Source organism: Protopterus annectens, chromosome 9.part0, assembly GCF_019279795.1.
Source record: "Protopterus annectens isolate FY-2018-M chromosome 9.part0, PAN1.0, whole genome shotgun sequence".
Taxonomy (NCBI): Eukaryota; Metazoa; Chordata; order Ceratodontiformes; family Protopteridae; genus Protopterus; species Protopterus annectens.
Window position 1 is genome coordinate 1,227,384,783 of NC_056743.1, and position 144,179 is coordinate 1,227,528,961.

Here is a 144,179-nt window from a genome sequence, read left to right on the forward strand (position 1 = left end):
TCATGAGTGATCTCTCAATCAGTCAGTAGCGGACAAAATTTTCCGCAGATGGGGTCAGCCTTGCTGCGACCTTTTCGCAACTCCTCTCAACAGCAAGTGCAACGATTTCTTCACTCTCTTTCCCCTCCCCGGCCACTCCCCCAGGGACTCTCTAGTTCACGGTTGGCCCCGGGGTCTTCTGTATGCATTCCCACCTTTTCCCCTAATTCCCAAACTAATTCAGAAGGCGACCGCATTGGGATCCAGGATTATCCTCATTGCCCCTTACTGGCCTCAACAAATTTGGTTCCCATTCCTGCATCGTCACCTCCTGGAGCAGCCTTGGAATCTGGACCCAGTGCCAGACCTCTTGGTCCATCAGTCGGGCGGGCTGCACCAATCCCTTCAGTCTCTCAACCTCACAGCTTGGTTGCTCCACTTCCAACCTTAGCCAGGCTTCCACATATTTCCCAGCCGGTGTGTGAAATCATCCTTTCTTCGCACAAATCTACCACCAGGAAGACTTATGCTAGTAAGTGGAAACATTTCTCTTTCTGGGCAGAGGCTAGGAATATAGATCCCTTTACAGCCCCTGTCCATCACGTTCTAGATTTTTTTTAGCAGAACTCTTTCAAGCTGGTTCCTCATCTGCCACCATTAGGGTCCAATTAGCTGCTATCACAAATTTCCATGCTGGCCTGTCAGAAACCAGCATCATGTCCCACAAACTTTGCAAGGCCTTTCTTAAAGGAACTATTTTGCTTAGGCCCCCGGTCAGAGATCCCCCGCCTCCGTGGAACTTAAACTTGATATTAGCTTCCTTGATTCTCCCCCCTTTTGAACCTGCGGCGTCCTGTTCCTTAAAATTGCTGTCCTGGAAGACTCTCTTTTTAATAGCCATCACCTCAGCTAGGTGAGTCTCGGAACTTCAAGCCCTCTGTATTTGTCCTCCTTACCTTGTGTTTCATAAGGATAGAGTTTCACTCAGGACTAATCCTTCGTTTCTGCCCAAGATACCTTCCGAAACAAACCTGAATCAGGCTATTGATCTACCTGTCTTTTTTCCTAACTATTCGAACAAAGCTGAACAAAAGTTACACCAATTGGACGTTCATAGGCAATTACCTTTTTATTTGGATAGGACTAAACAAACAAGAAAATCTGATCAACTCTTCCTGTCCTATGCTGAGGGCAAACAGGGCCTGCCAGTTTCTAAAGTAACCTTATCCAGGTGGTTGTCCTCTTTTATTACTTTGATTTATCAGCTGAGACATAAAGAACTCCCTACTAAACCTAAAGGTCATTCCACCAGAGTGTTAGCTACTTTGGTAGCTTTTCAAGCAAGATTACCAATGGAATCTATTTGTGCTGCAGCCACATGGGCCACTCCTCATACTTTCATTTCACATTATAAGTTGGATATGGCCTCTCGGAGTAGAGCTGATTGTGGTTCCACTGTACTCAAGAGTCTGTTCCGATGAGCCACCCAGGACTAAGGTGCTAGGGACGCTGTCCCAACCAGCAAGAATGAAGGCGAGATAGACAACTTAACATTAAGAAGTTATGTACCTACCATAACGTTCCATGTTAGTTGTCTTCTTCTCGCCTTCTTTTTTGCATCCCACCCTCCATCCCTCTAGCCTGGACAGACCGAGAAGAGTCCCTTTTTGAGGCCTTCTTCCTCTGGCTGAGTCTTATCTGGGTTACTTCCTCTTCTGTTTTAGTACTGTAGGTATACCTTGTAGTTTAGACAGGTGTCCTTGAAATTTTTCTATGGTGTTAGCTCTGCCAAACGAGATCTGGGTATCTAGCGCCAAGCATTGTGGGATATGGGGAGGCCTCGAGCCAGTAAATAGCTCTCGGGCTTTAGTAGATGGCCGAGTCAGAGCAGAGGATCAGCTCTGAACCCAACCAGCTAGAAAGAAGGCAAGAAGAATACAACTAACATGGAACGTTATGGTAGGTACATAACTTCTTATTCTCTAAACCCTCCCTACTTGATTTTTCATAGGAATAGAGTAACATTACGAACCAACCCTTCTTTCTTCCTAAGGTGGTGTCAGAATCCAACATCAACCAGTCCATTAATTTACCTGTCTTCTTTCCAAAATTTGAAAACAAAGGAGAATACATAGGTTCATAGGTTCATACTAGGCTATCTGCCCTAGGGCATTTATAAGCCTAGCCAGAGTGTGTTTGGCTTTCGCCACCCATTTTAAATTAATTTTGCTATGCCCTTTTTTGAGGTTAGTATACTGTGCCTCTGTCTAACAGTGACACAGAAGTGATACCCGGGGTAAACCTACGATCCCCCATCCACTCATCAAGATTCCTGTTGAAGAGAGTCAATGAGGGACTCTGCCTAACCTGGACTGGGATTTTATTCCAGAGTGAAGGGAGCCTCTGAGTTATGAATCTGTCCCTCCAGCATGTCCTATTTATTTCAGTGCTGAGGTTCAAGTCTCTCGAGCGAGTAGCTCGATGGGATTTGGATTTTCTGAGGTGCAGCATGTCCATTAATTCTGGGTTGGACATGGCTTTATACGTCAGGCACAGATCGCCTCTGAGCAGGCGGTATGCCAGTGAGTAGAGCTGGAGTTTCTTTAACCGGGCAGCATATGGCATCTGTTTGAGCCCTTTGATCCTCTTGGTGAGGTACTTCTGGGGTCTTTCCAGTTGGTGCAGGTGTCTGGTAAGGTACATCCCAAAAGGGGCTTTGTACTCAATTATGGGCCTGATGACGGATGAGTAAAGAGGCACGATGACCTCACCCTGTCATGTTGCACTTGTTAGCTGCTCATAGACAGTTACATTTCTACTTACATAGAACCAAAGAAGTTAGAAAATCTGATTAACTATTTGTCTTTTTTGCAGATTCCAAATTAAGTAAATCAATTACAAAGGTAACTTTAGCAAGATGGCTTACCAAATGTGTATCTTTTGTCTGCAATAAATTGGGTATCTCATTACCAAAACCTTTAAGAGCCCACTCAACTGGATCCATGGCAACTTCTGTGTTTTTATCTAGGCATTCCATGATCGACATATGTGCAGCTGCAACTTGGGTTAATCCTCGTACCTTTATTACTCAGTACAAACTAGATCTGGTCTCAGGAGGAAGAGCAGCTTTTGGCTTAACCATACTCAGGAATATCCTTCCTTAGAGTCTTCCTGGGATTTCAGGTAGTTGGGGACTGTGTCCCAACTATTAAGGAATGAGTAAAAATTGATAACATCAGATAAAGAAATTATGTACTGACCATAATGTTCCATCTGTGTTGTCTATTTTCATTCTTCCTCAGCTCCCCTCCCACCAACCCCCAACCATTTAACAAATGATTTCTGGAAGAATGAGAGTTTATAAGGACACATCTGTTCCTTCCTTTGAGCTCCAGATGATGGCTTTATATACAAGAAATTTATAGTAATGTTTCTTAGTTATTCTAATCTATCATACAAGATCTGAGGTATGTTAGGGGTTTGTGCATTATGGGTAAGGGAGGAGCTTGAGACCTTTTTGTTTACCATGAGCTATAGCAATGGCCAAGTTGGATCTGAATGTCGGATCCGAACCCAACTGTTGAGCAAGAATGAAAATGGACAACAGAGATTGAACGTTCTGGTGAGTATATCACTCTTTTTTTCTTGTGAAGAAAAATCTGCATCTGAAGTAGTTTACTTCATTTGATCTTCAACCTGTGGGTCCTCAGATCCATATTGGATCCAACACAGTCGTATTTTCCAGCTACGGCTCTGAGCTCCATGCTCCTCCCCTATCCATAATGCTCCCAGTCTCCCTCCTCCCTTTAGATCTCGTTTGCCGCCATTGTGATAGCAACGTAGTCTGAGCAACTGAGTTTGTTGTTGGGTAAACAGTCTAAAAATGTTTAAATTTCTTCCTTTTGAACCTTTCCTGTACCTTATCCGGTTTATTCGTAGCCAATACTTTCTCTCATAGGCTTTTGTCTTCCTTCCTCTTTTCTTTAGAGTGTGTGTATGCGTGTGTGTTGACTTAAATGCTGTGTTTTGGCATGGCGGACACTCCAAAACCCAGATTTAAGAGATGCACAGAGTGCATGGCCATAAGCTTTCCCTGGCAGATGGCCACACTCTGTGTGTGGTTTGTTTGGGGGTGACTCACCTCCAGACCCCCTGTCCTATTTGCGCTGGGTTTAACCCCAGAGCTCTAAAGGACAGGCGGGACAAACTAATTATGAAGGGCCTTTTGCCCTCCAGAGCCGGGATGGACATCCCTCCTTCTCCAGCCAAATCAGCAGCGGCTGCTGCTGCTTCTTCTTTCCCTTCCTCGGCTTCAGGGACTTACCCTCCTGCCAAGAGGTCCAGGGAGGGGGATAAAGTCAAGAAAGACCGGCCTTATAAGTGCTCCCCCGACTGCTTGTCTGAGGCCGGTCCTCTGCTGAAGACCAAACCTGTTTCCAGGCCTGCTTCACCTTGGCTCTGATCCCCGAGGTTTTCCCCCGAGCCTGAGGTCCCAGTCAGCTGGTCGCCCCATAGACCTTCCCCTCACTGGCTATCCCGGCCCACTTTGGCAGCATCCTCCCACTCCACCCAGAGCCTTTCAAAAGCAGAGATGGACAAGATGATGAGATTTATCTGCACTCAAATTCAGATGGGGGTCTTGCCAGGGCCTTCTCCCACTGGAGCAGGCACCTTCCAACCAGTTTTCAGACCTATTACTCCTTCTCCTATCTGACCCACGGTTTTGGAGCTCTTGGTACTGAGGACGGTCGGAGTCGAGGAGTTGGTGCTGATGGTACCCTGTACCTCAATGCAGGTCAGTGCCCTGAGTGTGTTGGATCCGAGTTCTCGGAGCTGTAGTCGCAGGGTTGGATCTGAAGGGGTGCTCTCTGCTCCGGGCTTGATGGAGAGGAGCATTCCCCTCAGTGTCTCGGCTCCTGGAGGCTCGGCTCTGACTCCCTGGTTGAATCAGAGGGGTACGATCTCCACCAGTTCAGCCCAGGAGGTCCATTCCCCTTCTGCATTCAGTGTGGTGGAGAGGGTTTTTGAAGGGTCGAGGCCTCTAACTATCTCGTCTTCGGACTCCACCCAGACCCCCCCTGGCCTTGAGTGCAGGTCTGTCCATCTTGCCCTCTCATGGACAGCCCTCAGACATATTGCCCCAGGATGTTCCAGTCCTGGAACAACCCACTTGCGAGGTCCCCCCAGAGTGTCCCCCTGAGGAGCTCCCCGCAAGCACACATGCAAAAGGAGGCACTTGGACTCTCCTCCAGAGTCTCCCACAGAGGACACGGGCTCTCCTCCAGAGTCTCTCACAGAGGACATAGACTTGGGTGAAGGGGAAGGTTCCCCAAGATCACCCTTCGAGGATGTCTCATTTAGAGACATCATGGAGATCCTCCGCCAAAGGGGGGGTAGTCTGCCCCCAAACCAACCTCCGACAAGTCTGTGTTCCATGAGGCATTCGGCTCAGGCCCATCTAGCTCTTGGGTGTCCTGTCCTGCTGATCCACTCATGGATCTAATAACATCTAGGGCATGGAAGGAGTCAGACACCATCAAGCCCATACCCAAATGCCCGAATAAGGTATTGAGTCCCCCTGTGGACAGACTTCATTGGCATAAGGGGTCCCCTGTAGATGCAATGATGGTGGCAGCTGCCACCAAGAAAGAACCTCCCCAGGAGAGTTCCACTGTCCATCCTCCTGACCGAGAGTTGAGGACGCTGGCCCATTTTGGGAAGCGGGTCTGTGCTTCAGTGACCTTCTGTGTGAGGGCACTGAACTGTATGGCACATGTTATTTGACTCCAGAAAGACCTGATTAAGGAAGTCACGGAGTCGACCCAGGGGTCCATGTTGGCGGAGGACAGGAAGAAGTTTGCACGAATGGCCACCCTCAATTCTTTTGCCAACACGTCCATGCGTTTGCTCTCTCATGCCATGGAGGGAGCTGCACAGGCAGCAGGGTCAGGCGTTGCCATTCAGCACCACGCCTGGCTCCGATTATACCAATTCTCGGAGCCGTTCAAGGCGTCTTTCACTAACACCCGTTATGATGGTTCTTCCCTCTTTGGGATGACAGTCAGAGAAACTCTAGTCCAGAGCAAGAAGGACAGGAAGACACTGTCTGCTATCGGAGTCTGCTTCTCTCCACCTCAAAGGTCCTTTTCCAGGAACCAGTGAGGTCAAAAGAAGATGTGATTCTGCAAATTTCAGGCATTTTCTCAGGATGCTCAGGACTCGCCTTCCCCCAGAGACAGAGAGGGATACGATAGATGCCGCCCTAGAGGCAGCGGGGGTCCTAGGAATATACTGGGCACTGAGAATCGTTCTCGGACAGACCTGGACAGCAACCCTGAGGGGTTGCCCAGCTGTCCATCTCTGGAGGCAGTCGGGAGTCATCTGTCGCTCCACCCACTAGCATGGGAGTCCATCACAACAGATCAGTGGGTGTTGCAAGTCATATCCAGAGGCCATTTTGTCCCTTTCAGTGACTCAACCCCTCCCAACAAAACCATCCCGGACATCCTACCCACGCACCAGGAGGAAGCAGCAGTGCAGATACAATCACTGCTAAGAAAACAAGTCATCCAACCGGTTCCCCAAGACCACACTGAATCCGGGGTGAACTCCAGGTTCTTTTTAGTGCCAAAAAAGACAGGGGACCTCAGACCAATTTTGGATCTGTCCCAGTTGAACCTGTCAGTAACCAAGACAAAATTCCAGATGGTCACGATCCAATCTATCCTGCCCTTTCTACAGGAAAAAGACTGGATGTGTCTGATAGATCTCCAGGATGCGTAATATCACATCAAAATGCACAGGTGCTCCCAGAGGTTCCTCTGCTTCTGGCTGGGAGCCAATGATTACCAATTTTAAGCCCTCCCCTTTGGTCTCACGACAGCCCCCTGGGTGTTCACCAAGGTTATGGCAGTGGTAGCGGCTCACCTGAGGCTTCAGGGCATTCAGGTCTTTCTGTACCTGGACGATTGGCTCTTTACCACCCCTTCAGAGCATCTACTGTGTCAAGCCAGGGACTCCTTCCTTCTGTTAGCTGACAAGTTGGGCATTACTATCAATTGGAACAAGTCAGCTCTTCACCCGGTCCAGGTTTTAGATTTCATTCGGGCATGGCTGGACATAATACAATCAAAGGTGTTCCTCACCTCAGACAGTATACACACCTTGAGGAGTCACATGTTACATATTCTACAGACCCACTCATCCACAGCAGAAACAGTCTTAAGAGCTTTAGATTCTATGACAGCCACAATAAATTTTCTCCCCATGGTACGCCTCCACATGAGGGCTCTACAGTGGACTTTAGAAGTACAGTGGTGTCTGTTAGACCTCCCTTTATCCTTTCCAGTGAGGATCTTGAAGGCATGCAAAAGCTCCCTTTGGTGGTGGATTCAGTCCTGGATCTCCATGAAGGACGTCCCTTTCAACCTCCTCCACCCCAAGCCACAGTGACCATGGACAACTCCCTGCTCAGTTGGGGGGGCATTGCTCGGGAAGGACGGTCGAAGGCATGTGGTTGTCTCATGAGACCTATTTGCACATCAACATCCTAGAGATGAGAGCGGTTCTTCTCATGTTGCAAGCCCTACATGCTCATCTTCCTCTGGAAACGATTGCAATTCAGACCGACAACATGTCAGTAGTCTGGTATATCAACAAGCAGGGTGGAACCAGATCTTACCCATTATGCCGAGAGGCCACAAGAGTGTGGGAATGGCCCTATTACTGGTCTCTGAAACCTTCAGTAGCGGAACAGCTCTTCCAAAAGTGGGGTTACCCTTGCTGCAATCTCTTTGCATCTCCTTCCAACGTGAAATGCAGCAAGTTCTTCGCTCTGAACTCGCCGCCCAGGGAAGTCCCCAGAGGTGCTCTGATTCATGCTTGGCCTACCAGGCTCCTTTATGCATATCCTCCTCTTCTCCTCATGTTGAAGTTTCTGCAGAAAACTCAAAGGCTGGGTAGCACTGTGATCCTCATTGCCCCATACTGGCCTTGACAGGTTTGGTTTCCCTTACTCCGGTCGGTCTCATTTAGTTGTCCCTCCATGGACTTTGGATCTGGTCCCGGATCTCCTCTCACATCCCTCGGGGATCCCTCATCCAGACCTGGACAGTCTGAAGCTCACTGCTTGGCTGCTCCAGTACCCATGATTCTTAGGACTCCCGGTTTGTTTTCTCCAGTTAAGTCCATTCTGGGGGAGGCTCATAAGTTGTCCACTAGGAAAATCTATTGCAGTAAATGGAAACGTTTTTTGATGTGGGCCGTTCAAAGATCTTTGGATCCTTTCACTGCACCACTTCCAGCAGTTCTAGAATTTTTAGCTAGCATTTTTCATCAAGGCGCTAGTTCTTCTACGGTGAAAGTTCAACTAGCTGCAATTTCTAATTTTCATGCTGGGATGAATACGTTTTCTTTAGTTTTTTTGAAAATCTGTAAGACCTTTCTCAAAGGTATCTTCCTCTTCAGACCTCTGGTCAGGGATTCTTTTCCTCTGTGGGACCTCACTTTGTTGTTGCAGGCATTGGTTTCCCCTCCCTTTGAACCTGCAACCTCTGTAGATCTGCAGTTTATGACCTGGTAAACTGCTTTTTTGATCGCCATTACATCCGCTAGAATGGTGTCTGAACTACAAGCTGTTTCCATCAAAGTCCCTTATATGATCTTCCATAAAGATACGTACTAATCCATCTTTTCTTTCTAAGGTAGCCTCAGAGGCTAATATCAATCAGACTGTCAATTTGCCAGTATTTTTTCCGAACTATCAGAACAAAAGGGAACACAAATTACATTGTTTAGATGTTCATAGGCAGTTGAGATTTTATTTACACAGGACTAAATCTTTAAGCAAGTCTGATTAACTTTTTGTGTCCTATGCCAAGCCCTGTTTAGGCAAACCTGTTTCAAAAGTGACTGTTGCTTGCTGGATTTCTCTGTGCATTGCCCGGGCTTATTCAAATTGAGGTTTGTCTCTTTCAGGAAAAGTGAAGGCTCATTCGACCTGATCCATGGCTACATCTGCGGCCTTTTGGTCTAGGGTCTCCTTGGATGATATTTGTTCAGCTGCCACTTGGGCCTCATCTCACACCTTTATTTCTCATTATAAGCTGGATTTGGTTTCTAGAAGTAGAGCATCCCTTGGCTCTGTGGTGCTCTGGAATATCCTTCCATGAGGGCCTTCCAAGGATTAGGTAGCTGGGGACTCTGTCCCACAGGTTGAAGATCAAATGAAGTAAACTACTTCAGATAAAGAAGTTATGTACTCACCATAACATTCCATCTGAGTAGTTCTACTTCATTTGTCTTCAGCTGTTCCCCACCTCCTTCCCCCTGACCTTATCCTTCAGGATACTATATGTCCCTTGTTCTGGTCCATTTCTGTCAGGATATTTGCTTATGCTGGGAGTTAAGGGATCTGGTAGTAAGTTTTCTTGGAGGATGAGTCTTTGTGTGGTCGGGTAATGGTATATGTTGGGCAGCAAACTCTATCTGAAGGGAGAAGGGAGAGTAGGGGCATTATGGGTAGGGGGAGGAGCATGGTGCTCGGAGATGTAGCTGGAAAATGTGGCCGTGTCGGATCCGATATGGATCAGAGGGCCAAGGGTTGAAGACAAATGAAGTAGAACTACTCAGATGGAACATTATGGTGAGTACATAATTCTTTTTTAAACAACTTTTTATTTTTATTTATTTTACATTTGTTGACCGGGATAGTCCAGCTGGATTAATGTCCATTTTCAGTGGAGGCCCGGGGAGAAAAGCTCCAGAGGTTAAAAACAGATGTGATAGTGTTCAATCTCGCCGTTTGTTCTTACACATGGGTTCAGAGCCGATCCTCGGCTCCGTGTCGGCCGCTTGCAAGCTCTGCATCGAGAAGAAGCTCGAGACAACCTAATACCCACAATCCCCCTCTGCCTTTACCTCAGATCTAGTTTGCCGCTGCTGCGTTCGCATCGCTGGGAGCTAGCTCGAGCAACTTGAGATAAGATCCCCAACCAGACCGTACCCCAAAGGGCAACGTGGTGGAAAAATGTGGTTTCGAAAACCCCAAGGATCTTTCCCAGGCACACAGGGTGATGCCCCTTCTAGAGGCAGAGGAGGGGGCAGAGGTGGAAGACGCCGCCCTGGCGGCAGAGGGGGTCCGCAGAATCAAGGTGACAGGGATACACTCCCTGGTAAACCTTTCCAGCACTCCTGAGAGGAGGCCCGACTGTCCTGCTCTGGAGGCAGTCGGGGGTCGCTTAGCTTTATACCCTCAGGCCTGGCAAAACATAACTACAGACAAGTGGGTAAAAAGCGTGGTTACCAGAGGTTACAATATACCATTTCTATCCTATCCCATTCCAAAGAAAAGACTCCCAGATGTGCCGCCCCATCTGCGAGAGCCAGCAGCTATAGAAATTTCAAAGCTGCTAGAAAAAGTCATCCAACCAGTCCCAGCGGACCAAAGAGGATTCGGAACTTACTCAAGGTTCTTTTTAGTTCTGAAGAAAACAGGGGACTGGAGGCCCATTCTGGACCTAAGCGACCTCAATACCTTCGTCAAGAAAGAAAAGTTCCGAATGGTCACGCTTCAATCGATCCTTCCATTCTTACAGAAGGACGACTGGATGTGCTCAATAGATCTGAAGGATGCATACTACCACATCAAAATGGCCAGGGCATCCAGAGATCATTTGCGCTTCCGGCTGGGTGCCAGTCACTTTCAGTTTCGAGCCCTGCCCTTTGGTCTGACCTCAGCCCCCAGGGTCTTCACCAAATGCATGGCAGTGGTAGCGTCTCACTTGAGGCGCCTAGGATTCCAGGTGTTTCTGTATCTGGACGACTGGCTCCTTTCTGCCACCACCCAGCGTCAACTAGTACAGGCCAGAGACTACACTCTTCAACTGTGTGTTCACCTCGGAATTTCCGTAAACTTCGGAAAATCCTTACTACAGCCATCACAGCGTATCTTATTCATAGGAGCGGAATTAGATACACATCAGTTAATTCTAAGACTTCCTCCAGAAAGGATACTTTCACTTCAGACTCACATATGTCTTCTTCTCTTGTCCAGGAAATCCCCAGCAAAACTGGTACTGAAGGTTTTGGGACTCATGTCAGCTTCTCTTATTGCAATACCCTTGGGAAGACTGCACATGAGAGTCCTACAATGGCTACTGTTTGCACAATGGTCGTTCCAACAACTACCTCTGACACACGAGATTCTTATAACGAACACATGCAAATCACACCTAAACTGGTGGCTTCAGACTTGCAACCTTTCCAAGGGGAGACCATTTGTGCTACCCACGCCGACAGCTACGGTGACCACGGACGCTTCCCTGATAGGGTGGGGGGGCATCTTTCAGGGACAGACAGTCCAAGGCGAATGGACCAATTTAGAGTACAATCTGCACATCAATGTTCTAGAGTTGAGGGCAGTGTTTCTAGCGTTGCAACACTTTGCTCCCCTTCTTCCTCTGGGAACTATTGCAGTTCAGACGGACAACATGTCTGTAGTCTGGTACATAAGCAAGGGGGAACCAAGTCCTATCAGCTATGCAGAGAGGCCATGAGAATCTGGCAATGGGCGGAGTCCACGGGTCGCTTTCTGATAGCAACGCACATCCCGGGGTCATCCAACGTCATAGCCGACAGGCTGAGCAGAGCAATACTGTTACCGCACGAGTGGTCCCTAAAACAGTCAGTTGCGAAAAGATTTTTCGCGTGGGGCCAGCCTTCCTGCGATCTGTTTGCGTCTCCAATGAGCCAAATGCAGGAGCTACTTTGCCCTATTACCCCCTCCAGGGGAAGTCCCCAGGGACGCACTGATTCACGATTGGCCCCCGGGTCTCCTGTATGCATTTCCTCCCTTCCCCCTGATCACAAAGTTTCTCCAGAAAGCCAACAACCTACACAGGACAATAATCCTCATTGCCCCATTCTGGTCTCGTCAAATTTGGTTCCCCTTCCTCATGACACACTGCATTCGGGGACCCTGGATCCTGGAACCAGAGCCAGATCTATTGACTCACTCGTCAGGGGCTCCAAACCCCTCGCTCTTGTCCCTCCATCTAGCAGCTTGGCTGCTCCAATTCCCAACTTAGCCAGGTCTGATCTTCTTTCACCTGCAGTTCAGAATATATTAGTGGCTTCTCATAAAGCTTCCACTACTAAAACATATACTAGTAAATTGAAGCGCTTTGTATTCTGGGCAAATACACAGCAAGTGGACCCTGTTATAGCTCCTTTGAATAAAATATTAGAGTTTTTAACAGAATTGTTCCATCAGGGTGCTTCTCCTGCCACATTAAGAGTTCAATTGGCTGCCATTTCTAATTTCCATGTGGAAGAATGTGGGGCTCCTGTTATGGCCCACAGACTTTGTAAAGCCTTTTAAAAGGGTCTTTTCATATTAGACCACCAATTAGATCTCCTCGTCACCTTGGAGTCTAAACTTATTATTATCTAAGTTGATGCTGCCCCTTTGAACCAGCCTCCTCTTGCCCATTGAAATTTTTGTCGTGGAAGACTCTCTTTTTGGTAGCCATTACATCCGCTAGGCGAGTATCTGAACTTCAAGCTCTCTCCATTAAACACCCTTATTTGATCTTTCAGTCTGACAGAGTTTCTCTTGCACTAATTCATCCTTCCTTCCTAAAGTTTGTTCTGTTAACAATATTAATCAGTCCATTGAATTACCCACTTTCTTCAAGAATCACTCCAATAAAATGGAGTATATGTTACACAAATTAGATGTCCACAGACAACTAAGGTTTTACTTGGATAGAACAAAAGATCACAGAAAATCTGATCAACTTTTTGTAGCCTTTGCTGATAACAGGAAAGGAGTAGCGGTTACCAAAAGAACTCTTTCTAAGTGGTTAACTGATTGTATCATCTATGTCTATGATTCTTCAGATCAAACTCTGTTGCACAAACCCAAAGGACATTCCACAAGGTCAGTGTCTACATCCCTGGCTCATGCAGCTCGCCTACCACTAGACGCTATTTGTGCGGCTGCTACTTGGTCTAAACCACATACATTCATTTCTCATTATAAGATAGACAAGGTTTCTAGGGACAGGGCAACCTTTGGTTCCACTGTGCTCAAGAACGTCCTTCCGTGAGTTCCTCAGGAACAAGGAGCTAGGGACGCTACCCATGTGTAAGAACAAACGGCGAGATTGAACACTATCACATATAGAAGTTATGTCCTTACCATAACGTTCCATGTGGAGTGTTCATCTCACCTTTGTTCTTACATTCCCACCCTCCCGCCCTTAGGAAGAACGTTCAGTTTGGTACCTGGTCTGGGGCATTCTGCTTCTGCATTGCAGTTGTTGTGTATATAGTTGACATGTATATATATGTGTATATGTGTATATATATATATATATATAGACTCTTAGTTCTGTGCATATGTGATATAAGCATGAGTGTGCTCTCTCTGACTGCTGGTTTGCTTGCAAACTAGATCTGAGGTAAAGGCAGAGGGGGATTGTGGGTATTAGGTTGTCTCGAGCTTCTTCTCGATGCAGAGCTTGCAAGCGGCCGACACGGAGCCGAGGATCGGCTCCGAACCCATGTGTAAGAACAAAGGCGAGATGAACACTCCACATGGAACGTTATGGTAAGGACATAACTTCTATTTATTGGAAATACATAAAAAGACAAAGTACAAATGTATTATACAAAGGGAAAAAAATGTAAGTACAAATATTAAAGATCTTAACTAATCAGAATCATTCTAGGTCAGAAAGAAGTGAGGTCAGAGGTTAGCAACTAGCAAAACAATATAATAAGGTATCAAATCATAAACACAAACAATTCCTGTTTTTTTTTTTTAGTGAGTTAAGTAATATTTACAATAAAGGGATAATATCTCAGTTGAAGTAGAAGATGAAATACAAGTGGATAAGAAAAGTTTATAACAAACATAAGGGTGCCAACAGGCTAGTCTGGGTTGGTGCAAGAGCAAAGCCAGAATTTATTAAGATGTATTAAAAGTTGTTTCTTAAATAGTGGGAGAGTAGGCAAAGAGGACAAACCAGATGGAAGATTATTCCATATTTTACCTACTGAGTTAGAGAAAAGGCAATTGCCTGCAGAATTCATAATTTTGGTAATATTAACAAGTGATTTATCAGAGGAACGTAGTTGTTTCAGGTTGATATAAGGAGTCAAGAGGTTAGAAAGAGCTGGTGTTTTAGAAGGTTGGTATATAATTTTGTGTGCTATTAAGAGTTGTTGAAAAATGAGCTTGTTAGGGAGTTCCAGCCAGTGTAGTTGTTTTAGGTTTAGACAGTGGTGAGCTCTAAATTGGGAAGTGGTGGCAAAGCGGGCAATATTGTGGTAAGATGTAGTAAGTTTCTTAAGGTTACTTTTAGATAGATTAGTGTAAATAGAGGAAGCATACAAAAGGGTAGAGATAAGGTGTGTTTGGGCTAAGGTTATCCTAGCTTCAGGTGTGAGGAAGGGCTTTATTCTGTATAGGGATCCAATCTTTTTATTAACCGCTTTTATTGTGGTGTTGATGTGGCAATCATAGTTGAGATTATTATCGATAATAACACCAAGAAGTTTAGTTGAGGAGTCAGGAGAGATTATGGTGTTGTCAGTTGAAGTAATACAGAAGTTTATCAAAGTAGATTTACGGGTAGGTGAGAAGAGTAATAATTTAGTTTTCTTGGGGTTAAGGAGTAGACAGCGATTGGAGAACCACTGTTCAACAGTTGAGAAGGCTGATTGTGTTTGAAGCTGGAGTTCTGTTTGAGAAGAGGCAGTGTCTTCTGTTGCATAGGTCACTACTTATTGTTTGCAGTGTGTATATGACTCTGTTAATACTTCCAGGGCTATGTCCACTGGTACTCTTTTAAGGATGTTTGCTTGGCTGAATTCTCAGAATCTCCCAGATGATGTGAAAATTAGATTTTAAATTCTCCATTGGATAGAGATTTAGTGTTTGGATCCTCTGCTGCAGAAGTGATCAAAAGTATGATGAAAAGGGAAAGCTGATTTAGGGAATCTCTTCATAGATGTAATAGTAATAGATTAGTAAGATTTTTTAGCCATCCTATATCAGATTGTCCAAGAGATTTTCTTTTTCCGCATCCAATTTTGTCAAAAAAAAAAAAAGAATAAATGGTTTCAACAGAATTTGGGTGAACAGACATTTAAGAAGAAGTGGCAAGGGGTTCCAAAAAGACATCTCAAACCTCCCAAAATCAAGGACTGTCCAACAAGTCTGAACAACTGTTCAACAGACCTTGTGACCTCCCCCTCTCACCCTGGCCCCTTTTCTCTTTGCCAACAGATTGTTTTAGGCATATGAGTTCTGAAAATCATCTGGGTTACAGATGGATGGCAGTGTGAAGAAATTTCTCCTTTCCAGGTTGTCATTTCTCATTCTATAGATCAGATTTTCTGTCAGTATCCCTGACCAGTTCTGTACCTATGCCTTCAGACTGGGATACGTCTTGGAGCCAAAGTGTCAGATCTGTGGGGCTGGGTCTTCTCAGTTGATGTCAGATTCATCTGTGCCCCTTGGGGCCTTGGCACTACATAGCTCAGGTCTGGTTGCCTCCTCGAGGCATGGATCAGGTCAGATTCGTGATCTATCTGTATTGGAACCTTCAGGTGTGGTGCAGGTGGCCACAGTTTCTCCAGGTTTATCTGCATTTAAGGTTGTGGAAAGGATAATGTGAAATTGTTCAATCTCGCCATTTGTTCTTACACACGGGTTCGGAGCCGATCCTCGACTCCGAGTCGGCCGCATCACTAGCTCGCATCTTCGAGAAAGCTCGAGGCACAGTAATATCCCATGATCCTCCGGTGCTAACCCTCAGATCTAGTTTGCCGCTAGCAGCAGATCTTATCGAGAGGCTCGGGCCAGTACAATTTTTACTATTTTTTCTTGTTAAATATGGATAATTTTTTATATTTCTTATAATCTTTATCTTAGCATTTGATAGCTTTATATATATATAGTAGTTGTGTGACTAGTTTAGGTAGTTTGTTATCTTAAAATTCTTAGTAAGGGCCTTAGGCCGTTTTTTGTCTGTAATAGAATTTACAGTATTTAAAAGAAAGTTAACTTTTTTCTATTTTATTTTTTCTTTCAAAAATATATATATATATCTTAGTGTGCTGTGGTGTGTTTTTTTACATTTATATATATATATATATATATATACATATATATCTTATATTGTAGTTAGAAATTTTTCAATATAGTGCTGTCTTTTTTTCTAGTAAAATGTCAGAAAAGACTAAAAGTGGATTTAAAAGGTGTCAGTGTGGACAGAAGATGTCCATTACTGACAACCATTCATCCTGCGTCTACTGTCTTGGCCCTCTCCACTTGCAGGAAGACTGTTCCATCTGTCATTCCTTTAGTGGGAGGGTCATGCTGGAAAGACGCAGGAAGTTGGTGGACAGAGGTTTGATCAAACCTGAGTTTCAAGAGGCCCTGGACAAGGCTGAACAGGTTTCGAAGTCTTCGAACGGGTCGAAGTCTTCAAGAGTGTCGGAGCCCAACTCATCGGCTCCGAGCACCTCTTTTCAAATTCGGACACCGGCTCCTATGACTTCGGTGCCGGGTGTCGAGACCTTATCTCTGCACGAGGCTCAGGTCTTGGAGCCGGTATCAGAGGTACCACCGTCTACTATCCTTCGCTCGGTGACGGCTCCGATCCCTTCGACCCGTTCTTTGAGGCCACTTTCCGACTCCGATGTGGACCGAGTGGTACAGAAGCTTATGGAGAACTCGGCTTTGTCAAAATTAATCGAGGTTTCGTCCCAGCTGGTTTCGAAACTCAAAGCTATTCCAGTTCCCTCGACACTTCCTCCTCCGAGACCCGTCAAGTCATCGGTGTTAGGAGTCGAAGAACCGATGATTGTAGAGCCCTCGGTGCCGAAGCCTCCAGTAGTGCTATCGGCTCCGTTGACCTCGACTCCTTCGGAACCAGCCGGAGAGTCTCGGAGCCGAACATCTTTCCCGGGTTCCGGGGGGGATAGTCGAACCAAGATTTCGGTTCCGACTCTTCCTCTCGGTGCCTCGGCTCAGATCAGTTCGGATCCGTCATCGGTGTCGGAGCCCGTGGTTTCGATTCCGGAGAAACGGCCTCCTTCTTCGGATCGGGTCGGATCTTCGGGTCTGGGCACCGGTGCCTTTGACATCATGAGGAAGGTCTTGTCGGATCAGACACATACTTCATCGGTATCTTTATCTCCTTCCCCAAAAGGTCCGCGTTCTGCTTCTGTGCCTTCGGTACCTACCAAGCGTTGAGACCCAATGCCTCAGAAGTCCCCACAGGGAGACTGTGGTTCCTCAGATGCATCCCCAGAAGCTCCCACTGAGGATGTTCCGAGGAAACGACTGTGCAAGAAGAGGCACATAGATTCCCCACAGGAATCTCTTACATCTGATACTGATTTAGATGAAACAGAAGGGTCCCCACGGTCCACCTCTGAGGATGTCTCTTTTGCAGACATTTTGGAAATCCTGAAGCAAAGAGGAGACTGGCAAACCCTTACCCCTTCTGCGGATGAATCGGTTTTACTGAAGGCATTTGGGACTCAACCTTCTACCTCCTGGGTGACTCCTCACTTTGATGATCTCATGGATCTAGTAGCTCGGAGGGCTTGGGAAACACCTGATACAGTGGAACCAGTCCCTTGTAAACCCAACAAATACATGACAGCTCCCCAAGATAAAGCCTATCTTAAAAAAGGAGTTCCCGTAGACACTATGGTGGTGGCGGTGGCCACTAAGAAAGAGATGTCTGAATCATCCTCCTCTGTCCATCCTCTTAATAAGGATTCTAGGACAATGGACAGATATAGGAAGCGCATATTTAGTTCGGCGACCTTTTCCATCCGATCGCTCAACTACCTTATGCATTTCACGCGTTTACAAAGAGATCTCATTAAGGAATTAGGAGATACTCTTCAGGGACACACAGATGCTGCTGTCGCCGAGAAAGTGACAGTGCAACTTAACACCCTAAATTCCATAGTCAACTCGTCCATGAGACTGATTTCATACGCAGCCGAAGGATCGAGTAGAGCAGCAGCTTCAGCGATTGCCCTGAGAAGACAATCCTGTTTGTGCTTATGCTCCTTTGCGGAAGCCTTTAAGTCTTCCTTTGCCAATGCCCCCTTTGATGGTGCCTCCCTGTTGGGGCCCAAAGTAAAGGAGACTCTCACGAGTTGTGAACAAGAAGGGAAGACCCTGTCTGCCATAGGGGTCCATTTTTCCGTTCCATCTAGACCCTACCCTAAAGGGCAATGAGGAGGAAAGATGTGGTTCTGAAAGACTCAGGGATCTTTTCAACACACCCAAAGTGACGCCCCCTCCAGAGGCAGAGGAGGGGGAAGAAACGGAAGACGCCGCCCAGCCGGCAGAGGGGGGTCCGCAAAATCAGGGTGACAGAGAGACCTTCTCTGGAAAACCCTTCCAGCACTCCTGAGTGCAGGCCCGGCTGTCTTACTCTGGATGCAGTCGGGGGTCACTTGGCTTTATACCCAGAGGCCTGGCTAAATCTTACATCAGATTACTGGGTAAAAAGCATAGTTACCAGAGGCTACAACATTCCCTTCATAAAAATACCACCAAACTCAAAAAAACTCCCAGATGTTCCACCCAGTCTGTGAGACCAAGCAACCATAGAGATAAGAAGGTTGCTCGAAAACAGAGTCATCTAACCAGTCCCAGCGGACCAAATAGGATCCGGAACTTACTCAAGGTTCTTTTTAGTTCCAAAGAAAACATGGGACTGGAGGCCAATTTTAGACCTCAGCAAGTTAAATACCTTTGTGAAAAAGGAAAAGTTCCGGATGGTCACGCTTCAGTCAATCCTCCCTTTTCTGCAAAAGGGCGACTGGATGTGCTCTATATAGATCTCAAAGATGCATACTACCATATCAAAATGGCCAGGGCATCCAGCGATCACTTGCGCTTCCGGCTGGGAGCCAGTCATTTCCAGTTTCACGCTCTGCCTTTTGGTCTCACCTCAGCCCCCAGGGTGTTCACCAAATGCATGGCAGTAGTAGCGTCTCACTTGAGACGAAAGGGATTCCGGGTGTTTCCTTATCTAGACGACTGGCTCCTTTCCGCCACCACCAAGTGTCGTCTTCTACAAGCCAGGGACTACACCATCAGTCTTTGCTCTTCACTAGGCATAATGGTGAATTTTGGAAAATCTGTCTTATAGCCATCACAGCGTATCTTATTTATAGGAGCACAGCTAGACACTTCCCTGGCTCAAGTTACTCTCCCCCCATCAAGAGAGTCAGACCTCAGGCACCAAATTTCGCTCCTTCTTCACAACAACAGAGTCTCTGCATGACAAGTATTAAGAGTGCTAGGCTTGATGGCAGCATTCCTTCTTGTAGTTCCTTTAGGCAGGATGCACATGAGGATCCTTCAATGGATGCTATTCGCCCAGTGGTCGTATCTACAACTTCCACTGTCTCATGAAATCTTGATCACAAATTATTGCAAGAAGGATCTCTTGTGGTGGATACACAGTCAAGAGCTAACACTAGGGCGACCCTTTGTATTACCCAGTCCGGTAGCAACTCTAACCACGGACGCTTCCCTGATAGGGTGGGGGGGGGATTCTTTCAGGGACAAACAGTCCAAGGTCAATGGTCCAACATGGAGTACAATCTGCACATCAATGTTCTAGAGATGAGGGCAGTGTTTCTAGCGTTGCAACACTTTCACAAGTCCTTACCTCGGGGAACAGTGACAGTTCAGACAGACAACATGTCAGTGGTCTGGTACATAAACAAGCAAGGGGGAACCAGATCTTACCCGTTATGCAGAGAGGCCCTCAGAATTTGTCAATGGGCCAAGTCCACTGGACGCTTTCTGATAGCAACGCACATCCCGGGGACTTCCAACGTAATCGTGGACAGGTTGAGCAGAGCCATCCTGTTCCCTCACAAGTGGTCCCTCAAACCTCAAGTGGCGGAAGAGATCTTCCGCAGATGGGGCCAGCCTTGCTACGACCTGTTTGCATCCCCTTTGAATGCCAAATGCAGAAGCTATTTTGCCCTGTTACCCCCCCCCCCAGGGACGCACTGGTATACGATTGGCCCCCGGGTCTCCTTTATGCTTTTCCTCCTGTTCCACTAATTCCCAGGTTTTTGCAGAAAGCCAAACGTCTGGACAGGACCATAATACTGATAGCCCCATTCTGGCCTCGACAAATCTGGTTTCCCTTCCTTCAATCCCATCAAGTGGAGGAACCATGGATTCTGGACCCGGAGCCAGATCTGTTGACACACTCGTCGGGAGTTCCTCACACCTTCCTCAAGTCCCTCAAACTGACAGCTTGGCTGCTCCGCTTCCCATCTTAGCCAGGTCGGAGTTACTATCTCCTGCAGTACAACAAATTATTGTATCTTCTCACAAACCATCTACAAGAAAATTGTACATCAGCAAATGGAACCGTTTTGCGCACTGGGCCTCCAAACAAGGTATAGATCCATTCGGGGCCCCAGTACACAAGATACTTTTTTTCCTTTCCTCACTTTTTCAAGAAGGGGCATCAACATCCACTATAAGGGTTCAACTGGCCGCTATATCCAATTTTCATATTGGCCGTAAGGATGGTTCTCTTATGTCCCACAGGCTTTGTAAAGCCTTCATGAAAGGTACTTTCATCTCCATCCCTCTTTTCGTAATCCAATAGCACCTTGGAATCTTAATCTCATGCTGTCACAACTCATGTTGCCCCCTTTTGAACCAGCAACCACAACTCTGTTAAAATTGCTTTTGTGGAAAACACTTTTCCTGGTTGCCATCACTTCAGCCAGAAGAGTTTCAGAGTTACAGGCTCTATCTATCCGACCCCCGTACATGATTTTTCATCTGGATAGAGTAACCTTGCGCACCAATCCATCCTTTCTTCCGAAGGTTTGTTCGGTTCAGAATATCAATCAATCTATTGAACTGCCTACCTTCTTTAAAAATCATTCCAATAAGCTGGAATACACATTGCACAAGTTGGATGTTCACAGACAACTAAGATTTTACTTACATAGGACAAAAGAGTACAGAAAGTCAGATCAACTATTTGTCTCATATGCTGACCAAAGAAAAGGACAGGCAGTAACGAAGGTTACTTTATCCAAATGGCTCTCAGATTGCATAAATTTCGTATATGCTGAATCCAAACAACAACTCCCTTTCAAACCCAGAGCTCATTCTACAAGGGCGATTGCTACCTCTTCAGCCCATACCGCTTGTTTGCCTTTAGATACCATTTGTGCAGTGGCAACTTGGGCAAAACCACATACCTTTATCGCCCACTACAAGCTAGACAAGAGCTCCAGGGGCAGGGCGACGTTTGGTTCCACTGTACTCAGGAATGTTCTCCCTTGAGCCACCCGGGAAAAAGGAGCTAGGGAAGCTACCCGTGTGTAAGAACAAATGGCGAGATTGAACAATTTCACATTAAGAAGTTATGTCTTACCATAATGATCCATGTGAATTGTTCATCTCGCCTTTGTTCTTACATTCCCCCCTCCATCCCCCGTCCTACGGTCTGGGAGAATGTTTTTTGATTAGATTCCTTTTCAGCCTTTTCTAGGTATGGTTGACATGTTATTAACATCAGTAATGGCATCTTTTATCCTCTACCTGGCAGTAGGGTTTCAGACAATTGTAGTATTTGTTCATAAGTGTTTTAGACACATTTCTAAGAGGGATTCTTCTGGTATAGCAAACTAGATCTGAGGGTTAGCACCGGAGGATCATGGGATATTACTGTGCCTCGAGGATCGGCTCCGAACCCGTGTGTAAGTACAAAGGCAAGATGAACAATTCACATGGATTGTTATGGTAAGACATAACTTCTTATTTTCTTATTCTAGAGATCCAGTCTTTCATCCTACCCCTATTCTTTCTTTGGTTTCGAGCTTTGATTCCATCAGGCCTATTCCACAGGGGCAGCCAGTTCCACCTAGCTTTCAGTCAGTTCCTACGAAAGAACTTCCCCTCTCTTCTGACACCTCCCCCTGAGGAGGTCCACCAGAAGAGAACACGCAAGAGGAGGCACATTGATTCTCCTTTGGAATCTGTAACTGAAGATACTGATTTTGAAGAAGGGGAAAGATCCCCCAGATCAACACCTAATGACATGCCATTTGGAGGCATTTTAGAGATCCTTAAACAGAAAGGCGGTTGGTCCACCAACAGTCCTTCTTCAGAGGAGTCAGTATTTCTGGAGGTTTTTGATGCTGGACAATCTACATCTTGAGATGACTCCCCTGGCTGATGAGCTCATCGACCTAATCTCTCGTTAAGCATGGAAGGAGACAGATTTTGTTGAACCTATCCTCCATTGCCCAGGCAAGTTTTTAGCCCCACCAAAGGATAAACCCCACTGGAGCAAAGGAGTCCCTGTTGATACAATGTTGTAGTGGCAGCCACCAGAAAGGAGCTAGCAGAGCAGGCTACTCTGTCCACTCCCCTAACAGAGAGTCTAGGGCACTGGACAAATTTGAAAAGCACGTTTTTGCTTCAGCAATATTCGTTCTGAGGTCCATGAACTACCTGGCACACTTTACAAGGCTACAGAGAGATTTGACAAAAGAACTATCAAACTCTCTCTTGGAGTCCATGTCTGCAGAGGATTTCAAAAGATCATCTTCTCAGCTGGCCACTCTGGTCAATTTCCAATGCGTCCATGAGTTTAACCACTCATGCCGCCGAAGGGGCCTCACGGGCGACCAGTCTTGGCATTGCCATAAGGTGACATGCCTGGATGTGGAGCCTTTCAAGTCTTCTTTCATCAGTGCCTCCTTTGAAGGAACGTCCTTGTTTGGCCCTTTTGTGAAAGAAATGCTTACCCGCAGTGAACAAGAAGGAAATACACTATCTGCTGTAGGAATTAATTAAGTTTTCTACCCCTCAACAAGTATTTTCGGGGAATCAGAGAGGTGGTAAGAAAATATGGTTCTGCCAATCCCAGGGACCTTTCCAGGACTCACTCTGAGATAACTCCTTCGGAGGTGGAGGAGGGAGTTCTAATGGAAAACACCACATTTGAGGCAGAGGCGGCCCACAAAAATCAGGGCTCCCAAGATTCTTTTCCAGTTAGAACCTTTCAGCACTCGTGAAGTGGTGCCCAACTGCCCAACTCTGGAGGCAGTTTGGGGACATTTGTCCTTGCACCCAGAAGCCTGGGCTGCTATAACAAAAGATAACTTGAGTGCTAGAAATAATATCCAGAGGTTACTTTGTAATCCCAGATTCTATTTTCCAAAACAAAAAATTTCCTGATGTTCCACCCAGTCAAAGGAAAGCTGCAGCAGAAGACATTTAAAAGCTGCTAGACAAGAGAGTCATCCAGGAGGCCCCACCAGGCCAAACAGGATTTGGAACTTACTCACATTTCTTTTTAATGCCAGAAACACAAGAGACCTGAGACCAGTTCTGGATCTAAGCAAATGAAATCAATTCATGAAGAAATCAAAGTTCTGAATGGTCACAATTTAGTCCATTCTGCAGTTTCTACACAAGGATGATTGGATGTGCTCCATAGACCTACAGAACACATACTATCACATCAAATTAGACAGGCACTCCTGAAGACACACTAGTAGCCAGTCAGTACTAGTTCAGAGCCCTGCTCTTTTGGACTTACAGCCTCCAGGGTGTTTACCAAGTGAATGGCAGTGATGGCAGTTCATTTGAGATTAAAAGGATTCCAAATGTTTCCATATTTAGATGAGTGGCTCCTCATGGCCCCAACCATGCATCTTCTAGAGGAGTCCAGGGACTGTTTGCTCCAGATTTGTAAATTACTAGGTATAACAGTCAATTTTGCCAAATCAAAACTGACACCAGTACAAAGTCTGGAGTTTATTGGTGCACATCTGAACACAACTTAGATTGCTTCCTTGCTTTCTCACCATATAGGCACACTCAGATCTCAGGTTTGTCAAATTCTGTCTCATACTGCTATTCCTGCCAGACTAATTCTTCAAGATTTAGGTTCCATGGCAATGGTAATAGTTCTAGTCCCTTTAGCACACTACTTTATGTGTATCCTTCAGTGGACTCTAGCTGTTCAATGGTCTTTTCTTCAACAACCCCTATCATTTACAGTCAAACTTGCTCATCTATGCCAGCAATGTATTCACTGGTGGACCCAGTCGGATGACATTTACCTGGGTCGGACTTTTGTTCCTCCTCCCCCATTAGCCACAGTGACTGTTGATGCCTTCCAATTGGGGGAGGGGATTACTTTGGAAGGAAGATCCAAGGCACATGGTCCCCCCAGGATACCAATTCTCATTTCAACATTCTGGAGATGAGAGCAGTCCTTTTAGTGCAGGCATTTCAAGATGCTCTTCCTCTAGAGAACATTGAGACTCAAACTGACGACATGAGTTTGGTCTGGTACATTGGCAAATGAAGGGGAACCCAATCGTACCCCCTCTGCCAAGAAGCTATGAGAGTCTGGCAATGGTTGATCTCCTCCAACTGCTTTCTAGTAGCAACGCACATTCCAGGGAAATCCTGGGAAATCCAACATACTAGCAGGTCCATTCTGATGCCTCATGAGTGGTCTCTCAATCAATCAGTGATGGAGAAAATTTTCTGTCATTGGGGCCACCCTTACTATGACCTCTTTGCATCTGCCCACATCAACAAGTGCAGCAAGTATTTTGACCTAATCACCCACACTCCAGGTGTAGTCATGGAGAGATGCTCTAGTCCACATTTGGCTGTCTGTTGTCCTTTATGCCTATCCTCCAATAGCTCTGATCACAAAAGTCTTACAGAAAGCAAGTTGGTTGAAGAGCTCAGGCATCCTCATTACATGATAGATCTCCAGGATGCATACTATCATGTACTGATAGAGAAGTGTTAAAGCAGATTCCTCTTTTTCTGCCTGCGGGCCAATCACTATCAATTCAGAACCTTGCTTTTCAGTGTCACCACAGCCTTCGGAGTGTTTACCAAGATAATGGCAGTGGTGGCAGCACATCTTTTCTTGTAAGGGATCCAGATTTTCCCATATCTCGTCAATTGGCTCCTAACTGCTACCTCCATTGCTCTGCTATTGAATCATCTAGACCTTCTGCTCCATCTGATGCAATACCAAAAGTCATCTTACCCTGACTCAACAAATAGAATTTATTGGATGTCACCTGGATTCAAGTTTACAGATTGCTAAACTTCCCCACTCCAGAGTGCTCTCCCTGCACCTGACAGCCACATAAGTACTCCATCAACCCTTCTCCCCCAACAAGACTAATTCTTCACTTTTTAAGTCTGCAATACTAATGGTTCCACTAACCAGATTTTACATGAGAGTGCTTTGGTGGACTATAGAGGTGTAATGGTCTGAAAACATTCATCCTCTACATAGAAACATTTGTCTCACTCAAATCTGCAGACAGCACATCTCCTGGTGGATAAATCTCCTTCAGTGATGAAAGGACGTCCATTCCAAATAGATCCACCTGTGGCTGTAGTAACCACGGACGCATCCCATCTAGGGTGGGGTGGGGGCATTTAGAAGGGAAGACAATCCAAGGTACTTGGTCACAAACAGAGGTCATTCTTCACATCAGTATCTTGGAGATGAGGGCAGTCCTTCTAGCATTGCAGACATTCCAGGATGTCCTCCCCAAGGCTGTGATTTCTGTACAGTTAGACAGCATGTCATTAGTCTGATACATCAGCAAGCGGGGTGGAACGCACTCCTATCCCTTATGTCGAGATGCAATGAGAGTTTGGTAATGGGTGATGTTTTCTTATCACTTTCTGATAACAGCCAGTATACCAGAAATGTTCAATGTACTAGTGTACAGCATGCCATATTCTTAGTCCTCGTAATTCCATAATACTGTACTGGGTGCAAGCATTTATGGTGTGACATTTGCAAGGGCTTTCTGACAAGAGCAAATTGTTAATTTTGCTGCATTGTAGGCAAGGGTTGAGAGTTCTTAATGTCAACAAAATGGCTGCTCCATATGAAAGAGACAGTAACAGTATATAGGTTTAAGTATAAGATGGTTAAACAACCTTATCTGCTTAATAACTGTAAACGCTTGCATGATTCCTTATATGAGAGTTTATGTGCTTTGCAGTCGGCACGTACTGCATTCTGTATTTCAGCAATAGCAATTATAGCTTGAAAAGAAATATAAAGTGCTGAATCAAATATGCAGACCAGTAGAAAGCCTGGTTATTCCATTCCACAGAACTTCCTTCTTAAACTACTTTACAATAAGAAAATGAGGATAACTTGAAACATAGATCAATAGAGGTTGCATTGTGAGTCTAACAACTTGTGTAAGGGCTTCAAGCATCTGCAGTTTTGGGAATTAGGTGATAGTATTACTGAAAACTCAGGTCATTCTCATAACATTTGATACAATAATAACATTTCATTATTCCATTATTTGATAAATTTGTATGCACCACGGCCAGTTATAGAACTACTCACAGTTTTGCAGATTTCAAAGAATTCTATGGTTATTCTATTTGGTTATCACTCTAAGGATAAATCTTATTTTTTCTTATTTTAAATATCATATACCACTTTAGTCTTGCCAAAATTTATTCAGTAAGTGTGAACCAAGGGTTGTCAACTTTTCATGTCAAAAATTCTGGACATGTACGTGAAAGCAAAATGCGTGCAGAATAGAAGTGTGCATTAACCTCCCCTCGAGGGCATTGTCGTACAATATCACTTTGCTCAATCAAAAATATTCTTGTGTTCTTCAATGCCAGTGACCGTGTCCCTTAATTCTGGACTGTCCAGAAAAAATCTGGACAGATGCCAGTTAAAATTGGAATTAACTTGCTTAGTTCACCCATGACTAATGAGCAATTTCAGTGTCTGGGCTCAGCCACTACACCACAGCACACTATTGTCGATGAATCAGGCATAAACTCAAATACTTCCTTAAAAGCCATAATACACAATGCAGGGCCAAATTACAACAAAAAAAAAAAATATTTGTAATAGCAGGCAGTATAGTGTCTTTGTTGACTATTTGGTGAAGGGTCTTGCCAAATATCCATTCACTGGCTATAGCCCTCTGATGTGCAATCATTGTGAGTGATCTGATTGTTCCATCAGTAGAGATATACAGCAAGCTATGCATACTACAGAGAACTATGTGATAAAATTAACTATACAATGGCATGCATCAGTTTTTGCTAATGGCAAAGAATCCCAGTACCTCATCGGGCAATTAATCATTCCATTGGGAATATATCCTGCAAGAACTTCTGCCAGAATGATACAAGTCCTTAGACATCAAGACAACTTCTCATATCTTGTATATCCAGTACTTCAGCACTCACATACATAGATAATTAAACAACTAAAACAAATACAAACACACACAGCACAAATTCTGGAGAAGCCCCACAGCCTATGCTGTTTGGTTATTTGACAAAGCAGGCATCTTAAATTCTATAGAGAAATATCTGATGTCTTACTAATGTTTAGGCTATTTGGTCCACTCTTCAGTGATAAAGATCAGCAGACCAGCTGGTATCTGGCTAACCCAGATGGATGCCATTACAAGATCACTAGTAGTGGCTAGGTGGTAAATAAGTTAGTCCATTAGTAGACAAATTGAGCAGTACCCTCTTAATGCCTCACATCTGCTCCCTCAATCTAATAGTGACAACCTTGATTTTTCATTGCTGGGGCCAACTTTGCTGTGATCTCTTTGCATCCTACCTAAACAATTAGAGCAGCAGTTATTTTGCCCTGATCCCTCCACAGGGACAGTAACCAAGGTAGGCGGTTGTCCACAATTGGCTTCTTTTTATGCTTATCCTCCATTGCCCTTAATGAACAAATTCATACAAAAAAACAAGACTATAGCAAGACCAGAGTGATCCTCATGCTCTTGTCTGGCCCCAACAAATGTGGTTTCCCTTCCTGTGATTTTCTATTAGTTCATCCGCCATAAATGGTGGATCAGTATCCAAACCTATTAACACACCCATCCAGACTACCTCCTCTGGACCAGTGATTCTTGAAATTAACTGTCTGTTTTTTCCATTTCAAACCTTAGCCAGAGATGCTAGGCTCTTAACTTTGATTGTTCAGATTGTATCAGCATTTCAAGGGCAATCCACATAGAAGATCTAGTATTGCAAATAGAAAAGATTTTCCATATGGGCTGTGTCAAAAGGTTTAGATCCCTTCTCTGCTCCTATTCCTTCCATATTAGAATTTTTGGCTGAGCTTTTCCACAGTGGCTATAGTTATTCTAGTATCAAAATGCAAATGGCCTCTATCTCAAGTTCTCACATAAGGCAGAATGACAATTCTATGCTTCCTTAAGAGACTCTAAAGCTTTTTTGAAAGGAATTTTTCTCTTATGAACACCTATCAGAGATCCAATAACCCCCTGGATATTACTGTCATGATATAGGCATTTACTCAACCACCCTTTGAACCATCAACATCAGTTGATTTAAAGTTTCTCTCTTGGAAGATAATTTTTATGGTGGTTGTTAGGTCAGCCAGGTGGATTTCAGAGCTGCAAGCACTTTCCTGTAAGCCTCATTATCTGGTATTGCATAAAGAAAGAGTTTCTTTGAGAAGTACCCCATCCTTCTTTCCTAAGGTGGTATCTGAGACTAATCTAAATCAGTCAATAAATCTACAAGTCCTTTTCCCAAATTCTCAAACAAAGCTGAATATATTTTACATATACTGGATGTTCAGCATCTCTTTAGGGTCTATTTTCATAGGACCAAGCAATTCAGAAAGTCTGATAAATTATTTGTTGCTTTCTCAAAGCCTATATTAGACAAAGCAGTTGCTAAGGGTTACTCTTTCCAGATAGTTATCAAAATGCATTTCTTTTGTCTACAGAAATCAGAAGAGATCATTCCACAAGGGCAATGGCCACATCAACAGCCTTTTCTAGTAGATGATATTTGTGCACCAGCATCTTGGTAAAGAGTTGACACTTTTGCATCTCATTTCAAACTTGATGTACAGTACAGATCATGTTCTTCCTTTTGTTCCACCATTCTCAGGAACATCCTTCCTTGATACCATACAGGTTTAACAGCTTGGGAATCTGTCCCATGGTTGAACTGGACAAATATAGACAACACTGATACTAAAGTTATGTATTTACCATAAGGTTAGATCCATGTTGTCTGATCTTTACCTGGTTTAATCTCTCTTTCTGCTTCCTCCTCCGAAATTTACACAAATGAGCTTCTGGAGACTGAGTAGTTTCCTGCACATGTCTGTGAACAGCCCTAAGTGACTGACATCCAATCCTTGTTTTTACCTGTATGCTAGGTTTAATCTTGAATGCAACTCTTATGGTTTATTTTACTGGGGAAAGCTCGTTCTGAGGTACTAAGGTGGAGTGGAGTGAATTATGGATAGGGGAGGAGTCAGAGCCCTGGAACCGAGAAGCTTCAGAGTCAGTGCCGATTGGATCCAACATGCCATGGTTGAACCAGATGAAAATCAAACAACATGGCTGTATCATTATGGTAAATACCTAACTTTCATTTTATGATTCTATAGATACTATGTCCAGGGCTTCTGCTGCTAGTACTGTTTTGAGGAGGTTTGCCTGGCTGCATTTTCAGAACATTCTAGAAGATATCAAAAATTACCCTTGCAGGCTACAGGGTGTTTTCATCATGGTCTTTATATTGAACACTACTTCAGTAGCCTAAGCTATATGATTTATATCCTGCAAGGATATAACAGCTGTCCAGCTTCAGTGCATCTTTCAGACGTCAAAACTGTTAGTCAGCTCAAGATGAGCTGACTAAAATGACAGGTTTTGGAATAAGCCCTTTAGAGGTTTCCTGCTGATGAAGAGTATACTTCTCTGAATCTTTTGAAGATCAATGGCCAACTTGAGCTGTTCCTTTGCTGGGCCGATAATTTCCCTTTGGGGGAAAAATACTTCCTATTTAAAAAAAAGTGTTGTTTGATAACACTTTTCTGTTCAAGAACGTTATTTTAAACCTAGGAGTTAGCATTTTAATGGACCGTCACAAAACTGTATTGTATTTTTAAACTGGAGTACTCTTTTTTTCTTTTCAGTGTAAAAGTTGTTTAAAGTATTTAAAAAAAAAATTCTATGGAGAAGTTGTGCTTATTTGACTTTTGGGGTTTGGCAAAGTGTTTTAAAGTGCTTTTTATTGTGTTTTTCTGTGAAAGCAGTAGCTTTTAAAAAACTAGATTTTTACCTTATTTTGCTGCTTATTTTCACCAGGAAAGAAGCACTATTTTCAGCTTGACCATGGAACAAACTGTTGGTCCTATGGTCAGTTCTTCTTCCAGCCACACACAAAAAAAATAAAAATGATTAAGCAAACAACCTTTGTCACCACATCTGGCTAGCAATTTGCATCAGCCGTAGGTGAGTGACCCTGCTGTGGCCATTAGCTGTACCTCAGACCACTCATCCCTCTCGTGTAGTACCTGCAACCACTATGGATCAGGGGTAAGCCTCATCCTGTGTGGCTGTTGGGCTCTCCTTAGTGGACAAGAGGGAGCCACTCTTGTTGGTCCTGGGAGAGGAAACAGGCAAGGCTTTCCTGTGTTGTAAGAATGTTGTGCCCATCCCCATGGAAGCTGCTTCTACCATTAATAGCACTGTTAGCCCCATTTTCCTGTCAGAAAAACAGAAAACTAAACATGCATCTACTCCTCTTCAAATTTCCTTGGACAGGAATAATTTATTGGGTCTGGCTCAGGGTTTAGTTCAGGCTGTTGATCCTTCCGATAAAATAGTTTCTGGTAAAAGAAAGAGGGATACCTTTTTTTCTGAAGAGATTCAATATTTTGAATCAGGACAGGAAGCTGAAGGGACAACTAAAGGCTTGTCTCCACAGATTTCTGATTCCAACTCAGTGGAGAGCTCAGTTTCTGATTCACCCTGTTTCTTTTTTTTTTTTTTTTTTTTTTTTTACTCTGAGGCTATTCTCAGAATGGCACAGTGGTTTGAGTGGGAGAATACTGAGGTATCTTGGTCCCTCAGAAAATACTATGAGCTGTTACAGAAGGAATTTCCAGAACCTTAACCTCTGTCTCCATTTCTGTCTGTTTTGAAGGACACGAGGGTGTTACTGCCTGCAATTTTCCTGATAGTCAGCCAGCTCTCCCTAAAAAGGCATATAGAATGTATGAAGTTTCTCAGTCTTGTAACCAACCCTGACCTAACAGCTATAGCGTTAAGTAATCCTACTGCTGCTAAACATTTAGTTAATTCCAATTCTACTCTTCTGATAAGGATGGGGAAATTATTGATAAGTACTGGGTAAATGTATGCTTCTGCAGCTTTGATTTTCAGAATTTTGAAGTCAGACTCATATTTATTTTATTTATTTATTTTCATGTTTGTTTACCAGGATATTTTAACTGGGTAGATAACCCATTTTCAGCAGAGCCCCAAGGGGGAAAGCCCCACTAGTTACAGAGAATACATAAATCTAAGAAGCTACAAACAAAAGATGAGACAAAATGACCCCACATAGAATACATAATATAAGAAAATACAAACTTGAGTTGGGACCTTCAAAAATGTCCCATAAGTTACAAAGAATACATATGTAATATAAGAAACATACAAAACATATGCTCAGGCAATCAACTTTATCTCCCTTGGTTAATAATAATCATAAATGTGTTATAAAATACATCATACATTTAGAAAAACAACATTACACTTATGTACAAACAGCATTATAATATTTGGAGAAACATAGTAAGATATATGTCTGTAGTGGGTAAAAAGTAGAAGTAAGAGATTTAAGGGTAACTTAGTAAATTCAGGGTGTTATTGGAATTTCTTAGGAAGTGTTAAGTAGAGACAGTGATCAGGCAGGATGTAGACAAAAGCAGAGCCAGGAGTTAGGTGGGGCTTGATAAGTGTTTGCATTTTGTGGGGTTAGCAGTTGTTAGTATATGTTGGGGGGGGGGTCAAGTTCCGTGTCCTGGAGATGTGATTGGAGTAGAGACAATCTCCATAGAAGTTGTTGTCCTTCATGACTTGTAACAGGAGCTTGTCAGAAGATCTGAGCTGCCTTGTATGGGATTGGGATTTAAGTAGGTCTTGTAGAGCTGGACATTTATCAGGTTGATATACTATGTTGTGGGTGAGTGTAAGGAGGTTGGGTAATTCCAGCCAGTTTACTTGTTGTAAGGTATTGCAGTAATGTGATCTGTATGGGGAGTTATTAGCAAATCTAGCAACCTTGTTATAGCAAGCATCTAGTTTGGCTAGATCAGTTTTCTTCAGGTTGGTGAAGATGACAGAGGAATAGAGGAGGGGAGACAGTAAATGAGTCCTAGCAATAGACTGTCTAGTGAAGTCAGTAAGATATGGCTTAGATCTGTAGAGAGAGCCTAGTTTTATGTGTACTTTCTTTATAACAGTTGACAGATGCTTATCGAATTTCATGTTGTTATCAGTTGTGATGCCAAGTAGCTTGCTGTGTGGTACTGGTTCAGTCTTGGTGTTATTAGATGAATAGATTTGGAAGGGTGAGTGTTGGTCAGTGGGTTTATTATTTGAGAAGCTCATTAGTTTTGTCTTATTGGGATTCACAAGTGAGAGTTAGGAAGCCAGGATTCTACTGCAGAGAAAGCAATCTGTTTTTTTTTTCTTGAAGTTTAGAGAGGGGGGAAGCTGCATAGGTGAATGTGGTGTCATTAGCATATTATATGATTGTGGCCAGGTGTGAAGCAGAGTGAAGCTTGTTAGTAAAGATATTAAATAGAAGTGGGGGACTAAAATTAAGCCCTGAGGTACACCTAGTATAACAGGTACTGTAGGGAAGAATTCATTTTACTATTTTAAATCTTGATATTGGTCTAATAGGCAGTCAAGGAAAACCCGAAGGTCAGAATGGCGTAGTTTAATTGACCAGAGTTCGTGTAGAAGTTTTGGGTGGGAGACTGTATCAAAGACTTTGGACATGCCTAGGAATAATGAGGAAACTAGTTGTTCATTATTTCTGAGATGGTTGATGGTATCTGTAAAGCTTAATAGAACTGTAATGGTGCTGTGGTTAGGTCAAAAGCCATGCTGGATATTAGTCAGAAGACTATTAAAGAGTAGGTGATTCATGAGTTGGTAGTGAAGGCATTTTCATAAGATTTTGTATAGGGGTGACATAATTGCAATTGGTCTGTAGTTAGAAAGGCATGTACAGGTTCCCCGTTTGTGTAAGGGTATTATATAGGACGTTTTCCAGATTTTGGGAACTTGATGCTCGGTTATGGAGTGATTAATCAATATAGTGATAGGACAGGCTATGACGTCAGCAGCTAACTTAAGACAGTCAGTGAGTAGTTTGTCGGCAGCAAGGATGGTAGGTTTAAGTTTGTGGAGCACTCTTTTTTTAGTACTAATTTGAATGGGCTAAAAAGAGAAATTATTGGATGTTTCATTGGGTTCAGTTGGGATTTTCAGTGACATAGTGCTGTTTGTTTTGGTTAAGTTTACAATGGAATTGGTGAAGTAGGCATTCAGTTGAGTGCCTGTGCTAGCTAGTGTATTTGTGGTGGAGGGAGTTGGGTTTACAGATTGGCCTGTCTGTAAGAACTGATTTATAGTTGCCACAATTTTTGGGGGTTGTTTTGGTATTTTTGTTGGGTTGCTATATAGTAGAATTTTTTGTCATTTTTAACTTTTTTTATTTTTTATTTTATTTCTTAGTTGCCAGTAATAGTTTAGTGTGGCCAGGCTTTTATTGAACTAATGTTATGACCAAACTTTATCTCTAGTAAGAAGTAGAAGGAATTTTGTTTCTTTGGTTAGCCATGGAACATAGTTTCCCCTTTGTTCTTATGGTTTTAAGGGAGGCTTGGCTGTTTAGTATGTCCAGGAAAGTATCACTGAAGTATGATACTGCACTGTATAATGGGAGTGAAGATAGGAGGGTCCAGTCATACTGTTGTAAGGTTGATATGAAGGTTTGGGGAGAGAAGTTTTTTCTTTTACATATATGCCTAAATATAGCACTTTTAGGGGAATGCAGATTTTATCGGAGGAGAAGGTAGGTGGTTGCTTAAGCTATCTGGGAGACATCCTGACTGACTAACAAGTGATTGCTTATTGGATAAGGTCCAATCCAGTATTGAGTGTCTATTGTTTTTTTTTTTTTTTTTTTTATCTACCTTAGCTGGGTTATTATTAACTGGGAGAATCCGTGTAAGCTAAGGTTTGTTCTGACTAACTGTCAAAGTGTGAGAAATGCTTTGTCTGCAAGTTTCTTCTTCTAAAGAAAAATTTGCTCTAAATAATTTAGATCTGATGTGGACCCTTTCATTCTTCCTCAACACATGGCGCACATGCATTCAGATCCGATCCTCGGGTCTGACTCGGCTGCATATTCCAGACTTTAGGATCCAACTCTCGACCTCCTCCCTCTACCCGTAATGCCTTAATCCATCCCTACTACCCCTGATCTCATCTGCCCCTCATTGTGCTTAGTCATTGTGCTTAGACACAGGTCCCTCTCTCGAATACAAATCACTGTTTTTTTCTGTTAGTTAACACTTTTCCTTTGCTAAAATAGTTGATCTGATGTTGTCCTTCTCATTTTTCCTCACAAATAGGTCTAGGATCTGACCATCGGATCCAACTCGACTGTATCCACCGGACCTTGGATCTGAAACTCAAGCTTCTCCCTCCACCCATAATGCCCCATTCCATAAGTCCTTAGATCTCATTTGCTGCCATCGAGATAGGATAAGTGATCCAAACTCAAGCAGTTAGACGGTCTTAGTGGATATTATTTAACCTCTTTTCTTGCTAATAGCTATTTGTTGTTGGTTTCCTTTAACTTCTGTCTACTTCCCTTCCTCCTTCCAGTTGTTTCACTGGCACTAGGGAACTTTAACCTTTTCTCATTGTTCTTCTGCTTTTCTGGTACCACATTTGGTACTTGGGCTTGTGCAGTCCTGGTAGTTCTGTACCTTTCCTACTACATATAAAATGTTTTTGTACTGTTAGTGTTGGTTTAGTGTTACTGCAGTTTTTTGTGGTTGTTAACTTCTTTTGCAGGGATTACTTCTAGTTTTTCTTTGCTGTGTCTGATAAACCTGACAAACCAACTGGTTTCAAAAAGTACATTTCTTGTGGGCATAAGATTCCAAATGCTGATGCCTACAAGAAGTGCATATACTGTCTGGGAGCTGCCAACCTTGATTCTCCTTGCACTGTTTGTGTAACATTTAATCCCAGGGTACACTCCGAATGGAGAAACAGATTGATTTTGAAAGGGCTTCTACCAGCTGATTCTGGGGCTCAAACCTCTTTCAAAGTTTCGCAGCCCACCTTGGAGTCTAGGAAATGGGACATTTTGAGATCTCTGAGGGCTTCTTTGGAACCCACTGAAAAGTTGAAAAAACTCTTGGATCTGACACCTTTGGATCCAAAGATGTTTGGCTGACCCTCAAATCCACAGCATTCTTTTGATCTGACTGGTCCAGTCCATACTGCCAATTCTCCTGCTCCATCTACCTCCCTCTTGGATCCTAAACCTTCGAATCTGACCAGGGGTGATTGCACTCCTGAATTTATGCTGAAGCCAGTCTCTCCAGCCCTGCCATCCAAGTTATTTGAGACTCCAAATAAGCTGTCTAGGCCCCTATCCACTGCTTCATGCAGATCATCTAGGGATTTAACAGAGGCAGACATGGACAGGATGATGCGGAGATTCCTTAGGGCTCAGATTCAGAGGGGGGGGTTCTACCAGCTCTATCCCCTGTTGGATCCGCGAGCACACCCACCCAACTGGTACTCCTTATCTTGTCCCAGGATCCAAGCTCCCTGAGAGGGTTGGCATCAGATCTCAGGAAGCTCCCTTCCTCAACACCAGCAGTATCCCTGACCAGTCCTACTCCGATAACTTCAGATCAGATAGTGTCAGGGATCCAAGAGATCAGTGCCAGGTCCAATGGGTTTAGGTTGGCTCCTACTTTGTTGGATCTTTCCCTTCCACTCGATGTCTTGGTCCTGGCCAGCTCTGGTCCAATTCTCTCCAGAGGGCTCAGATCTGGGGTTGGCCTTGACCTTCCTTCTTTGGCTGTTTTGGCTCTGAAGAGGGGGGAGAGGTCTTTGACGGTCTGTCAGCTTTCCAAGTAGTACAAATGGTCTTCTCTTTGTATATAGAACCTTTCTCCTTTGCATAGAGAACCTTCCTGTCTAGTCTCAGATCCTATCCCTCGTCCCTTATTGGGTCTCAGCTCTGAGCCCATCATCTCTGCTCCTCAAGGTTAGCCAGCTTGGAAAAGCCTCCACCTGTGTTCCCCAGAGGGTTTCCCCCTCTTTTCCAACACCTCTCCTGAGCATCCCACGGAAGAGCTTCCTTGGAAGAGAATGTGTAAGAGTAGGCACATAGACTCCCCTTTGGAGTCACTAACAGAAAACCCTTATTTCGATGAGGGAGGAGGATCCCCCCGATCACCTCCTGACGATATCTCCTTTGGGGACACCCTGAAAATCCGTAAAGAGAAAGGTGGCTGGTCTTCCCAAACCCCTCCTTCTGAGGAATCAGTGTTCCTGGAGGCTTTCAGGGCTGGCCCTTCTATGTCTTGGGTGACTCCCCCGGCAGTATACACCTCAGCCATGTTTGCACTGAGATTGTTAAATTACCTGGCACATTTTACTCATCTACAGAGAGGTTTGATTGAGCAGCTCTCAAACTCTCTCTCTGAGTCCCTGTCAGCGGAGGATCTCAACAAGGTTTCTCCTCAGCTGGCTACTCTTTTATCCATTGTCAGTTCATCAATGAAGCTGATTTCCCATACAGCGGAGGGCACCTCACGAGCAACCAGTTTAGGCATAGCCATCAAGAGACATGCCAGGATGAGGCTAAGTGACTTTGCAGATCCCTTTAAGGCATCTTTTGTTAATGCCCCCTTTGATGGCTTCTTCTTGTTTGGGCCATCAGTGAAGGATACGCGACCCTGCAGTGAGCAAGGAGAAAAGACCCTGCGGGTCATGGGAGTCAAGTTTTCTATCCCTCAAAGTACCTTTTCCAGGAATCAGAATGGTGGTAAGAAAATGTGGTTCCAGAAATCTCAGCAACCTTTCTAGGACTCGTGCGGGGATACTTCCTCTAGAGGTAGAGGAGGAAGTTTCAATGGCAGACATTGCCCCAGAGGCAGAGGGGGTTGGCAAATCCAGGGCTTCAAAGACTCTTTCTGTTATAGGCCCTACTTGTGCTCCTGAAGTGCTGCCCAACTGTCCACCTCTAGAGGCAGTCAGGGATCATGTTACCCTGCACCTGGACACCTGGACAAATATCAGAAACAATGCATGGGTGCTAAGTATAATATCCAGAGGGTTACTACATTCCCTTTTCCCTTCCACCTCTTGTCACAAGGAAGAAATTCCTCAATGTTCCACCCCCAGTCAGTGGGAGTCGCAGCTCAAGAGTTTCAAAAGCTGCTTCAAAAAAGAGTCATCCAGGAGGTCCCACTCGAATATACAGGACTTGAAACTTACTCCCACTTCTTTTTAGTGCCAAAGAAAACAGGGAACCTGAGCCCAGTTCTTGATCTAAGCATTCTGAATCAGTACATAAAGAAGTCGAAGTTCAGAATGTTTATGGTTCAGTCTATCTTGCCTCTTCTGAGCAAGGACAATTGGATGTGCTCTATAGATCTCCAAGGATGCGTACTATCACATCACAATAGACAGGCACTCCAGGAAACACCTGCACTTTCAACTTGACTTGGAGCCAGTCACTACCAATTCAGAACACTGCCCTTTGGACTCACCACAACCCCTAGGGTATTCACTAAATGCATGGCAGTCATGGCAGCTCACTTCAGACTCCAAGGATTCCAGGTGTTCCCCTATCTTGACAGTTGGCTTGTCACCCCTCAACCAGATATCAGCTTTTACAAGCTAAGAATTACTTGCTTCAGATCTCGAACACCCTAGGCATTATTATTAATCTTGCCAAATTAAAGTTGACTCCTGTACAGAATCTGGAATTTATAGTAACTCAACTGGACATGATGACTCAGATCCACATCATCACCTCTTCATCGGGTTATGTCATTGAGAAATCAGGTGCAGGACATACTGTCTCATCCATTCCTCCAGCAAAACTAGTGTTACAAGCTCTTGGGTCATTGTCAGCTGCCATTATTGTATGTCCTGTAGCCAGATTCTTTATGCGAATCCTTCAATGGACACTAGTGGTTCAGTGGTCCATTCATTATCAGCCTCTATCTTTCCCCATAAAAGTCATTCCACTTTGCAAGCATCATGGTCACTGGTGGTCCCAGTCAGACGGCCTCCTTTTGGGCAAACCATTCTCTCTTTCTTCCCCCATAACCACAGTGACCACAGATGCTTCCCAACTGGGGGTGAGCATTACATGGGAAAGATGGTCCAAGGCACGTGTTCCCCCTTGGAGACCAAGTATCAATGTCTTAGAGATGAGAGCAGACCTTCTAATGTTGTAAGCCTTTCAGGACGTTCTCTCTCTAGGGACTATTGTACTCCATATGGACACATGTCAGTAGTCTGGTACATCAGCAAACAAGGAGGAACCCTTTCCTTCCCATTGTGCAGAGAGGCCTTGAGGGTCTGGGAATGGGAGATCTCTTCAGACCGCTTTCTTATTGCAATACACATACTGATGAATACCAACATACTGGCAGACTCAGAAGGTCCATCCTGATTCCTCACATGTGGTCCCTCAATCAAACAGTAGTGAATATGATCTTCGGCCACTGAGGCCAGCCTTGCAAAGACCTATTTGCCTCTCTCCTAAACAAAAAAGTGCAACAAGTACTTTGCTCTGATCACCCATCCAGGGGAGTCACTGAGGGACACTCTGATTCACGATTGGTCCCCCGGTCTCCTCTATGCTTACCCCCCTTTTCCCTTAATCCCAAAGTTTCTACAGAAAGCAAGCAGGCTGAAGAACTCAGTCATCCTCTGTGGTTCCCCTCCCTCTGCTGTCACTTGAAATATCTTCCATGGATACTGGAACCCACTCAGAATCTCTTATCTCATCCATCAAAAAGTCAACTTCCCAATCTCCACACCCTCAAACTAACTGTATGGTTTCTCTACTTCCAGTGATAGTAAGATGGTCCAGGCTGGCTTCCCCAGTTCATGACATTATCTTGGCCTATCAGAAGACCTCCACCAAGAAGGTCTACAGAAACAAATGGAAAAGTTTTTCTATTTAGGCGTAAAATCACAATATTGATCCTTTTTCAGTGCCCACTTTGGCCATTCTTCTTTTTCTATCTAATCTTTTTAAGGAAGGGGCTAGCTTCTCTACCATTAAACTTCACTTGGCAGCCTTATTCAACTTCCATGCTGGGAAGGAATCATCTTCTCTTGTATCTTCCAGATTATGCAATGGTTTCATAAAGGGAATCTTCCACCTTAGACCTATGATAAAGGATCTCTCACCTCCTTGGGATTTGATGGTGGTTCTTCAAGATTTAACTCAGAAACCCTTGTCATCCATGGAAAAATGGCTCACAGAGCATCAACTCATACTCAACCCCAAAGCAACTAAGCTCCTACTATTTCTCCACAAAACTCTCCGCCACCTTAAATCCACTTTTACTATTTCTTTGCCAGATAACACCCTCATTAAAGCTTAGCCTCACACTAAGTTATTGGGTGCAATAATCAATGACCAACTCAAAGTCGACATCCATATCCAACACTCTATCAAAAAAATAACCAGAAAATGGGTCTTCTCTACAGGAATAAGAAATGTCTTGCTCCCAACTCCAAACCCACCCTTGCCCAAGCCTACCTCCTTCCATGTCTCCTCTATGCCTCCCCTATCCTAACTCACCTCCAGTCAAACCTTCTCTCCAAACTAGAATAAGCTTACAATAACATAGCCAGATATACCAATAACCAACCTTATAAATCCCATCATTGCCTTGCCCTGAAACAGTTTCAATGGCTAAAATTCCTCCAGCTCTTACTATTTGCCCAGCTGCAAGCTGACACACTCCCTACTCAACAAATCACTAGCCTGCCCATTACTCTCTACCTTAGTATCCCCTTATACTGCAACCTGGTCTCTTCGTAGTTCCAGCTAGCACCTTCTAGGCATCTATAAACCCAATAAAGCTTAAAACTCCTCTATAAACACACTGTGTCCCTGCGTGGAATAGGCTACCACCTCACATCCGTAGCATCACTAGTTCCAGCTGCTTTAAAACTGAAGTCATGCACTACTTTCTGAACTCAAAAGCCTGTCCTTGCCTAAATCCTCCATAATCTTGCATTTTCTTTTCACCGTCGGTCTACATCTAATAATTCAATGACTAATCTGCTCACTAGACAATACTACATCATGCTACTTGGGAAAGTTATGTCATTATTGTAAATTAGTTGTATTTACTTCATTTTTATTTCACCTGATTACTGCATATATAATTTTTGTTTATGTTGTATTGCTGCATTGTTTTTCTTGAGTTTTGTATATTACATACTATGTTATCTTTTTTTGTTTGTATTGCTGGAGCTTTTCTCCTTGGGTCTCCACTGAAAATGGACCATTGGCTCAGATGGACTAAACCCGGTTAACAAATGTCAAATAAATAAACCAGCGGACAAATGCAATATGACACTTCTTTCTTGGAAGACAGTATTCTTAGTAACTATCACTTCAGCAAAAAGAATTTCTGAGCTCCAGGCTTTGTTGGCTAGGCCTCCTTATATTATTTTCCATAAGGACAGGGTGTCTCTTCAAATCAACCCTTCTTTTCTACCTAAAGTGGCTACTGAGACCAGTATTCATTTACCAGTCTGCTTCCCGTTATGCTGCATCTGCTTGAAATTCACAGGCAATTAAGTCTAATCAGCTACTTGGTCAAAGACTCATACCTTTGTTACACATTACAGATTAGATATTTTCTTTATAAGCAGAGCTTCATTTGGTTCAACATTGCTCTGGCATGTCCTTCCTTGAGGGCCTTCCAAGAGTTAGATAGCTGGGGACTCTGACCAATTTGTGAGGAAGAATGAAAAGGACAACATCACATTTTGATGTTATGTACTTACCATAACTTGGTATCTGTGTTGTCCATTTTCATTCTTCATCACATTCCCACCCAGCCATCCTCCGGCCCTGTCACTCCTAGAAGGATCTTTGGATGAAATAGGAACCCTCATGTTCCTGGTTTGATCCTCCATCTTTCTGTATATCTGTTCTATCTCTACGACTGTAGGGGTAAGGCAGCAAACTCGATGTGATGAGTTGGGAATGGAATAGGGCATTATGGGTAGAGGGAGGAGCTCGAGTTTCAGATCCAAAGTCTGGTAGATGCGGCGAGTCAGATCCGATGGTCAGATCCTAGACCCATTTGTGAGGTAAATGGACAACACAGATACCAAGTTATGGTAAGTACATAACTTCAGATTTCTAATTATTGCTTTTTAATTCTATATCTTCACAGGCGTTAGTTCCTTTTCCAACTATTTTGAAATAGAAATCTCTTCCATACCATAGTTGGTATTTCCTTTACCCTTTTATCAGGGTATTCCCTTTTTAATTACCATTGTTGGTAATTACTCACTTACTTTATTAAAAAAAAACAACTTTAGTGTTACTTTGTATTTTTATTGTACTGCTCTACCTTTCTGCTTCTTGTCATTGTACTGTTGGTTTCTTTCCACTATATTGGATAAACTGACAGGTTTTACTCCTTGTGGGCATCCGAAATAGGAAGTTTATGCCTTGTAGCCAGCCACTTCTATATTTTATTTATTTATTTAAGTTTGATGACAGGAGAAGTCCACTGGGCCATGAAGAGCCCGTTTTCAGTGGAGGCCCAGGGAGAAAAGCTCCACAATAATTGCAAGTTATTTCACATGTTACAAAAGGACATAGTACATACAGCTAATTAAACATTTGCAGATAAGCTCCATGATATTTGCAATTGGCTTTTCACAACGTTACAAAAATGAAAAGACATAATTCAATACAGAAATTTCAACATTTACATAAAGTGAATATTTTTTGTTATAAACTCAATTGTAGGTTTAACATTTCAAAATATATAGCTCTACTAGCCATTATTGTAAGTTTAACATTTCAAAATATGTAGCTACTAGCCATTAGTAGGTTAGGACAATTTTATGCATGGAGAAGGTAATAGTATATTTGAGATTGGAGAGTATAGTACAATAGATATTAGAGAGAAAATTAGTTTTTAGTAGGGGAGGGATTGTTTTGGGTGGGATGAATTAATAGTAGAGGTAGTTGGATGAGTCAGTGCAAGGTGGAAATGAGGAGGGGGGTTAAGTTGGAGTGTGGCAAGGGCATTCCCATTTGAAAGAAAGATTAGCGAGTAGCTGAGATTTGAAATTTGTATGGTTAGGTAGGTTGAGTAGGTGTGTGTTCTATTTGTTGTACCTTCAAATCGAGGGCCCTGGCTGATCATTGCAATAAACTGATATTAAAAGGACTACTACCAGCTAATTCAGCTCTTTCTTCTGGGGCTCAGACCTCCACTAAACATACAAAGTCAGCTCCATCTGAGCACAGGAAATGCTCCCTGTCGAAGTCCCCCAGGACTTCATTGGAGCCACCCTAAAAACATTTTTCTTTCTGGGGAACCGCCTTCTCATTCCTCAGATCCAATCTCAATTTCTTTGGATTAAAAGACCCGATCAACAGATCCGATGTCCTCTGATCCTAAATCCACGAATCCAGTAGTCATGTCAGCCAGTCCAGTGGCACCATCCTCAGATGGATCCAAACCCTGGCACCTCACAAAGAAGTCATATGCCAGAGTATGCTATTAAGCCAATTTCCTCTACCCTGTGCTCTCCATTGTTATAAACAACTAAAAAACACTCAAGACCACAATCCACTACATCTTCCAGGTCCTCCAGAAGTTTATCAGAAGTGGATGTGGATAGGATGATGAGAAAATTTCTCAGAGCTCAGATCCAGATGGGGGCCATACCATCTCCATTCCCTGTTGGATCCATGAATCTTCCTATGACATCTCATACTATTCTCTCTCCTCCTCTGATCCGTCCAGCTGTTTCTCAGCCCCAAGATCCAAAGTCCCCAAGGGGTTCGGAGTCGTATCTAAAGAAGACTTCCTCTTCGACTCCGATGTTATCCCTGACTAGTTCTGCTCAGATACCCTCAGATCCGAATGGGTCCCCGAGTCGAAGTATTGGTGCAGGATCTGTGTGGCCAGGATTGTCTTTGATGTTGTCAGATCGGTCTCTGCCCCTAGGAGCCTCGACCTTGGACAGCTCAGGTCCGGTTCCATCCTCAAGGCATGGTTCCAGGAGCAGTAGTGATCTACCTGTGCAGAGAGCTTAGGTTCTGGCTCAGATGGTCGTGGCTTCCCCAGGTCCATCTGCCTTTTGAGATAGTGGAAAAGGCCTTTTTTTCTTTCTGGAGAACCGCTTTCTCATTCTTCAGATCCAGTCTCTTTTCTCCCATCTGCTCCGAGCTCTGAGTCGATCAGGTCTACTCCATAGGGGCAGCCAGTTCCAACAAGTTTCAAAGCAGTTCCTATAGAGGAACTCCCCCTCTCTTTCAGTACATCCCCTGAACATTCTATACAGGAGATTCATCAGAAGAGAAAGTGTAAGAGGAGACACATAGACTCCCCACTGGAGTCTCTCAATGAAGATACCGATTTTGATGAAGGAGAAGGGTCCCCCATATCACCACCAGACGACATCTCCTTTGGAGACATATTAGAGATCCTCAGACAAAAAGGTGGTTGGTCTTCCGACAACCCCTCTCTAGAAGAGTCGGTATTTTTGGAAGACTTTGATTCTGACCCATCAATGTATTGGGTTACTCCCCCAGCAGATGAACTCCTTGATTTATTTTCCCGCTGGGCTTGGAAATAAACGAATACCATTGAGTCTATCCCTAAGAGACCTGACACATTCTTGGTAGCCCCCAAAGACAGACCCCACTGGAGAAAGGAGTCCTGGTAGATGCTATGGTGGTGGCAGCAGCCACTAAGAAAGAACTTGCAGAACAGAGCTTTTCTGTCCACCCGCCAAACAGGGAGCCTAGGACACTGAACAGATTCAGAAAGTGAATCTTCATCTCAGTAACCTTCATCTTGAGGTGTTTAAATTACCTGGCAAATTTTATGTGGCTTCAGAGAGATTTGATCGAGGAACTCTCAAATACCCTCTCAGAATCCATGTCTGCAGAGGATTTCAAAGGAACATCCTCTCAACTAGCCACTTTATAGTTTATTTTGAACACTTCGATAAGGTTAATCTCTCAAACAACTAAAGGCACCTCACAAGCGGGCTGTTTCTGGCATCGCCCTAAGAATTCATGCCTGGATATGGCTATGTGCTTCATCAAGACTCCCTTGGATGGCACAACTTTGTTCTTTCCATCAGTAAAAGAAATGCTTACCCACAGCGAACGAGAAGAAAAGACACTGTCTGCCATGGAAATCAAGTTTTCTACCCCTCAGAAAACCTTTAGAAGGAATTATAGAGGTGGTCAGAAAATGTGGTTCCGAAATCTCAAAGACTTTTCCAAGATATGTGAGGGGGCAACTATTCCAATAGGAGACATCACCCTAGAGGCAGAGGAGGCATGCAGAACCAGGGTTTTTGGGATTCATTTCTGGACAGACCCTTCCACCTCTCCTGATGTGTTGCGCAGCTTTCAAACTCTGAGGCATTCGGGGGACGATTATCCCCATACCCAAATGCCAGGGAAAACATGACAGAAGATTTCTGGGTGCTAAGAATAACATCCAGAGGTTACTACATTCCATTTTTCCAATTTATCTGTTTGCAAAAGCAAGAAACTTCCCAGCATTCTACCTAGTCAAAGGAAAGCAGTAGCACAAAAAATTCAAAAGCTGCTAGACAAGAGAGTAATCCAAGAGGTCTCACCAGACCAAATAGGATTCAGAACTTATGTACGTTTCTTTTTAGTGTCCAAGAAAACTGGGGACCTCAGACCAATTTTGGATCTCAGCAAACTGAATTAGTACATGAAAAAAGTTATGAATGGTCACGGTTCAGTCCATTTTGCCATTTCTTCACAAGGACGATTGGATGTGCTCCATAGATCTTCAGGATGCATACTAACACATCAGATTAGACAGGCGGTCCACAAGACACTTACACTTTCGGTTGGGAGCCAGTCACTACCAATTCAGAACTCTACCCTTTGGACTCACCACAGCCCTCAGAGTGTTTACCAAATGTATGGCTGTGGTAGCTACTCATCTGCGACTTAAAGGATTCTGAGTGCTTCCATATGTGGATGACCAACTCTTTACCACCCCCTCAAAGCATCTTCTTCAACAGTCCAGGGACTATTTGCTCCAGATTTGCCAGTTACTAGGGATAACAATAAACTATGCAAAATCAAATTTGACACCAGTCCAGTGCCCTGGAGTTCATTGGTACTATTCTGAATACAGCAACACAGATAGCATCACTACCACTTCATCGTATACTCACTCTCAGGAATCAGGTTTAGCTACTTATCTCCCATCCATTTCCTTCAACCCCAGCTCAGTCTTTCAAGCACTAGGATCCATGGCTGCAGTCACTGTATTGCTTCCATTGGTAAGATTCTTTGTGTGTCCTTCAATGGATTTGAGCTGTTCAGTGGTCCATTCTTCAACAACCCCTATCTTTTCCATTCAAACTTACTATTATTTGCATCTGACACATTCAATGATGGATGCAGTCAGACAACATTTGCCTAGGCCAAATTTTTGTTTTACGACACCCCCCCCCCCCCATGGCCACAGTGAGTATAGACACTTCCCAGTTGGGGTTGAGGCATTTCCTGGAAAAGATGGTCCAAGGCATGTGGTCCCCCCTGGAGAACAATCTGCATATCAATAGACTTGAGATGAGAACAGTCATATTAGTGTTGCAAGACTTTCAAGATGCTCTTCCTCTAGGGACTATAGAGATTCAAACTGACAGTATGTCTATGATCTGGTACATCAACAAAAAAAGGAGGAACTCAATCTTACACCCTATGCAGAGAAGCCATGAGAGTGTGGGAATGGGTGATCTCCTCAGACCATTATCTAGTTGCAGTGCACATACTGGGAAAAACTAGTATGTTAGCAGACAAATTAAGCAGATCCATTCTGATGCCTTTAAAGTGGTCTCTCAATCAGTCTCTGGTGGAGAGGATTTTCCATCATTGGGGCCAACCTTGCTGTGACCTCTTTGTGTCCCCCCCACAAGTGTAGCAGGTACTTTGTTATCCCCCTTAAGCGGGAGTCACGGAGAGATGTTCTAGTCCACATTTGGCCCTCCAGTCTTCTTCATGCTTAACCCTCTCTTCCTCTGATTCCCAAATTTCGGCATAAAGCAAGCTGGCTAAAGAGCTCAGTCATCCTCATTACCCCCTTTTAGTCTTGACAGATATGGTTCCCTTTTCTATGGTTTCATCTTTGCTGTCCCCCATGTATACTGGAGCCATCCCAGATCTCTTCTCACACTCATCAGGAATCAAACATCCCAATATCCAAGCCCTCAAACTAACCGTATGGTTTCTCCACAGCCCAGGCTATATTCCACTCTGTATACCATCATTTTATCTTTCCAAAAATTATCAAATAAGAAAATCTATTAGAGCACATGGAAAAGATTCTCCCTTTGGGCCTTGAAAAATGAGCTTGATCCCCTTTCTGCTCCCATTTCTGCAGTACTTGAATTTTTGGCAGTTCTTTTTAAATAAGAGGCTATTTTTTTTTTACTGGAGCACATGGAAAAGATTCTCCCTTTGGGCCTTGAAAAATTAGCTTGATCCCCTTTCTGCTCCCATTTCTGCAGTACTTGAATTTTTGGCAGTTCTTTTTAAATAAGAGGCTAGTTTTTCTTTACTGTTAAGCTCCAATTAGGAGCTATCTCTAATTTTCACTCAGGGTACTGAGATTATTCCTTGGCGTCTTCCAAATTGTGCAAACTTTTTCTAAAAGGCATTTTTTCACAGACCACCAATAAAGGATCCTTATATGCTCCAAGGTTTAACTTAAAAGCCTTTTGAACCTTCAGCTAATATATACTGTGATGCCCTTGCTATGGCCCAGTAATCATGGAGCCCCAATCCCTCACCACTAACACCAGTGAGGGATATGCACATTAGGAGGATGACAAATGCACACGCTCACACACACACACACACACACACACACACTAAAGTACAATTTCCCTTAAGAGCTCACAGAGATCACAATCAGTATGGGGCTGTTTTTTCTCTCTCTCTCTGCATATCCCCAATAAGACTCCCCAGTGGCACAGCTATAGGGTTCAGATCTCAGCTCAGTGGTCAAGCCAAAACCTCCAGCATCCTCTCTGTCCAACCAGTGCTTTGTGTCCCTGCTCAAGTAGCTCTCACACACACACACACACACACACACACACACACACACACACACACACACACATTTTGAGATTTGATTTATATAAAAACACACAGACACTCCTGGGGAAGGCTGGCACACCTTCTGTAGCTATGCCCCCTTCTGCTCAGACTATACGGTAGTACCACCTGTCACCAACTGCCCTTATCAGCTCCTGTAAGGCCTTTACAAAGGGTGACCAATTATACTGTGTAATGTTACTGTTATCTAAATGGTGTGTCCAAGGCTAAAGCTATTTAGGAGTGGCCTATACGGTGTCACCAGATACATATGCAAGTACTTTAACAGCTTAAATATCTCAAAACAAAACCAGCCACAATTAAAAGGTTTAAATAAATTTAATAACAAATAATAAAAGCACAAGACAATACTCATTAACTCAACACAGTGACAATAGAGTTCAGAATCACAGGAAATATTTTAGAACAACATTGCAGGACAGTCTCACATAAATACAGAAAACATCTAGACTAATCTTGCTATATTCCTGTCTATCACCAAGAGAGATACTGTGATTTAAGTCTTACTTACAGAGCAAAGGCAAACGCTGGTGAGAGGATGTTTACAGGTCCAGAACAAGATACAAAATGCCCAAACTTTCTCTCTGACATAGTTTTTAAATTAATATCAAACATTTCTGCTGGGCCATCTCAGATTACATCATTCTTGTCACCTCTGCCTTAGTTTCCAGGCCAACAGAAGCCTAAAAGTTAGCACCTCAGTGGCAAGAATACTTAGATCTTAGAAGCTGACACTTATTTCTTAGAAGCTTGCCTAGAACTGGAAATCATAAAACTGTTACCCTTGAAACCTATAATTATCTCTATCTCAAGACAATTGAAAGAATTTCCAGCTGCAGACATTCAGTCTTCTAGTTGAGGTAAACACACTTGTAAAACTTTTTACTTATTTTCTCAGAGTTTGCAAGTTAACTCTGTATGTCCCAGCTTCTACTATGAAAACATACATTTGCACAGGCATATAGTCCATTTACATTTCTGCTCTTCACCAGCAGAGTGCACTGTGGTTACATTTTTGAAGCTCAGCACATAACATATAGTTCTCTTACATTTGTAAGACAAGCCTGTGGATCATATTGATATTTACAAATGACATAGGATTATTTACAAAATTCTAGCTAGCTGGGCTGACAGCCTTCACACATACCTAAAATTTCTTTCTTGGAAAACTATTTTCTTTGTAGCCATTACTTCTGCAAAGAGGATTTCTGAACTCTAGGCTGTTTTTTTAAAGACCCCATACATTATTTTCCACAAAGGTATGGTTAACTTATGGACAAACCTTTCCTTTTTACCTAAGGTAGCCTCAGAAAACAGCATCAATTCAAATCCAAGAGAGACCAGCTGGCATAATGGTTAAGGTCTTCACCTCCCATGCACAAGTTATAAGGGTTGATCCTGACCTCTGACCAATGCCAGTTTGAAATTTGCATGTTCTCTGTGTGCCTCTGTGGGGTTTCTCCAACTTTCGAAAAACATGCTGAGTGTTTCCATCTCAAAATCACCAATGAATGGAGCTGTGGGCAGCGGCACAGACTGTACATTGTACCCTATGAGGGGAAGAGTTGTACAGACCGACCACTTTGGGCATCTCCTGTGGTGCACGGTATCCTCAAAATAGGAGAACACAGATCACAGACTGCGGACCATGGCAGGGCTAGCAACTCGACTGTGTAGAATATGGATCAATGTGATTTACTCATGTTGACTAATTACTCCAAAATGGGCACTGGTAGTTGTGGCTTCTTCTGTCTGGGCCAGTAATCAAGGAGCCTGAATCCTCACTACTGACACTGTAGATGGAAATTCACTTGGAACAAAAATAGATATACATAGTATTTCCAGATGCAGCTCTCTGCATCAAGCACAATTTCCCTTAACAGCACAGGGAACACACTCAGTCTGGGGTCTGGGTTTCTCTTTCTCTCTCTCTCCAGGTCCCCAATAAGACTCCCTACTGGTACAGCTATAGAGCTGAGTCCTCAGCCAAGTGTACAAGTGAAGTCTTCTACCACACTCTCTCTGTGAAACCATTACTTTGTGTCCCTCCTCCAAACAGCTGACACACACACTCTTGGAGATTTGATTTGCACACATGCACACACATGCACACACATGTACACACACACACACACACACCTGGGAAAGGCTGGCACATATTTACTAGCTATGTCCTATTCTGCCCAGACTATAAGATAGTTACTGCCACTAGACACCCCAAAGCAGGCTACTCTAAGACTCTTACAAGGGTACTCAATTATACTGAGTGAAATTAATATTAATACAAATAGTATTGTTTTGACCAGAGCAGTAAGGCTTTCAGGAGTGGCCACAAGGTCACCAAATAGATATAAGTACTCTCAAAGGTTAAAGTATTCTTCAAAGGACCAGCCACAATGTACAGTTTAAATATATTTAATAATAAATAATAAAAGAACATGAAAATATGGGATATCTATTTACACCAGAGTTTCAGTCACAGGAAATATTGAAATAACAGAGGTGAATAGATTCACACAGATACAGAACAATGGTACTTAGCTAATTGCACTATATTTTCCTGACTGATCTAAAGAATTACTATTCTCTGGTTCCCTAACTAGAGCAAGGCAAGGTAAAGTGGGTGAGAGATCCTTCTATGTCAGGTTCCAAGAAACAGACTGCCCTGAGACCTCCTCTCATCTGGTATTAAAACTTAATGTTTGTCCTAGATTACAAAATGTCATCACATACATCTGGTCATCTGACTTCTGCCTCCCATACTACCCCATTGCTAGAAAATGAACCCAAATTTAGCACATATGTGTTACCATACACAAAGATAGAGCTTTGCTGAGATGTGTTATAGCATTTGGAAACTATAAAGCCAAAAAACAATTCCACTCTTTCTACAGGAGCTAAAACAAATTCTCTAGCACAGACATTTAGTCTCTGGCTGCAATCAGAACTGTAAGATACAATCTTTATGGCCTAAACCAGGTAATTTAATTTCTTACTATTTTACAAAGTTAGCTTGACTGAGATTAACCTCTCCTCTTTCAGTATCCTTTGTTAAAACATATACATTTAATCAATTACAGTACAGTCAGAACCCAGTGTTGGTACATTTTTTTAACACAAGCAACTGTACAAATAAATTTTTCAACAGAAGGATCTGTAGAAATCAGTTTGATATACAAATGAGATATAATTATTTTACAAAACTCCAGGTAGCTATACTGATTTATGTTACACATCCACTGCCCTACTTCTCCTGACATAGCTGGCAGTACCTCATATCATCACAGCAGTTACCATAAGTGGATTGAGGACCCGGCCTACTCTGACCTATGCTAGGGACCCATGATTCTACCCCAGTGCCCTTTCCTCACTGGAAGGAAGGCTACCTGAGTTGCGTGTTGGCCACTCCTGTATGTGATGATGTGACTGTCTCTCTAGAATCAATGATTGCAAAGTCATCTCCAGTGAAACAGTTAGCCCACAGCATAAACCACTGCTTGCCACAATCAGCTGCAAGCAGTGGTCAGTGAAGGCTCTAAGGTCAACAGAGACCAGGCTGAAGATCTGGACGTTGACTGGAGAGAAATATAACAGCTGAAGGAATTACTCAGGGCTGTAGCACTCCAAGAAGAGGAGGAAATAGGTGTAGTTGAAGAATTGCAGTGCCTCAAAACAGCAAGTGTGAGGACTACAGAATTGATTTGTGGCCAAGCCAGGTATGGAAATAAGGTACATAAGGAAAGCTGGTGGTGGAATGCAAAAGTCCAGGAAGTCATCAAAAGAAAAAAGGGGTGCAGGAAAAAGTGGGAGTTAGAAATGACCGACCAGGCTAGGAAGGAATACTGGTTGGCTAATAAAAAAGCTAAGAAAGGAGTTGCAATAGCAAAGAACAGGGCATCAGAGGCATTCTACCAGCTTCTGGAAAGTGACTCAGTAGGGATACAAAGAAACTCTACCAGGTTGCAAGGCAAAGACAGGAAAGATAAAGAAGATAGTCAGATAACCTTCGTAAGGGATGCCAGCAACAGTCCTCATGACATCAAAGGCAGATGGAACGAGTATTTCCAGTAGCTTCTGAATGAAGAAACCCACAAAGAACCTGTACTGCTCCAGAAACAGCCTACGATAAGAGAAGAAAAGGAGCCCACACTGGAAGTAAGAATAGCACTAAGAAAAATGAATTCAGGGAAAGCAGCAGTTTCTGATAAGGTCACAGCAGCTATGCTAAAGATACTGGGTGAGATAGGGGAGAAATGGCTTCTGAGGGTACTCATAGCAGTGTGGAGAGAAAGGTGTACCTCATATGACTGGAAAATAAGCATACTGATGCCAGTGTACAAGAACAAAGTGGATATCTACAACTGTGGGCAGTACATAGGCATCAAACGTTACTTTGCATGAAAGTTCTGGAGAGGATGATTGATAAATGGATATGCAGAGTGGTAGAATATAAGATGGGAGATGAGCATTTCGGATTCAGTTCAGGATGCAGCACAACTAACCCAAAGTTAGCAGTGAGACAGCTGAGAAGAAGCCAGAGATGAGGAAAGAGACAAATTGGGCATTCATAGACTTGGAGAAAGCATATGACAAGCTCCCAAGAAAGCTGATTTGGGCACTACTGTTGTGGTTCAAAGTCTCAGAAACAATGGTAGAATTAGTGCAGGCTATGTACAAGGACCCAATGACTCAAGTACGAACAGTATTTGGTCTCACAGAGGAGTTTCCAGTGGGAATGGGTGTGTAACAGTATTCAGCTGTGAGCCCACTGCTATTCATACTGGTGATGGACTACAGTAGCAAACAGGTCAGAGGGGGTAGATCAACAAAGTTGCTTTATGCAGATGATGTGGCATTACAGACAGACTCTGAACAAGAACTTCTGCAATGGTGAGGGGAATGGAATGCAAAACTGGAGGCACATGTGATTTAACTAAGCACAGATAAGACAGTGGTAATGGCAGCAAATTGAGGAAATCAGAAAAAAAATGAGAACTGAGATAGAGGGTAAGATAGTGGAACAGGTTAATAGCTTCAAGTATCTGAGAGGGGTGGTTGAGGAGAAGGGAAGTTTGAATGAAGAAGCCAAAGCTGGAATCAGAGGGGCTGTAGCCAACTAGCATAGAGTCTCAAGTATAGTCTATGACAGAAGAATGTAAAAGAAGCTGAAAAGTAAGGCGTACAAGACAGTGGTGTGACCAGTACTACTGTATGGTACAGAAACCTGGGCAATAAAAGCAGAGCAGATAAGAAGCTAGAGGGGATGGAAATGAAATGCCTGAAAAGGGTGGTAGGATGCACACTGTGGGACAGACGAAGAAATAAGGACGTACGAACAGAAGCCAAAGTAGCTACAGTTACAGAAACGATCAAAGAGAACAGATTACAGTGCTTTGGACACTTGTGCAGAAAAGTAGACGACAATCTGGTGATGAAGATTTAGGACAGACAGAGAGAAGATAAGAGGAAATGAGGACATCCAGCAAAGAGGTGGATGGATTGTGTGAAAGAAGATCTGCGACAGTCAGGCTTAAGTGTCGAAAAAGGCAGGAGTGTGGCACTGAATCTAGACAAATGGCGACATTTAACATGGTCCCTTGACTCCATGTAGAAAATGGTCAAATGCAGGCTGATTGTGATGATGAATCTATTATGTACCAGTATTCTTCCCAGATTTTTTGAATGACGGAGAGTACATGCTTCATCTCCTTGATGTACACAGATAATTGTGTTTTTATCTTTACAGGACAAAACAAATCGGAACATCAGATCAACTATTTATGTCCTTTTCACCAAAGAATGGGTTTTCCAGTGTCTAAAGTCACTGTAGCTAAATGGATTACAGACTGTATTTCTTGGATCTATACTCAACAAGGCATTTCCCTACCAAACCCACTCAAGGCTCATTCAACCAGATCCATGGCTGCTTCATCTGCTTTTTGGTCAAGAACATCTATTGATATTTGTGCAGCAGCCACATGGTCCAATGCTCATACCTTTGTTATTCATTGCAAATTGAATAATATATCTAGAAACAGAGCAGTCTTTGGTTTGGCAGTACTCCAGAATATCTTTTCAGGAGGGCCACCCAAGATCAGCATAGTTGGGAACTGTGTCCTATGTGCTAAGGAAGAATGAAAAGGACATCAGATTTAAAAGTTATGTACTCACCATAACTATGCATCTGTGTTGTCCATTTCCATTCTTCCTCAACTTCCCTCCCTTCCATCCCAATCCTTCATTCTTCTGGAGAAACCTGTTGGACCATGTCTTTTAGAACTAACGGCAGAGCACCTCGCTGACTCTGTTCAAGAGAAATCTAGACCTGTGGATGGGAGATCGTAGGTTTACCCCGGGAATCATCTCTGTGTCACTGCTGGACAGAGGCACAACAAACTAATGGACACAGTATTTTTTCATATAAGGGGTGGCGTAAGCCACAAAAATTTGGGCTAGGCTTATAAATGCCTTAGGGCAGATAGCCTAGTATAAACCTATGAACCTATGAACGGTTCCGGGTTTGAGCCTTTCCTTTGTTCTGTTAGCTGTTCCTTTCTCTTTATATCTTTATAGGCCTTATGGCAGAAAGCTTGATCTGATGTAATGGGGATGGATTAAGGCATCACATGGGTAGAGGGAGGAGCTCGAGAGTTGGATCCTAAACTCTGGATTACGCGGCCAAGTTGGATTCGAAGATTGGATCTGAATCCATGTGTTCCATGTGTTGAGGATGAATGAAAATGGACAACACAGATGCATAGTTATGGTGACTACATGACTTTTAATTTCTTCTATTATACAAATCATTACTCATTGTTTACAGTGTGTATGATTCAGCTGATATTTCTTCATGGGCTCTGGCAACTAATAATGTGTTGAGGGGGTTTGCCTGATTATTGTCACATCCTCCCAGCTGACATTAAAAATGAGATTTTAAATTCTCCTTTTGATAGAGGTTTAGTTTTTGGTCCCTCTGCTGCAGAGGTGATCAAAAAGTATGATGAGGGGGTAAGTTAATCCAGGTAAGCAGATGTTTAAGAAGAAATGGCAAGGGGGTTCCAAAAAAGAATTCAGGAATCATCAAAAACCAAGGACAGTCCAACAAGTCAGAATGACTGTTTAATGGGCCTTGTTCCCCTCTCACACTGGTGGTCCCTTTTCCCTGTCGGAAAGTCTGAATCTTCACTTTCCTCTTAGCAACAGATAGTTTCAGACAAATGGATTCTGTAGATCATTTATCCTTGTTACAGGTGGCAGTGGGAGGAAATTCCTCCATTCCAGGAGTTAGCCCTCATCCACCAGACCAGACTATTTTACTTCCACCTTTCCCAGGGAATGATATAACTATTTCCTCCTTTCCGAGGTGGGAAAATGTTTTTATTCAAGAACGTGTTTAGTGCCAAAGAAAGAAAATGCTTGGAGACCAGTTTTGGATCTTTCTTTCCCAAGCCTGTTTGTGATATTGCCCAAATTCAAAATGCTGTCACTTCACAACCTGTTACCTCTTCTTCCTCCTTCAAGTATTCTCTAGATTTAAAAGATGCTTATCATTACATTCCTATTCATCAAGACTTCAGGCTTTTCTCAAGGTTCTTTGTATCTAGATCACATTATCAGTTTTCTGCCTTACCCTTTGTAGCTCCAGTTATATCTCATTTTAGGTTACATGGTATTCACATATTTCCATATTTAGATGATGCACTTATCTCTGCTGAGTCTTTTACAGCAAGTCAGGAAGTTGGATGAGAAATCTCTTAAGCTGGGATTCCACTAGAATATTCAAAAGTCTTTTTTGACTTCTTCAACAGGATTGTATTAATGCCCCTGGGATTCCAGATACTGGTTAAGGCTCTTGCCGCCCCTATAATGCCTTTTTTAGGCAAGGTTCAAATGACAAATTCACCACTGTAACAGGAACAGGCAAGCAAAAACTGACGGTAATGCTATTCAGTGCTAGAAGTCTAAATCTCAAAATGCACTCACTCGAAGCACTCCTTAAAATGGAGAACATTGATATCTGTGCAGTGACCGAGACCTGGTTCAAGGCTCTAGAGAGCACCCCTGCATTAACAGGCTATAACTCATACCACACTTTTCAGCCATTTAACCTGGACCATAACACCAAAGGATTAAGGATATCCACACCTCCAGGCTAGTTGCGCAGCATAATGCATCCGAGGTTATCCAAGTGCAACTAACTCTGGGCAAAACTGCAATCCAAATTGTAGCTTGCTACAGATCCCCCACCATGCCCCAGGATTCCCACTCCTCTTATCTTGATATACTGGAAAATATTAGGGTTTAACTAAACACCCTAATAATGGGCGATTTCAACTACCCCACCATTAACTGGGAAAACTACTCATGTACCAACTCCTTCACTTAATGCTTTCTGGAATTCATAAATTCCAGTGCCCTGCTTCAACTTATCCACACCCCCACCAGGGGCAACAATATCCTAGAGCTAGTCATTACCAACATGAGTGACCGGTGTTCCACACCTGAAATTAACTCCTCGTTGGTCAGATCCGACCATAAGCTAATCACCCTAGATATCTGCATCCTGCCCCCACCCACCATTAAGGAAACCACGGTAAAAAATTTCTCCAAAGCTAACTTCATGCTTCTTAAGACAGAAGTGGCGAACTTCATGACACCCATGCAGATGGACAATACAGTTATGACTGTTGAATCCTACACAAATCCACTCTATAAGCACTTACACGAGTGCATGGATCGTGCTATCCCAAATAGAACCAAGACGATATCCTCCAAAAAAAGGAAGCCAATCTGGTGGTCCCCTGCCATAAACAAACTGTACAACAGAAGGAAGAAACTGTTGCAAAAGAGAGTAAAATCCCATGAGTAGAGGAACTCCCTGGCCAGCCTCAGTAAGAAGCTGCGATCCCTTATAAGATCCTCCAAAGCTAGCTACGAAAACAAAATTGCCACTGATTCTAAGGGCAACCACAAAGCATTCTATAGCTATGCCAAGAATCTCAATGGCAACACCCAGATCAGCTCTGAGTTATAGCACAATGGCATGAAAATTACAGAACCAACTGATATTGCCAACATCCTGGCAGATAGGTTTAATGCTAACTTCACCCCCCTCTCACCCCCTAAAGGGCCCATATCTATACAGGAAGAATGCAGAGTCCCTGTAATCACATCTATGCAGGTAAAAGCTGCACTCTCTAAAACCAAAAACACAGCATCCATGGGATCGGACAACATCCCAGGCTGCGTTTTACACAAACTTCAGAACGAACTGGCTCCCCACCTAAGTACAATGTTCAATCATAGTCTCACGTCAGGTTTTGTGCCCACTGAATGACACATAGCAACAGTTATCGAACTCCACAAAGGGGGAGCCACCACTGATCCTGGGAACTATCACCCTATTAGCCTGATGAGCTTGGTCTGCAAGGCCATGGAACGTATCATCATGGAACTCATAAACAAAGACATTGGTAACCTCCAAACTCTGGACTCCACCCAGTTCGGGTTTGTGAAAGGCAGATCATGCTTTCTGAACCTGATAGAGTTCTTTGAGGCAGTCACCAAAGCCGTAGGCAAGGGTAAGGTGGTTCACACAGCTCAATGCCAAAAAGTGGATTGTCGTCCCCTTTGGTAAAAACTCTGTACCCATGAACTATCACATAAACGGCAGTCTACTTAATGCTGAATGTGTGATAAGAGACCTTGGGAACCCAGGTGGACAGTAGTCTCTGCTTTGATTACATTGCCACAGTAGTCAGGAAATCCTTCTATTTGGCAGACCTCATCACAAAAGGGTTCTCATCCAGGAAAAAAGAGGTCATAGTTCCCCTCTACTCGGCACTCATTAGACCCATTATAGAGTACAACGCCCCTTTTGGAATGTACCTCACAAGACATCTGCAGCAGCTGGAAAGGCTAGAGGCGTACCTCACAAAGAGGATTACTGGCCTCGAACAGATGCCCTACACTGACCATCTCAAGAAACTCCAGCTTTACTCTGAAGCATATTGCTTACTCTAAGGAGATCTCTGCCTAACATAAACCCAGAGCTGTTGGACATGCTACACCTTAAGAAATCCCAATCCCTCCGAGCCACATGCTCTAGGGACTTAAACCTTGTCACCACAATAAACAGGATATGCTGTAGGGACAGATTCCTGTCCCAGAGACTTCGTATACTCTGGAACAAGCTACCCATCTATGTCAAGCAAAGTTCCTCATTAGCACTCTTCAAGAAAAAATCTTGAGTGGATGGGAAATAGGAATGCACCTGAGGATCACTTCTGTGGCTCTGCTCGACAGGGGTGTAAGCCAGAGAACCTTGTTGGCTAGGCTTACTTAGGCCCTTAGGCCAATAGCCTAGTACCTACCTATGAACATGTCAGCTAGACACCTCAGTTCAAAGAGCCTTTCTTCCACAGACAGAAGTAGATCTATATCTAGATTTATTTCTGAGGTTTCCATTCAGACTTTAGTTACGAAGACGGAATATCTCCGGATTTTGAGTACTCTGGCAAGACTTCCATATGGGAAAGATATAAGCCTCTTTTTTAAACAAGAAACATGTTTATTGAATGATCACTTATGAAATAACGAAAACAAATCATATTGACCTTTTTTCAGTTGCAAACATCATACATCACTTATAATCTATACAGTCATTGTCAGCTAAACAGTACATAGCTCGTTCAATTCCTGCCTTCCAATAAACCTAATTCTTCCTCCAAAACATTATTCTACATGTATTGTTCCCACAATTCCCATTTTTCTATGTAATTTGCACTTACCCTTTTCTAAGGATCCCCACTTACAGTTATTTTATCGCTATTGCTACAGTTTCAATACTTCTAGTATAGTTGTTTTAGACTCTGATTTCCATTTTCTTGTAATTGCTTTTTTGGCAACCACCAGAATTAAACTCAGCAAAAGCCTTATTATGTCAAGGCTATTACGATTCTGCATCATGGCTCAAAAAATAATTTCCTTAGTTATACCAATTTACTCACCCAGTATTTCTGACAGTGTAGTGTGTGGGGAACTTTTAAAGTCTGCCAACTGATTACATTCCCAAAAATATGTTCCCAGTTACCTCTTTCTTCGCATCACACCTCCAACATTTGCAATGTAGCTGAGGAAAAATTCTTTGGAGTCTGCTTGGGGTATAAAATGCCTCTACAAACAGTTCCAAGCAAAGATGCTTAATCGTCTAGACTTTTTTTTTTTTGTTGCATATTTGGGAGCGATACATATATCTTCCTATTGTTTCTTTCTGAATTGCTTATCCTATCTTTCTTCCCAATCCTTGCTAACCTCCTCTGGTTGATTCCTATAGATGTCATGCAGTGTTTTATATGCCCTACTAATTATCACTTTTTCAACAGCAGCTTCTGTTCTACATTCTAAAACTCTACTAGTGCTGGTCTTTCATTTAAGATCCCCCATTCCTTTCTCTTTGCCTCTACTATGATATCATTTATTGATAGGGAAGGCAATCACTAGCCTGCAGTCCAAATGAATTCTTGCTCTCTGCCCATTCTGTTACCTTTCCCTCTCTAATTATTTGCTCCCAATAACTTGGTTCTTTTGACACTTTTCTCCAATAAATTCCCGACCCCTCTTGTCTGTTCTCTGTACCCCTAATGCAGTCATCCTTATTGGCAAAATCTCCTTAATCTATTCCAGCATTTGCTTAGTTCTCAGAATACTTTTTTCTACTTTTTAAATATAATATTTGGCATAGTTAATTGTTATTCTCCTTAAGGGCATGCATCCAAAATCCCAGCCTCTCCTTATTTCTTGAGCTTCCCCCCGTTTCATTATCATATTTTTGTATTTGAATTGTAGCTTTCTGCTTGTGCTATGATTAGGAGCCTTAATGGTGTAGCTGTGAAATACCCCTTTAAATCAGGTAATCCCAAACCACCTTGTTCTAGCGAAAGGACCAACTTACCCCACTTGACTCTTGCCATCTTCCCCTCCCAGATAAAATCCTTCAGCTCACTATTAATTGATATCCACAACTTCTCCTCTGTTGATAAAAAATATGCCTTACCTGTGTATAAGACTAAAGGGGCAAAAAACATTTTCACTGCTTGTATCTTGCTATCCCTATCCATAAAAGAGAGATTCAATTTTCTCTGCTTGTATCTGGCTATTCCTATCCATAGAAGCTTCCATTTTCTCAGTTTTTATATTATGTTTTGTGTTGTCTCTTCCCACATACCTTAGTTGCCATAACAGAATTCTTTTTAATCCATACTCCTAGATATAGAAGTTTATCATTTCTCCATAAATATTGGTATTTCTGAGCCATCTTATGTGGTTACATAGTTTACTGCTATTGCATTTGTTTTATCTTCATTAATTTGGTATCATGAAAAGACATGAAACTGTCTCAGAATGTTCCACAACATTATAATGTCCTTTTCTGGTTTTATCAGGTACAAAAATAGTATCTGGAAGTGAGGTCAACTTTTCTTGATTATCATAGTGATTATATCCTAGACTTTCTGAGTCCCTTATTTTCTTTGCCAGTGGTTCTAAATATCATGCAAATAACAAAGGGGAAAGAGGACACTCTTGCCTGGGTCCTCTGCTCAAACAAAACTTATCAGAGAAGAACCCCTCACACTTCAATTTTTATATCCAATCAGTCATATATCCTCTTAATCAATGTTATTTTATCAGGGGATGCAAATGCTTCCATTGCCATACTTATAAAATCCCAGGTTACTCTGTCAGATGTTTTCTCTGCGTCAAGACCCACCAATGGCAGTAGTATTTTCTTACATTCTGCTTCCTTCTGGATCATCATTATTCTGTTAATGTTGTCAAATGTTTGCCTCCCTCCACAAAACCACACTGATCCATATCTGTCAATTTTGGCATCACCTTTGCCATTCTTTTAGCTATTATAGATATAAACACTTGGCAAGCATAGTTTAGAATCTAAATTGGCCTGTATGAAACTATATCTGATTGGTCTTTACCATCTTTATGTATTACAGCCAGCACAGCTTTCTTCCAGGATGTTGATGCTATATGAATCCTCTTTGGTCGCAGTACTAACATCCTTGGTCTTTTCAAATCCCAGTGCTGGGGTTTGTCAGAATGGAAGCCATTTAGTGGAGACAGCAAGTATCCTTTTATCCAGGTCCGCTCTTTTTCCTCTCTGTTCCAAAGCAGCATTCACCACAGACACCTTAGACTTTGCTTGGGGAGCATTTTCAAGAGGGATAAAAGTGCAAGGTTCTGGGACACCAAGGACAGACACAAGCTCATAAATCTAAAAGAGCTGCTTGCCATGATCAAGACACTGAACTCTCTGAGTCATCCTTTGCTGACTAACCATGTTAGTTTGGGTTGTAGCTTTACAGCACAATCTCATTCAACAGGCATCCTGCATTCCATCAGAACAAAATTGTGTGGCAGACACAAAAGATGGAGGCATTCAATTTTCTTGGACTGGTGTTCCTGTATCCTTTTCCACCATTTCCACTTTTATCCAAGGTACTTATGAATATTCAGAAGGACTCCCCAAAGATCATTATGTTGATTCTCTATTGGCCCAGTCAACAGTAGTTCTCCCTTTTTTTTTTGGAATTGGGCAGGGGCAATTTTCGCAAGCTTCCTCACCGACTGGATTTACTCAAACAAGATCAGAGGTGTTTGATACATCTCGACCGCAAACAGTCTACTACTAACTGTCTGTGTGATAGGGTCTTAATACCTTTTAGGTATCTGTTTTATGACAACTTGCAACAGGTAGTAATGAAGGCAAGAAAGCCTGCTAATATAAAATCATATATTAACAAATGAAAAAGGTTTTCTTGGTGCCATTGAAAGAGCCAGCACCCAGTTAGAGCTACTGTTTCTCTGGTTTTACAGTATTTCTGAGTTACTATCCTATGGCCTTTCTTATTCTTCTATTAAGATTCATTTGTCTGCCATTTCAGCATGTCTACCTATGGATCCATCTCTTTCAATGTATTCTCACGTGAAAATGTTTTTGAAAGGGGTTTTATATAAGAAGCCTCCCAGTCAACTGTTGTCTCCTTCTTGGGATCTTAATTGTGTGTTAGGGACGCTATCACTTGCTCCATTTGAGACAGCTCATCCAGTAGACTTGAGGTTCTTTACATGGGAAACAGTTTTGCTCATTGCTCTGACCTCTGAAAGAAAATTATCTTGAGTTACAAGTTCTTATGGTGGGTCAGCTTTATCTCATCTTACACAGAGATAGGGTTTTTTTGAGAACTAATCCTTCTTTTATGCATTAAGTGGTATCTGAGTTTATCTTAAACCAATCTATCCATCGCTCTGTGTTTTCTTTCTAAAATCTAGAAGTGAGGGGGAAAGGGATACTTCATACCTTGGATATTCACAGAAAATGCAGGTAACATCTTGATAGAACAAAATCTTTTAGAATTTCTGATCAGATGTTCATTTCTTGTGAAGGTAAGAAGAAATGGCAGCCGGTGTCAAAGTAGACTGTTTCCAAATAATTGTCACAGGCTATTACCTTTTGTTATTCCCACCACAATAAAACTGTTCCAAGCAGGGTCAAGGCTCACTGTACCAAAACCTTGGCTTCATCTATGGCTTTTTGGAAAGGGTTGAATTCTAGAAGTATTCTGGAAACAGCATCTTGGTCCTCTGTACATACTTTTATAAAGTACTGTAAACTAGATTACTTCTCCAGGTCATTGACAGGCTTTGTTAGGACCATTCTCCAGGGGATCATGGACCTTTTCCCTTCCACCAACCAGTAGTTTTAAGCTTTTGTAATCTACCCATATAGCTAAAGATCATGCAGCAGTGATCCATATAAAGAATGTATTACAGGTGTGTAAATAAACTTGCCATAATGGTAGATGTCTGACTGATTACTGCTACAGTAACATACTGCCTTGTTTTTGTGTTTTTTTTTTATGCCAGAGTGTGGACATGTATGTTTTTTTTTTCATAGCAATGCCCCCTCAGGGCTTAACCTCTTTCTCTCAGTTGGCATAAAGGCTCTGAAGGGCTTGACACCCAAACTTGGCTTCTTCTTAGCTCATCTCAAACTGACTAACAGTTTGGGTGTGTGGAAGTTGCCCTGAAGCCTTGAAAGCTAGCTGTCTGTTATATCCTATGCAGGATATAACCCATATACCTAAGACTGCTGCAGCAGTTATCATTCAAACATCTACTTTTATGGCAAGTTTACTTGCAGAATTGTACTTTTTCCCCTGGATAAGGAAGTTCTGTTTGGACCTTCTGTTGCTGAAATTCTTAAGACATTTGATAAAAGCAGAGTATTGATTCAAGGGGTGACACAAATACTTCAACCTTCCTTTTTTAAGGCAAATAAAATATTTCCTTCCATTTAATCTCCCTTTTTCAAAAGCAGTTCAAGTACTAAAGTGGCAACAAACAAGATTTTAGAAAGCAATTTTAGGGAGGCTCCAAAAAGGAGGAAAAATCACTGTAAATCAAGGACATTCCAAAAAAATCAGAATGACTATTAGCCTCTTCAAGCTCCTCCTCCCCATCCTGGCAGTCTCTTTTTTTCCTCTCTGTCTGCATCTTCCCTTGCGGTACAATATTGTTGGTCATTCAACAGTGGTATAGTTAACAGTGGGAGTCCCTCCCTCCTTTACAGGGTAATCATTCTGTCCCAGAAAGCCAAATATCCCAATTTCTTTCAGTTCTGGAGTAAACATTAGCTCATAGAGTCATAGAACTAGTCCGTGTCCGCAAGGTAAGCAGAAGGTTTTATTTAAGGATTTTTCTGGTACCGAAGAAAGAAGGGACCGTAAGGCCTATGCTAGACCTCTCCTTTTAGAATTTTTGGCAAGGTCCAAAAGTTCAAAATGTTATCCCTTCAGATCATGTTATCTCTTGTCCCTTTACTGTATTTCACTGTAAAGATAGACTTAAAAGATGCCTACCATCATTTTCCCACTGGCAAACATTTCAGACATTTCTTATGATTTTTCTATATCTGGCTTACATTATCAGTTCTCTGTCTTACCCTTTGGACTATCCACTGCACTAAGGGTATTTACAAGGTGGCAGGTTACTGTAACTGTTTATTGCAGACTTTTAGACATTCATGTTTCCATATTTGGATGATTGTCTTATGTTTGCTGACTCTTTTTCTATATATCAAGATCCTTAGCCACTGTTCAGAATCTTCTTCTCAGTGTGGGTTTTTAAGTGAACTTGCAGGAATCTTCTCTTATCCCTTCTCACAGAATGCTCTTCCAGGGATGTAAAAGCATAAATATAGCATGTATTTACATCCCCCCAGGCAACAATAATAACAAAACCTTAGAGGACTTTCTCCACTGGTTAACTCAAACTCACCCCCAGGAATCCATAGTGTTAGGTGACTTCAACATCGATTGGAATTCCTTCTCATCTAGCTCCCCATCTAGCAGCATAAATCTACATGGCTTTTCTCAGCTCATATCCACTCCTACAAGACTAGGTAAACCCCAAAACAAAGACAGCATCCTGGACCTGGATCCTTACTAATAAAGATCCTGACCAGTACTCAGCAGGTACTCACCCAGAGGACATGAGTGATCACTTACTCACCTATGTTATCAAATTCAAGTAACTCACCCCTTCTTACAACCATAAAAAAATCAGGAACAATAATAAATTCAACGCCTCCATTTTTCAAACTGAACTTAAAGCCCACAACTGGACAATACTCAAGTCTCTTCCTCTTGAAGAGGCAGTTATCTACTTCAACACCACCTTCCTCAAGATTCTAGATTCCCATGCTCCAATACGGTCCATTAGAACTAAAACCAAAACCGCACCATGGCTCTCTAAGGAAACAAAATCCAAAATCCTATCTAGAAACAAGATGTGGGTCACATGGCGTACCTCTAAAGACCCACACTCCCACCAAACCTTCCGGCAACTTAGAAATGAAACTAAAAGAATGATCTTAAATGATAAAAAAAACTTCTTCCTCCAACACAAACACCTTAATAATCCACAAAAATTCTGGGCAGGCTTAAACAAGCCCCTGCACCCAGGCCAGGCAACCACCCCCACTCCAACAACTTGCAAACAACAGTGCCCTGTAAACATTGCTAACACATTCAATAGTTTCTTCACAGAAACTATACAATCCCTGGCCACATAATTCAAACAAACAACCAGCCCACTCCACTACCCATGCCAGCAGAATACTACAACTACATCAGATCATCTATTTACCTTCGATCCAGTACCCATATCCTCTATAATATCTCTTCTTAAAAAACTAAAACCCACTAAGCTAGCAGCTGACCTTCTCCCAGCTGAGTTTCTGCAAAAAGCAGCTGAGGCCATTTCCTATCCCGTCTCCATAATCATAAACCGTACCTTGTCAGAAGCCTTCATCCTCCATATGGAAAATGTCCCACATTATTCCTCTCCATAAAGGTGGTAGCTCACTAGAGCTAACCAACTACAGACCTATAGCTATACTCTCACCCCAGGCCAAAATTATGGAAAAGTGTGTCCACAAACAACTGATGGAACACCTCACCAAAAATAAAATTCTAGCCATCTCCCAACATGGCTTCAGGCCAAATCACAGTACCACATCAGCCCTACTCTCCTTTTCTAATACCATCAATAACTTCAGAAACAATAATAAACTATCATCTGCTCTTTTCTTAGACCTCTCCAAGGCCTTTGATATGGTGAACCACATTCAACTCCTCCATACATTAAAAAAACTATCACTCAGCAATTCCACACTGAAATGGTTCCAATCCTACCTATCCAATAGGCAACAGGCTGTTCTATGGCAGGACAAATTATCCACATGCCAACCTGTTATACTTGGAGTTCCCCAAGGATCTATTCTTGGCCCTCTTCTCTTCACCATCTTTGTTAATGACCTGCCCACAATCACCCCCCCATGCCACATGCATTCAATATGCAGATGATTCGACTATCATCAGCACTGCCTCCAACCTGGCAGACCTCACTGCTTCAACCCAAGACACCTTCAACCTAATAGAAAAATGGTTCTCAAGTCGTCAACTAGTTCTCAACCCCAACAAAACAAAACTACTTACTTTCTCACCCACTAACAAGACTCTTCCCCCCACCTTCTCTATTACATCCTCCAATGGAATCACTATATCACCAGAAGCTCACACAAAGCTATTAGGTGTTACCATTGATAACTCCCTTAAATTTGACATACATTTCAATCTAACCATCAAAACCGTCAATAAAAAGCTTGGCTCTCTCTATAAAGTAAAACACTTTCTCACTCCTCACGCTAAAATTACAATTGCCAGCACACACCTACTATCAACTATTTTCTATGCCTCCCCCCTTTTTACAAACCTAAACAAGACAACCCTTAACAAACTTGCTTCTTGTTACAATCACATAGCTAGATTTGCCACAAATTCCACCTTTAGAACGCACCACTGCACTAACTTGAAGCAACTAGGGTGGTTAGAGTTTTCCAGCCAACTCCATTTCAACCAACTCAAAACGGCTCACCAGATACTGTATCACCCAGAGAAAACACCAGCTCTGAAAAACATCATTCACCCCTATATTAACCTGCAATCTTTACGCTCCTCCAATAAGATCTTAGCTCAAACTACCAAAGCCAATAATTCTGCTGGGGATTCTCTATTCTCAAACTTTGTAGGTAAAATGTGGAACTCCCTACCGACCATGCTCACCTCAGAACCTTCACTCCTACAATTCGAAAAAAAGCTTAAACCCCATCTCAGTACTCTCTGGCAATGTCCCTGTTCCAAACCTGGTTAACCACTATCATTTACCCTTCTCTTACCTCACTATTCTTAACCGCTTTTTAACAAGGCGCCTCGCCTTTGTAACTAACCTATGTTTTTTTTTTTATATGCTGCTGTTATTTTTTTCCCAAGATGTGATGTATCTTTATATTGTATTTAGAACTCAACTATCTTCCTTTTTTGCATTAACAATGTTCATATGTCTGTTATGTACCTGGAGCTTTTCTCCCCGGGCCTCCGCTGAAAATGGACATGTATCCAGTCGGACTCTCCCGGTTAACAAATGTAAAATAATAAATAAAATAAATAAATGTCTTTTAGCTTTTGCCCAGTGAAGAGATATAATTCCTCCGGACAAAGTAGAAATTTTCAGTTTTTCCTGAGGTTTGCAATCAAAGCCAATTATCTGGACATTTCTTGGAATTCTGGGGTACATGGCTTCTTTGATTCTTATAATTCCCTTTGCCTGACTTCACATAAAAGAGTTTAATAATACTTCATTTCAGACTGGACTCAGTATCTGCACTCTACATTTTCAGATCCAGTTGTGTCCTTTGTAAGGAGAGAGGTTTTATGGTAGGTAGATTGGTTCTGTCAGAATCCAGGTCTCCCATTCTATCTCCTGCTCCGTTCAGTCTAATACAATAGATGCTTCAGACATGGCTGTAGGGAGCTGTGTCCAAAGGGGTGAATGTGCAAGGTTAGTGGCATAAGCAGGGCAGACAAAAGCATAGACATTTTAAAGAGCAGTTAGAAGTGCTTTGAAAGCTCTAAATCATCTGTGGTCTGCAGGACCTCTGCAAGTTTTCACAGACAATACCACAGTGATGTTGTACATGGTTATCATATCTTACTTTCTTTGCAGACTTGCTATAATAACCTGGAATGGGAGATAGCAACTCAACTCATTTTGACTCCAGGCTTCATATCTTTTGTGAGAGCAAAACATTGTACCAGACAAGCTGAGCAGGACCAGGACAGACCTTCACAAATGGAAGCTACACCCAGGGTCTTCCGGGAGTATCTGACTTTGGGGAGCACCTCAAGTAGATCCATTTGACTCCTCTTCAGAACTCCCCAAATACAGTGGTGGTGACTCCCTTTTGGCCCAGGCAAAAGTGATTCTCACTTCTTTGAAACTGACCAGTTACTACCAGCTTCCCCACAGACTGGATTTACTCACACAAGATAGGTTGTTTGATACATCCCAGCTTGAAATCTAGTCATCTGACTGATTGAATGTAGAATTTTGATACCTTTTAGGTACCTTCTGTCTGAGAACGTGCAGCAGGAACAGAAGGAGACTAAAAGCCTGCTTCTAGAAAATCGTGAACCAAGAGACTTTTAAGACCAAGCTGCCTCTGGTTCATTTTTTTAAAAACATCTTTATTAAATTATTACTTAAGACACAGGCACATGTGCATTAACAGAAAATAAAATGAACCATGATAAAGTTGTTTTAATGCATTTTACATTGCATATGTGTATTTTGTCTTTTATAACAACTGTCATACACTTAAAATGCACAATTCTTGCTTTCTCTTAAAACTCACTCCTTCTGAAGATTATTTTGTATGTATTGTTTCCACAACTTCCATTTATTTCTAAGTAAATTGTTTCTTCTCTTTTCTAAAGATCTCACTTCCAGTTCATTTATTTCTTTAACAATATTCAGTACTTCAGTTACAGCTGGTTTAGATTTTGATTTCCATTTTCTACTAATTGCTTTTTTTGGCAACCAATAGGATTAAACTTAATAAAGCTTTACAATGTCTAGGCAATTCAGATCCTGTGTCCCAGCTCAAATGAACCATTTCCTTAGAGCAATTTTCCCCCCTAATATTTCTGATGGAGTACATTGTACTGTAATTTTAAAATCTGCCAACTTATCACACTTTCAGAAAACATGCTCCCAGTTACCCCTCTGTTTCTCATCACACTGCCTGTATTTGCTGTCTACCTGAGAAAACATTTTTTGAAGTCTACTCTGGGTATAAAAATCAGGAGCGGCCTTAGGTCAGCTGGTGGCCTAGGCAAAAGGGCTCCATGGCGCCCCCCACCACACCACCTGCTGCCCCCATCCTGGCTACCTACACCAAATAAATACTGAAAAAGTGCCCCTGCTAGACCAGCGCCCTAGGTGGCCTCCTAGTTGGCCTATGCCTAAGGCTGGCTATGATAAAAATACCTATGCAAATGCTTCCAAGCAAAAATCCTAAACCTCTTGGACTGTGTTACATACTTGGGAGCCTTACAAATGTCCTTCCATTGTCCCTTTGTAAATTGCCTTTCCACTCTGTCTTCCCAACCTTTTCTAACTTTCTCTGATTCTTATAGTTATCAGTCACTGTTTAATATGCCCTACTAATTATTCCTTTTTAACAGCAGCTTGTTTTCTAGACTCAACCAAAATCACTACTAGAAACTAATCTTTCACTTAGGACTCTCCTATCCTCTTCTCTTCACTTATGCTCTTATATCAGCATCTAGTAGGGAAGACAATCTTTAATCTGTAGTGCAGAATTCTGCTTGGCCTCATCCCACTTTCATACCTTTACCTCTCTAGTTATTTGCTCCCAATATCTTGTTTCCTTTGCCAGTTTTCTCCAGTAAATTCAAACCCAATCTTATCTATTTTCAGTACCCCTATTTACAGTCATCCCTATTGGCCAAAATCCCCTTTCTTCATTCTTGGGTTGACTTTTTTCTTAGAATACGTTCTGCATATTTATGAATATAATGCTCTTCATGGTTATTGTTATTTTTCTTAAGGATCTGCATCCAAAATCATGCTTTCTCCCTGTTTGTAGAAGTCCCACCCATCCTACGTCAATATCATCCCTTGCCACTTTGACTTATAACCTTTTGCTTGTGTTATGTGTATGAGACGTAGCTGCACAGCTCTATAATATCCATACAAATCAGGTAATCCTAAACCACCTTGCTCTGTGGTGAAGATCTATCTATTTCACTATGAGGAAGATAAATTTATCCCACTTAACTTTTGTCCTATTCACCTCCCAAATAAATTCCTTTAGCTCTGTATTAATTATTGTCCACAACTTCTCCTCTGTTTGATAGAAGTATGCCTAACCTGGTTATACATCTAAAGGGACTAAAAATGTTTTCACTGTTTTTATCTTAATATCCATATCCATAAACAAGAGGTTCCAGTTTCTCAGTTTTTGTGTTATCTTTTAGTCTCTTCCCACATAAACATAGCTGCCATAACAGAATCTTTTTTAAATACATACATCTAAATAATTCATCTAGCATGTCCCCATACATAGGCTGCCTCTAGTTCTTGATTACTTGTGTGGGTTATTGTTCTTTAGCCTTTCTCATTCTTCAGGCAAGATTCCTCTGTCACTTCAGCTTATCTACCCTTGGATCCCCTTTCTACTTCATATGAAAAAGGTTTTACATATGTGTCCACTTAGAAAACAGGTGACTCCTTCCTGTGATCTTAATTTTGTGCCTATAAACTTAATTTTCTATGTGAAGCAGTTTATCTGCCTAATTTTAGGTTCTTAACATAGAATATTGTTTTACTCATTGCTCTGAATTCTGCTAGAAGAGTATTTGAGTTACAAGCTCTTATGGTGAGTCAACCATACTTCATTTTCCACAAGGACAGGGTTCCTTTAAGCACTAATGTTTTTTATGCCTAAAGCAGTTTCAGAGTGTACCTTGAGCCTGTCTAATAATCTGTCTTTTTTTTTCAGAACCCAGAAACAAGGGAGAAAGAATCCTTCAAACATTGGATGTCCACAGGCAGCTCAGATACTGCATGGACAAAACTCTGCCCTTCAGGAAAGCTGATTTGTTGTTTGTCTCCTCTGAAGGCAAGTGAAAAGGACAACCAGTGTCAAAGCAGACTATTTATAGATGGTCTCTCATATTTTTTCTGCTATTCTCACCATAACAAGCCACTTCCAGGCAGGGTTGGGGACCATTTCACCACAGCTTTTTTTTTTCTATTGTAGCTTTCTGGAAAGGGGTGGATCCTAGACGTATTCTGGAGGCAGCAACATAGTCCTCTATTCATACTTTTAAAAAGCACAATAAATTGGATTCCTTTATCAGGTTTAGAACAAGTTTTGCTAGGACTGTTCTCCAGGGCCTTCTGGGTTCTTAATTTCATCCTCCTCTCTTTTGGTACCTAAGATATGTTAATTAACCCAAATAGCCAAGGCTGCTGCAGCAGTGATATAATATGAACACAGTACAGTTGTGTAAGTAAATGTACCACAACAGTAGATATTCTAATAGATCATTTTTACAAAAGCCATCCCGTCTCTAGTTCAGTTTTTGTATTTACTGTGTTATATTGCAAATGTGGAATTATATACACACTTATGTACATAGTTACTGTTATTTGTCCTTTTCTAGCATTTTTCTTTTTTGGGCTATTGCCTCCCTTCTTAGGGCAAGAAGGTTCTGAAGGTTTTGGTGCTCTAACTGCCTTTGTATGGAGTTCTGCTTGAGCTCCTGGCAGTTACACTGCATGGTAGATGCCCTTAAACTTTGAAAGGCTAAGTGGTAGGTCAGATCCTTGGCAGGATACAACCCAAACATCTTAGGCAAATGCAACAGTGATCTATTAGAATATCTACTGTTATGGTTAGTATACTTACACAACTTTACGTTCTACCGGGATCTAATCGGGGAAGTCCCCTTATGCAATAAATAACATGACTTCAAAATTCATTGTTTCCAGTATGTTGCGTCTTTGGCAATAAGTGATGTAAACATTTTAAATACTGTTGTACTTTTCTGTTTTTTAGTGTTGAAATATGGTGTAGCTTTCTGCTTCCCATGAAAGCATTTAGGTTGTATGATTGCTGTGGCTGTACTCAGCATGACTAATGTCTTGCTAATGGTTTACAGTTATGACACTTAATGTAACTTTATTTTATAATTAAAACACACAGAGTTTAAACCTGAGTTAAATGTAGATATTATAACAAAATGTAAAAAACGTGTTTGTATCTTTGCTAGTAAAAACTAGATTTCTTGAGTTCATTGCATACTGTACTAGGTTTCTTGATATTTAGATAGCAGGAAACTTTAATGATCACAGAAAAAAAAAACAATGAAATTGTCAGGTGTAATAATCCAGAGCTGGCACCTCGGCGTGTCATAAAAATCTACTGCCAATCATTAGCGGACCGGAGAAATGCTGTGGCAACCCCTTACCGGGAAAAAGCCGAAAAGACAAACAATAACTTGAATATTTAGAACATTTGTCATTTATTACTGTCAGTTTTCCTGTATTTCTTATTATTCTGTAGTAGGCCAGATACAGTACCCTACAGGTAGATGAACTGTGATTCCTCAAGTGTTAATTGCCTGAGGCTCAAGACGCTGAAGATCAGATTGCCAAATGCTATTTTCCATAGGAAATCATTGTCAGGCAGATTTTTTAATTGGGCAACAGCAGTGCTGTCATTTTTGGGACATTTTTTCCCTTCTTTGATTTGGTGAAACCATGGATGGAGTTAGTAAACATAAGTTTGGTGGTGTGGGGGTGCAGTGATCTTGAAGTTAGTATATATAAGTAGCAGGAGTAAGGGGAAACAAGGAGCAACTACCCCTTAGCAAAAATACATTAAGATAACATTGATCGTAAAGCATCCATGTACAGCTCTTGAGAAGAACCTGAGGTCTGAATCCAGCAACCCAAAAACAGATATGGTCTCAAGATGGGCCCAACACAGACTTTTTCAGACTGAGGGTGAATCCCATATCGTGCAGCAGAAGTATAGTAAAGTGTAGATTTTGAAGCAGAAGCTGCTGTTATGGGGTTGAATCAAAAGGTCATCCAAATAAGGGAATATTTGAATTCCCTAAAATCTGCAGAAGGCTACTGCAGGGGCCAGACATTTGGTAAATACCCTTGGATTTGTAGAAAGGCCAAAAGGCAGAGCAGAGAACTGATAATGAGAGAAAGAAACAGAGAAACTTAAAAACTTCATGAAGAGAGAGTGAATAGGAATATGGAGGTAGTATTCTTCAAATCCAAGGAGACCAGAAAGGTTTGAGGAACCAAATGAGGGAAGAGGGACTGAAGGGACAATATCCTGAAGGAATTTTGAGAAAGGTGTTGAGATAGGACAGGTCTAGAGTGGACCTCCACAACTCCTCCTTTCTGGGAATCAGACGCATGCTGGAATAAAACCCTATTTTCTGCTGAGACAAGGGAACAGGTTAGATGCTTCCTTGTTCCACCAGATCCTTCAGGACTGAAGGAAAATGAGAAAGGTGGCAAGGAAGAGACTGAAGTAGGCCAGAAAATGGAGGAAGAGATTTCCAAGCCATGAAGTAAGCATGTTGGATGATGGAGAGAACCCAGGGATCTGTGGTTATCTGTTGCCAAACAGGGAGGGAAAGGATTAGCCTGAGGAAAAGAGGAATGTGGCTGAGGGGGAAGGGAGGCTGGATGTCAGATAGAGGCAGATTTATCCAGAAAGGAAAGTTTTGGGCCTCTGGAGCCCTGAATGGGTTTATCTGAGAAAATCTGCTTAGAAACTATCTTACTCCTAGCAGGTAGTCTAGCCTGCCTACAAATTTGTTTTAGGTCCTGCATAATCTTGCCCTTATCATGCAAGGTTTTAAACAATGCTTTTGCAGCAGTAACAAAAAAATTCTGGTTGTGTAAGGGGAATCTTACAGTTTAGCCTTAATGTCCTCAGGTAAAACCTGCAGGCGCAATGAGGAATATCTCCTCATGACAGAACCAGATGCAGCAGCCCTAGAGGAGGCATCCACCTGCATCATTGCTGTATTTAATGGAATGGAGAGCTACCTGATAAGCAGAACTCACAAGAGAAAGAGCCAAAGTCTTACTGTCCAGATCAGGCATGTCAGTCATCCATCCTGCCAGTTGAGAGAGAAGGGCCAAGACATATCTAGTCATGTGGGTCTAATAATTAAGGGCCCTAAAGGCCAAAGCAGCAGAAGTATACACTTTTTTTTCACATAACTGTCCATAGCATGACTGTCCTTGTCAGAAGATAGAAGATTAGGAGAGAAAAGCCGTTTGGCTAGCTTTTAGATTAAGGATGTTTATACAAGTATTTATGATCCTCAGGCACTTTATAAAATCTGTCTGGCTTGTTATAGGCCAGAGGTTGAGAGTCAGAAACTTGAGAAACTGCTGTAAATGTGTCCAAGAGGGGCAGCTAAAACAGTTGGTAATGCAGAAGGTCTGGATAATTCCATTTACAAGAGTTTGTGGCATCTTTTCTGAACCTATGAGACTTGAGAACAATCCCACTTAGTGTTCCATCATATGGACCACTGTATCCCCAAAGAATAATTCCTCAAAAGGAAGTCAGGGGAAAAGAAACTTCTTCGTCAGACCTCCAAAGCCAAAGGATAGTGAATTTGTGAGGAATATGTTAAGGATTCTTCACAAGAGTCCAGTTCTTCATCTGAAGAATCATAATCCCTAAGTCTCTTATATGGGGAAGACTAGGGAGCAGTAGCAAGGACAGGCAATCCTTGTGGGGGTTTCAGAGCCATTAGGTTACTAAACAGCCCCTGAGTAAAGTTCTGCCACCCACTCTTTGTTAGGATCCTTAGTCACAGTATCCATGTTTGGCTTTCTGCTTCTTTTTTAAAGGAACATCTACCTTGACAAATCTAGGAGGTTCAGACCCCTCCATTGATTCAGTGAGGGTACCAGGCAAATCATTCCTAACTAAAATTTAGGGAATCCCCAAGGCCCATCAGATATAATCAGCTGTGGTTCTCCCTCTACATCTGTACCTGACATATGCGCAACTCTCAGCAGACATGGAAGTAAGTAGCTCTGTGTCAGCCTCCAATTTGGTTATGACAGGGGAACTGCCTTCAATACTGGCTGCCCTTGGGTTCTTCATCCAACCCAAAGGTGATGTCTGGTATAGGCTGGACAGCAGCATGTTCAGTACATGCTATTTTAGCTTTTTTCCTAAGTGGTGGCTGAACCTTGTGTGAGCAGATTTGGACATGGTACCCTGAGTCAGTAACTTTTAGACATTGGTTTTCCAAATAAATAGAAAAGAAAGACAAACGGCTGTAGAGTGTCTTATGTCACACTGACCATGGTTGCATGTAGCACCCAAACAAAAAAGGTACCTCTCTTGTCTATCTTTATGGGGGATCTACCTCCCATACTCACATTTTCCCTTCCTGGATAACATAAAAAAACAAGTGGAAGGAGAAAAAAGAAAGAAAGAAAGAAAGAAACCCCAACAGGGTACTTATCTGTATACGCCTCAGTAGATGAACTAACTCATTGAATGGTGAATAGACTGAATTTAGAGTTAGCATTCAGACTGGCAACATAGAATGTCTGAGGATTAGGCATCTATACATCATATATATACCTTACGTCTTGCACATAGGACGTATATCTGTTGCATGACACCTGGAAGGTATAAAGGCTTTCATTTATATTGGCTGGATGTTAGGCTATTCTTGACAGGATATCCCAAGGGTAAAGAATATTACAACAGTGATAAGGAAAGACATCCATGCAACACATGCGAACTGCTTCAAAAGAGATTTAGCAGAACAGGCTTCAGATTTTTTGTGAAAGCCACCCACAGCTAAGCCAACAAAATGGATTGAGGCTACTGTGGGCACCATGTTGAATATCACCAGTCTCTTCATGCAGTTGCTACATAATGCAGCCAATGAAACAGATAGAACATAGGGGACAGGCGTTACTTGACTTCACCTGTGCAAACTTTGCAGACAGTTTTAAGGTGCCTTCACTAATGCTCCTATGATGTCTCTGCTCTCTTCAGACCTTCAATGAAAGATGGATTACTGAGGTGCAAGAACATAAGATTCTATCTGTCATAGATGTCAGATTTAAGACCCCTCAAAGATCTCATAGCAGGAATTAGAATGGGTTCAAGTCTTTTGTGGTTTTGGAAACCCCAACATCAAGCCTTTGACTCCTCCTTAGACAGGGGTGACCATGGTCGAAGTGGCCCCTTTAATGGACACTGGCCATGATGTCAAGGAAGTCTGCAAAACCAGGTAATTTAGGGCTCATTTTTCAGGCAAGCAGTCCCAGAGACCCTGAAGGCAAACCTTACTGCTTACCTCAGGAGCAGTTAGAGATGTCTTATAACTCCTCTTAACTGTGTAGATAGCCATCACGCAGGACAGCTGGATGGGAGAGATAGTATCCAGAAGTTATACGATATCCTTTTCACATCCCCCCACCAGTCTCAGCTGCTTCCAAAGGTTCCACCCCAATAAATAAAAGAGGCAAAAGGAGAAATTATTAGTCTCTTGGAAAAAGAGCCATTTAAGAGCTTCCATCAGACCAGACCAGAGAGGATGAAGGGCATAAGGCAAATCCAGGATCTCAGCAGCCTAAATTTCTACCCAAAGAAGACTATATTCAGAATGATCATGGTGCAAGCAGTTTTGCTCTGCCGGAAGGAAAGCAATTGGATGGGCTCGATAGACTTCCAGGATGCCTTTTTCCATATCAAGATTGTCAAAGTAACCTGGTGGTTTCTATACTTCCAGGTGGGAGCCAGCATTTTTCAGTTGAGAGCCCTGCCCTTTGGTCTCACCACAGCACCCTCCCCCAAGGTGTTCACCAACTACATAGTAGCAGTTGCAGCCCACCTGAGACTGAGAGGGTCTGGGTGCTCTCATACTTAGACAATTGGTTCCTCACTGCTATAACCACAGAGACTCTTGTAACAGCCAGATATTACATTATTTGGCTCTTCCTAGTCTTGGGTGTTCCTTTCAACTTTGACAAGTCACAGTTTTCAATCAGCTTAGTCCATCCTCTTTCACAGAGTGCCATCTGGACACTACAGTCTTACTCCTGATAGAGTTCAGTCCATCAGAGCTGTGATCCAGTGCCTGCCAGATCAATACAGTCCACCAATCCCCTCTTTGTTGTTTGCAATATATTTAGAACCATTGGCAAAGAAAAGAAGGGAGTCAGAAATTCAAGGATATAATTGGTATGGTAGTCAGGAAAAGCTCTATTTGCAGATGTTATTATTTTATACATGACAAAACCAGAAAGGGACATTATAGTGTTGTAGAACATTTTAAGACAGTTTCAAATCTTCTTGCCATACAAAATTTATGAAGCTAAAACAAAGGCAGTAGCAGTAAATTATGTGCCCACACACAAATTGGTCCAAACAATATCCATATTTATGGGGACATGATAAAATTAAGTGTCTAGTAGTATGGATTAGAAATGATTCAGTGGTGTCAGCTAAGGATATGTAGGAAGAGACCAAACAGAAGATAATACAAAAATTGAGAAACTGGAAGTTTTGTTATATGGATATGGATGCTAAGATACAAGTCATTAAAATTTTTTTAGTCCCTTTAGTCTTATACGCAGGTCAGGCATACTTTTATCAACCTGAGAAGTTGTGGATAGCAATTAAAATAGAGTTGAAGGATTTTATCTGGGAAAGGAAGACAGCAAAGGTCAATTTGGACAAGCTGATTCTACCAATAGAACAAGGCAGACTTGGATTACCTAATTTGAGGGGGTATTTTAGAGCAACACAGTTAAGGCTGTTATCCATAGCACAAACAGAAAACTATAATTCAAAGTAGAGAGGAATGATGCTGATACAGGGAGGAAGCTCAAGAAATAGGGAGAGATTGGGATTTTGGATACAAACTCTTAAGGAGAACAATCAAAATCATACAGAGTATTATATTCATAAAATAGCAGGAAGTATTCTAAAAACCAAACCAGCACAAGAATGGAGAAAAGACATTTTGCCGATAGGAATGTTTGTGGTCAGGGGTACAGATAACAGGCAAGAGGGAGCTGGAATTTATTGGAGAAAACTGGCAAAGGAACCAAGGTATTGGGATTAAATAACTACAAAGGGAAAGGTAATAGAATGGGAAGAGGCCAATAATTTATTTGGACTGCAGGTTAGAGATTGCCTTCCCTATCAAGGATTGATATCAGAGTATAGACAAAGAGAAAGAAATAGGGGGCTTATAAATGAAAGACCAGCATTGGTAGAGTTTCTAATACAATCTAGAAAAGAAGCTGCCGTTAAAAAAGGAATAATTAGTAAAGCATATAAAATATTGCATGCTGATTATAAGAATCAATCAGAGGAGCTTAGAAAGGATTGGGAAGTGAGACTGGATAAGCAATTCACAAAGAGACAATGGGGAATATATGTATATCTCCCAAATATGCAATACAGTCTAGAAGATTTGGGATCTTTGCCTGGAAGTGTTTACATAGGTATTTTTATACCTCAAGTAGACTCCAAAGAATTTTTCCTCAGGTGGATAGCAAATGTTGGAAGTGTGACAGGCAAGAAAGAGGTAGCTGGAAACATTTTTTGGGAGTGTAATAAGCTGACAGACTTTAGGGATTCCCTGCAGACTGCCCTGTCGGAAATGCTGGGTGAGCAGCTTGGACAGACTGGGGTGATGATTTTTTTTGTTATGCTACAGAACTGGAACTGCCTAGACATAGTAAAGCCTTGCTGAGTCTAATTATTGTGGCTGCCAAAAAAGCAATTAGTAGAAAATGGAAATCAAAGCCTAGACCAACTTTACTAGAAGTAGTGAATATAGTAACAGAGATAAAACAAGTGGAATTGGGATCTTTAAAAAAGGGAAGGAGCAAACTACATAGGAAAAAAATGGGAATTGTGGGAACAATATATGCAGGAATGAGGTTTAAGAGGCAGGATTTGAATGAGCCATATAATGCTTAACTGACAATGACTGGATGGTTTATAAGTGATGTATAATGTTTGCAGCTACAGTTGTTTCAATGGTGTCTGTGATGTAAACTGCAACTAAAGTGGTATCATTTTGTATGTTTCTCATTTATATAAATGTTAGGATTGTCTTTGTCATATGTGAAAATTTAATAAAGATGTTTGGCGGAAAAATACATTCCACCAATCTCCCTGGTGCTCAGAGTTCCAAGACTGATTCCTCCAGCCATAGTGATGGCCATTCACATATGTTTTACATGAGAATATTACAGTGATTTCCCAGTGTTCATTTGTCCCAACTCTATGATCACCTCTCAGCTCCAGTGTATATATAACTCAACTGAGCAGGCATCATCTGTCTTGGTGGTTACTCCCACTGGCAGTAGCTATGAAAAAGCCCATTGTTCTTCACCATCTTCCACAACAGTCACAATGGATGCCTCCTCTCTGGCTTTGGGGATGTCATTTTGAAGGGAGAATTTTCCAAGGTATGTGAACACAGACACTCCAATTTTCACATCAGCATCCTGAATTGTACTGGCACTTGCTGCTCTTAAGCAGCATTTTACGAGGAAAAGACTGACTTTTTCAAATATACCTGAAATTTAGAAAAATGGTTAGTGAAGCCTTAGATAATGGTCTTAGTGTGGGGGCTGCATACTTAGCTCTGTCAATGGCTTTTAATAGTATCCCTCATGCAATGATAATTAATTCCCTGTAAAATGTAAGATAAATATTTATATTACTGAATGGGTTAGGTGTTGGCTTAGACATAGATGTTAGTGTGTTAAAGTTCAGTGCCACTTTTCAAACTGGTCAGAGATTACTACTGGTGTCTCACGGGGTCCGGTTTAGACTGTATACTGCTCAACTGTGTATTTTCATTTTTGCCTATTAATAACACTTTTTGGCTTGATTACACTAAAATTGGAGCATTTTGTTATCATTATTAGACTGTCTAGCTTTCAGTTTATAGGCATCCAAACCATTTGAATGGTTAAGAGAAGTATTATATAGTTTGATCATTTCGGTCATAAACAACCTTTTATTTTGGAAAATCATGTTATGTGGCAAGTAGCTGAATGCTGATACCTTGGTTTATATACAAGTTCTAGCTTAATATTTCAAAAAGTACAGGTGTTGTTAAGGCAAAGGCCATGTGTGTCACTGGCATCTTCTGAGATATGTTGTGCCATATCTATTGTGCTCCTAATAAAATTATTTATAATGTATGTTAGATCTATAATTGAATACAACTCATTATTTGATACATATTCAAGTGGTGACCTCTACATATTGGAAAGTGTTCAAAGAAAATTTACTGAAAGAATTAGGGAATGCAGGACAATCACAAATCAGGAACAGTTAGCTAAATGTCACATACTCTGTATCAGTTATCACTGATTAACATGGCAGACTGTGCCAAGCATATCATTCACTTCTTAATAAAGAAATGCGGATTTTGTTCAATATTGAATTGCTGTGACCAGGACAAACTTCTTGTAGGGCACACTATACCATTCAAATAGCAAAATGCAGAAACACTTTTTGATTAAGGTTTATCACCCAAAGTTTTGTGACCTCAAGAAACAGGCTGTCATTAAAAGTAAGAAAATGTAATTCACTAGAATCATTCCAGAAGTCTTTAGATACTTGGTTTGGTTTGAATGTCTGTTGTATGAACTTGGAGCCTGTTTTATAATAATCCTTGACTTTACGCAGCTTACTAGAAACTATGAAACTATTCTGGAGAAGATGTCAGAGCTCTGTGCTCTGCAGGAATTTCAGAACTTCCTCTTGGAGTGATATGATCTCTGTTCATGCAGGCAGTAGGTCTATCTATTGGTACATAAGCAAAGAGGAACCAAATCATACCTCCTCTGCAGAGAGACCACGAGGTTTTGGCAATGAGTGATAGCTTTACACTGCTTTCTGATTGCAATGCACATCCCAGGGAAAGCCATGTCTAGTGGACAGGCTCAGTAGGTCCGTCCTATTGCCTCATGAGTTGTCTGTCAATCCCATAGTAGCTCAGCAAATCTTCAGCTGCTGAGGCTAGCCTTGCTGCAACCTTTTTGCACCCTCGACCAACATTATATGCAGAAGCTATTTCACACTTATTCTTCCCACATAACAGTCACCAAGAGATGCTGTACTCTGTCAGTTGCACCCTGGGCTTCTTTACGCCTGTCCTCCTCTTTCGTTAATTACCAGATTCTTGCAGTATGTAACAGCGTGTAAAACCACAGTGATCCTCATTGCCCCATTGTGGCTGAGATGAATCTGGTTTACCTTCTCAGGCCTCACTTAATGAAGTCCCCATGGCTACTATGTCCCCACATGGATCCTCTTTCTCATTTTTTGAGTGCTGTCTCATCCAGACCTAAAGAATAATTAGTTGACCACATGGTTTCTCCAATTCTGTTGATGACCAGAGATCCTTTCTTATCACAAAGTGAGGTTCATAGCTTGTCAGTTTCACAAAAATAATCCATTCATACTTTTTTTTTTTTCAGAAATTGTAAACATTTCTCTTTATGCGGTATAGAACAAGGCACCGACCCTTTCTGCACTTCTGTTCCAGTGGTCTTACAGTTCCTATCAGATTTATTCAAGGCCTATGCTAATTACTCTGTGTGATGATATGTGAAGGCTGCCACCCTAGCTAGATAGAAGTTTGTCGATAATTCTATGTCTTTGTAAATATTAATAAGCCACAGGCTTGTTTTCTTAAATAGAAGAAAATTGTGTTAAATGCTGAATGTCAAAAATGTAAAAACAGTGCACTCTGTTGGAAGAAAGCTGATAAGCCTTGTATGGCTGTTTTATCTCAAACTCGGAGCCGTGATGACTGAACCAGCAGAGTCTTTCTATTGTTTTGAGACCAGAGTTAATTGCTGGATTTTACATATATAATGTCTTTTATTACTGTGGTTTCCTGACCAGGTGCAAGATCAAAGCTGCGTTAAACTCTGAGTTTATGTTAGCTTGGAAACCAGAGAATTGTTAATAATCTAAAATGAGTCAGCAGGATGTATTATCAATTTAAAGGACTTTCTCAGAGACAGAGGAGGGCATTTTGGATTTTGTCTAAAGCAGACAACAACTCACCAGTACTCTGCAGTTGCTCTGTATGCAAGTTTATTTAGAACTGTGATTGATCTTAGGAAAAGATAGAAAATAGTAAGTTTAGTCTAGCTGTTTTCTATATCTATGTCAGAACTATTTGACAGTATTTAATCATTGACTAGCACTGTGTAGTAAGAAGTATTGTCTTGTGTTTTTATTTATTATTAAATATTTTTAAACCTTTCAATGGTGGGTGTTTTGTGTAGAGATAATTTAAGCTCTAGAGTACATTGCATGCGTATAGTGATACTGTACAAAGCCACTCCAATAAGCCTTAAAAACTCAGTCACACTTACCATTTGGATAGTAATATTGCACAGTAATAATTGGACACCCTTTGGTAAGGGCATTTTTAGTAGCTGATAGTGGTTGGTGGCAGCTGGTACTACCGTATAGCCTGGCAGGAAGGGGCATTAGTGGAGAACCTCTGGCAGCCTTCCTCAGGAGTGTCTGTATATAGCTCATATCTTAAAGTGTGTGCATGTGTCAGCTACTTGGGCAGGGATAGGAAGCACTGGTTGGACAGAGTGGGTGCTGAAGGTTTTAACTTGACCACTAGGCTGAGATCTGGATCCTATAGCTGTGCCAGTGGGGAGTCTTTTTGGGGATCTGGAGAGAAAGAGAGAAACTAGCCCCAGACCGACTGTGATCTCTGTGTGCTCTTAAGGGAAATTGTACTTTGCTGTGTGTGTATTTGTTATCCTTCCCAATGTGGACGCCCCTCACTAGTGTTAGTGGTGAGGATTGAGGCTCCTTGATTGCTGGGACAGTGCACGGGCATCACATATTAATTGTTTGGCAGCAGTGGGATTCCCACACCACATATTAATTGGTTGGCAATTGGCTTATAGTGGTGTGGATAGTGAATTCCTGTAACTTGTGTACAGTGATCTTTAAAGGTGTTTTTGTACTCTAAATCATCCACGCAGTGAATATTTAGAGTTCAGATCACAATTGTTTTATTTCTTTTGTTAGCTTATCAGGGAGGGCAGGCAAACATGTCAGCAGAAGAGTATGGCAAGCTGACAAGGAGCCAGTTGGCTGAGATGTGCCAGGCTAAGGGACTGGTGCATCAAAATCTGACTAAGGCAGACATGATTGTAGCTTTGGTCACAGCTGCATCAGAAAACAGCAATCAGGAGGACGATCAGACTGGCAGTGGAGATGTACAATGCTCAGAGAATGGACAGCTCAACCTTTCTGCAGAGGACTTAAAAATCCATCTGGAGCTAAAGAGGCAAGTTGGAGGCCAGGCGTTTGGAAACAGAAGCAGCAGAGAGACTGAGATGTCTACAGGCTGAGGAGAATGAGAAACTGCTACACCTGGAAGCTGAGGAGAAGGAAAGGCAGAGGTAGTACAAAAAGGAAATGCTGACTCTTCACCAGAGTTATGGAGGTAATGGGGAAGGGAGTAGCCGGACCCCAGAAGCACAAAAGGTCAGTAAATTTCTTCCCCAGTTTACAGAGGGGGATAATTTTGATAGTTTCATTCATATGTTTGAGAGGGTATGTAAACAGTATGATGTCGACCAAAGGCTCTGGGTACAGTTCTTGACCCCCTGTGTTGTCTAAAATTTCTGATCATGAATTTTTTGATTATATTGCTATTAAAAATTGTCTGTTATAATTTTTAAGCGAACACCTGAAACTTATAGGACAAAGTTTTGTGAGCATAGATGCAAGGCAGATGAAAGTGTGTGTAAATATGTTGCTGAACTGAGCACTTATTTTCATAGGTGGGTGAGTGGATGTCAGGTCACCACTTTTGAAGGGCTGGCAGACCATTTGGTGAGGGAACAAGCCCTTAGCACTTTGCCTGAGGACATGAGGATCTGGGTAGCTGATAGACAATGTGCTACTTCAGATGAGTTGGGGAAGAAGGAGACCTATACCTAGCAAGTAGGGCATCACTGCTCAGGAAATGGACACCCAGTGCTGCTCATGGTTCTAAAGGAACCCATGGTGGGCAGCCCAGACTGCCACAACAGACTCTGCCAATAGCAGGGGAAGCCACTTGTCCAGGTACACATCCAGGACCTAGGGTTAAATGTTTTGAATGCAACCAGTGGGGCCATGTGGCATAAAGATGGCTATGGAAGCAAGGTGGGGAATAAAAGGTGAGAGAGCCAGTAAGTGGGAAAGACAAAATACTAATAGTAGGCTGTCTTGAGACAACCAGGGTACCAAACTACCATCCTGCAGATGTCCTGATAGGGAATGAGTTTGATAATGCAGTACCATGTGCTCATGGAGTTACATGCAGTCAGGCTTGGAGACAAGCATGTGGGTCTGGTAGCCTGGGGGAGACCCAGACAGACCACACACTTGCAGCCAGGACAGTTGAGGTGGTTACTTCAGGGAGGGAGCTACTGTGTAGCAATAAGACTGAAGGTGAGCCACAGCTGCTTGTGGGTACTGATGGTCCCTTGGACAGAGTGACTGCAAAGGTAGAGATGAGTAGTAGTACCCAGGCTGACAGTGAGGCACCACTGTCAGAGGATGCCAGACTTCCTGTGGAAGGGGAGCTGGGAAGGGTTACAAAGAGAGAGTTAAGACAGGCATGGCTCTCAGACCCTACATTACAAGGCCTGAGGCAGGTAGCTAGTGAGGCGCCTGATTCTCAAGGGACGAGGGAATCTGTATACTAGGACAAAGGGTTACTGTATAGAGAGTGGACCCCTGAGGGAGGGCTAGAAGGTGAGAGAATACAACAGTTGGTAGTACCTAGAGCCTACCATCTGGCGCTTCTAGCCATGGCCCATGATATTCCCTTTGGAGGTCATATGGGCATAAAACGTACAAAGATACATATTATGCAGAACTTCTACTGGCCTGCAATTTCCAGAGATGTAACAGGGTGCTGCAGGACCAGTGAGCAATGCCAAAAGGTAGGCTAGGCAGGAGACAAGGTGAGAGCTCCTTTGATGCTTTTGCCTGTGATTGAGGAGCCATTTCAGAGGGTAACTAAGGATATTGTGGGGCCTCTGAGTACCCCAAGTTCCACAGGGAAAAAGTATATCCTAGTGGTAGTAGATTATGCTACAGGATACCTTGAGGCAGTGGCTTTGTCCTCCATTGTGACAGAAAAGGTGGCAAATGCTTTGCTAGAGATTTTCAGCAGGGTAGGTTTCCCAAAAGAAATACTGACTGACAGAGATGCCAATTTCATGTCAGATCTGCTGGCTTGTCTTTGGAAGTACTCTGGGTTGAAGTACCTGAAGACCACTCCCTACCACCCCTAGACTAATGGTCTTGTTGAGAGGTTAAACTCTACAATCAGGTCCATGCAACTGGTATTTGTAAACCAGTTTAAGAGGGAGTGGGTCAAATTTTTGCCCCATCTGTTGTTTGCTTACAGAGAGGTTCCCCAGGAATCCACAGGGTCTTCACCCTTTTAGTTACTGTATGGGCGTAGGGTGAGGGGACCTCTAGATTTAATTTGTGATGAGTGGGAAGGTGAGTTTGAATCTCACAATGTATCTGTTGGGGCATATGTCCTAAACCTCAGCACAAGGCTCGGGGAACTCATGGGCTTGGCCCAGGAGAACCTGGCAGAAGCCCAACAACAGAAAAAGGTATGATATGACAGGAATGCTTGAGCTAGAGTGTATGCTGTAGGGCAGCAGGTAATGGTTCTCATTCCTGTTAGACACAACAAGCTGCAAGCAGCTTGGGAGGGACCCTACAAGGTGGTAAGAAAGGTAGGTGATGTTAACTACATGGTGGAACTGCTAGGCAGGAGGCAGGGGCACAGATTGTACCATGTTAACATGATAAATCCTTACCATGATAGGGAGGCCCTTGTGCTGCGTATTTGCAGTGGATTGCAGGAGGAGTCTGAGGGAGATCTGGTGACTGATCTCTTCAGTGAAGCTCGGACTGGCACCTCAGTGGAAGGCGTAGCAATGTCCCAGCAGCTATCTCCTACCCAGGTTCGAGAAATACGAGTAGTGTTACAGGAGTTTGGGGACATGTTCACTGGGAAACCAGGATGCACCCACCTGGTGCAGCACCAGGTGGATACAGGACCCCAAAGGCCTATTAGGGAGCCCCCTTATAGGGTGCCTGAGAGAGTCAAACAGACGTTGAGGGAGGAGATACAGGAAATGTTGGAACTAGGGGTAATTCAAGAATCCAGCAGTCCCTTGGCCTCCCCAGTGGTGCTGGTGCCAAAGAAGGATGGCAGCACCAGGATCTGTGTGGACTACAGGAAATTAATTAGTCACACAGACTCAGATGCTTACCTCATGCCTAGGACAGATGAGGCCCTATAATAGCTGGGTGGGGCTAAGTATCTTACAACCATTGATCTTACCAAGGGTTACTGGCAGGTGCCCTTGACTCCCAGTGCTAGTGAGACGTCAGCCTTTGAAATTCCTTTTGGCTTGCATGAGTTCACAAAGATGCCCTATGGGATGAAGTGAAAAATGCCCCAGCAACTTTCCAGAGGTTGGTAGATCATATTCTAGCATGAGCAGGAGGGTTTGCCCTTGCTTGCTTAGATGATATTGCCATTTACAGCTATTCCTGGCAAGAGCACCTTCAACATGTCAGGGAGGTGCTGGGCAGACTACAGAGGGCAGGGTTGACCATTAAGCCCAGCAAATGTCAGGTGGGTATGGCAGAAGTCTCCTACCTGGGACATAGAGTGAGGAGTGGTAAGATCAGGCCAGAACTTGCCAAAGTGGAAGCCATTTGGGCATGGCCTGCACCTGTTACCAAAAAGTAGGTGAGGGCATTCTTGGGGACTGCAGGGTACTACAGAATGTTTGTCCCCAGTTATAGTACCATAGCTGCTCCCCTCACAGACCTGACAAGGAAAAACAGGCCAGATAAGGTAGTGTGGACCCCAGCATGTGAGCAAGCATTCCAGAGGCTTAAAGAAGCTTTGGGAGGACCCCCTGTGTTAGCCAGTCCAGATTACAGCAAAGAACTTGTGCAGGTGGATGCTTCAAACCATGGGGTGGGGGCTGTACTTAGCCATATTTCTTCTGAGGGAGAAGAGCACCCAGTGGTTAATCTCAGTTGTAGGCTTTAACCCAGGGAGGAATGCTATGCAGCTGTAGAAAAGGAATGTCTAGCCACACTGTGGGCACTGCAGAAACTTCAGCCTTTTCTGTATGGAAGAAAATTCACTGTAGTGACAGATCACAATCCCCTAACATGGTTAAACAGAGCCAGCCAGCAAAATGCCAAGTTGCTAAGATGGAGCCTACAGTTGCAAGCATATGATATGTCAGTGCAGCACTGCAGTGTGAGTAGCAATGCCAACGCAGATGGTTTCTCAAGACAGGGAATGCGATAGGGTATACTCAGATAGACCTAACCCTCTCAAGCAACATTTTTCAAGGGACACTTGAAAAACTAGCTTGAGTTCTTGGGGGAAGGGATGCAAAGGCTGCCAGCCTAGCTAGATAGAATTTTGTAGATAATTCTATGTCTTTGTAAATATTAATAAGCCACAGGCTTTTTCTCTTAAGTGGAAGAAAATTTGTGTTAAATGCTGAACGTCAAAAATGTAACAGTGCACTCTACTGGAGGAAAGCTGATAAGTCAAGCCTTGTATGGTTGATTGATCTCAAACATGGATCCGTGATGTCTGAACCAGCGGATCCTTTCTGTTGTTTTGAGAGTTAATTGCTAGATTTTACATATACAATGTCTTTAATTACTATGGTTTCCTGACCAGGTGTAAGATCAAAGCTGTGTTAAACTCTGAGTTTCTGTTAGCCTGGGAAACCAGGGAATTGTTAAGAATGATGTAATCTAAAATGAATCAGCAGGATGTATTATCAATTTATAGGACTTTCTCAGAGACAGAAGAGGGCATTTTGGATTTTGTCTAAAGCAGTCAACAACTCAACAGTACTCTGCTTTTGCTCTATATGTAATTTTATTTTGAACTATGATTGCTCTTAAGAAAAGATAGAAAATAGTAAGTTTAGTCTAGCTGTTTCTATATTTGTCAGAACTATTCTACAGTATTATTTTAAGCATTTTCCTGTGATGTCTGAACTCTTGACTAGCACTGTGGTGTAAGAATTATTGTCTTGTGTTTTTATTATTTATTATTAAATATTTTTAAACCTTTTAACTGTGGCTGTTTTGTGTAGAGATAATTTAAGCTCTAGAGTACATTGCATGTATATAGTGATACTGTACAAAGCCACTTCAATAAGCCTTAAAAGCTCTGTCACACTTACCATTTGGATAATAATATTGCACAGTAATAATTGGACACCCTTTGTTAAGGGCCTCTTTAGTAGCTGATATTAGTGGTTGGTGGCAGCTGGTACTACCGTATAGCCTGGTAGGAAGGGGCATAGCTGGAGAACCTGTGCCAGCCTTCCCCAGGAGTGTCTGTATATAACTCATATCTTAGTGTGAGTGTGTGTCAGCTACTTGGGCAGGGACATGAAGCACTGGTTGGACAGAGAAGGTGCTGGAGGTTTTAGCTTGACCACTAGGCTGAGAACTGGACCTTATAGCTGTGCCAGTGGGGAGTCTTATTGAGGATCTGGAGAGAAAGGGAGAAACCAGCCCCAGACTGACTGTGATCTCTATGTTCTCTTATGTGAAATTGTACTTTACTGTGTGTGTGTATTTGTTATCCTTCCCAATGTGGACACCCCTCACTGGTGTTAGTGGTGAGGATTGAAGCTCCTTGATTGCTGGGCCAGTGCCCAGGTGTCGCACTCTATAATTGGAGTACAACTGGCATCCATTTTTAATTTTCATAATGGTTTTTACAGGCATTCTCTTGCATCACACAAGCTCCGTAAATCCTTCTAAAAGGAACCTTTCATCTGTGTCTTCCCTAAGCTATAGGGGGTTACATCTTGTCCAGGATATGATAACCAGCAAGCCACCTTCCGTCTGGCCTAACCACTTGAGAAAAGCTGTATAAAGTCAGTGGTTAGGGCACCAAATATTCAGAAAATTCTTTCTTTTAAAGTGTACTCTCTCTGCAGGCTTTGAGTGATTGACAGTCAGCTAACACTTCGCCTAAGCTGAGCAGATAAGTACTCCTTTCAGAAAACCTTTCACTTTATCAGAATTTCTGAGGAAAAGTTTACTTTTTCTTTCTACATATATATATATATATATATATATATATATATATATATATATATATATATATATATATAGTCCAGGAAAAGTGTTTTTAGTGGTTGTCACAGAAAATTGTACGTTAAAATTATCAAATTTTGTCACGTTTACCTATTGGAGGAAAACTGTTTTAAAATTGCTTTTTGTTTAAAACACACATTCGTTTGATAAAAAGATTAAATATAAGGGCTTGAACTTGAGGTTTTTTTTTTTTTGAAAGGATATGTCACTCAAACATTTACCAAAAAACGTTAAAATTCCTCAGAGGAGGGTAGAAAAAATTGTGAAAAATTTGGAAAAACAATTTACTAGGGCAAGAGTCTGCAACCTTCACTATCAAAAGAGCCATTTTTGGCCCCTTTCCCACCAAATAAAATTCATCTGGAGCCGCAAATCGTATTTGACCCCCAAAATGAAGATAACATATACAGCGTATAAAGTTTTATATATAGTTATATTATATATAAAAGAACTATAGTTTGTTGCATTTATGAAATATAGAAATACAAAAAGAAAACTATTGACATTTTTTTTGCTGTTTTTACCTGTTATAACAAAGGAAAACACCACACTCTTATGACTAGAAGGAAAAAAGACACTAGCATGTGTATACTTACTTTGAAATAAAACAAAGAATTATGCAGGCCTGTTTGAGTCCTCCCCTTATTTGTGGAAAATTAATAAAATACAAAGTAGCCCACTTTGAAATAAATAAAACATACAGCTGCGGCCTATTAGCTTTAAAAAAGTAAACATAAAAATAGGCCAGTTTATATTTAATTATGACTTAAGTCCATTTCAATGTGCAGGCATCCTCTTCTGTTTTTGTTTTCCTCAGCCACCTACCACAATCAACCGTCAAGCTCGAAAATGAAACACAACTACATCAACTGAGGGTCCAAAATAAATATTTTTTTGCAGAATAATAGCCTATTAAATGGTAGTGTTCTTACCTGTTTAATGTGATTTCTGTTTCTGAATATCAGTGCATAGCTTCTCTGTATCAGGGTTGTAAGGCGTGACTTTGACCTTCACACAGGACTGCAAGCTGTCATCCATGAGGCCCGAGCAGTATTTGCATTTTATGTAGTTCATGTTTGAGAAAACCTACTCGCATAAGTATGTGGAGCCAAAGATGGACAGGACTCCAAATGCATACTTCTTCATGTTCATATAAGTGTCAGAATGGCATTCCATGTTTTAAACACAAGTTTAGCGGGTTTGGGGAGGTTTTCAGTATTGCTCCATATGTGCTTCTGAGCGAGAATGGCCTTCTGACGGGCAAAATCTTTCAGATCAGCTGTCAGGCTTTTGAACTTCGACACACAAGTCTTTATCAGCTATATCAGCCAGTTCAATTTCAGGATTAGGTTGACTTAACTCCTATAAATGCAGACATGTTCAGCAGGGATGAGTTGATGTCCGTGGATGGATAATTTATTTTTAGCTTTCTGAACTCATAGAATCTTCCCCCAAATGCAGTTTGCATTACAGTGATTGCAAATTGTAACTACTCACAATTTATGTGATTGTGTACTTCTTTGAACTCTCTGAGGGAGGGAAAGCAAGAGAGCGCACCCCTCTGTACATCTCTGGCAAACACTGTCATCTTGCACTCAAATGCCAAAACATCCTCCAGCATCTGCAGGGCCATGCTTTCTTTACCCTGAAGACTTTTGTTCAGCATGTTGAGGTGCACTGTCATATCCACCGTGAAGTGCAGCTTTTCCAGCCACTCTGGATGTTCCTGTGTGGGATAGGTTGGCCCCTTGCTTTCCAGGAAAGTTTTCACATATTCCTGACATGCAGCAAACCATTTCAGCACCTCTTCTCTGGACAGCCATCAGACTTTGCTATGTAGCAGGAGATCTAAATATGTGCTGTCGACTTCATCTAACAATGAACAGAATTGTTAGTGGTTTAACCTTTTTGCCATTATTTTGTTCACTATTTGAATTACAAGGTTCAACACCTCCATGCATTTGGGAGGAACTGTTTGAGTGCACAGTGCTTCCTGCTACAGATGAAGTGAAACATCAGCTGCTTTCAATCCAGCAACTTCTGAAGTAAAGTCAGAACCCCCTTCAGTGCTCCTCTTATACTAGATGCCCCATCAGTAGCCTGTAACACCATGTGGGCGGTGTTTATTTTTCTGGCTTTTAAACAATTCATCACAGCTTCACAAATGTTCTCCCCTCTTGTCTGGTGTTTTAGCGGTATCAATTCAATGATTTCTTCCTGTGGCCCAGCAGAGTTCACATATTTGCATAACAGCGCTGTCTGCTCAATATCGTTTACATCTTTTGACTCATCACGGGTGATTGAGTATGCTGGAGCTGAATTAATGTCCTCAGTTTGTTGACTGGTGACATTTGCTGCCATCTTAATGGTCCTGTCCTTGATGGTCTTTGCAGAGAGATGCATATCTCTAATTTTCTGAAAATTTCATGTTTGTTTTTGAAGTCCGGGAATAGATGCTCTGTTATTTTAATGAATGATTCTTTCATGTATTCTCTGTCTATGAATTGCTTTCTATGCCTTACTATCTCCTGAGCTGACACAAAACTAGCAGCAGTAGTTGAGTTTACAGACTTGATCACTTCTTGAAAGTATATTTGCTCTGATCAGCTTCCCACAGCAGTTCCAAAATCGCTCTTTTTCATTTATCTCCAGCTTGGTACTTTTCAGCAAATGCTGTGTGTTTGTTCTGGAAATGTCTTTCAACATTACATTTTTTGTTGTTTGCTAATTTCTTGTCACATATCAATCATATGGGTAAGCCAGCATTGCTGGTAATGAAAGCAAATTAAACTGTCCGCGCAGAATTAAACTATTTTCTTCCAAGACTTTTTTTTTTTTTTTTTTTTTTTTTTTTTTTGGGATTTATCCATGGTTAGCTTACATGGGGTCAAAAACCCATGATTAGCCATCTGCAGGTAGCAGGGAAAGGTGGCAGACTGTAGATGTTGTAGGATGTGACGCATATTTTGGTTGACAAAATATTAAAACTTTTTTTTATTTTAGTGTTACAGCATCAACTCCATCTTCAATATAAGTGGTGTTTGCTTTGAAAGAAAAAAAAAATAAAACAAAAAAATAGCCATTATTTATTTCCATGCTATTATTTTTTCAAAGCTACAGGGAGCCACTTCAGAGGGGTAGAAGAGCCCCATGTGGCTCCAGAGACCCAGGTTGCCTACCCCTGTACTAAGGAACAATTGGAAGACTGATGTATGGCTTCCAAATATACAACAAAGTCCAGAAGGTTTAGGATTTTTGGTTGGAAGTGTTTGCATAGGTCATTCTATACCTAAAGCAGACTTCAAAGATTTTTTACTCAGGTAGATAGCAAATGTTGATGGAAAAGAAAAAGGTAACTGGGAACAGGTTTAAGGAATGTAATGAGCTGGTGGGTTTTAAAAATTACCTTAAGAGTACTATGTCAGAAATATTGGAGAAGCAAATGGCCGTAACTAAGGAAATTATTCTTTTGAGTTAGATGTAGGATCTGAATTGCGTAGACATATTAAGGCCTTATTAAATTTAATTATATTGGTTTAAAAAATCTTATTAGAAAATTGAAATCAGAATCTAAACCAGCTGTATCTGAAGTATTGAATATTGTAAAATATATAAAGGAAATCAATCTTTAGAAAAGGGGATGGAGCAAATTACATAGAAATGAATGGAATTTATGGGAACAGTACATGCAAAATAATGTTTATTGGGAGAAGTGAGGTTTAAGGGAAGGCAGGAATTGAGCAATCTATGTAATGTTAGACTAAATGAGAGTTTTTGTCAGGTGGTTCACCAAGTATTCAAGATACTGCTAACCACATAACAGGTAACTTTTCCAGCTATAATATGAACCAGGCTTTGGGCTCTTTGATTTTTTGTTTCCCCATCCACAAGAAGAAAGTTTAACAAGTGCAGCACACAAAGGTACCAAGTAGAGGTAGTCAATAAATAAATTTTTCAGGTCCCTTGAGTATACTTTCTTTATATATACTCATAAATACCTTTGTACTTAAACATTTTGTACTTAAACATTTTATGCATACCTATAAGTATATATTATGTTGAGATAGGGCTCATTTATCTTTTATTTAACATTGAGATTTTAAGCTGGTCACAATACTTGTGTTTTACATTTTCTCAGGCTTCTTTCATTTTACTTTTTTTTAATCTACTTTTAAATTTTTATTCATTTAATTTTACCTAATGTTGTACACATAAGTATACATGTTTTTTAAAATGTTTTAAAACAGATTTGTTAGTTGTGAATTTGCTCATTTGTTTATTTGTATTTCTATTGACATGCTTGCAAAGAGACCTGTAAAGGTTACAGAAAGTGGAGTATTTGCATAAATCTGGTTGTTTCCAATTGTCAATTTATCATACTATTAAACAATTAAAGTGACTTGTGGGGGATATAAAGGATGCTACAGCTAGTTTTTTCTTTTCTTTGTTACATCTGAAGAAGTCTTGTGGACGAAAACGCCTTGTGAATATTTGTGTTTATGCACTAAATAAACTGCTGGTGCTTCCACTTAGGATTATGTTTCGTGCTTTGGGTTTGACTACCTCTTCTTGGTAACTTTGTGTACTGCATTGGTTTCTTTGTCGTTTTGGGTACCTGGCCTCTTGTGTTTTTTTTAAATTTAACAAGTGTCTTCAGTCATAAGACTGGCTTCCTCACTGTCTCAACCACCAATGAGTGACTCTGCTGTGACCATATCAGGTACTTCTGACCACTTATCATTTTCTTTTGATCCTGCTGACATTGCTCTCTTAGAAGTCACTAAGGACCAGAAGACAATCATGTCCTCTGCGTCTGTTGTGCTGTCCTCTTTGGGTAAGGGAGAACTACATTTGTCAGCCTCAAATGATAGAATGGACAAAGCTTTACTGCAAATCCACACTAAGGAGCTTGATTCTCAGGAAAGAGACTCACTTTTTAGTTGGTCTTTTTTCTAGGGGTCTTCTAAGAGAAGAATGCAGAAAGGCATTTGTCATGTCTTGCTTCACATATGATGGACAGGGGAGATGGGCTGGGTTTTGCAAAGTTCTTATTTCAATCCTTTCTTTCATTAAATTCTGATCCCTCACAGAATTTTAAAAGGAATACATTTCCGTTTATTCCAGATATTGATTTCCAGTCTGAAGGACAGGAATTAGAATGGCACTGTATTTCTCTACTGTCTACACCACAGGAAATGGAATCTGATTCTGAAGAAAGTTTTTTTATTCAGTCTTACCCTGAAGAATCCTTTTTTAAGCTATATCCAAAATGAAAAAGTTGTTTCAGTGGGAACAGAAAGAAATTCTAGCATCCCAACTAAGGTATTATGGGGTATTACAGTTGGATTTTCCTCATACTGCAGCTGTTCCACCGTCTTACCAGCATTGAAGGGTGTTTTATTGGCAGCCTGTAGTATGCTTGACAGTAAACCTATTGCCCCCCAAATGTCTGATGGATCAGACTCTGCAGTTAATTCTTTGGTAAAACCATATTTTGCCAAACATATTGTGAACGTTAACTCTATTCCTTCTCACAAAGTTGGGAAATCTTTGAGAGATTTTGGAGGAAAGTATATTCTTCTAATTTAGCTTTCAGAATTCTGAATTGTCAGACTCATATGTCAACATTTTTGCTTGCTTCTTTTGAATATTTGAGAAAGTTAACTGCTAACCTCTCTTCCTCAGAGATTAAGGTATCTCCAAATCCCTAAGTAGCCTTTGTTTCTCAGGTAAACAAACACCCTTTGAAGTGTTCTGTTGACTGCTGGTGCTATCTAGAGAAGGTACTACTAGATCAGTGATGGTAAGATTTGCTTGGTTACATTCACAAAATTTAGCAGAGGATGTCAATGCTCACATCATGAACGCTCCCCTAGACAGAATTGTTTGTCCATTCTTCTGCTGAGGTCTTTAAAAGGCTTGATGAAAGGGGGAAGATAATTCAGCGGTCATTCAAATTTTCAGCCCTGTCCCTGAAATTATTCAAGACATGCTACATCTGGCTGGTCTGAAGATGAAAGAAGGTTCATCAGTGGTATTCTCAAACTGAGCACCCCTTTGGAAAGGCACGTTTCTAGCTTTGGAATCTGTTCCTGAAATATGGCACTGGCAACATTTTTTGCTTTTGCACTGCTGTCTGGTCAGGCTGGTCTGAAGATGAAAGAAGGTTCATCAGTGGTATTCTCAAACTGAGCACCCCTTTGGAAAGGCAAATTTCTAGCTTTGGAATCTGTCCCTGAAATATGGCACTGGCAATATTTCTTGCTTTTGCACTGCTGGTTGGTCTGAAGATGAAAGAAGGTTCTTCAGTGGTATTCTCAAACTGAGCACCTCTTTGGAAAGGCACAGTTCTTGCTTTGCAATCTGTCCCTGAAATATGGCACTGGCAATATTTCTTGCTTTTGCACTGCTGTCTGGTCAGACTGGTCTGAAGATGAAAGAAGGTTCTTCAGTGGTATTCTCAAACTGAGCACCCCTTTAGAAAGGCACATTTCTAGCTTTGGAATCTGTCCCTGAAATATGGCACTGGCAACATTTCTTGCTTTTGCACTGCTGTCTGGTCAGGCTGGTCTGAAGATGAAAGAATGTTTATCAGGGGTATTCTCAAACTGAGCACCCCTTTGGAAAGGCATATTTCTAGCTTTGGAATCTGTTCCTGAAATATGGCACTGGCAATATTTCTTGCTTTTGCACTGCTGGCTGGTCTGAAGATGAAAGAAGGTTCATCAGTGGTATTCTCAAACTGAGCACTCCTTTGGAAAGGCACATTTCTAGCTTTGGAATCTGTCCCTGAAATATGGCACTGGCAATATTTCTTGCTTTTGCACTGCTGTCTGGTCAGGCTGGTCTGAAGATGAAGGAAGGTTCATCAGTGGTATTCTCAAGCACCCCTTTGGAAAGGCACATTTATAGCTTTGGAATCTGTCACTGAAATATGGCACTGGCAATATTTCTTGCTTTTGCACTGCTGTCTGGTCAGGCTAGTCTGAAGATGAAAGAAGGTTCATCAGTGGTATTCTCAAACTGAGCACCCCTTTGGAAAGGCACATTTATAGCTTTGGAATCTGTCCCTGAAATATGGCACTGGCAGCATTTCTTGCTTTTGCACTGCTGTCTGGTCAGGCTGGTCTGAAGAAGAAAGAAGGTTCATTGGTGGTATTCTCAAACTGAGCATCCCTTTGGAAAGGCAAATTTCTAGCTTTGGAATCTGTCCCTGAAATATGGCACTGGCAATATTTCTTGCTTTTGCACTGCTGGTTGGTCTGAAGATGAAAGAAGGTTCTTCAGTGGTATTCTCAAACTGAGCACCTCTTTGGAAAGGCACAGTTCTTGCTTTGCAATCTGTCCCTGAAATATGGCACTGGCAATATTTCTTGCTTTTGCACTGCTGTCTGGTCAGACTGGTCTGAAGATGAAAGAAGGTTCTTCAGTGGTATTCTCAAACTGAGCACCCCTTTAGAAAGGCATATTTCTAGCTTTGGAATCTGTCCCTGAAATATTGCACTGGCAACATTTCTTGCTTTTGCACTGCTGTCTGGTCAGGCTGGTCTGAAGATGGTATTCTCACACTGAGCACCCCTTTGGAAAGGCCCATTTCTAGCTTTGGAATCTGTTCCTGAAATATGGCACTGGCAATATTTCTTGCTTTTGCACTGCTGGCTGGTCTGAAGATGAAAGAAGGTTCATCAGTGGTATTCTCAAACTGAGTACCCCTTTGGAAAGGCACATTTCTAGCTTTGGGATCTGTCCCTGAAATATGACACTGGCAATATTTCTTGCTTTTGCACTGCTGTCTGGTCAGGCTGGTCTGAAGATGAAAGAAGGTTCATCAGTGGTATTCTCAAACTGAGCACTCCTTTGGAAAGGCACATTTCTAGCTTTGGAATCTGTCCCTGAAATATGGCACTGGCAATATTTCTTGCTTTTGCACTGCTGTCTGGTCAGGCTGGTCTGAAGATGAAAGAAGGTTCATCAGTGGTATTCTCAAACTGAGCACCCCTTTGGAAAGGCCCATTTTTAGCTTTGGAATCTGTCCCTGAAATATGGCACTGGCAATATTTCTTGCTTTTGCACTGCTGTCTGGTCAGGCTGGTCTGAAGATGAAAGAAGGTTCATCAGTGGTATTCTCAAACTGAGCAGCCCTTTGGAAAGGCACATTTCTAGCTTTGGAATCTGTCCCTGAAATATGGCACTGGCAATATTTCTTGCTTTTGCACTGCTGTCTGGTCAGGCTGGTCTGAAGATGAAAGAAGGTTCATCAGTGGTATTCTCAAACTGAGCACCCCTTTGGAAAGGCACATTTCTAGCTTTGGAATCTGTCCCTGAAATATGGCACTGGCAACATTTCTTGCTTTTGCACTGCTGTCTGGTCAGGCTGGTCTGAAGATGAAAGAAGGTTCATCAGTGGTATTCTCAAACTGAGCACCCCTTTGGAAAGGCACATTTCTAGCTTTGGAATCTGTCCCTGAAATATGGCACTGGCAACATTTCTTGCTTTTGCACTGCTGTTTGGTCAGGCTGGTCTGAAGATGAAAGAAGGTTCATCAGTTGTATTCTCAAACTGAGCACCCCTTTGGAAAGGCACATTTCTAGCTTTGGAATCTGTCCCTGAAATATGGCACTGGCAATATTTCTTGCTTTTGCACTGCTGTCTGGTCAGGCTGGTCTGAAGATGAAAGAAGGTTCATCAGTGGTATTCTCAAACTGAGCACCCCTTTGGAAAGGCACATTTCTAGCTTTGGAATCTGTCCCTGAAATATGGCACTGGCAATATTTCTTGCTTTTGCACTGCTGTCTGGTCAGGCTGGTCTGAAGATGAAAGAAGGTTCATCAGTGGTATTCTCACACTAAGCACACCTTTGGAGAAGCCCATTTCTATTTTGGAATCTGTCCCTGAAATATAGATCTAGCAATATTTCTTGCTTTTGCACTGCTGGCTGGTCTGAAGATGAAAGAAGGTTCTTCAGTGGTATTCTCAAACTAAGCACCCCTTTGGAAAGGCACATTTCTAGCTTTGGAATCTGTCCCTGAAATATGGCACTGGGAACATTTCTTGCTTTTGCACTGCTGTCTGGTCAGGCTGGTCTGAAGATGAAAGAAGGTTCATCAGTGGTATTCTCAAACTGATCACCCCTTTGCAAAGGCAAATTTCTAGCTTTGGAATCTGTCCCTAAAATATGGCACTGGCAATATTTCTTGCTTTTGCACTGCTGGCTGGTCTGAAGATGAAAGAAGATTCTTCAGTGGTATTTTCAAACTGAGCACCTCTGTGAAAAGGCCCATTTCTAGCATTGAATCTGTCCCTGAAATACGGCACTGACAATATTTCATACTTTTGCACTGCAGTCTAGTCAGGCTGGTCTGAAGATGAAAGAAGGTTCATCAGTGGTATTCTCAAACTGAGCACCCCTTTGGAAAGGCACATTTCTAGCTTTGGAATCTGTCCTTGAAATATGGCACTGGCAACATTTCTTGCTTTTGCACTGCTGTCTGGTCAGGCTGGTCTGAAGATGAAAGAAGGTTCATCAGTGATATTCTCAAACTGAGCACCCCTTTGGAAAGGCACATTTCTAGCTTTGGAATCTGTCCCTGAAATATGGCACTGGCAATATTTCTTGCTTTTACACTACTGTCTGGTCAGGCTGGTCTGAAGATGAAAGAAGGTTCATCAGTTGTATTCTCAAACTGAGCACCCCTTTGGAAAGGCAAATTTCTAGCTTTGGAATCTATCCCTGAAATATGGCACTGGCAATATTTCTTGCTTTTGCACTGCTTGTTGGTCTGAAGATGAAAGAAGGTTCATCAGTGGTATTCTCAAACTGAGCACCCCTGTGGAAAGGCACATTTCTAGCTTTGGAATCTGTCCCTGAAATATGGCACTGGCAACATTTCTTGCTTTTGCACTGCTGTTTGGTCAGGCTGGTCTGAAGATGAAAGAAGGTTCATCAGTTGTATTCTCAAACTGAGCACCCCTTTGGAAAGGCAAATTTCTAGCTTTGTAATCTGTCCCTAAAATATGGCACTGGCAATATTTCTTGCTTTTGCACTGCTGGCTGGTCTGCAGATGAAAGAAGGTTCTTCAGTGGTATTCTCAAACTGAGCACCCCTTTGGAAAGGCACATTTCTAGCTTTGGAATCTGTCCCTGAAATATGGTACTGGCAATATTTCTTGCTTTTACACTACTGTTTGGTCAGGCAGGTCTGAAGATGACAGGAGGGTCATCAGTGGTATTCTCAAACTGAGCACCCCTTTGGAAAGGCACATTTCTAGCTTTGGAATCTGTCCCTGAAATATGGCACTGGCAACATTTCTTGCTTTTGCACTGCTGTCTGGTCAGGCTGGTCTGAAGATGAAAGAAGGTTCATCAGTGGTATTCTCAAACTGAGCACCCCTTTGGAAAGGCACATTTCTAGCTTTGGAATCTGTCCTTGAAATATGGCACTGGCAACATTTCTTGCTTTTGCACTGCTGTCTGGTCAGGCTGGTCTGAAGATGAAAGAAGGTTCATCAGTGATATTCTCAAACTGAGCACCCCTTTGGAAAGGCACATTTCTAGCTTTGGAATCTGTCCCTGAAATATGGCACTGGCAATATTTCTTGCTTTTACACTACTGTCTGGTCAGGCTGGTCTGAAGATGAAAGAAGGTTCATCAGTGGTATTCTTAAACTGAGCACCCCTTCGGAAAGGCAAATTTCTAGCTTTGGGATCTGTCCCTGAAATATGGCACTGGCAATATTTCTTGCTTTTGCACTGCTGGCTGGTCTGAAGATGAAAGAAGGTTCTTCAGAGGTATTCTCAAACTGAGCACCCTTTGTAAAGGCACATTTCTAGCTTTGGAATCTGTCCCTGAAATATGGCACTGGCAATATTTCTTGCTTTTGCACTGCTGTCTGGTCAGGCTGGTCTGAAGATGAAAGAAGGTTCATCAGTGGTATTCTCAAACTGAGCACCACTTTGTAAAGGCACATTTCTAGCTTTGGAGTCTGTCCCTGAAAAATGGCTCTGGCAACATTTCTTGCTTTTGCACTGCTGTCTGGTCAGGCTGGTCTTAAGAAGAAAGAAGGTTCATTAGTGGTATTCTCAAACTGTGCATCCCTTTGGAAAGGCAAATTTCTAGCTTTGGAATCTGTCCCTGAAACATGGCACTGGCAATATTTCTTGCTTTTGCTCTGCTGACTGGTCACTGGTCTTAAGAAGGTTTAGTGTCATTCTTCAATCCCTTTGGAAAGGCAAATTTCTAGCTTTGGAATCTGTCCCTGAAACATGGCACTGGCAATATTTCTTGCTTTTGCTCTGCTGACTGGTCTGAAGATGAAAGAAGGTTCATCAATGGTATTCTCAAACTGAGCGCCCCCATGGAAAGGCGCATTTCTAGCTTTGGAATCTCTCACTGAAATATGTCACTGACAATATTTCTTGCTTTTGCACTACTGTCTGGTCAGGCTGGTCTGAAGATGAAAGAAGGTTCAATAGTGGTATTCTCAAACTGAGTATCCCTTTGGAAACACATTTCTAGCTTTGGGATCTGTCCCTGAAATATGACACTGGCAATATTTCTTGATTTTGCACTGCTGTCTGGTCAGGCTGGTCTGAAGATGAAAGAAGGTTCATCAGTGGTATTCTCAAACTGAACATCCCTTTGGAAAGGCACATTTCTAGCTTTGGAATCTGTCCCTGAAATATGGCACTGGCAATATTTCTTACTTTTGCACTACTGTCTGGTCAGGCTGGTCTGAAGATGAAAGAAGGTTCTTCAGTGGTATTCTCAAACTGAGCACCTATGTGGAAAGGCGGATTTCTAGCTTTGAATCTGTCCCTGAAATATGGCACTGACAATATTTCATACTTTTGCACTGCTGTCTAGTCAGGCTGGTCTGAAGATGAAAGAAGGTTCATCAGTGGTATTCTCAAACTGAGCACCCCTTTGGAAAGGCAAATTTCTAGCTTTGGGATCTGTCCCTGAAATATGGCACTGGCAATATTTCTTGCTTTTGCACTGCTGTCTGGTCAGGCTGGTCTGAAGATGAAGGAAGGTTCATCAGTGGTATTCTCAAGCACCCCTTTGGAAAGGCACATTTATAGCTTTGGAATCTGTCACTGAAATATGGCACTGGCAATATTTCTTGCTTTTGCACTGCTGTCTGGTCAGGCTAGTCTGAAGATGAAAGAAGCTTCATCAGTGGTATTCTCAAACTGATCACCCATTTGGAAAGGCACATTTATAGCTTTGGAATCTGTCCCTGAAATATGGCACTGGCAGCATTTCTTGCTTTTGCACTGCTGTCTGGTCAGGCTGGTCTGAAGAAGAAAGAAGGTTCATTGGTGGTATTCTCAAACTGAGCATCCCTTTGTAAAGGCAAATTTCTAGCTTTGGAATCTGTCCCTGAAATATGGCACTGGCAATATTTCTTGCTTTTGCACTGCTGGCTGGTCTGAAAATGAAAGAAGGTTCATCAGTGGTATTCTCAAACTGAGCACCCCCGTGGAAGGGCGTATTTCTAGCTTTGGAATCTGTCACTGAAACATGGCACTGGCAATATTTCTTGCTTTTGCGCTACTGTCTGGTCAGGCTGGTCTGAAGATGAAAGAAGGTTCATCAGTGGTATTCTCAAACTGAGTACCCCTTTGGAAACACATTTCTAGTTTTGGGATCTGTCCCTGAAATATGACACTGGCAATATTTCTTGCTTTTGCACTGCTGTCTGGTCAGGCTCGTCTGAAGATGAAAGAAGGTTCATCAGTGGTATTGTCAAACTGAGCACCCCTTTGGAAAGGCACATTTCTAGCTTTGGAATCTGTCCCTGAAATATAGCACTGGCAATATTTCTTGCTTTTGCCCTGCTGGCTGGTCTGAAGATGAAAGAAGGTTCTTCAGTGGTATGCTCAAACTGAGCACCCCTTTGGAAAGGCACATTTATAGCTTTGGAATCTGTCCCTGAAATATGGCACTGGCAATATTTCTTGCTTTTGCACTGCTGTCTGGTCAGGCTGGTTTGAAGATGAAAGAAGGTTCATCAGTGGTATTCTCAAACTGAGCAGCCCTCTGGAAAGGCACATTTCTAACTTTGGAATCTGTCCCTGAAATATGGCACTGACAATATTTTTTGCTTTTGCACTGCTGTCTGGTCAGGCTGGTCTGAAGATGAAAGAAGGTTCATCAGTGGTATTCTCAAACTGAGCACCCCTTTGGAAAGGCACATTTCTAGCTTTGGAATCTGTCCCTGAAATATGGTACTGGCAATATTTCTTGCTTTTACACTACTGTTTGGTCAGGCAGGTCTGAAGATGACAGGAGGGTCATCAGTGGTATTCTCAAACTGAGCACCCCTTTGGAAAGGCACATTTCTAGCTTTGGAATCTGTCCCTGAAATATGGCACTGGCAATATTTCTTGCTTTTGCACTGCTGTCTGGTCAGGCTGGTCTGAAGATGAAAGAAGGTTCATCAGTGGTATTCTCAAACTGAGCATCCCTTCGGAAAGGCAAATTTCTAGCTTTGGAATCTATCCCTGAAATATGGCACTGGCAATATTCTTGCTTTTGCATTGCTGGTTGGTCTGAAGATGAAAGAAGGTTCATCAGTGGTATTCTGAAACTGAGCACCCCTTTGGAAAGGCACATTTCTAGCTTTGGAATCTGTCCCTGAAATATGGCACTGGCAACATTTCTTGCTTTTGCACTGCTGTCTGGTCAGGCTGGTCTGAAGATGAAAGAAGGTTCATCAGTGGTATTCTCAAACTGAGCACCCCTTCGGAAAGGCAAATTTCTAGCTTTGGAATCTATCCCTGAAATATGGCACTGGCAATATTTCTTGCTTTTGCACTGCTTGTTGGTCTGAAGATGAAAGAAGGTTCATCAGTGGTATTCTCAAACTAAGCACCCCTTTGGAAAGGCACATTTCTATCTTTGGAATCTGTCCCTGAAATATAGCACTGGCAATATTTCTTGCTTTTGCACTGCTGGCTGGTCTGAAGATGAAAGAAGGTTCTTCAGTGGTATTCTCAAACTGAGCACCTCTGTGAAAAGGCCCATTTCTAGCATTGAATCTGTCCCTGAAATACGGCACTGACAATATTTCATACTTTTGCACTGCTGTCTAGTCAGGCTGGTCTGAAGATGAAAGAAGGTTCATCAGTGATATTCTCAAACTGAGCACCCCTTTGGAAAGGCACATTTCTAGCTTTGGAATCTGTCCCTGAAATATGGCACTGGGAACATTTCTTGCTTTTGCACTGCTGTCTGGTCAGGCTGGTCTGAAGATGAAAGAAGGTTCATCAGTGGTATTCTCAAACTGATCACCCCTTTGCAAAGGCAAATTTCTAGCTTTGGAATCTGTCCCTAAAATATGGCACTGGCAATATTTCTTGCTTTTGCACTGCTTAGCTGGTCTGAAGATGAAAGAAGATTCTTCAGTGGTATTCTCAAACTGAGCACCTCTGTGAAAAGGCCCATTTCTAGCATTGAATCTGTCCCTGAAATACGGCACTGACAATATTTCATACTTTTGCAATGCTGTCTAGTCAGGCTGGTCTGAAGATGAAAGAAGGTTCATCAGTGGTATTCTCAAACTGAGCACCCCTTTGGAAAGGCACATTTCTAGCTTTGGAATCTGTCCCTGAAATATGGCACTGGCAATATTTCTTGCTTTTGCACTACTGTCTGGTCAGGCTGGTCTGAAGATGAAAGAAGGTTCATCAGTGGTATTCTTAAACTGAGCACCCCTTCGGAAAGGCAAATTTCTAGCTTTGGGATCTGTCCCTGAAATATGGCACTGGCAATATTTCTTGCTTTTGCACTGCTGGCTGGTCTGAATATGAAAGAAGGTTCTTCAGTGGTATTCTCAAACTGAGCACCCCTTTGGAAAGGCACATTTCTAGCTTTGGAATCTGTCCCTGAAATATGGCACTGGCAATATTTCTTACTTTTGCACTGTCTGGTCAGGCTGGTCTGAATATGAAAGAAGGTTCATCAGTGGTATTCTCAAACTGAGCACCACTTTGTAAAGGCACATTTCTAGCTTTGGAATCTGTCACTGAAATATGGCACTGGCAATATTTCTTGCTTTTGCACTGCTGTCTGGTCAGGCTAGTCTGAAGATGAAAGAAGGTTCATCAGTGGTATTCTCAAACTGAGCACCCCTTTCGAAAGGCACATATATAGCTTTGGAATCTGTCCCTGAAATATGGCTCTGGCAACATTTCTTGCTTTTGCACTGCTGTCTGGTCAGGCTGGTCTTAAGAAGAAAGAAGGTTCATTAGTGGTATTCTCAAACTGTGCATCCCTTTGGAAAGGCAAATTTCTAGCTTTGGAATCTGTCCCTGAAACATGGCACTGGCAATATTTCTTGCTTTTGCACTGCTGCCTGGTCAGGCTGGTTTGAAGATGAAAGAAGGTTCAACAGTGGTATTCTCAAACTTGAGCAGCCCTCTGGAAAGGCACATTTCTAACTTTGGAATCTGTCACTGAAATATGGCACTGGCAATATTTCTTGCTTTTGCACTGCTGTCTGGTCAGGCTGGTCTGAAGATGAAAGAAGGTTCATCAGTGGTATTCTCAAACTGAGCACCCCATTGGAAAGGCACATTTCTAGCTTTGGAATCTGTCCCTGAAATATGGCACTGGCAATATTTCTTGCTTTTGCACTGCTGTCTGGTCAGGCTGGTCTGAAGATGAAAGAAGGTTCTTCAGTGGTATTCTCAAACTGAGCACCCCTTTGGAAAGGCACATTTCTAGCTTTGGAATCTGTCCCTGAAATATGGCACTGGCAATATTTCTTGCTTTTGCACTGCTGTCTGGTCAGGCTGGTCTGAAGATGAAAGAAGGTTCATCAGTGGTATTCTCAAACTGAGCACCCCTTTGGAAAGGCAAATTTCTAGCTTTGGAATCTGTCCCTAAAATATGGCACTGGCAATATTTCTTGCTTTTGCACTGCTGGCTGGTCTGCAGATGAAAGTAGGTTCTTCAGTGGTATTCTCAAACTGAGCACCCCTTTGGAAAGGCACATTTCTAGCTCTGGAATCTGTCCCTGAAATATGGCACCTGTAATATTTCTTGCTTTTGCACTACTGTCTGGTCAGGCAGGTCTGAAGATGAAAGGAGGTTCATCAGTGGTATTCTCAAACTGAGCACCCCTTTGGAAAGGCACATTTCTAGCTTTGGAATCTGTCCCTGAAATATGGCACTGGCAACATTTCTTGCTTTTGCACTGCTGTCTGGTCAGGCTGGTCTGAAGATGAAAGAAGGTTCATCAGTGGTATTCTCAAACTGAGCACCCCTTCGGAAAGGCAAATTTCTAGCTTTGGAATCTATCCCTGAAATATGGCACTGGCAATATTCTTGCTTTTGCACTGCTGGTTGGTCTGAAGATGAAAGAAGGTTCATCAGTGGTATTCTCAAACTGAGCACCCCTTTGGAAAGGCACATTTCTAGCTTTGGAATCTGTCACTGAAATATGGCACTGGCAATATTTCTCGTTTTTGCACTGCTGTCTGGTCAGGCTGGTCTGAAGATGAAAGAAGGTTCTTCAGTGGTATTCTCAAACTGAGCACCCCTTTGGAAAAGCAAATTTCTAGCTTTGGAATCTGTCCCTGAAATATGGCACCTGCAGTATTTCTTGCTTTTGCACTGCTGATTTGTCTGAAGATGAAAGAAGGTTCCTCAGTGGTATTCTCAAACTGAGCACCCCTTTTGAAAGGCACATTTATAGCTTTGGAGTCTGTCCCTGAAATATGGCACTGGCAACATTTCTTGCTTTTGCACTGCTGTCTGGTCAGGCTGGTCTGAAGATGAAAGAAGGTTCATCAGTGGTGATGCACAGCTTGCAGGAATGGTGAGACTTTTACTACTTAAAAAATGAACAATTTGTATTTTTACATTTGTTTCTCTAACAGATGGTAGAACGCATTTAACTTTGGTTCACCCACTTACTTTGGATCCACAAAGAACATGATAATTTGCAACAACACACTCTAATTTCACAAGGTAATCTCATGCCTGCTTTTCTGCAGTTGCCTCTCCAATATGCATGAGTGCACATTTCAGCTGACAACTTGTACAGATCTACTCAATGAGGCATAGCATCATCAGATAACACCTTTTTGTATTTCTTCCTTAGATTACTATAAGTCTCCCACTTGAGGTGTTTCCCAATATTTGCTGAAAATTTGGAAGGGGTCTTCCAGTGTTTACTTTTCTCAAATTTCAACAAATAATTGACTTTATTACTAGTGGCCCATGTTTATTCCTGAAACCTGTTCACAAGGGTGCAGCCAGGCACAGACCTTCGCAGAATTCAAACTTATTGGTCCTAGTTCTTGTTAAAGTGTCCATATCAGGAGGTTCAGGCTGTCATATCAGGATTGTTCTTTTGTGTAGTAGACAAACATTATGAGCATAACCTTTTTAATGTGAACACTGAGCTTGTCTTTTTGATAGCAGTGCGTTTATATCGGTTTTGATAGAGGTGGTGGCGATGCGAAGAGTATTTTCAAGATGCTCATCTGAAATTTTCATTCTGATTTTATTTTTTGTATACTTCATGCGAGAAAAAAATTGCTCGCAAATGTACGTACTCCCCAACAGAGATGTCATGAACAGGGCATGTTCGTGAAGTGACTGATATTTTTCTTTAGGTAGGTACAAGTTATAAAAGTCCAATAAAGACACTTGCAGAAACTTTTCTTTAAGTTGCATATCTGACTGCAGTTCTATGTATTCCATTTGAAAGTTTGCAGGCAACATGTTGATGTCAACTGAGAATGGAGTAGTAAATATTCTGAATTGTTGTTGGCGTTTTCTAAAATCTTGAAATCTACTCTCAAAGTCCTGTAATAAACTATTAAGTAATGCTGCATATTTTTCAGTATTTATGTGGCTTTGCTCAGACAGTGTTTCAAATTGAATGAAGGTATTGTTCTTAATCTGACAGTGCCATAATTTCAGTTTCACTTCAAATACCGTCACTGTTTGAAACATGTCATTTATTAATAGATTTTCACCTTGGAGGCGCAGGTTCAGGTCGTTTAAATGAGCAGTGATGTCTACTAAGAAGGCTAAATCAGCCAGCCAGTTTGCATTTTCTAATTTAGGTACAGACTTTCCTTTTGACTCCATAAAGGACTTGATTTCATTTCTTAAATCACAGAAACGTTTCAGCATTTTTCCACGACTTAACCATCTCACTGCAGTAAAGTACACAATGTCTCCATAGGTAGTTTCCAAAGTATTCAGAAACTCCTGAAACTGGCGGTGATTTAATCCTCTGGATCTTATAAAATGTATTGTTTTAATAACAACATTCATAACATTTTCCATTTTTAAAGTCTGTGCACACAAATTTTCTTGATGTATAATGCAGTGGTACTTCATGAAACGCACATTACTGATCTGTTTTGCATCTTCTTTCATCAGTGTTGTTAGTCCTTCCTTCTTTCCAACCATAGCTGGAGCACTGTCAGTTACTATGCCAGGTTTTCGATGGTCAAGGAAAATCTAGCCAGTGTTTGTTTTACTGCTTTATACAGATCAACAGACTTCGTTGTATCTTTCAGTGGAAATAGACAGGCCAGTTCTTCAGTAATACTGAAATCGTCAACACCACGAATAAATATGGCAAGTTGTGCCGTATCTGTAACATCAGTGCTGTCATCCAAAGCTATGGAGTAAAACTTGAAAGTTGCACACTGAGATTCCAAAGTATCTTGAATAGATTTGGCTATATCTTCCACACAGCTTGCAATCATCTGGTGAGATAGACTTATTTTTAGAAAAATCTGATTTTTTTTCAGGGCAAAGTATGTCTGCTACACTTTCAAGGCATTCTTTAATAAATTCACCATCGGCAAATGGCTTGGATTTTTTAGCAATTAAATTTGCTACAAAATAACTTGCCTTCAGTAAAGAATCCGGCTGAGTAGCTGATTTTCGAAACAGCTGTTGTTGGAATGTAAGATTTTTTTTTAAATCTAATATTTTTTGTCCACGGCACGCTCCTTGCAATTCACTTAATTTGGGGTGCATTTGAGTATAATGCCTTTTCAAATTGTAGTCCTTGAAAATGGATATTCTCTGTATATTAAGCAAAGCGCTTTATTGTTAGATTCAACAAAGAAGTACTCGTCAGTCCATTTGTCCTGAAAAACTCTCCTTTCATCCGCTGTTTTTCTTTTCATACCCATTTTGTTCTGGCAGGATGCAGAAGCCATGCTGAAAAGTAAAAAAGGAATAATTAGAAGTTATGTACTCACCATAACGTTCCATCTGAGTAGGTGTATTCATTTGTCTGCAACCTGTGGGTTATGGATCCGATATCGGATCCGAACCGGCATGGTTTTCCAGCTATGGATCCAAGCTCTCAGCTCCTCCCCTCACCCATAATGCCCTGCTCTACCCTCATGACCTCAGATCGAGTTTGCCAAAGCAACAATACCCTCAAAAGGGTAACAAGGAATATGCAGGAAACTGAAAGGCCAGGGGATAGGAGGCGGATGGTTGCAGACAATGAATACACCTACTCAGATGGAACGTTATGGTGAGTACATAACTTCTAAATCTGAAGTAGGATATTCATTTGTCTGCAACCTGTGGGACAGAGTCCCCAGCTACCTGAATCTTGGGCGCCATCATGGAAGGATATTCCGAGCACCGGAGCCAAAGGATGCTCTACCCCTAGATGCAAGATCCAACTTATAGTGAGAAATAAATGTATGAGATGAAGCCCACGTGGCTGCTGCACAAATATCATCTAGAGGAATCCTAGCCTTGAAGGCTGCCGAGGTAGATACTGACCGGGTTGAATGGGCATGAACACCCCCCGGTGCGGGCCTTCCTGACGCTTGATAAGCCAATAAAATGCACTGTGAAATCCAGCGGGACAGAGAAACTTTAGAAATTGGCTTGCCCAAATTGAATTTTGCAAAGGAAATAAACAGCTGGTCGGATTGCCTATGACCAGCTGTCCTGTTGAGATAAAATCTAAGTTGCCTGTGAACATCTAGTGAGTGTAACTTATATTCACCTTTGTTTTCATACTGAGGGAAGAAAACAGGGAGGTTAATGGATTGATTGATGTTTGCTTCAGAAGCGATTTTAGGAAGGAAGGACGGGTTGGTCCTGAGGGAGACACGGTCCGGATGAAATACCAAGTAAGGAGGTTTAGCTGATAAAGCTTGAAGTTCAGAAACTCTCTTGGCTGATGTAATGGCTACCAAAAAGGCTGTCTTGTAGGACAAGAATTTGAGATCCACCGTAGCCGCGGGCTCGAAAGGGGGAGCGGTCAAGGCCTGTAGGACCAAAGAAAGGTCCCAAGGAGGAACTGCTTGCTTTATAGGGGCCTGAGAAGGAAAGTACCTTTAAGAAATGTTTTGCACAATTTGGCTGACATAAGAGGATTAGACTCTTGACCAATGTGATAGTGAGAAATTGCCGCCAGTTGAACTTTGACTGTGGAACTGCTGGCACCATCATTAAAGAGAGAGGTTAGAAAATCAAGCACTACAGGGAGAGGAACCGTGAAGGATTTAGGCCTTGCCGCTCCGCCCACACAGAGAAACGTTTCCATTTGCTTCGTAAACCTTTCTAGTGGATGGTTTATGAGCCGCCACCAAAATAGCCTTTACCGTGAAGAAATACCGAGTCCTTATCAAGAGTGGAACTGGAGCAGCCAAGCGGTCAGCTTCAGGTTGTCCAGGTTCGGAGGAGGAATGCAGGATGGATGGGATATCAGATCCGAATGGGATCTAGAATCCAAGGAGGATTCACCGAGTGAGACCTTAGGAAGGGGAACCAGATCTGTCGAGGCCAGAATGGAGCAATGAGAATCATTCTGCAACCCACCCGAGAGGCTTTCTGAAGAACTTGCAGCATCAGAGGCAAGGGTGGATAGGCATACAGAAGACCGGGTGGCCAAGCATGCACCAGAGCGTCTCTTGGGGTACCTCCGGAGGAGGTATTAGAGCAAAAAACTGTCGCACTTGGAGTTTGAGGGAGAAGCAAAAGATCGCATGAAGGGGTTCCCCACCGTGCGAATATGCGTTCGCTACTTGACAATTGAGAGACCACTCGTAAGGGGTCAGAATGGTGCGACTGAGCTTGTCCGCTAGGATGTTGGACCGACCGAATGTGCGTTGCTATGAGAAAGCGACAGGAGATTGCCCATTCCCAAACTCTCATGGCCTCTCGACAAAGAGGGTAAGACCTTGTTCCCCTTGCTTGTTGATGTACCAGACAACAGACATATTGTCCGATTGAATCGCCATTGTTCCCAAGGGAAGAAAGTCCTGAAGTGCTAGCAACGCTAAGAGCACTGCTCTCATCTCTAGAACATTGATATGCAGTAAGGTCTCTGAATCGCTCCACGTGCCTTGGACTGTCCGCCCAAGAAGTGCCCCCACCCGAGGCGGAGGCGTCCGTGGTCACCGTGGCAGAGGGGAGAAGCACAAAATGGGCGACCGTGGAGATCCGGGAGTGGAGCCACCACAAGAGGGACCGCTTGCAAGCCTTGCTGATCGCTATGGGATGATGCATGGGAGAGCAAGGTATGACCACTGTACTAAGAGCGCCCACTGTAGAATGCGATATTGAGCCTGGCAAGAGGAAGAAGTGCTATAGCCGAAGCCATGGACCCTAGAGCCCTCAGGACCAACTCCGCTGGAACAGAACTTGAATGGAGAATGGCCCGCACCTGGAGCTGCAGATTTAGAACTCTGTCCGCAGTGAGGAAGGCTCAGAACTCCTTGTGTCTAGTCTGGCCCCTATGAAATCTAAGAGCTGTGTGGCCAGGTTGGACTTTTGTATTTATTGTGATGCCCAGAAATGGAGCAAGATGGAGAAAGGAGTCTCGGCCAAGAGAAGTAGATGCCTTGTTGGGGCGGTAAGGAGCCAGTCGTCCAGGTAGGGAAAGACCTGCACCCCTGAAGCCTCAGGTGGGCCGCTACCACTGCTAGTACTTTGGTAAACACCCTGGGGCTGTGGTGAGACCAAAGGGAAGGACCCGAACTGGTAGTGACTGGCTCCCAGCCGGAAGCGGAGAAACCTCCTGGAGCGCCTGTCCATCAGGATGTGGTAGTACGCCGTCCTTGAGATCTATCGAGCACATCCAGTGATTTTCTCCCAGAAGGGGGAGAATAGATTGCAGAGTGACCATTCGGAATTTTTCTTTGGGGACTGCCAGATTCAAGAGAGAGAGGTCTAGGATTGGTCTTAGTTCCCCGTCTTTTGGCACTAAAGAATCTGGAGTAGAACCCTGATCCGATCTGGTCTGGGGGAACGGGCTGGATGGCTCTTTTCTTTAGCAGATGGCCAATTTCTGCCAAAGCGGCCTCCCGTTGACCGGGTGGAACGTCTGGGAGGGACTTCAACTTTGGAAGGTGAAGGAAAGGAATGCGATATCCCCTGGATATGATTTGGAGAACCCAGCGGTCCGATGTTATGGACTCCCATGCCGCTAGGTGCCCGAACGCCCCGACTGCCTCCAGAGTAGAGCAGTCGGGCAACCTCAGGGTTGCTGCGGGCCGCTCAGAGAAAGGTTCCCTGGACCAAGTTTCTGGGAGCCCTCTGCCTCTAGGGCGGCGTCCTCCCTGTCCTCCTCTGCCACGGAAGGACTGGTTGTCCGGAGCAGGCTGGGACTGCTGCGACTTCGAACCACATCTTCTTCTGACCCTTTTGGTTCCTAGAATAGGGCCTCTGGGGTGCAGAGAAGCGATTCCGATGGCAGACAGCGTCTTCCGTCCTTCTCGCTCTGGGTCAACGTCGCGAACGGTTTTGCCAAACAGAGCAGAACCATCAAAGGCGTTCAACGACGCCTTGAAGGGCTCAGAAAATCGAGGACGGAGCCAGGCCTGACGTCTAGTGACCAGTCCTGTCCTCGAGCTCTAGCGGCGCCCGCTGCATGGGAGAGTAGCCGATAGAAGTATTTGTGACTGACCTAAGAGTGGCCATTTTGGTGGAGTGCAGAACTCTGTCCTCCTCCGAAATGGACTCAGGGGGGGATGCAGCGTATTCCTTAATAAGATCTCGCTGCATCCGAATAACATGTGCCAAATAGTTCAGCGCCCTTACCGAGAAGGTCGCCGAACTGAACATCCGCTTCCCAAGCGGTCCATCATCCGAGACTCCTTGCTCGGTGGGTGGACTGAGGGACTCTCCTGAGCCAGTTCCCTCTTTGTGGCCGCCGCCATCAACATGGCATCTACAGGAGGCCCCTTACTCCAATGGGTCCTGTCGGAGGGCGGACTAAGGATCCTATCCGGTCTTTGGGAATTGGCTCCACGGTGTCCGGTTCCTTCCACGCCCTGGTGGTAATAAGGTCCACCAGGGGTCGGCAGGGGACACCCAAGAGGTAGACGGGCCCGCTTGAATGCCTCCAAGAACACGGACTCGTCCGAGGAAGACTTGGGGCAGACCACCCCCATAATACGGAGATTTCCATGATGTCTCCGAAGGAGACATCCTCGGGGTGACCGTGGGGAGCCTTCCCTTCCTCCAAGTCCGTGTCTTCAGTGAGAGACTCGGGGAGTCAATGTGCCTCCTTTTGCGTATGCTTGCGAGGGCCTCCTCTGGGGGCTGTCAGAGGAGTCCTCAGCAGCAATTTGCTCCATGGGAGCAACTTGGGGCACAGAAACGGGCTGTCCCAGGGCCGGATGGTGGAAGCCTGGCCCAGTGCAGAGGGAGCGGACGGAGCCGGCAAGTGCCGGGGTCCGGAGACCTCAACAGAGCCCTCCACTACATCAAAAGCCGGGAGCCGACCTCACCAAAGGATCCGACAATCGGCTCCCTCGGATCCGAAGAGTGGATCGGAGCCGGCGCGGCACTCGGATCCGGCGACAGTGCGCCCGACACAGACGGCGCCGGCGAGCACTGATCCCCGGATCCGGCTCGGATCCAGGCTCCGAGATCGGGTCCGACGCACTTTCGAGGCAGGGTCGGATCCGGTACCAAGTACTATCGGCCCGACCTTCCCCGCCCGAAGCTGCTCGGCTCCAGTTGCTCGAACCCGGATAGCGGGTCGGAGAAGGAGCAATAGGCTTAAAAGGGTGTTGAGCTCCCCGAGGGGTGGGAGGCAAGAGCACTCCCATCTGCATCTGGGCCTGGATGAACCTTCTCATGATCCGGTCCACATCAGCATCGGAAACGCTATGGGTAGATCTCGAAGAGGCTACCGAGGTAGGCCTGGAGTGCCTCCTCGATAGCCTCGACGGAGATCGGTCTCCTCCTCCTCAGGACCCGTGAGAAGCACACAGGGGACCGGAGCCGAGAAGGAGGAGACCGAACCGAACGGAGCCGGGAGAAGCCAGCTGGCGGGGGCCGAAACAGAGGTCTCGGCCCGCCAGGTGCTTCTCCCTCCGTCCTTTTAGCTGCATCCCTCTCCTCTCCAGAAGCGGGAGTTTGAGTCCAAGGACCAGGAGGGAGTCCCAGAGGGGCAACAACTGCAGCCGCAGGAGTCCCCGAAGGAGCGGAGGCCGGAGCCGAGTCCGGCGGTAAAAGACCCGCCAAGACCAGCTTGGACCTCCGCTCCCTCAGTGCCCTGGGGTTGAACCCTGCACAAATGGAACAACCAGATGTGAGGTGTTCAACCCCAAGACACTTAACAACCGAGTGTGGCCATCAGCGGTGAGAGCTTATGGCCACACTCGGAGCATTTAGAAAATATAGATTTAGGCTGGTCAGCCATAATCTATAATACCTAAAGTTACCTAAAGTTACAGAAGTAACTTAAACAACAAAAAACACACAGGCCTACACACACACTCTACGCAACAGCGAGGGGAGGGAATAAAAATTATTTACTTTAACTTAAAATAAACTCAAAATAGTCTATAATAAAGGGAAACCTAATACTTTCACACAAATTTTGTTAAATAATCAAAAAATTTTCTATTTTTAAACAAGAAAAGAGTTCACTTAGCTGAGAGCTATGTACCCACATCCAGTTACCAGCGCGGCAAACAAGATCTGAGGTCATGAGGGTAGAGCAGGGCATTATGGGTGAGGGGAGGAGCTGAGAGCTTGGATCCATAGCTGGAAAACCATGCCGGTTCGGATCAGGTTGCAGACAAATGAATATCCTACTTCAGATCTACTATTAACTACTTTATTCCTAGTTATATTTATAATTTTTTAAACAGTGGCTAAAAATTTACATTAAAAAAATAAGGAAATAAAAATTAAAACTAGCCGTAGTTGTACTTTTATTCCCTGGCATGGTTAAAATATTGATATACTGGCTACTTCTAAGACAGATCCCTAAATGCTTATCCACATGCTGTTGCAAAGTCTGATACAAATGAGTGGGTGAGGAAAAAAACTGAAGGCTTTTCTTCTGTCATTCTGCGTCAGCATGTACAGCAGGTGTCTTCTGCCCACCAGAAGGAATGCTGATTCAGAGAGTACTGTACTAAAACTATGCATTTCAAATGATACAACTGTCTATCAAAAGCAGTGCTCAAAGTAAACTTTAACCCTCTGTTGAGTACGTGTAAATATGTTTCACCATATTACCAGATATATTCCATATGATAAAGTCAGCATCAAACATACACTGAGCTACAAACTGCTTTACCTTTAACTGAACAGTAAACTGATTTTCCTCTAACTTACACTGTAAACATGAGTAGCATCACCATTAACTCTCCCTTTCATACTTGTCATCCTTTGTTACTGCCCAGAAGAGGACAGTAGAGAGTGATTTGCAAGCTGACTTTCTCTGAAAACTTCAGTGCAAACACCATGTAACTCCAGGCTGAAAATTAAGCTGACAAGGTACCTGACAAAGTTCAGTTACGTTTTCAACTTAATTTTCAACCATGGAGATTCTATCTGACTGCAAAGTTAACTGCGCTGAGAGAAGCCACTCTGGGTTAACATAAGGGAATTTCGATCTTCTCATGGCGCACTCGGTGTTAAGCACAGAGGCGCCATGAGAAGGTACTCGTGGTTAGCGAAGTTGAAAGGTATCTAGTCTGTATTGTGGTCATGCACAGGGTGAAAGCAAAAAGATGTCTAATTGCTAACAGACGAAAGAAATAAGCCAGCAGCTGGTGGACATTATTTCAGTTAATTGCTAACAGACTCACACAATCCATGCAGTCAGTGGCCACAGCCCGTGAAGTATCATCCACAGAGTCAGATGCACACTGCATACAATTAGGAGTGACTTGAACAACAGAAAAAAATGTAATTATTTAAAGCAATTTTTCCTCAGAAGAAGAATCTGCAGGCAAAACACATTCCTCATGCTTTCACGGTTAGTCAAGAGAAACCTTAATATATGAGCCTGACAATTCAAAATTCTGAAAATCAAAGTTGCAGAGGCATACACTTTTCCACCAATAATTATCAATAACTAAAGCTGTAGCTACTGGATCAGGTTTGGGAAAAGTGTTTAAAAACATAAAAGACTAAGGAACTTTATACATCATGTATTCCTTTTTATGGGTATCTGGCTCACTGTGAGGAAAACTGCAGGCAGTAACGCACACATCCTCCAAAGCAGACAGGACAGGAGGAATCGGTGGAGGTTCTGGAAATTCCTTCTGTAACAGCTCATAATATTTTCCTAGGAATTGAAAAACCTCAGTGTTCTCATTTAAAACACTGTCACATTCTAGAAATAATCTTAGAGCAAGAGAACCCCACACAGGGAAAGTCAGAAACTGAGCTCTCCTTTGAGTCTGAATCAGAAATCTGAGGAGAAAACCCTGTATCTGTCCCTTCATCCTCCTTTCCAGATTAAGAATCTCTTCAGGAATGGAGGTATCCCTCTTTTCTTTTACCAGAAACTACTTCATAAGAATGACCAATAGCCTGAATTAAACCCTGAGGCAGACTCAGTAAGCTACTCTTGTATAAGGAACTTTGAGGAGGAGTAGATGAATGTTTACTTTTCTGTTTCTTTTTGACAGGAAAAATGGAACCAACAGTGTTATTAATGGCAACAGCAGTTGCCCTACTATGGGCACATGATTTTGACAAAACATGGAAGCTTTCCCTGTTCTCTTTCCAGGACCAACAAGAGTTGCTCCCTCTTGCCCACTAAGGAACACTAACAGTCGCAGAGGATGTGGCTAACCACTGGTCGACAGTGGCTGCAGATCTTACACCAGAGGAATTCAAGGTAAAAGATCAGTGGTCTGAGGTACAGCTAATGGCCATAGCAGATTCACCCACCTGTGGCTGAGGCAAAACTGCTAGCCTGCTGTGATGGCAAAGGCTGTTTGCTTAACCTTTTCTTTTTGTGGCTGGAAGAAGGGCTGAACATAGGACCAACAGATTGCTCCATTGTCAAGCCAAAAATGGCACCTCTTTCCCAGGGAAAACAAGCAGCAAATCCTGGTAAAAATAAGTCTTTAAAAGTCTTTTTTTTTCATAGACAGAACAACACAGTAAAAAGCACTTTAAAATACTTTGGCAGCCCTGAAAAGTAAAATAAACACAGTTCCTCCACAAAAATGGCTTTTGGTTACTTAAAACAACTTTTAAGCTAACAGGAAAAAAATGAGTGCTCTCGTTTTAAAGTACTGTACAGTCTTGTAACAGTCCATTAAAACACAAACTCCTAGCTTTAAAATAACTTTCCTGAAGAGGACAGTTTGAATAATAAACCAAATTATTAAATGGAAGGCTTTTTCAGCAAAGGAAGCTTATCTGCCCAGCAGTGGAACAGCACAAAACAACTGTCAAGCCTCAAAAGCCTTAGAGGAGCATAGTCTTCCGCAGAAGTAAATCTCTGAAGGGTGTGGTGCCCAAACTTGTCTTAGTCAACTCAGCTCAAGCTGCCTGACAGTTTGGGTATGTAGAAGGTGCCCTGAATCTTTGTTGGCCAACTGTTATATCCTTGTCAGGATATAACTAATGCAGCTAAAACTACAGCAGCGGTGATCAATACGATGAACATCTTGATTAACTGAATACTCAATTCTTTACCTGATTTTTAATATAATGTAGGTGTGATGCTAGGATTAGTTATTCTTTCATTATATACTGCATTGGCACAGCATTAATACAAATGCTACTTGCCTCTTTGGCTCAAATTCTCCTAATGTAAGTGTAGTTAGACTAGTGGTTCTTTCATACCAGTCATGCTTGCTACCGTGGGCTGAGAAAGTTCCTTTCCTGGTCTTCAGACACAGCTGCTGGATAGGAAATAACTTACCTTGGACTACACCAAGTTTAACCAGGAAACTGGATAAAGACATGTCCAGAATGTTGTTGTTAAAGTGGGAGTTCAAGTTCTGATCGCAAACTGGATTAAAAGTTTTTTTTCATACTATAAGGAAGTGGTCTCCCAATAACATATGGGGGGTGTTAATTCTACTGATGAAAACAGAGCAAAGCAAGCTTGCAAAACACGGGTGTATTGCAACATTTATGATGAACTGAAGACCCAGTGTAGCTATACATTATCTTATGAATGAGGCACAAGCTGTACTTTCTTCAGTGTGTTAGCTTTCATTATTTCTTCAGTATCAGTGTAAATGTGGTATCTATTTTTCTGACATGGTCAACACAAGTTAATTATTACTCAGAAAATTCTTAACCCTGATACAACACACTAAAATTAGGATAAGATCATTAATGTCACTGTAGTGAAACAGCGAATAAAACAGTTTATCATTGGTACAAGTACTGAGAAAAGATAACTGTCAAGACCGTACCCTTAAAATATATGCACCGGTGGCTTAGTACAGCACTTTAACAAAATACAACAACAGGTTACTCAAGATTCAGTTCCTCCTCAGCAATTTGTTTTGTGGTCTTGAGCAAGTCAAATGCCCTGACTTCTGCTGAAGAGAGACCTCTACCCAGAAAGGCTTTCCCACTAATACAGCAGAACCTGTCTATATTTTCCTCCAAGCTCCTGTCATCAGGAAATCCTTCTACTACCAGATAGAAAATACAGTCCCGCTTCTAGCTTTACAGTTTTCTCTTTTGACCACTACAGTCTAACACCAGTAAAATTCTGCCATAATCCAGCCAAACATTCCCCCGCTCATATATAAGGAATAACCATGCCTCATGTACAAAGATAAGCCACTTAATAAATCAATGCAAACCATGTCTGTGGCTTCAATCAACCTTTAGTAACAGTGTTCTGTTTTATTAATCCATACTTCATTACCACTCATGTACAGCACTGTGACTGGGGAAAGCTATACAGATGCTACAATATCCATACACCATAAAAGCTACCTCTATTGATGTATAATACTCTTAGCTCACCACAAGGAGTTACCAATCTGCTAGCTAGGATTACCAAACCTCTCCTTCCTGTGACATAACACTTAGCCTGCAGAGGTTTTAGATTAGAAAATTCCTCACCTCACAAACATTTGAAGACTTGAATCATGAAAATGAGTCACTGGTACAACAGGATGACATTTCAAATGCATGGACTCTCCATGCCAATAACTTAGTCAAGCAGAAGTTCTCGGAATAAATGCAATAAACTAGTCCACCTCTTTGAACACTAAGCATGTAAAACCACCAATCTCTTGCATTCAGAATTACCTAACATTAAACAAAGAGCTAGAAATCTGCTGGCTTAATAGATAACCTCACAGAACAGATATGACCACATTAATGACAAAAGCCTAGCTATTCAAACTGCTCTGTTGTGACACAAACTAAGTGTCCAATCCACCTGCTGTAATGTATTATGCTTCCTTCAGCTGTAGATAAAAGAAGCCAACAATGACGCCTATTGTAATACAGCAGCCCTAGTTTGCTCTGCTTTACTGCACAACACATCTCTGATTTGCCTCACCCTTTGCATGCATGCGTTTACTATCCGCACAGGGTGAAGGCAAAAACATTGAAGTAGTTGTAAAATAATTATGATAATTCAGAAAAGTCGCAAACAGAGGTCCAATTCCACTCGTGGTAGCTAAATAATTTATTCTTAAACAGAATGAGCGCTTTCGTCTTGAATGACAAGACTTGTCATTCAAGAGAAGATGAAAGCGCTCATTCTGTTTAAGAATAAATTATTTGGCTACCACGAGTGGAATTGGACCTCTGTGACTTTTTTAAAGGCAAAAAGATGTCTAATATTGCTAAGACACACACAATCACACACTCTTCTTCTACTTTCATGCACACACACACTTTGCTTTCATGCATGCACTCACTCACTCACTCGCACTTACCTATTACTGCAGTTAGGTGCTGTCCCTTAGATTAGAAATCCAAATTATAGCAAACTCCATACAACTCTCTCAGCGCTAAGACACACACACACACACACACACACACACACACACACACACACACACACACACACACACACACACACACACACACACACACACACACACACACGTTGCTTCTTTGGCACGAAATAACAAAGCGGCGGGAACACAGGCAAAAAAACAAACCGCTAAGGGTGCTTTAGAGCATGCGCACACCAACATTTGTCACAGGCGCGAAAAGCAAACTGAAAAAAAAGCTTTTAAGAGCATGCATATAGTAAACTTGCAGGTAAAGGTCGCGGGCCGCATAGAAGAGCTCTAAGGGCCGCAGGTTGGACACTACTGTTCTAGACAGAAAAATGTCACTAGTAATGTCCCACAAGGTTCTGTCCTGGGTCCCCTCCTCTTTGGTATATATTTCTGTGACATAAAAAATTATATCAAGGAACTTTGTCTCACTGCTTGCTGATCATTGCAAACTGGAGACAGTTATCAAATCCCATGATGATACCCAAGCCAGCAAGAGATGGATTAAACAAATACTTGGAGTATTAATCATGGGATTTGATGATGTGTTTTTCATCTGTTTCTCAACCAATAAGTTTTTGATTCAACTTTGCTTTGGCCACTTCTTTAGACTTTGGCTCTGCAGCTCGAGCTCCTCCCCTACCCACAATCCTCTTCCTTTGCCTGTATTTCCTCAGATCATTTGCCACTTCAGCATTTGGATGTGGTTACCTGTAGCTCAAGTGGGATTCAACATTAGATAAGTTATCTCTACTTAATCTTTTTTCCTAGCAGATTTTATTTTTATTTCAGTGTTAAAACAAAACAAGCAAACAAAAAACATATTAATTATCTGTTTTGTAGTGCTGGCCGGGCTTTGTGCCCTTTTTACCCATATTTGTTTGCTACCATAGGGCTGGTACTTCTCACTTTAACATTGTTGATTTTTTATACATTACTAGTGTTACCATTGTCGGTAGTCCTTCTATTTTTACTTTTCTTATTCTGGTTGTATTCCTGCATACTTTATCTGCAAAATGCAGTTAAAGGTGCAATGCAGATAAAGTAAATGTGTTTTTTAAAATTATGTATTTTACATTATATGTTTTCTGCACTAAGGGATAGGTTGTGTGTAGGGTTTTATCTGTCTTCTCTCTTTAAATGTTTAATTGGGATGTTGTCATGTGACTGTTTTTTGAATATTTAATGCTGCACAATGATTATTTTGTTATCTGATGAAGTCTTATCATTGTCTAAGACGAAAGTGCTAAGTTGAATAAATTGGAGTTTGAGTCCGTACATCCGGCTTAGCTTTTTTGTGGCTTAAACTGTTAAGTTTTTTTTTTCCTTTTGTGGTTAACTTTTGTTTTAGCCTTAACTCCAAGGAATGCAGCATAGTTTACTTTGGTAAATCTAGCATCACCACTGCCTACCAAACAGTTAACATTTCACTTAAGTTTAACACAATCATCAGGAACTTGGGTACATATTTTGATTATAGACTCTCCTTTGACATTCATGTCTCTGTGGTGGCTAAAAAATCATTTTACCTTGTACAGCTTATCCTTCTTGGCATCTTTTCATTGTCTAAAAAGTTATAATTCTACTTTATTCATACCTTTTTAGGCCCGCCATTGTATATAATCCACACTTCTGCATGTACCTCATCAAGCAACTGAACCAACTTGAAAGAACTCGATGCATCCTTATCAAAAAAGATCTCAAGTTTCAGTAACTCCTTAGTTATTATTTAAAGTCAGGTAGCTAAACATTGATTTTTGAGAAGATCAGTGTATTATTTAACAAACCCTACATAGATAACTATTACAAACTAGTTCTTTCCAATTCTCAAGATGGAATGATACACAACTTTTAAACTGGGAATATTATTTAAGGAAAACCACTCCATACAACAAAAACAAATAATTCAACTTAAAATTACAAAATGCAATAGATAAAACATTGATAAATGAAGGGATCTCCTTTTTTAATTTTGTAAAATGTAGCCAAAGACATATTAAGATCTTATACCACAGGACTGATATGCAATTAAAAAGGTAGCCTGTTGTTTATCAGCATATAGATGTAGCATAGAAAAGTACCTTATGTTATTGTTAATGGTGTAAGGCAAACTGAGGGGTAGGGGTTTCCATGGATGAGTGTTACATATTACATTGTAGGAACTGGAATGGAGTGCCTAGACAGCAGTCATTCAAAGAACAAATGAGAAGTAGGAGAGTGATCCAGTGTGAATGAGTTCTATAATATACAACCCTGGGTAAATGGAAGGGAACTGTATGACATAAGCATTAGGAAGCATTGCACTGGGGTGGTATGTACTGTGTGTGACATGATGCATGCAGCACTTGCTGTGTGTTCTGAGCAACAAGCCATGGCAGAGGATATAGCAGAGGTCATTACTATGTCACCATAATAAGCGAATAATATCCTCACTGCATATGTAAGCTGCACTGTGATGAGACCCATGGCATATACACAACACATAGCATAAAAGCCAAAAGTTTTAATGCTTCAGTTTTAGGAAATAATGCTAGAGTATGAGGAAATGCTTTCCCTTGTGTTTTCTCATGTCTAAATTTACTGAAACTTCTAGACAAAACAAACTGGCCAAAGCTTATAAAATAGGGTTTTTGCAAGGACCTGCCTAAGTAGTCTGTAACAAGAGATGCCTCAGACTTTGCTTGAGAGCTGTTTCCAAATGAAAGTTCTAGACCCTGTGGAAGAAGTAGGGCAGACTAAAACTCCTACATGTCAAAGAAATGATGGCAATAATAAATGCTCTCAAATATCTAAACCATCTTTGGACTCCAGGTCCACTGCTAGTAATCACAGACAATACCACATTGATATAGTACATCAACAAACAGGGGAGATCTGATCATATGCCCTTTGCAGACAAGCTATTGTAGCCTGGAATCTTGCAGTTCATCACAAACTTTCCCTTTAGGTTACCTGTATTTTGTCAGAACAAAATATTATTGCAAACTAGCTAAACAAGACTAGGACAGACCCTCTTAAATGGAAATTGAACACAGGGATCTGCCAGGATTTGATCCAACAGTAGAAACTACAGGGTCCTGGAATGAGCCTTAGAGGGCTTAGGTAATGTCATCCCACTGGCTTGTAAACAAAGGAAATGCAATCAGTGTCTCATAGGATCATAGGAGATTACTAGGCTATCGACCTGGAGGTCATTTTAAGCCTCACCATTTCATCCCAATGTAATACCATAGAAATGCTAGTCAATACACAAAACTGCATTTAGTGCCGACTGCCCATGTCCAGGAGGGTTGTGGGGGTCTATCCCCAGTAAGAATTTATGGTGCCCCATCCACTCATCCAGGTTCCTCTTGAACAGTGTCATAGCTGTTTCACATGAATTGGCAGCTTGTTCCAAAGACGCGGCAGTCGCTGGGAGATAAATCTGTCCCTCCAGCATGTCCTATTTAACTTGCAGGCCATATTTAGTTCCCTGGAACAGGTAGTCCTATGTGATTTATGGATATGCAGCAAATGCATTAGGTTTGGGTCTTGGATTGCTCTGTAGGCCAGGCCTAAGTCTCCCCTAAGAAGTCTATACCGCATACTGTAGAGTAATGTGACAGGGACTTCAGTCGGTCTGTGTAAGGCACATGCTAGAGCCCCTTGATCTTCTTTGGTAGAAACCTTTGAGGTCTTTCTAATTGCTGTAGGTGCTTATTATGGTGCATGCCAAACAGGGCGTTATATTCAGTTATGGGACAGATAAGTGCTGAGTATAGGAGGGTATAACTTATTTTGCTTTCAAGGTGATGCGTTTATTAATTAGGTGTTCTACGTAGAAATCTTTCCTTATTACAGTAGACACAATATGGTCGATGTTAAGGTCGCAGTCAACTTGTGATCCCAGGTCCCTTAACACTTCATGGGTACTCTGTTTTCAACAGACAGTTATATAAATTCTGCCCCAGGATTCCTTGCTAGCAAGCTTGGAAGATGTGTGCCTTCTCATTCCCATAGACAGAAATATTCCTGTGTGTTTTTCCACGTTTTGTACTGATAACCAGGCTCATTCTGAATATTTAGATGCACTCCTAAAAGATTTGAAAATGGCCAGTGGCAATTACTACAAGCTTTCTCACAGAATAGACTGACTTATACAAGACATTGGGTTGTTTGATACATCCCAGCCTTAAACTTCATCTGACTGCCTGGGTGCTAGAGTTTTAATACCTTTTAGGCTCCAGTTTTCTGGAGATGTGCAGGAGTTATTAAAGGAGAATAACAAACCTGTTACTAGAAAATCATATATGGGCAAGTGGAAAAGATTTTCTTGTTGGTGTCAACGTAAGAACCAGGACCCTTTTAAGGCCCAGATGCCTCTGATTTTACAATATCTGTGTGAGTTGTTATCCTCTTGCCTTTTCTTACCCTTATTTAGTTTCACTTGTCAACTGTTTCTGCTTGCCTGCACGTAGACCCCCTCCCAAAACCAGCCCCAAGTCAAATGGTCTTTGAGTGGTGTTCTGTATATCTGTCCACCTAGAAAACAAGTGGCTCCTTCTTATGATCTTAGTTTTATTCTAGGGAAATTTAGGGCTGAAAGGAAGTTCTTAACCTGGAATCAGTGTTACTTACTGCTCTGATTTCTGCAAGAAGACTACCTTAGTTACAACCAATTATATTGAGTCAATATTATCTCATTTTTCTTAAGGAAAACAAATCTTTTATCTATGTATAAAGTGGTTTCAAGATTTTCTTTGAGTCAAGCTATTCATCTCCTTATCTTCTTTCCAGATTTAAATAAGTGGGAAAATGATTTTGCATACTGTGCATGTCCACTAGGAACTTGAATACTATATTGACAGGACGAAAACTTTCACAAGTTTGGATCAGGTATTTATCTTCTGAAAAGATAAGAAAAAAAGAGACAATTAGTGACAAAACAGACTATTTCTAAATGGTTGTCTAATGCAATTTTTTTTGTTTTTGTTTTTCTTACCGTAACACGACAATGCCAGGCAAGGTCAGGGGCCTATTATATGAGATCATTGTTTTTTTCTGTTGCTTTTTTTTAAAGGGTGGACTCCAGAAGTATTCTAGAGGCAGCAACTTAATCCCAGGTCCAGAGCAAGTTTTACTAGGACTGTTCTCCAAGGGCTCCTGTACTCTGACCATTCTTCCTTTTTTTCTTTCTAATCTCTGATGATCTACCAGTATAGCATATGTTACTTAAATGATGATCTAATAATGAACATAACATGGTTGTGTAAGTTACCTTTCCAATTAGTAAATGTTTGACTTGATTATTGTTGCAGCAGGAACAGCCTCCCTCTGTTCTACCCCCCCATTTTGTGTTATGTTTTTGCCACAGTGTGGATATGTTTTTTTTTTTTTTTCACTTTTTTCCTAGTGTACACCTAAAGGTCAAGGCTCTAGCCTCCCTTCTTTTGAGGTAAAAAAGCTCTGAAGGTTTTGCACCCTAATCACTGACTTTATATGCTTCTCTTGAGGTGTTTAGCAGTTAGAGTGCATGGAAGGTACTCTAAAACTTTGGATGCTTTGCAGGATATAACCCACATTGCTCAGGCGACTGCAACAGTGATCTATTTAGAATATCTACTGTTATGGTAAGTTAACTTAAGACAACTGAACTTTCTAGAATCTCTACTAAGAGCCCCTTTTGAGTCACCCTCTTCTGCTGACCTAAAGTTCCTATCTTGGAAAACTCTATTTTGGTAACAGTCATGTCAGCCAGGAGAATTTCAGAATTACAAACTGTATCTTCTACTTTTCTTTACTCATTTTTTTCCACAAAGATAGTGCATCTCTAAGAACTAACCCATCTTTTATTTCCAAAACTGCTTTAGAGACATATCTAAACCAAGTCCACCCATTCACCTGTTTTCTTCCTTAATCACCCTAGTAGGGTAGAGAGTATCTTCTGCACACACTAAATATCCATAGAAAACTTCAATTTTACCACTACAGAACTAAAACATAAGGAAAGATACTCAGTTGTTTATTACTTTCCCAAAGCAAACCAAGTGAAAAAGTTACAAAATAACACTATCCAAATGGCTTTCAAATTTATTTTTTTATTAAACATTTGTTGACTAGGAATGTCCAACTAGGACAGAGCTTATTTTCAGTGGAGGCCTGGGAAGAAATGCTCCAGATGCATGTCTTTGGAATGTGGGAGGAAACTGTAGTACCCAGAGGAAACCCACACGAACACAGGGAGGATGTGCAGACTCCACACTGAAGACACCCCGGCCAAGAATCGAACCAGGGAACCTCTTGCTGTGAGGCGACAACATTAACCACTGCACCACTGCAGTGCCCAGATTACTTTCCTTTCACATACTTTTCAAGAAACAAATCATTACTAACAAAACCAAAAGCCCATTCAATGAGAGGTGTGATAGTTTCTTCAACCATTTCCAGGAATTCTGCTGTCGATTAAATTTGAGCTACAGCAACATGGCCTACATTGCATATCTTTGCCAAATATTATAAGTTGGGCGTAATTTCTAGATCTAAAGCTTCCTTTGGAGCCACAGTTCTCAGAGGTATCCTGTCTTGATTCCACCTAGGAAATTAGGTACCTCGGGATTCTGTCCCAATAGCTGTATCAGACTATATGAGGAAGTTATGTACTTAACATAATTCTGGAGCCCTTTCATCCTGTTCTGTGTGGTACAGCATCCTTCCCTTCTTCCCCGACTTGGCAGGCAGGCCTGAAGCTCTTTTATCCTGTCCTCGTTATAGGATAGGGCTATAGTCGTCTGGTCCTATTACCAATAGCCAGCAAACTCTATCTGAAGGCTGTTAGAATACAGGGGAGTTATGGGAGGCTTTTTTCTGAAAGAGCAGGAGGCAAGCCACACTGGCAGAAGGCCGGATCAGATCCAACAAGCAGTTTAACTCATTCAGTCTTAAACAGCAGGATGCTAATTAACAGGTTTGCTTCCTGAGATCTTCTAAGTTAGGAAACCACTTGCTTCCTGAGAGCTTTTCTCTAAAAATTTTCCCCTGAGAAAGCATTTCATTAGGTTTATAATATCTGGTAAATGGTGTGAGTTACAAAAATGTAAAATATGATAGCTATTTGTAAATAATGGGTGATACACTGCTGTTATTATCAAAGCTAGAGCACTAGCACCATGCAGCTCCATAAACCAGGAAATACCAACTCACTCCTGCCACCACAAGTGGAGTCCCATAAAAAAAGAAGCTCAAGAGAAACTAAAATGATTTAATAAATGAAGAAGTGAAAACTTTCAAAACCACTGTTAAGCACTTTTGTCTGATTCACCATTTAAATAGATTTCATCAGAACAAGGAAAATAGTACACATGGTATTTTAAATACAAGTATGTCACTGAAAGGTAAACTCAATTTAAAGTCACCAACACATAAAAACAATAAATAAGGCTCATTAATGCAATACAACTCATGCAAAAAATTGTAAGCATGGGATACATGGATTAAAGGCCATATAAAACATTAGCTAATTAAAGCTTGGCAGCCCTCAGTTTTAGAAGAAAGTGAATTGAAATGTGTTCATTGATGCCTGATTTATGACTCGCATCTAGTCTGATCTGCCAATAAAATTCTCTGTATTCTAGGCTAGTTTCCCAGGCACCACCCCTCAAATTGGGGACAACTATATCCAAAATCTCAAAAAAAACTTGTTGAATTGTCCGCATGTCATGGAATGCTTGTTCATTTATTAAAGTCGTTTTAGTTTCTCTTGAACTTTGTTTATGCGACTCCACTTGTGGTGGCAGGAGTGAGTTGTTATTTCCTGGTTTACTGAACCACACAGTGCTGATGTTCTGTTTGTGTTTACGTGCATGGTTGCCTCTGGTTGTGGTTCTTAGTATAAAAAGTCTGACTATAGATGCTGATTTTGTATTGTAGATAACTGTATAGTGTTTGCCAAACATACTACTGTCATGGTCAAACAGAGATGTTAATCATATTGATCACTGCTGCAGTAGCCTTAGCTATATGAGTTATATGCTGCCAAAGATATAATAGCCATCCAACCTCAAAGGCTTCAGGGTGCCTTCCACATGCCTAAACTGTCAGGGCAGCTCAAGCTTAGCTTAGTAAATAATGAAGACTACTTGAACTCGCTGCCAAGCTCTCCGAGTACAATAAAAGCATGTAACTAGCGGTGTACAAATGAAATTTAAATTTATTTAAGCGTACATATAAAAATCACTTTTCGTCGAGCTTCTCTAGCTCAACTTCATCAGAATCAAAACAGCTTCAAATTAAAAACAGTTGTATTTATATCAATGAGCTAACATTTAAAACGTAAATCCTTCTCCCACGTAATTAACCTGTGAGACACGTATATCCAAGGTGGACCAATAGTTACAAAACGCAACATGACATAAAACGTGAATACATTAATATAATTAATAAATTAATAAATTATTCAGTAAATTCACCTAATGGTCACACCAAGGAATCAAAGGCTACAAAGGTATAACAATGCAACCATGTAGCTGTAATGTATTGAAGCCTCACTTTAAAACCAGATATGTGTCGCTAACTCTACTATATGAGATACCAAGAATATGTATATTTTTATCTTATGTTTAATATTTTGCGTTTTATATATTATATATATTGCACATTGTGAGTCCGAACAATTTAAAAGTAAACAAATAAATAATAAATAATAAAAATAAATAAATGTAAATATAAAAACCATACCAACACAATACTCTACCGAACTCCTGTTACAATTCAATAACAATACTGAAATGTATTGAAACTACTATGTATTTAGACATACCAATGAACAAGTTAGGGCCCTTACTTTTCTAATCTTAGCTGATAACCTAGGTACCTAGTTACCTAAGCAAGTTCCTAAGGCGAAGAATGCACATGATAGAATTGCATTCATTGATATCTGAAAATTGGCATGCATTTAAACACAATTGCCATAACAGCTCGTTTTTCTCTAGTCTCAATGATTCGGGACCACCCCTGCCGTCACTGCAGGGTTGCCACCTTTTAACAAGGGCAAAGTGGGACATGGGGGTGTGGTCAACATGATAGGGGTGTGGCCAACACGACACTGGCCACACCCCCACCACAACATCACCAGAGATGTTAAAGGAGATGCAGTATTAGTTATGGATGCAACATTGTGACATTACAGCATACTGAAAACTCAAACCATTTAAATGAAGTGAACTATTACTGCACACACACTAATCTCAAATACATTGCATTAACTTATGAGCATCCATCCACAAAAAAAAAAATAAACGGGAAAAAAGTCCAAACATTTTAACTTTTAAAAATACTTCTTGCAAGAGAAGTAACAAACTACAATGTACAGCAGACTCCATGGGCTCCTTTTATCTCAAAACATAGCAATTAATCCAGCACAGCAATGCAATAAACAGGCCCAAGTAAAAGTAACACACCCATATTCACATTACAAGCAAAGCAGTACATTTTAACCTTATTAAAATGCATAATAAATTAAATGCACACATTTACAAGTATAAATGAAAACAATCTTGAAACAGCTTTGGCAAATTGGCAACGTGTACCTACTAGAATAATAAATGAATTACATTAACTGTTAACATTCCCCTCAAAAGGTAGACTTGTACCACATAGACATGGACTTGCAGGAACAGGAAAAATTACCTAAACAGTATATCGTAACTTCCTGAAAACAGCATTATAGTGCATATTTCCATACAAAAAAGTGCAAACTATGCTCAAACATTTCCTATCTGCAAACAGACAATACCCAGAAAAAGTTACGACAATAGAAATGCGTCACACTAAGTTTATATTTCACTGCCCCCCAACAGAAACAAACAACTTCTATACACAGTTCAGCCTTTTAAAAGTAATGCTTCCAAATCATACCCCCAAGAATAATAACAATTACATATACATTCAGGTTTTATATCTTTAAAAGCTACTACTCAAAAATATCAAACTAACCACTACACAGATTTAAATATTGCGTACTGCACCCACCATCTACCTTTAAACATTAAAAAAATTAAACCACAATATATTCCCATTTTAAACTAGTACAAAAGTCTCAAAATAACTACTGCACAGATTTAAATACTACATACTACATCCCCATCTACCTCTAAACATTAAAAACTTAAATAAAGCACACTATTCCCATTTTAAATAACTAAAGCCACAAAATGCAATTATCTTCTTACCATTCACAGTTATTGCTGGGCTGGCTGGCAGGCTCCCTTGCTGGCTTCTTTCCTGGCTGGTTGGGCTGACTGGCAGGCTCCCTTGCTGCTTCTTTCCTGGCTGGCTGGGCTGGCTGGCTTCAATGCTGGCTGGCTGGCTGGCTTCAATGCTGGCTGGCTGGCTTCAATACTGGCTGGCTGGCTTCAATGCTGGCTGGCTTCAATGCTGGCTGGCTGGCTGGCTGACTTCAATGCTGGCTGGCTTCAATGCTGGCTGGCTGGCTTCAATGCTGGCTGGCTTCAATGCTGGCTGGCTGGCTTCAATGCTGGCTGGAGAAAAAAATCAGATCTTTTGTCGCAGCTGCTATAGAGCTTAGTGCTCTACAGCTGCGACCTTTATGGGGCTCTTCAGAAGAAGTTCCCGCCCCCTACAATGGCTGCAGCCAATTACTGTGCTGCATTACCACCCGGACCTAGCAGAGAATCCCTCTAACTGCAGGTCCGGGTGGTGACGTAGCCGCATTGCCGTGGAAAAAACGGAAGTATTTTCGGCTTTTCCACGGCAATTTAAAATGCGAAGCGCAAAGGGGAAAAAACAGGACTTTTAAAGTCCCACGCTTGGTGAGCGCGGGAAGCGGGATGAGAGGACTCAAACCGTGAGTGTCCCGCTGACAACGGGACGGGTGGCAACCATACGTCACTGTGTAGTTGGTAAATTACTCTATATTTAAAACTATGGCCTTCATACTCTTTTACGTGCCTAGCTAGAGCATTTTCTAACTTTAACCTGCCGATACAATATTGATGTTCATATATCCTTTCACATACTTTTCTGTCTGTTTTACCTATGTAAAACGCAAGGCATAAATTACACCTAGCTAGGTAGACCACTTGTTTACTCTGACAATTAAATTTGTCTTTAGTTTTAAATTGCACATTTCTGATAGAAAATGACACCCCTTCATCAATGAACTTACACCATCTACACATGTTACATTTATGCATCACTGCTCGGGGGTGTGTATTCACATATTCCCTCTCAGATATTGCCTTCAGGTTACTACCTCTCCTATAGACTACTTTGGGGCTAGGTGGAATCAACTTTCTCAACTGATTATCTCTAGTCAGTATAGACCAGTTTTTATTAATAATATTTACAATATTACTAGCCTCTAAAGTAAATGTACAAATAAAACAAAGAGGATTAGAGGACAATGCTTCCTTCCTTGTCATAACATATTGATCCGAACAGTTATTTATAATAGGTGTATAGAACCCCACTTCCCTTTTAAATCTTACTTCACCTATCAGATCATGGATTAAAGTGAGGCTTCAATACATTACAGCTACATGGCTGTATTGTTATACCTTTGTAGCCTTTGATTCTTTGGTGTGACCATTAGGTGAATTTACTGAATAATTTATTAATTTATTAATTATATTAATGTATTCACGTTTTATGTCATGTTGCGTTTTGTAACTATTGGTCCACCTTGGATATACGTGTCTCACAGGTTAATTACGTGGGGGAAGGATTTAAGTTTTAAATGTTAGCTCATTGATATAAATACAACTGTTTTTAATTTGAAGCTGTTTTGATTCTGATGAAGTTGAGCTAGAGAAGCTCGATGAAAAGTGATTTTTATATGTACGCTTAAATAAATTTTAATTTCATTTGCACACCGCTAGTTACGTGCTTTTATTGTACTCGGAGAGCTTGGCAGTGAGTTCAAGAAGTCTTCATTGTTTTGATTAGTGGTTTTAGTACATATTTTTGCTCAGTTAGCTTAGTAAATGACAAGTATGGAAGTGAAGCCCTTCAGAGCTTTACTGCCGCTGAAGAGTACGCTTCTCTGAGGCTTTCAAGGATCGATGGTCAGCTTGTCCTGTTCCTTTCCTGGGCAGATAAGTTTCCTTTGAGGAAAAAAAAACTTCTATTTTCTTGCCTGTGCTGCTGTTATATCACATTCATCTTCAAGAAACTTATTTTAAAGCTAAGAGTGTTGTGTTTTAATAGACTGTCATGAAATTATAGCATACTTTTAAAAGGAGCATTTGTTTCTCTTATCAGTATAAAGGTGGTGTAAAGAAACTAAAATTTTTTTCTGTGGAAAAAAATGTGTTAATTTTACTTTGGTGAGGCTGACATGGTGTTTTAAAGTGCTTTGTACTGTGTTTTTCTCTCAATAAGTAACACTTGTAGACTGGTGGTGTTCACTGGCATTTGCTGCTTGTCATCCGCAGGAAAACAGGCACTATTTTTGGCTTGACGAGGGAACAGACTACCAGTCCCATGGCTGATCATTCGTCCAGCCACAAAGAAAAAAATAAGCAAACAGCCTTTGCCACCACAGCAGGCTAACAGTTTGCTTCAGTTGCAGGTAGGTGACTCTGCTGTGGCCATTTGTTGTACCTCAGTACACTCATCTTTTACCCTGGATCCGTCTTGTGGAGCACCTACAGCCACTGTGACAAGGAGTTAATGATATCTCCTGCAGCTAATGGTGTCCCCTGAGTGAACAAGGATGAGTCATTTTTGTCAGTCCTGGGAGAGGGAACAGGGGAGGATTACCTGTTGTGTCAGAATGCTGTACTCATCCCTGGGCTGTTGCTGCATTAGTTACAAGGTTAGCCTCATTTTTCTTATCAAAAAAAAAAAAAAAAAGAAAACCAAGCATGAATCTACACCTCCTTAAATTTCTTTGGATAGGAGTAGTTTACTGGGTCTGGCTCAGGGTTTAATTCAGTCTATTAATCCTGCTTGTAAAATAGTTTCAGGTAAAAGAACAAGTGATAAATTTTTTACTGAAGAGATTCAAAATTCTGAATCTGAGCAGGAAGATGTAGGGATGGATACAATCTTTTTCCCTCCGATTTATTTTTCAGATTCAGAGGAGAGCTCAGTTTCTGATTCTCCCTGTGGGAGTTTCTCTTTCTCCAAGATCATTGCTAGAATGTGCCAATGTTTTAGGAGAACACAAGTTTCTCAGTCCCTCAAAAATTACTTTGAGTTGTTACAGAATGATTGTCCAGATCCTACACCCATTCCTCCTGTTCTGTCTGCTTTAGAATATGTTTTTATTACTGCCTGCAATTTTCCTGATAGCCAGCTGTCTCTAAAAAGGAAGATAGACTGTATAATGTTCCTCAGTCTTTTAAACTTGTATACACTATTCTCAAAAATGACCCAACAGCTATAGCTCTAGTTGATCCTGATGCTGCTAAGCACCTAGTCAGTTCTAATTCTACTGTTTCTGATAAGGATGAGAAAAGTATTGGTAAGTACGTGAATAAAAGTGTATACTACTGTAACTTTGATTTTCAGAATTTTAAATTTTCAGGCTCATATGTTAAAGTTTGTTCCAACTGATTGTGAAAGCATGTGGAATGTTTTATCTGCAGTTTCTTCTTTTGAGGAAAAATCTGCGTAAAATAACTTAGTTTCTTTGGTTGCAAAGGTCACTACTCATTGTTCACAGTATGTGTATGACTCTGTTGATGCATCTTCCAGGGCTGTGGCAACTGGCACTGTTTTGAAGAGGTTTTCATTGCTGCATTCTCAGAACCTCCCAAATGATGTTAAAAATTAGATTTTAAATTCACCTATGGATAGAGATTTAGGGCCATTTACACTCACAGCAAGTCTTTTGGAATAATGGCCTTAGTGTTTGTTCCATCTGCTGCAGAGGTGATCAAAACTGTGATGAACGAGGCAAACTGATCTAAGGAATCTAAACATTTTAACTCTCCTTTTCCAATTTTTGCAAGGGATTTTGTATCTCCTCATCCACTTTTGGCAAAAAGCAGAATAAACAGTTTCAGCAAAATACAGGTAAGCAGACATTTAATCTTTTCAAATCCCTGTGCTGGGGTTTCTCAGAAGAGGAGTCATTTGGTGGAAACAACAGATATCATTAAATCCCAGTCTCCCCTACTTTTTCCCTTCTCCAAACTAGTCAGTCACCTCAGATGCCTTGGACTTTGCATGGGGACTAGTTTTGTGAGGCATAAAAATACAGGGGTTGTGGGACACCAAGGACAGATGCAGTCACATAAATATCAAGGAGCTGCTTGCTCTGATCAAGACATTCAACTCTCAGAACCATCTTTGGTCCCTGGGACTTCTTCAAGTGATTACAGACAATGCCACAGTCATGTGGTACATCAAAATGCAAGGGAGAATGAGATCATATCCCCTTTCCAGACTGGCTATGTTACCTTGGGATATAGCTTCACAGCACAGTATCACTCTACAGGCATCCCACAATCTATCAAGAGTAAAATTGTGAGGCTGAGAAATTGAGCAGGACAAGGGCATACCCTCAAGAATGGAAACCAGATCAGGAAATCTTCCCAAATTCCATCTGTGGAGTGTTCTTTAAGTAGACCTCTTTGCCTTTTCTCTGAACAGCCAACTGGCAAGATTCTATTTCAGAACTCCATGCAAGAAGGCCTGGAAGACAAAGGCCTTTTCTTTTCCTTGGTCAGGAATGTTCCTATATGCTTTTCCACCCTTTTGACTAATATCCTGGGTACTTTTTGAAGATTCAGAAGGAATCCCCCAAGATCATTGTGGTGATGTGACTCCCTTCTGTCCCAGGCACTGTGGTTCTCTTTTCTTTTGGAAATGACCAAGACAATTACCACAAGCTTCCTCACAGACTGAATCTACTCACACAAGAACAAGGATATTTGTTATACTCCTACACAAATCAACATCAATTTTCTGCCTAAATGACTGGGTCTTTATTCCTTGTAGGCACAAGTTTACTTAGGATGCACTCAAGGGCGCCCGCAGGCAGGTGCAAGGGGGTGCACTTGCACCCCTCCTGGAATGAGCTGACCGGGAAATTAATTTTCTTGTAATTGCATGAAATATACTTTTTTAAGAGTAAAATAAACACGTACTCGTACTGAAACACGACCAGGTTATAACAATTTATTATTGGTAAGTGCTTTCACAGGTACACTCACCTACTTCCTCAGACCATACAATGTAACAGTTGCCGTAAAACTTTAAAACTTCATTTAAAATGTGCACACTAGTATCAGTTAAAATCCTTACAATGTCATCAATTAAAATATAACAAAAACTCATACAGATAGATTCCTCTCTTAAGGCACGTAAATAAACTTGTGCTATTCACAATCAAATGTTTGCAAATGAATTCATAAACCTTACATTACAATTTACAAACCCTCACTTTAAAAATAATATTGTTGGATTCCTTAATAGCCCTCTCGGCATCACATCAATCAATTCTCGACCAAATTTAATAAATCATACAACATTCATATACTTAATAGACTTCATTAAACATGTACTACTATTGCTTTACCTAACCACTGCATTTGTTCTTAACTATGATTATATTGAGTGTTCTTTAAGAAGAACGGTCCCATGCCTCGCTGGTCCAGTCACATCATGTCTGTGCGTGCAGATGTCCTATTCTTCTTGTCCTGTCCGCTCGCGCTATTTGAAATTGCGTCTTGTGTCAAGTAACGCACGCTATTTGAAATTGCTGTTTACAGGTAGGGAATTCGCTATTTGAAATTGCTGTGTACAGACATTAAGTAAGGGAATTCACTATTTGAAATTGCTGTGTACAGATATTATTGCTTACGCTGTAGGGAATTCACTATTTGAAATGGCTGTGTACAGACATTAAGTAAGGGAATTCGCTGTTTGAAATTGCTGTGTACAGACATTATTGCTTACACTGTAGGGAATTCACTATTTGAAATTGCTGTGTACACATATTATTGCTTACGCTGTAGGGAATTCACTATTTGAAATGGCTGTTTACAGACATTAAGTAAGGGAATTCGCTGTTTGAAATTGCTGTGTACAGACATTATTGCTTACACTGTAGGGAATTCACTATTTGAAATGGCTGTGTACAGACATTAAGTAAGGGAATTCGTTATTTGAAATTGCTGTGTACAGACATGAATCTAGTAGTAAGAGGGGGTAGGAGTATGTGTAAGGGGGACATCATACCTCACAAATAACCAGATTTTTGCCTCATATTTTCAGTTTGTTTTTCATAAAATTTTGTTTTTTCTGGCAAATCATTGAGGACTGAAGTCAGAAAATAATGGCAGATATTTGAGTTTTAGACTTCATATCCTCAGAAAATGCATACTAATGCAAACCTTGTTCTATCCACTTTCTAAGGAGGTAGGGAGAGTGTGTGTGTGTGTGTGTGTGTGTGTGTGTGTGTGTGTGTGTGTGTGTGTGTGTGTGTGTGTGTGTGTGTCATACCATTCAACTGTACAGATTTTCACAGAATGTCCAGATTTTTGCTTTATATTTTTGTTCTGTTCAAATTCTGTGTTTTTTTTTTTTTACAAATCACTGGGATGAGCTAAGGATTAAAGTTACTAAATAAATGTGTCCCTAGTTTTGGGCTTTGTCCCCATCATTGTAACATTCTTTGTCCTGATTTCTTGTGCGAAGAGATTGAGAGGTGTGTGTGTGTGTGTGTGTGTGTGTGTGTGTGTGTGTGTGTGTGTGTGTGTGTGTGTGTGTGTGTAAGAGGGAGGCAGGAGTATATGGGGGGTTTATACCTCACAATTATCCAGATTTTTGCCTCATATTTTCAGATTGTTTCTCATAAAATTGTGTTTTTTCTGGCAAATCATTGAAGACTGAAGTTGAGTTTTAGACTTCATATCCTCAGACAATGCATACTAATGCAAATAATTTTGTTCTATCCACTTTCTAAGGAGGTTGGGGGATGTATGTGTGTGTCATACCTCTCAACTGTACAGATTTTGCACAGAGGCTGAGGTATGTGTGTGTGTGAGAGAGAGTGAAATTCCCTATTTAGAGTTAGCAGGTGGAATTTATTTTCAAGGAATTGTGAGCTTCAAGGGAAGAGAAGTTTACTACTGCTCATGCTAGGTCTGCTTAAAATGTGCAACTACTTTGTTTAGCAAATGGTATCACTGTTGTGGTGTAGAATTTCAAAACAGTCATAGTAGCACAGCAGGGAGCATATTTGCATCTTGATGTAGAGGGCTGTAGGTTCTACTCCCACCACATGTAGATTTGTATTTTAAGGGAGTGGAGTGCTGCAGTCCTGAGTATGTCCTCCTTTGGGTGAGATGCCTAGTAACTATGAACCTGTGTTTCCCCTTGCCACTTATTCCTATTGCAATATACAAGCTTAGCAATTTTTTAAATGTAATATAGGCAATTTATTGTTTAAGGGCAGTAGGCACTGAATTTGTAGATGAAACACTGAAATATAAAGCTGTTTTCTAGCAACAACCTCTCCATTAGTTTCAGATCTCTTTAATGTGAAATTATTCAGATTACTTTTACTTCTGCAGAGATTGTGCATATTGACTGATGTTGGTATTGTAATGGGGACGTTTAAGTGGCCTTTTATGGTTGAAATGTTCTGAATTGGGCAATTTGTCATTATTGGTTCATATGTTTTGTTTCATTGCTTACTGGAAAAAATGTTCAAAACTATAAAACACACTCTAAGTGGTGCTGTATTAACAAGGGATCTAATTCAATTATTATATATTATAATTAATACAATCAGGAAGGTGAATCAAAGCAGTTATGCATGGTTCTGAAATGTGTGCAAGGGGCCTATGATTTGAAACCAGTCCAAAGGCAAACTTAACCTGCCACTGGCCAGATGCATTTTCTTTGAATGTGGGTTTCAATGCTGTTTCAGTGCATGCGAGTTTCAAAGGTAGAGAAGTTTTAATGCTAAGTCTGTTTCCATTGTAAGACTATTGCTTAGTTTAAGTTTAGCAAATGTCTATCAGTGTTTGTGCTATAAAATAGGAAGTTACTAGGCTATTGGCCCTAAAATTTGAAATAAAAGTTGTAAATTAAAACCAAGCATCTGTAATTATTGTAGAAGTAATGCATAAAACAGTATGCATACAGAATTTTGAACAGTGTTTATGGCAACTGGCGAGAAATAGCCAAGTAATGGGATACTGGAATGGCTGTGTGTGTGTTGGTGGGGGGTGTTGAAGGGGGTGGGGTCGGGGCGGTGCTTTGAAGGGGGTGGGGTTGGGGTGGAGCTCCGGGTTTGCACCACCCTGCAAAAAATCCTGCGTGCTCCCTTGGTTGCACTATGGGTACTAATGAAGGTACGAAAGCCTGTTAATAGAAAGTCATATATATATATATATTAGCAAATGGAAAAGGTTTTCTAGCTGATGCCAACAACATAACCAGCACCTATTCAGTCCTAGTTATTTTTTGGTTTTACAATATTCTTATTCTATTTCAATGTTCAATTTATAGACCATTTCAGCATGTCTGCCCATTGATCCTCATCTGTCAATGCAGTCTCATGTCAAAATGTTTTTGAAAGGGGTTTTGCACAACAGACCTGGGATCGTAATTTTGTGTTGGAGAAGCTAAGACTTGCTCCACTTGAATCGGCTAACCCTATCCAATTTGCCATAGGAAAATTATTTCTTTGAGAAGTAATAATTATTTTATACCTAAAGTGGTATCTGGGTTTACTTTAAGCCAATTATTCATCTCCATGTTTTCTTTTTTTTTAAACACCTTTATTGAATTATTACTTGTAACATAGACAAATTTACATTTATACAAAAGTAATCAAACTGTATTAACAAATTAAGATTAGCAAACATTATACTTCACATATATTGCTATATATCATATAACCTAAGCAACATTACACAAATTATTCAATTCCTGCCCCTTTTTTTTTAAGCAAGCAACATCTTAGTAAACCATTACTTGTGGCATAGGCAATCATACATTTGTATAAATGAAAACAAACCTCGCCGACACAATCATAGTTGCAAGTATTTTAGAAGGAATCCCCCAAGATCATTGTGGTGTCGTGACTCCCTTTTGTTCCAGGCAACCGTGGTTCTCTTTTCTTTTATCTTATTTTACATCACAAACCATACTGACACACTCCCAGATGCAAACATTATACATCACTTATAATCTACCCAATCATTCTCAGTCAAACATTACATAGCTCATTTAAGTTCTGCCTTCTTTTAAACCTCATTCCTCCGCTGTATTCATTGTTCCCACAATTCCCATTTTTCCTATGTAGTTTGCTGCTACCCTTTTCTAAAATATCATTTCAGTTGTTTTATCTCTTTTACTATATTCACTACTTCGAATATAGTTGGTTTAGATTTTGATTTCCATTTTCTAGTAGTTGCTTTTTTGGCAGCCACCCTAATTAGACACAGCACCATGTTTTCTTTCTTGATACTAAAAATGAGGGAGAAAAGATACTCTATACTTTGCTTGGATGTCCATGAACAGAATTAAATCTTACAGATCTTCAGATCAGTCATTCATTTCTTGTGAATCTAAGAAGAGACAACCTTTGTCAAAACAGACTATTTCCAAACAGTTGTTCTAGGCTATTACTTTTGCTATACACAGCATAACAAAACTATTCCAGGCAGGGTCAAGGCCCACTCTACAAAGGTCTTGGTTTCATCTATGGCTTTTTGGGCAGGGATGGATTCTAGAAGTATTCTAGAAACTGCCATTTGGTCCTCTCTACATACTTTTACAAAGCACTATAAACTAGATTTGTTCTCTAAGTCCCGATCAGGCTTTGCTAGGACAGTTCTCCAGGGGGCTTCTAGACTCTTCTACTTCCACCACCCAAACATAGTTAGCTAGGGTAATCTACCCATATAGCTAAGGCTACTGCAGCCAGTGGTCAATATGATGAGCATAGTACAGTTGTATAAGTAAATCTACCGTAACAGTAGATATCCAAATGATCACTGCTGCAGTTGCTGCTCCCTCCCTCCTTCTCCCTTGTTTTTAGGTCTGCTTTTTATGGCAGGGTGTGGACATTTAATTTTAGTTGTTTATAGCATTTCCTTTTCAGGGCTCAGACTCCCTCTCTCTTTTCTCAGGAAAGCTCTGAGGGGCTTCACACCCAGACTTCTCTCTTAATTAGCTCAACCGAACTACCTAACAGTTTGGGCATGTAAAAGGTGCCCTGAAGCTTCGGAAGCTGGCCATCTTTTATATTTTATGCAGGATTTAACCCATATAGCTAAGGCTACTGCAGCATCTACTGATAAGGTAAGTTTACTTACACAATTGTACCTTGCATCTGTGTGAGTGCACAAGATAGATTGAAGATATCACTGAGGATATTGTTCACTAGTTCAAGAGCTTTCCAATGATGTATGACAAGAGGGGATAGCACACTGCTGTTTTGTGATATTGCCGAATCTATGCAAATTCTGCATATAATAATTTCACACTATTTCAAAGCAATATTAATCTACAAAACAATTTGTTAGATAGCAAGTGCCACTGGCAACATTGTGTGCCTTAATGGTTTGTATAAGATGGCTCATTTGTTCATCTATAAGTCAGAGAGCCTTTATGAAATTAATGTTTGTCTTTTCGGCTTTTCCCGGTTAGCAGTCGCCACAGCGGAACTCCGGTCCGCTAATGATTGGCAGTAGATTTTTATGGTGCTGAGTTGCCAGCCCGACACCCAACCTTCAACTAAGGCATGCCCATTCACGCATGTCTTTCGAAAGCCACTCAACCGCGGGGAGGACATGCAGACTCCACACAGAAGGCACTCCAGCCAAGAATCAAACAAGAGAACCTCTTGCTGTGAGGCAACAACACTAAAATATAGGTGTCATAACTGCTTTAACAAAATTGTACTTGTATCTCAGAATGTCTTCACTTTACCCACCATGTTTTAATGTCATTTTTTACTAACATCCACTGCTTGAATACACCACCCCAAAGCAGACAGTATCACCCTGTTTTTTGCATTATTAATGTAATTATGAAAATGTCATATTCTTCATAACTTTGTGCAAACACTCATTAATAACAACAGCTTTGCACATCCCATGCTGACCATTTCTCTGGCATGCTTAGAAAATCCTGTCAGGATGTAGATGCCACCTTGCTGTCTTAGTATTATATACGTAGCTTTACCAGAACGTCAGCAATTAGACTGAAAATAGTGATGAGTATACTTCTTTCAGGTGTACAGGAAGTCTTTTGTAAAGACAAGTATACTCTTAACAGGATGCACAGGAACTGTGCTTTCTTGATGACTATACTCTTGTTGGAAACAATGAGTTAATCCCAAAAGTCCTGTTGGATGGACTTTGATGAAAGGTATCCAGCGTTATGGTAAGTACATAGCCTCCATTTTATATCAAATGTGCATGATCTTGGAGTTATGCTCCATAATCAGCTAACATTTAAGGACCAAATTTTTTTTGTCTGTAGTAGAGGCATCCATCTTTCATCTGCATAGTAAGGTACAGACAGGAAAGAAAGATACAAATGCTTAAATAATGTTTTTTTTTATGTGATACTGCTGGGACTGGATTAAAGGTAAAGGGGGGTACTTTTACTTATTTATTCACATTTGATTATCAGGAAAGCCCGACTAGGTAGAGACCAATTTTCAGCAGACACCTGGGTAGAAAAGATAAATAACTTTTTGTTATGAGAAAACCTTCACCTTTCAGTGGAGTTGACTTTTAAGATATATACATTGTGATACACTCAGCCACTGTTAAAAGTATGGAAAGGCTGGATGCCTATTGTAATCATATATATATATATATATATATATATATATATATATATATATATATATATATATATATATATATATATATATATATATATATATATATAGAAAATGCTGCTGTTGTATTTTATTTTAAATGTTGATCCTGTGCTGTACCCTCCAACCATCTCTGAATGGGTTATCTGCACTGTACTTGCAGAGCTTTTCCAGTGCTTGAGCTCACCATCTCCCATTATGCTATATGAGTGGATACTCCTTAGAGTTCATTTGCTACTCTTTCAAACAAATACAGTTCTCCAGCTCTCTGCTTGAGTTTTTCAGATAAGAGAAGACTTTCTCACGTAATCCTATTTTGTATACTTCTGTATTTTGTTATTGTTTTTCTCTTATTACCTAGCTGTTTTTCTTACTTTCTCTACATATTTTACCAAAATGTTGTTATAGTTTTCTTTCTGTCTCTCTCTTTGAAGCCTATCCAAGCCTGCCAGTGTGTCAAATAGACCTCATCTGTCACAGCTCCCTTTAATTATGTTTAAGGCTTCAGTATTTAAAAAGTGCCAGAAATGTGGACATAAAGTTCCACCACAGGACCCTCACCTTTAATGCATGATTTGTTTGGGTCCAAAACACTTCTTGCGACATTTGTTCTTCATTTGGGCAACATGTCCTATTTGGCAGAAAAAAAAAACAAGTTAATTTTGAAAGGCCATCTCCCAGCCATTGCAGAAGATTTGGCTGACACATCTGGTTCATCAGGTTTAATCTCTCAGCAACTCAAAGGATCTGAGATATACACTTTGAAGCCATTTGACAAAGAAAAAGACAAAGATAGAGAGAGGCACTGAGAAAAAGAGAAGAGAAAAAGGCCCGCAGACTTCCCAGTTCTATTTGCTCTGGTTCCAGAAATCTTGATATCTCCTGTTTTTTCTCCCTTTTTATCTCTGACATCAGGTCTGACTCAAACGCGACCCCTGGTGCCTTCCTCCCTTGACACTGAGAATATTATATGTCTTTCTATATCACTGTTGAAGTATTTTACATAAAAGGGTTCTCCTGCCCAGGGCAGCCTAACACATGGCCAGCATGCAAAAGCCTAAAAGATCTTGTATGCACTGTATGTCAAATTTATGCTCCCTGCACAGAATGTAGGGCATAAAAGGGACATATGGACACAACTACCTAGAACTTCTTTGCCTCCAATTCAAACAATATTTTTTCCAGTTGGCCTGAACTCTTTGTTACTTTACTGAATATTTAGCAACACCAGATCAGTGCCCTGCTGTTTTTGTTTTGGATTTTTTTTTCTGTTTTTCTTGGTCTTATATTTTATTTTACTACCCAGAGTTCATATCATCTAAGAAGGGAAAATGACAGCATGGGAGGCAGATTACCCATAAAGATCATCGCAGTGTCTTTTTTTGTTTGGATGCTTCCCATGACCATACTTCTTATAGTATCTGTAAGGCATTTGTGCCTAAGACACTCAAAAGCCATTTGCCTTCCCTGGACATTTATCTTAAAAAACAGCAGCTTAAACAGTTATCCCAGGGTACCATGGCAGAATCCTTTAGCCCCAAGATACTCCCACTAGGAAAGAAGAAAGCCAAGAAGTTTTGGATGGATTCTTTAGCTGTCCAGCTTCCACCTGATGTCCCTCTAGAAGCAGGTAGTATCTCTGTAGGTCTTTCGGCATCTACATCAGATTTCTCTGCCACAACCCTATCAGACGCCAGCATGGATCTATCATTTCGCGCATCCTCTGAGGCTTTGTAGGCATCTATTCTGGAAGATGAGGGAGAACCATGGTTGATTATCTCAGAGGGTCCTAGAGAGATTCCACAGATATTGGTCAGGGAGGAAGTTCCAGGTTCTCTTATCAAATCTTGCCAAACAGGGTCAGAACCTCCAGTATTTGTTAGGGATGATGCCTCTTCTAAGAAAAGACAAAACCTGGAGCATTCCTCAAAGGGAATGGCAAGAGTTTACTCAGGGCATGTTTTCTGCCTTAATGACCCTAAAGCCTCCTCAAGGGATTTCGGTACCTGCTCCTCTTTGGATATCTAACCATTCTAAATGGCTTAGGGAACCAGATTCCTTAGATATGGATTCAGTGTCTAGTGAGGGGTCTTTGTTCTATTCCTCACAGATGCCTTTACCTTTGGCTTATGGTTCTGATGAAAAGGAGTGTGCTAGGTTTTTGAGGAATTTTCCTTTGGGGACACAATTGTTAGGATGATGGAATACATTCAGTGGGATTCTTCTCAAGTGTCTGATATTCAGAGAAGATATTATGAGTTGCTTCAGGTGGATATTCCTAAACCATTAGCAGTTCCTCCTGTGTTGGCTGCCTTGTTAGATACTTTCATTGCTACTTTCAAGTCTCCTGATTCTCAGTCTCCTGCTCCTAAAAAACCTGAGAGGTTCTAAAATGTTTCTGAGGATTGTCAATTTTTATTTAAATGTCCTCCTGCTGATCCTGTTGCGGTGTTATTCTCTTCTGACAAATCTTCTAAACGTTTGCCTTCCAAACTTTTACCTTCTTATAAAGATAGTAGGCCTATGGAGAGGATTGGTAAGAAAGTTTACACTGCTTGTACTTTGGTCTTTAGGGCTATTAGTTACCAGAACCACATGATGAGATATGCTCTGGCCTTGATTGCTCAGGATTGTCAGGTTATCTCTGACTTCCCTGATTCTGAAGGCAAATTCTCTGCCTTATCTTTTTTAGTTTCTGATTCTCAAGTGGCTTGCTAGTCTTATTAAGTGTAGCTAAGATCCTGCTGATGCCTCTTCTAGGGTTACAGCTTTTGGGTCCATCATGAGACATTATTCTTGGCTTTGTCTGTAGCCTGTACCTGGGGATATTAAGGCCAAGTTGTTGAATGCTTCTTTGGATACTAAACATCTTTTCGGGACAGCTGCTACTGACATGTTTAAGTCTCTTGAAGAGAAAGGCAAAGCCTTGCAGGATCTTAAACATATTTTTGTCTCTCCTATCCCTACGTTCCAGAGGAATTATCTTTCTAGGTTTGCTTTTGTTCACAGGCAACCCTGACAGGCCTCTAAGGGCAGAAAAGGTGGGAGGCAGGCCCCTCTGTTAAGTGTTAGATCAGGTATCATTTAAATGTACAAAATGCAGAATTCTCTTTGCATAAGTCTAGAAATGCAGCAGTATTAAAGCAGGCTTCACAGTTTGTATACAATTTCAGTGACTGCACTTTCAGTTGGTGAAAATAACCTTTAGTCAAGAATACTGATAAGAACGGAATGTGCTGTACATTTGAGTACAAATGCATTTTGTTTGTATGCTAACCAAGGTTATAGAGGCATGTAAAAACTTACAGGGTTTTGGTATTATTAGGAAATACTTTAAATACAGTTAGTTCGTTTGGACTGATATGCGGAACATCATGGCATTGCAGTCCTCAGAAGGCAGTACTGACCTGACTACTGCACTTGGGTATGAGTGCAGAAGTCAGGTCAAATATCCAGCATTCCAGAATATTAATTATACTATTCAGGAGGAAAGGAATTTGAATATGAATGCAGAGAATTATTTCCGCTTATCATCACTGTTATAGGAAACAGTAATTGGATGTTGTTGACCTACACTGTACATAATAACGCATTCTAAACCAAACTACAATGTTTGAAGACTTTAGTCTGAAATGTACAAGAAGACTTGGTTCATAACGGAGAGACTGGGACCTGTTCAAACAGATAAAGATATTCATTCCAGTCTCTTCCAGATGTTTCCAGTTAGTTCCAGTATCATACAGTCATATATGTTCTTTCACTAAGACTTCTCAGATTTCTGTGGCCAAGAAGCCTCCTTTATTTGATAAACCTGCATTTCTTTGACAATTCATGCCCCCCCCCCTTTAGAATGGGTTTCTGTGTCCCTTAAGCTCTCCCTTTGTCTTCCAAATTGGCGTCTCATTAGTTCAAAGTCTTGAGTTCTTTGTATCATCCATTAGGGTTACTTCATGGTATGGAAATCTCTCCCCCGTTTTTCAGGGATGCCTCAACCTCTTCTGGAGTAAC